This window comes from Amblyraja radiata, chromosome 41, assembly GCF_010909765.2.
Source record: "Amblyraja radiata isolate CabotCenter1 chromosome 41, sAmbRad1.1.pri, whole genome shotgun sequence".
Taxonomy (NCBI): Eukaryota; Metazoa; Chordata; class Chondrichthyes; order Rajiformes; family Rajidae; genus Amblyraja; species Amblyraja radiata.
In genome coordinates, this window is record NC_045996.1 from 12,865,460 (window position 1) to 13,004,677 (window position 139,218).

At 45.4% G+C, this 139,218-nt stretch overlaps 4 protein-coding genes across 6 annotated transcripts; 2 read left to right on the forward strand and 2 right to left on the reverse strand.

Annotated features, from left to right (window-relative positions):
* Positions 1 to 2,184: 2,184 nt before the first annotated feature.
* LOC116967899 (fukutin related protein) lies at positions 2,185 to 7,415 on the reverse strand. The gene is made up of 2 exons (XM_033014551.1): positions 7,273 to 7,415; positions 2,185 to 4,006 (listed from the first exon to the last, which is right to left on the reverse strand). The coding sequence occupies exon 2, from the start codon at positions 3,869 to 3,871 to the stop codon at positions 2,333 to 2,335; it is 1,539 nt and encodes a 512-aa protein (XP_032870442.1). The 5' UTR covers positions 3,872 to 4,006; positions 7,273 to 7,415; the 3' UTR covers positions 2,185 to 2,332.
* Positions 6,980 to 68,739, forward strand: strn4 (striatin 4). Of its 3 annotated transcripts, XR_004410353.1 has the most exons (19): positions 6,980 to 7,212; positions 18,211 to 18,314; positions 19,660 to 19,733; positions 24,500 to 24,581; positions 28,769 to 28,948; positions 31,277 to 31,436; positions 33,228 to 33,369; positions 35,693 to 35,797; positions 37,701 to 37,822; positions 38,970 to 39,145; positions 40,710 to 40,757; positions 41,160 to 41,281; positions 43,409 to 43,576; positions 46,118 to 46,258; positions 47,637 to 47,735; positions 48,422 to 48,508; positions 50,354 to 50,560; positions 52,834 to 54,179; positions 68,686 to 68,739. XR_004410353.1 is itself a non-coding variant. In XM_033014547.1 (18 exons), the coding sequence occupies exons 1-17, from the start codon at positions 6,988 to 6,990 to the stop codon at positions 50,521 to 50,523; spliced, it is 2,205 nt and encodes a 734-aa protein (XP_032870438.1). In that variant the 5' UTR covers positions 6,980 to 6,987; the 3' UTR covers positions 50,524 to 50,560; positions 52,834 to 59,946. The 3 variants fall into 3 exon arrangements, 2 of the variants coding, with proteins under 2 accessions (XP_032870438.1, XP_032870439.1); XM_033014547.1 differs by lacking the exon at positions 68,686 to 68,739 and having other exon boundaries at positions 52,834 to 59,946; XM_033014548.1 differs by lacking the exon at positions 68,686 to 68,739 and having other exon boundaries at positions 19,660 to 19,703; positions 52,834 to 59,946.
* Positions 68,740 to 79,455: 10,716 nt separating this feature from the next.
* On the reverse strand, positions 79,456 to 101,261 carry ppp1r14a (protein phosphatase 1 regulatory inhibitor subunit 14A). The gene is made up of 4 exons (XM_033014394.1): positions 101,040 to 101,261; positions 82,425 to 82,502; positions 81,931 to 81,963; positions 79,456 to 79,768 (listed from the first exon to the last, which is right to left on the reverse strand). Exons 1-4 carry the CDS (start codon positions 101,208 to 101,210, stop codon positions 79,679 to 79,681), a joined length of 372 nt encoding a protein of 123 aa, XP_032870285.1. The 5' UTR covers positions 101,211 to 101,261; the 3' UTR covers positions 79,456 to 79,678.
* An 11,189-nt stretch (positions 101,262 to 112,450) lies between these two features.
* LOC116967748 (kunitz-type protease inhibitor 1-like) lies at positions 112,451 to 139,216 on the forward strand (the record flags this gene model as incomplete). The annotated part of the gene is made up of 4 exons (XM_033014356.1): positions 112,451 to 113,162; positions 135,850 to 136,020; positions 137,976 to 138,029; positions 139,173 to 139,216. Coding segments are annotated over exons 1-4 (642 nt in total), but the record flags the coding sequence as incomplete, so codon positions are not given.
* Between the last annotated feature and the right edge of the window lie 2 nt (positions 139,217 to 139,218).

A 139,218-nucleotide genomic window follows, 5' to 3' on the forward strand; every position in this document is an offset into this window, starting at 1 on the left:
GGCCATTTGGCCCTTCGAGCCAGCACCGCCATTCAATGTGATCATGGCTGATCATCCCCAATTAGTACCCCATTCCTCCGCTATTTTTAAGAGCCCTATCTAGCTTTCTCTTGAAAGCATCCAGAGAACCCGCCTCCACCGCCCTCTGAGGCAGAGAATTCCACAGACTCACCACACTCTGTGAGAAAAAGTGTTTCCTCGTCTCCGTTCTAAATGGCTTACCCCTTATTCTTAAACTGTGGCCCCTGGTTCTGGACTCCCCCAACATCAGGAACATGTTTCCTGCCTCTAGCATGTCCAAACCCTTAACAATCTTATATGTTTCAATGAGATCCCCTCTCATCCTTCGAAACTCCAGAGTGTACAAGCCCAGCTGCTCCATTCTCTCAGCATATGACAGTCCCGCCATCCCGGGAATTAACCTTGTAAACCTACGCTGCACTCCCTCAATAGCAAGAATGTCCTTCCTCAAATTAGGGTTTACTGGCTTTATCTTGCACTAAACGTTATTCCATTATCGTGTGTTTGTGCAAAGTGAATGGCTCGATTGTGATCATGTGTTGTCTTTCCGCTGACTGGTTAGCACGCAACAAAAGCTTTTCACTGTACCTCGGTACATGTGACAATAAATTAAACTGTAATCCCATCACAATATGGTATTCTATGTCCAAATTTGTCTCTTTATATCCCATAATTTGGTTATTTGGGCCATGGGCTTATTCTATAGTTTTAAAGGAATAAAACATCGTCTGTACATCAAGACTGTGGGAAAGTGCACTAATTGATGTACTCATGGGTCGGAAGATCAGGTCTTACGTTCGACTATATTATGTTGGGTCGAGGAAATGTAGGATGAGTCAAAGCCCTGTCCCACGGTACGAGTTCATTCCAAGAGCTCTCCCGAGTTTAAAAAAATCAAACTCGTGGTAAGCACGGAGAATAAACGTAGTGGGTACGTCGGAGCTCGGGGACGTCTCTTATCGGCTTGTAACGCGAACGGCAGGTACTCGGGAAGACTCGCTAACGGCAGGTAAGCACGGGAAGACTGGTGAAGATTTTTCAACATGTTGAAAAATGTCCACGAGAGCCCCGAGTACCGACGAGCGGCCATTACCGTAAATCTCCGAGTTCGAATCAGGGCAAACTCGGGAGAGCTCTTGGAATGAACTCGTACAGTGGGACAGGGCTTTCAGGGTTGCTGCTTCTGTGGAGATGCAGCAATTCTTGTTGGGAAAGGCATGCACGCGGGCGACCGACAGAGGGAAAGGATAAGACTAGGTTCAAATCCACAACATGTTCTAACAACTCACCCTGACTCTCTGCATTTATACATGGAGAAGGGCAGACAGTGTTCATGCTAATGCTCCCCAGTAAACACCTATGAAGAAACAAATATGTGGGATATCACCGAGAGATGGACACAAAATGCTGCAGTAACTCAGCGGGTCAGGCAGCATCTCCAGAGCAAAGGAATAGGTGACGTTTGGGTCCAGACCCTTCTTTAGTACCGAAACGTCACCTATTCTTTCCTCCAGAGATGCTGCCTGACCCGCTGAGTTACTCCAGCACATTGTGTTTATCTTCAGTGTAAACCAGCATCTGCACTTCCTTCTTACACACGTGGGATATCACGTTACTTTGCAATAGCACTTATCAATAGTACTTCTCCAGATGTAACGAGTGGTTTAGTTTAGTTAGCTAACTTTCCTAGTTAGCATGCAACTAAAGCTTTTCACTGTACCTCGGTAGGCATGACAATAAACTAAACTAAATAAAAGGACGTATCTTTAGAAAGATGAGGAGAAATTTCTTTAGGCAGAGGGTGGTAAATCTGTGGAATTCATTGCCACATTTGGATGTAGAGGCCAAGTCAGTGGGTATTTTTAAGGCAGAGATAGACGGATTCTTGATTAGTACGGGTGTCAGGGGTAATGGGGAGAAGGCCGGCAAATGGGATTGAGAGGGAAGATTAGATCAGCCATGATTCAATGGCTGATCTACACTGGATGGGCCAAATAGCCTAATTCTGCTCCTATAACTTATGAACTAAACTAAACCACTCTAACATAGGGAGCCCCTAAGTCAAGGGTTCCCAACCCGGGGTACATTTACCCCCCCAGGGGTAAATTTCGCCTACCAGGGGGTAAATTTGTTGATTGTGGATTTGTAGATATTTTTTCTAATTTCACTTATTTATGAACAACTAATGGTGAAATAATATTGTTATGTGCTATTAAAGTAGCCAGGGGTAAACGGGACGAACAAGGTTGGGAACCCCTGGTCTAAGTGTAACGGGCCCACATCTCCTTCTGAGATAACCAATATCCTCCACTTAGTCCGACTTCACCAACTTTTTCTTTGCAGGATTTGGGTACTCTGGGTTTTCAATGACCCCTTCACCAAATTTCAACTCTAGGAAGCGTCGGTGATTGTTAGGCGCATAAGCAGTCACCCCGGCAAACTGCATGGGCACCAGCGGCTTCAGAAAGTGCTCGGGGAACTCGACGTCCTGCTTGTGGTCCAGCCAGGAGTTCTTCGTCATGATCCCTTCTCTGGAGTAGAAGGGCCACAGGTCAACGTGGAGGTGGTTGCTTTCGCTGTACTGCACTCTGTAGAATTCCCCTTCCACCGCCTTCTCCCACACGTAGCCGTTCTCGTCGACAACCGAGCCAGAGTCCAGACTCCGTAGCAAGTCGCACTTGTCCACGTCTTCCAAGTAGATTCCCAGATCCACGTCGTAGTCCCAGGCAATGATGTCCTGTTGGCGCGCCGCTCCCAGGAGCGTGCCACCCTCCATCCAGTAGCGGACGTCCGAGGACTCCAAGATCTTCATGACGTACCTGGCTGTCTCGCGCAAGGCTCTAAGGCAGCAAGGAGGAGTCCACCTGTTCAGGTACAGGTACTCCGGCGTGTCGTCATGCACGGTGCCAAAGCAGCGAGGTGTGTCTTTGGTGCATCCGTACCACTGCTCCTTCCCGTCGGCCTGGACCACGCGCTTCACGCCAAACTCTTCGAAGAGGTGAGCCAGCCTGGCTTTCACGTGGTTGTCGGCCTTCCACTGGTTGTGCGCCGACATGTAGAGAGAGCGGGGGTACGAGGAGAAGACCACGCTCTCCGCCGCCTTCACCCTCCAGCCGTGCAGCGAGGACTGGATGAAGAGGGAGGTGGCGAGCGGCCTCAGCATAGGCTGGGAGAGGTTGAACAAGTCTTCCGTCCGAAGAAGAACCACAGCGTCTCCGGCAATGGCATCACAAAGCTGACCGCCAGAGAGGCTGTAAACTGCACTCCATTCCTTCAGGTTAACCCGTAGGTTTAGACACTGGAACATTCCAGAAGGCTGAACAGGGGCTGCGACCATCCGGGCCTTGTCTTTATTGGCCTCGAACTCCTGAAGAAGGCGATCGACTTGCTGCGTTGAGTCCAGCTGTATTCCATCTGGCACCAAAAGGGTGTACTCAGTCTTGATGTAGAATTCGGGCCTGGTGACATAGTGTGGCTGATCGGGGGATCCCTTCAACAGGACTGTCTGAACGGTCCGCTTGTTGGGCAGGCCCAGCGGCGGGTAGGGCAGTTTGTCAGCCACCACCACGATGGGCTGATCTGGCCGTACCTTCATGAAGGACTTCACAACTCCCACCACCCAATTCTCAAAGTCTTCAAACTGTCTTATCAACACGGTGATTCCAGCGACTCGCGAAACCGATGACCTCCGCGACGCAGCCTTTCCTGGTTCTTTGTGCTTCAGCATTTGCTGCTGGGTTCTCGAGACATAGTAAAGAACCACCAGATTAATCAATATTGCCCCAGTCAGCAGTATCTGGCATAAACTAATCCTCATTGTGCTGCTTGTGATTTCATGTGGTGTTGGCATTCAATAGCTGCTCTTCTGAATTAATTCCTTGTGGCCTTTTGACATCAGAACAGGTAACAAATGTCTCAGGATCTAAATTCTTGGTCAATGGACATGTGCAATTAATTCATCAGGAATGGATCGTCTTGATTGGATCTAAAAATACAAAAAAGCTTTTATGATGAAGCTAAACAATAAAAAGAAAATGTAATGAAGAACCTAAAATCACTGTTGATGGCTCGATTGTATTCATGTATTGTCTTTATGCTGACTGGTTAGCACACAAGATTAGATTAGTGATACAGCGCAGAAACAGGCCCTTCGGCCCACCGGGTCCGTGCCGACCAGCGATCCCCGCACATTAACACTTTCCTACACCCACTAGGGACAAATATTTACATTTACCAAGCCAATTGGGAGGAAACCGAAGATCTCGGAGAAATCGCATGCAGGTCACAGGGAGAACGTACAAATCCGTACAGACAGCACCCGTAGTCGGGATTGAACCCGGGTCTCGGGCGCTGCATTCGCTGCACTCTACCGCTGCGCCACTGTAACGTCCTGACTAACCACAACTAAAGTTTTTCACTGTACCTCGATACACGTGACAATAAACTAAACTAATCTAAACTCAAACATATCGTTGTGACTGGATAAGTACCCACAGAATGGAACTTACCCAACCTCAAAGAACGTGCAAACTTTCTGATCTCTCTATTTCTGCATCCTTGGAGTCATTCTGGGCATTATTTTCCCTAAAACCCCTCTGAACGTGTCACTCCATATCTTTTTCCTGTCAGAACACAAAGTGCCGGAAGAACTCAGTGGTCAGGCAGTATCTGTGGAAGAACTGGACAGGCGATGTTTTGAGTCCCAGCCCAAAGGGTCAGCTGTCCATTCCCTCCACGGATGCTGCCTGACCCACTGAGCTCTTCCAGCACTTTGTGTTGTGTAAGATTCCTGCATCTGCAATTTCTTGCATCTCCCTTTATTATTCTCTGCTTCCGCACTGTGACAGACCCAGGAGGTCATCAAACTAAGAATACCAACACCACTGAAGACGGGTCTCAACCCAAAACGTCACCTATCCATGTTCTCCAGAGATGCTGCCTGACTTGCCGAGTTACTTTTTTGTCTATCTTCAGTGTAAACCAGCATCTGCAGTTCCTTCCTACGCAAAACGACTTCTATTACATGTGCTATGTATAAATTCTCACCACTGAATCCATTTTATCCTGTAAAGAATGGGAACTTGGCATCAGTAAAAATGTTGCCCATCACTGTTTTCAAGATTCCAGGGGGTTAGACAAAAGTGTTTAAGAAGGAACTGCAGATACTGGAAAATTGAAGGTACACAAAAATGCTGGAGAAACTCAGCGGGTGCAGCAGCATGTATGGAACGAAGGAAATAGGCAACGTTTCGGGCCAAAACCCTTCTTCAGAGTGTAACACCTTGGCATTTAATAAGGTTAGGCGCAGATAGGCCATATCACTCCATCTGTAACCCAGAAACGAAAGAGGGAGCGTGCATGCATGCAGCAATGTCACGCTCCCAGGACATTCCAAAGATTCTATTACTGCATTTGAAGCACAGCCTCTGATACAGTAGCAAATCACAGCGGTCATTTTGAGCACATCACGTTAATACAATCTGCAGTAATACAAGACAAGATCATCTCTTTCCTTACTGTTGACTGAGAGGACACAGGGGAGCATTCCCATGCTTTTTTAATATATAGTGCCATGAATCTTTCACATACACCTTAGGCAGATAGGTTCAGAATGCAGCAGTGGCGGCACAGTGGCGTAGCTGGTAGAGCTGCTGCCTCTCAGCACCAGAGACCTGGGTTTGATCCTGACCTCGGGTGCTGTCTGTGTGGAATTTGCACGCTTTCTTGTGACCGAATGGATGCTCCAGTTTCCTCCAACATCTCAAAGACGTGCGGGTTTATAGGCCGCCAGTGTGTAGGAAGTGGGATTTCTCTCTCCTTCATTTTTTCCCTCTATGCACCTCGTTCTCTCTCCCTCACCCTTTCACTCCGTCACTCTCCCTTTCTCTTTCCTTCACTTACTTGCCTTTCCCTTTTTTCCTCTCTCTCCCCTTTCTCTTAGTCTCGCTCCCCCAAAGATCCTATAGGATCTTTGCTCTCCCCCTTTCTCACTTATCGCCTCCTTGCTCTCTCTCTTCCTGCTTTCTCTCTCTTCTCGCTTTCTCTCTTCCCCTCCCCTTCTCTCTTCTCCATTTCCCCCCTTTCTTTCTCCATCCTTTCTCTTTCCCCCTTTCTTTCTCCCTCATCCCCTTTCTCTTCCCCCTTCCCCCCTATCTCTCTCCTTCTCTCTCTCCCCTTCCCCCCTTCTCTTCCCCCTTCTCTCTCTCCCTTCCCCCTTTCTCTTTACCCTCTTTCTCTCTCCCTTCCCCCTTTCTCTCTCTCTCCCTTCCCCCTTTCTCTTTTTTTCTTCCCCCTTTGTCTCTCTCCCTTCCCCCCTTCTCTCTCTCCCTTCCCTTTCTCTTTCTCTCTCCCTTCCCCCTTTCTCTTTTTTTCTTCCCCCTTTCTCTCTCTCTCCCTCTCTCCCTTTCCTCTTCTTTTTTTCTTCTCCCTTTCTCTTCCTGTTTCCTCTTTCCCTTTCCTTTTCCTCCCTCTTTTCTCTCTCTCTCCCTCCCTCCCTTCCCTTTCTATTTTTTCTCCCCCTTTCTTCTTTCTCTCTCTTCCCCTCTTCTCTCTCCCCCCCTCTCCTCTCTCTCTCTCCCCTTTTTCTCTTCCCCCTCTCTCCCCCTTCCCACTTCTCTCCCCCCTTTCTCTCTCCTTCCCCCTCCCCTCTCTCTCCCCCTCCCTTCTCTCTCCCCCTTCCCCTTTCTTTCGTCCCCTTTCTCCCTCTCCCCCCCCCCCCCCTTTCTCTCTCTCCCTTCCCCTTTTCCCCTCTCTCTCCCCCTTTCTCTCTCTCCCCCTTCCCCCTTTCCCTCTTTCTTTCTTCCCCCTTTCTCTCTCTCAATGCTGAAGGCAGAGGATGTTGTGATGTCCCACTATCTGGCAGGAAGTGTCTGGGCAGCGCTGCCAGTGCGGCTGCGCGGTGCAGCCAGGCCAGGCCAGGCCGGTGTGGGGCTCACTATCTGGCAGGGGGACAGACAGACAGCGGCGATGGCGGCGGCAGCGGCGACGGACGGACAGGCAGCGGGCGCCATGGCTTCAACGGGCGCCAACTCTGGCTGTCCCGCCACGGCGGCGCTGGACAAAATCCCCTCAGACAACGCGGCCGAGCCGGACGCCTACACGGTGCCGGGGATTCTCCACTATATCCAGCACGAGTGGGCGCGATTCGAGATGGAGAAAGCGCGATGGGAAGCGGAAAAAGCCGAGCTGCAAGTAAGTGGAAAAAAAAATCCCCACCAAAAGCCGCTTCAGAACTCCCGCCCGGTCCTTTACCTCAACACAGGCCGATCTATGAGGAAACCGCTGCTCGAAAACGTGCTTTTTGCCGAGGAAACGCTGAAGTTTATTGTAGCTTCTATTGTTGCGGAGGGTCGCCGGTGCGCCGCCATCTTGGATTTAAAGATGGCGGCCTGTGGTTATGTCATTAGCCAAAGGTCCTCCAAGCAAAGAATTATTGGAATTACTAACACTTTATTCCCATTAAAACTTGCAATTAATGCACCAATGCATTGCCACCATTGCCAAGTTTTTTAAATTTCCTTTCCAGTTTGCAATTTATAACTACCAGGCTTGCTGGAGGTAATTCTCCAAGGTCCAGACAAGGGGCAACATTTATTTATTTTACTTTCCTTTTACATCGGTTGGAAGCTGCATACTAAATCTCGTTGCACTGATGTGCAATGACAATAAAATATATTATTATTATTATTATTATTATTATCAAGAGGTCTGACATTTGGGGAATTACCTCCAGCAAGCCTGGTAGTTATAAATTGCAAACTGGAAAGGAATTTAAAAAAAACTTAGCAATGGTGGCAATGCAGTGGTGCATTAATTGCAAGTTTTAATGGGAATAAAATCATCTTTTAATCTGGATTTTTAATTTATATATCGTGGGTTTAAAAAATATATAAATTATGATGTTTTTATGTGATATTCCAAGATTTTATATGTATTTATGATATTTGATATGCAAAGCATTTTTAATGTAATGTTGCCCCTTGTCTGGACCTTGAGTCCGTAATATAGTTTATTATTATTATTACATTAAAAAGGCATTGCATATCAAATATCAAATTTTTATTCCCATTAAAACTTGCAATTAATGCACCAATGCATTGCCACCATTGCTAAGTTTTTAAAATTTCCTTTCCAGTTTGCGATTTATAACTACCAGGCTTGCTGGAGGTAATTCCCCAAATGTCAGACCTCTTGATAATAATAATAATATATTTTATTGTCATTGCACATCAGTGCAACGAGATTTAGTATGCAGCTTCCAACCGATGTAAAAGGAAAGTAAAATAAATAAATAAGCTGTGTGACGTGATCATCCGAGGGAGACAGTCCAGGTGGGATGGGGGGCACTCAGGTTCAGAGCCGCTATAGCTCTGGGAATAAAGCTGTTTCTGAGTCTGGAGGTTCGGGCGTAGAAGGCCTTGTAACGTCTGCCGGAGGAAAGTAGTTCGAACAGTCCATTACAAGGGTGTGAGGAGTCTTTATGGATGCTGACTGCCTTCCTGAGGCACCGTGTGTGGTAGATGCCCTCCAAGGCTGGTAGCTGTGTCCCAATAATCCTCTGCACTCTTGATGCAAATGTTCTATTCCTTTGTTTATGTGTGCATAGATCTGATAACTTGGTACATGCACTTGTACATGCACTTGGTACTCTGCGACTCACGTCGCAGTGGCCTCTGCAGTCCGTTTGTCTTTTTGTTATTTTTTGTCCCGTTTTAATGTAGTTTTTATTATTTTTTTGATGGGGTATGTGTGGGGGGGGAAACTTTTAAAATCTTTCCCCAGCAGGGAGAACCCGACCTTTTCCCTGTCGGGTCTCCGTTGTCGTTGGGGCTGCAACGTGGAGCGGCCTCCAGCAGGAACGTCCTGGGGCTCCAGTCACGGAGCTGCGGAGCTACTCACCATCATGGAGCTGGCCGAGTCCGGAGCGGGAGGAGCGGTGGTGGCGCGCTGCTGTGACCTGACCCCTGGAGATTCGGAGGCTTACCGCAGGTCTGGCAGACAGTAATATCGGGAGCCCGTGGGTCCCTGGTGGGAGACCGCTTTTCGAGGCTTCTGCAACGGCGACTTCACCCGTCCGAGTCGCGGGGTTGAGGATGACCTGGAGCGGGGCCTTACATCACCGCCAGGCGCGGCTTCAACGGCTGCGGGACTTTGCTAGAGCCCACCGGGGCTCCAACAACAAGACCCGGAGCGTGGCCTTGCATCACCCGGCGTGGCTTTAATGGCCGCGGGACAATTGCCATCGCCCGCCGGGGGCTTTGACTCTGACATCGGGAGGGGAATGGGGAGTGCAGGGGAGAGATAAGTTTTTTTGCCTTCCATCACAGCGAGGAGGAGATGCGCTCTGATGAATGTCTGTGTAAATTGTGTTGTGCCTTGGGTCTTTTTTTTCATGTGTGTATGACTGCAGAAACAACATTTCATTTGAGCCTCTATGAGGTTCAAGTGACAAATAAATTGTATTGTGTGTATTGTGTGTTCTGTTAGGACTGATCTTACTTGGCTGGTTTGTACTGCCACTGTGACTTTGTCTTTTTGCATCGATCTGTAGGTTTTGGAGAGTTGCCAAGTTCCCTAAATTATATTTGTATTGCTTAAGTGAGCAGGTGGATTCAATTTTAAATGATTTCATTATGCAAAATAGGAGAAATGTAGATGTTGTTTGCAAACCTCAATTAACATTTTGTATATGATTTTTCCCCAGCAGTAAATTTGCTGAAGTACATTCAACATCAAATTAATTTGGGTGCCTGTTCCAAAAATAGTGTACTTCATCTTATCGTTGCTTGGGTTCAGACTTGTAGCGACTGACAGAGAAAAGAAGGGTCTGGCCACGAGTTGTGTAACCAACCTGTTGTGGCAAAGGCACTTTCCCTGATTTTGACTTTTTTTTACACAGAAAATTGACCTGGTTGCTTTAGTTTCTCCATTGTTTGCTGTGAAATATAATCTGCAGCCATTCTAGCTGTTCTATTGTTTAAAATCTATTCTATAGGGTGATGACTGTTTTTAGAAACCCCAGAGCCATTTTTATTAAACTGGGACACAGACCTAAATTTGGGACAGTCAATTGTAAAGGTTTTTATTCCCTATTGGTTGCAGTCACCTTGATATAAATCCTATAACAGTATTGCAATACTCAGATGGATTTATAAAAAAATAAAATGCACACAGACATTATTGTACTGAAGGTTAATTTGTGGTCAGCAAGGATAAAATAAGGTGGCACTGATGCAGCAAAACGTAGCGATGAGTGAATCTTCCTTACAAGCAACTGTTAAGTTATGCAATAGCACACTTACTAAATGGTCATGTGTTGATTGATGAAATGAGAATATGTATGCTCCTGTGAGCTAATATTTCACAATTATTATGGAAGAGGAAGATAGACAGACCAGTGACCTACTGTCAGTTATATTGTGGTGGTTGCTGTGCAACTATTGAATATGATCCCAGGATGTTTGTCTAAATTTGACCCTCCCCTTCCTGTCCTCCCATGACCGTACTTCCAATAGGCTAAATCTGCTGTCGTGTCTGTACTGCAGCAACTTAAATGTCCGTGACCTCTTAAGAGGGTTTGAATATAAAATTCGGGATATTGTAAATTCGGGATTTTGGCATTTCTAAAAATTAACTTTGGGTCAACAGACAGAGTTGAACTTTATCTCACTATGAACTTTGGTTGACAATTATGTCTTCTGTAGATACCTCAAAATAGTAGTAAGCCTTTTAAGGTGTCTTAATTTAAGTGGTAGAGTTGCTCTTATTGCTTTTTAATGGTAGTTACAGGGCTTTGGTGTTGCTTGATGGTCACCACCTCCGATTATATTTCTAAGCCAATGTTGTCCTGGCTTGGAGGTAATCTTGTCGTTACTCATCTACTGTCCATGTTATTGTAGCTGGTGGATGTTTTTGGCTTTTGAGGTGCTATTGATTTTTTGCTGAATTGCTGTAGTCCATACATACCGCTGTTATACATTGAATAAGTGTAGTGTTATATTAAGCTAAGCCTGTGGAGAGTATTCTATTATAGATGCTTGAGGGAGTCCATGGCTGATTTGCTTCTTACTGAGTGGTATTTTGTCTTATGTTGCCTCTTGTTCCAGCAGCTGTTGAAACATAGAATAGTATAGCATAGGAACAGTTCGGTCACAATGTTTGTGCTGAACATGATGGCCACGTTAAAATGATCTCATCTGTCTGTACGTGATCCATATCTCTAATACTTGCACTTCCATGTGCCTATCTAAAAGCCTCTTAAATGCCATTATCATATCTGTCTCTACCAGAAGCCCTGGCACTGCTTTCTTGCCCCCCCATCACTCTGTGTGTAAAAAAAACAACAACTTACCTTGTTCAACTCCCTAAAACATTCCCCCTCTCACCTTATAGCTGTGCCCTCTAGTGATAGACATTTATACCTTGGGGGAAAAAGATTCTGTATCCTATCTATGCCTCTTATAATTTTATATACTTCTATCAAGTCTCCCCTCAAACTCTCTGACGTTCCAGAGAAAGCAATCCAAGTCTATCCAACCGCTCCCTTTAGCTGAAACCCTCCAATCCAGGCAGCATTCCAGTAAACCTCTGCACCCTCTCCAAAGCCTCTACATCCTTCCTGTAATTGGGTGACCAGAACTGTATGCAATACTCATATGCCTAACCAAAGTCTTAGAGCTGCATTGAGAATGTTTGTTGGCTAACTTTAATAACTATGTGCATTGTGGTCAATTCTAGCCAACTAGCTCCCTTGGAAGGAACTGCACATGCTCATTTACACCGAAGATAGAAACAAAATGCTGGAAGAATATTTAGTTTAGTTTAGAGATACAGTGCAAAATTAGGCCCTTCGGCCCTCTTAGTCCGCACCGAACAGTGATCCCCGCACATTAATACTATCCTACTAGGGACAATTTACACATGCACCAAGCCAATTAACCTACAAACCTGTACGTCTTTGGAGTGTGGGAGGAAACCGAAGATCTTGGAGAAAACCCACACAGTCATGGGGAGAACGTACAAACTCCGTACCGACAGCACCCGTAGTCAGGATCGAACCCGGGTCTCCGGCACTGCTAGCGTTGTAAGGCAGCAACTCTGCCGCTGCGCCACCATGCTGCCCGTTTCTCTAACTTCAAGTAACCACTGCGCTCTCTCTCTCTCTTTGCCCCTCCCTCACCCTAGTTCATCTAATTTTTCTGTTTGTATGCCTCATTCTTGGTTATGGAGAAGGTGACAATGAACGTGTGACGTTTCCCCACTACCCTGACCTTCGGACCTTTTCTCACTTAGTCAGTCTGAAGAAGGGTCTCGACACGAAACGTCACCCATTCCTTCACTCCAGAGATGCTGCCTATCGTACTGAGTTACTCCAGCATTTTGTGTCTATCTTTAGTTTCCTTGGAATACGTTCATAAAAATGACTATTTTATCAAGGTATCAAGAAACAGAACTGTTCCAGGTATTCCTATTAACCTGCCCAGAGTCAACTCTCTTGAATACCAAATGAAGAACAATTGTATGTCTAAGAAAGAACTGCAGATGCTGGAAAAATCGAAGGTAGATAAAAATACTGGAGAATCTCAGCGGGTGAGGCAGCATCTATGGAGCGAAGGAATAGGTGACGATTTGGGTCGAGGCACTTCTTCAGACTTAACCCTAACCCGTGTGTAAAATTGACCCTTGTGTATGTAGGATAGTGTTAATGTGCGGGGATCGCTGGTCGGCATGGACTCGGTGGGCCGAAGGGCCTTGTTTCTGCACTGTATCTCTAAACTAGACTAAAGAAGAATAAAAGAAAGCTAGGATAGACACAAAATGCTGGAGTAACAGTGGGATAGGCAGCATGTCTGGAGAGAAGGGATGGGTGACGTTTCGGGGCAAGACCCTTCTTCAGACTTGAGTCAAGGCAAAGGGAAACGAGGGAAATTAGAAAGCTAGCGTTGGGGTAGTGATGGTATGGGTCAGTGGCATGATTTAATGAGAAAGAGAGAGTGTGAGGATGTTTTGGGAGCAGCTGGTACGATAATTAAGTCAAAGGAGTTCCAGTAGATTGTGTGAAGTGTCTGGAAACGGCTGCATGGTTCAAATATCCTCAAAACTAACAGGGGAATTACCTGTTTTATTAGCTGTTCATCTTCGCATTTTCAATCTGTTCAGACCCTCCCATTCTCTGGCTGTGAGCAAGATACTGTAATTTAAAATATCTGATAATGTTGCAAAGATGCATTTGTAAAGATGGTGCTATATTTTTTTAAACCACCTAATGATTCAAGGCCGCCTTGTTAAATTAACATCTTTCTGAAATAAACAACCTTGTTGCCCACATGGACATACCTTTCCATGGTGTGACACCGTTTGAATTCAACAGTCCAGCCTGATTTAAGTTAATGTGTAAGAAGAAACTGCAGATGCTGGTTTAAACCGAAGATAGACGCAAAAAGCTGGAATAACTCAGCGGGACAGGCAGCATCTCTGGAGAGAAGAAATGGGTGATGTTTCGGGTCGAGACCCTTCTTCAAAGTCGGAAGAAGGGAACTGTCTCGACCCAAAACCTCACCCATTCCATCTCCAGAGATGCTGCCTGTCCCGCTGAGTTACTCCAGCTTTTTGTGTCTATCTTTGGTTTAAGCTAATGATCCCTGACTGTGTGAATTTTTGCCAACAATGACAGATGCTGGTTACCCATTTGCAAATGAGAAGCCCTAGCATATGCTGTGGAATTTTACACCTTTTTCCATGACAGATGGATGCTAATAGCATCTTTTTATTTGCATTACAATTACTGGGGTAAATTGACTGTGAAGGTACATGACTTGTATGCTAGCTGCATGTCTGGAGGAAAATAATTTCTGAATAAACTGTTTTGTAATTACCCCATTGGTTCAATTGATAATGTAATGGTTGTACAACTATGTGGACAGACTAATTTACAATGGGATATCAGATTTTCCCTCTGGGATGGGAATACATTTGCAACGTTGACATGGTTAGTAGAAAAAGCCCTGATTTACATCTTTGGGATAGTGAGCGTGTTTTAAGCATTGAAATGGGGTAGGTCTGACTGTGGTTTTACGGTGTTCCACACAATTAATAATAATAATGGATGGGATTTATATAGCGCCTTTCTAATACTCAAGGCGCTTTACATCGCATTATTCATTCACTCCTCAGTCACACTCGGTGGTGGTAAGCTACTTCTGTAGCCACAGCTGCCCTCGGGCAGACTGACGGAAGCGTGGCTGCCATTCTGTGCCTACGGCCCCTCCGACCACCACCAATCACTCACACACATTCACACACAGGCAAAGGTGGGTGAAGTGTCTTGCCCAAGGACACAACGACAGTATGCACTCCAAGCGGGATTCGAACCGGCCACCTTCCGGTCGCCAGCCGAACACTTAGCCCATTGTGCCATCTGTCGTCCCTTAATTAAGTAGCCTTGTTGACATATACAGTTCAACGAATAAATATTCTGCCCATTTAGCTTGTTGCAAAAGTTAAATTGGTCTTCAAATTCAGATTGGTCTTACAAAATGACTGTGATACCCATGACCAGGTAGTTAGTTGAGGTGTTGGTTAGAACACCAGAGAAGCTCCCTGTCATTTTGAATAGTGCCATAGGCTTTTAGTTCACCAGATAGGATCTTGGTGTACTCCATCCAGGGACCCCAACAATCCTTCCAGGTGAGACAAATGTTCACATCACATGCATCTCTTCTAATCTCATCGACTGCATCTGGTGTTCCCAATGTAGCCTTCTATACATGGGCGAGACCATGCATAGACTTGGCAACCTTGGACGGCCTTCCCTCCCCCCCCCCCCCTTCCATCCTGTGCTCCACCTGGACCTACTTCCTCCCCTTCCACCCGCAAACCTCACCCACAATTCACAACTCACCAATCCTTTTGTCTTACAACTTCTGCCTTTTCTTCTTTGGCCTCTGTTCAACTACCTGCATATCAAATGAAAATCCTTACCAATATCAACCGATTACCTACCAGGTTTTATCCTACCCCTCCTTTCTTCCAGCTTATGCACCCCCTACCCCAACCTAACATCAGTCTGAAGAAAGGTTCTGACCTGAAATGTCACCTATCCATTTCACTAAAGATGCTACCTGACCTGCTGAGTTACCCCAGCATTTTGTGTCCAAGCTCATTTGACAATTGAGCACACTCTCGTTACTATGTTAGCATGATATCCTGAGTAGACACAATAAACTGCAGATGCTGGTGTAAAATAAAGACACACTGTGCTGGAGTAACTGCAGTCAGACTGCATCTCTGGGCACATGGATAGCCAATGTTTTGGGCCAGATCCCTTATTCAAACTGATTGTAGGAGATGGGAGAAAAATTGTAAGAGATGTGGTGCAGGCCTGGCAAGTGATAGGTTAGAGATAGACACAAAATGCTGTGGCAACTCTCAAGTCTCAATGCGGATCAAGTAGCATCTCTGGCGAAAAGGAATAGGTGACATTTCGGGTCGAGACCCTTCTTCAGACCAACTCATAGCTGACCCTTGGGCTGAAGAAATGTCTCTTATTCCTTTCCTCCAGAGATGCTGCTTGACCCACTGAGTTACTCCAGCATTTTGTGTCTATCTTGTGTCTATCAGATGTAAACGAACATCTGAATATCCTTCCTGCACAAGTGACAGGTTGGTACAGATTGGGGGTTTTGATTGGCAGATGGTTGGACAAAGGGCAGAAATGAAAAGGCAAAACGTGTGTGGGAAGATGAGGTGAGAGAGAAGATAATGGTTTAAATGTTGTGCTCAATTTCAGAATGACTTTGGAACTTAACATTTTTTGACTGAGGTAATGATCTAACAATCTTGCTAAAAATTAGATTTATGTGTAAACAATAAAGGAATCTGGTCAGCGTGCTGAAAGCCTGCTGATGCAAGTATTTTCTAGAAGGAATATGGACAAGAAACGAGCAGGGCAGAAAGAAGGGAAAAATAGCATAAGGAATAACCTAACTTAGTTTTAGAGATATGGTAAGGAAACAGGCCCTTTGGCCCACCGAGTCCAAGGCAACCATCGATCTCTAGGTCCATACTATCCCATTTTCTCATCAACTCCCTACACACTAAGGGCAATTTTACAAAGGCCAAAAAACCCTACAAACCTGCGGGTCTTTGAGATTGGGAGGAAATTGGAGCACCCTGAGGTAACTCACGCAGTCACATGGAGAACGTGCACGCACCACTCTCGAAAGCATCCAAGGTCAGAATCGAACTCTGGTCTCTGGTGCTGTGTGGCAACAGCTCTACTCTTTGCACCACTATGCCGCTCTGTAGACTACATCATGATTATGTAATCAGGCTTTGAGTATACCCAGAGCATAGCATTATAATGGAAATCCTTTATTCTGGAGATATATTCAACATTAAGTAATTAGGGGCCATTGTGATCCAACGTTATTCTTTAACCTTGGAATAAATGAAGCAAATGATAAATGGAGATCATACATGGATGGTTGTGCAATTTGTAACTGATTACAGATCAGGATTGGCTTGCCGTAGGAAATTAATCTAATTATTTTAAGAAATAAGTAATAGTGTAATATTGACTTTTTGGTTGCAGGAGCAGCTAGTTATCATTCAATATAATCACTGGAAGTGAACAAAATGTAAATATATGTTTAGCATTTGAATTCAGTCGCTCTAATATCAAACATTACACATGTGAATTGTCAAGCCTGAAATCAATAGACCCTTTTTGAAAATAAAGAAATAGTTTTGCATTTAGAGCTACCACACATAACCAGCATCTTTCTCACGGATTGCATCGTTATTTGAAAAACACATTTTGAATTAGTAATTTACAAATATTATAATTTGGCTTATGTAAGTCATTTTATGGAAAATTGCTCCCAAGCTAATATACCCTAATATTATTTAACTAATTCCTGTGGAATAGTCAGTAGTAATGTTGATATAGAAGTCAAAATCCCCTCTATAGTTACATTTTGCAAGCCCAGGTATTTTTAGTTTATTAGTCAAAGAGTGATACAGTGTGGAAACAGGCCCTTCGGCCCAACTCGCCAACACCAGCCAACAATGTCCTAGCTACACTAGTCCCACTTGCCTGCTCTTGGTCCATATCCCACCAAACCTGTCCTATCCATGTACCTGTCTAACTGTTTCTTAAACAATGGGATAGTCCCAACCTCAACTACTTCCTCTGGCAGCTTGTTCCATACACCCACCACCCTTTGTGTGAAAAGGTTACCCCTCAGATTTCTATTAAACCTTTTCCCCTTCACCTTGAACCTATGTCCCCTGGTCCTCGATTCCCCAACTCTGGGCAAAAGACTCTGTGCATCTACCCGATCTATTCCTCTCATGATTTTGTATACCTCTATAAGATCTCCCCTCATCCTCCTGTGCTCCATGGAATAAAGATCCAGCCTATTCAACCTCTCCCTATAGCTCACACCCTCTAATCCTGGCAACATCCTTGTAAATCTTTTCTGAACCCTTTCAAGCTTGACAATATTGAGACTCATGTTGTGTAAATCTCATGTCAGGTATAAAATGTATGATAATTTTGCACATCCATCCATTCAATGACATTCAAGTGATACATGGCTAGTGTCGAGGAGCTCAGCAACTAATAACAAGAATTGCTTGAGACTACAAGATTATTTAATAGATTATTTTGGTATTAATAATGGAAATTATTCTTTAAAGTTAATCAAATAGGTATTTACAAAAAAAAAAACTGATGTTGGCATATTTTTTCAGTTTTTTAATAAATACAGGTGCAGGAACAATCCATTGTTTAAACCACCTGCAATTTGTGCAATGTACCTTTAATTTAAAATAACCTACACAGATAAATTTTGATTCAAATAATATTCCTTGTGTGTGAGCCTTCTCCAGTGGTGTATACTCATCGGTCTACATTTATGGATTTTTTTTCTTTCCATAATTGTAATCTGAACATAATTAATTCACCTTTTCAAGCATATTCTTCACACAATAATTTAGTAATTATGACTATTTAGTTAATTTGAAGGATGTACCAACGTTAAAGATATGTTATTAAAGTAAAACAGCAAAATGCAGAAATTACATGGCAATGTAATAGTTGTGCTTAGGTTTAAGGCTTCACAGTATAGAAGTTTTATTACAGCTGCTTTACCATTATTTCAGTGATTATTGGCTTTTATTATTCAGGCACGAGTAGCCTTTCTCCAAGGAGAGAGAAAAGGTCAGGAGAATCTCAAGAAGGATCTAGTCCGGAGAATTAAGATGCTGGAATATGCCTTAAAACAAGAAAGGTGAGCATTATGATCCTCCTGTCATCCCTTTCCTCCACCAAGAATATTTGGGTATTACCTAAAAAGAGAAATAATACTTTGACTTCCTCTTTCATCTTGCATCACCATTTTGCTATTTAATCCCTCCAGCCCTTTAGTCTTCCATCCATTCACAGACCTTCCCTTTTCTTCTTTCCCTATTTATTTGTATCTTTCAACTAGTTTATGTCCAACTTTTCCCAGTTCTAATCAAAACTGATTTGATCTGAAACTGCTTGGGTATTTTTTTCCCATGCGCCGCCTTGCCTCTGAAACATTCCTGTTTTATTTTCTGTCTTCCAATAATTTGCTCCAAAAAGTGTTCAAATAATGGAAAATAAATAAAAATAACCCAAGTGGGACTTGAAAAGGTAGAACCTAATAAGTTTGAATAATAAAAATGATCATAATCGGTTGTGTTTCTACAAAACATGAATATGTTGCAGTTGGGAGAGAAGGGAACAAACCAATAAAACACCACTCGTGTGGTAATATTTTTTTTTACATTAAAGATTGTGAGCCTTTGCTCTGGTTAACTGGTCTTGGAAATAATTTGTTCAGTGTTCTTATTTCCAATTCATCAGTCAAACTTCTGGGAAATTCCATGAAAATAGTGAATGACTGTGAGAATGCAGTAGTAGGGAGCCTGTACTAGTAGTGAGTAGTAGTGACTCGTTACATGAACAGACTTTTGAATGTAGTACTGAAGAACTGCAAGGCTCTTGAGAATTTTATCAGACAAGACTTGATGTCTTAAAAAAAACATTCGTCTTTGATAAAACATAGAAAATAGGTGCAGGAGTAGGCCATTCGACCCTTCGAGCCTGCACCGCCATTCAATATGATCATGGCTGATCATCCAACTCAGTATCCGGTACCTGCCTTTTCTCCATACCCCCTGATACCTTTAGCCACAAGGGCCACATCTAACTCCCTCTTAAATATAGCCAATGAACTGGCCTCAACTACCTTCTGTGGCAGAGAATTCCAGAGATTCACCACTCTGTGTGAAAAATGTTTTTCTCATCTCGGTCCTAAAAGATTTCCCCCTTATCCTTAAAGTTTCTTTTCAACCTAGTTGCAAAAACATCTTGCTTAAAACATGTTCAAACAACTTGCTAATAAAGGAAGAAAGTAAATTTACATCTGGCATACTTGTCAAGAAGCCGTGAGATTCGCAGAAATTAATTCCAGGTTGACTAAGGAAATCTTCTTTTCAAATTATTATTATTTTAATTTTTTTAACCTGCTATTTTCTTTCTCCCAAGGTGATGCTGTATAAATGCTTTTTTTGTGAGTTTTATTTTATTTCAATGTTATTTTCCAGGACAAAGTACCATAAGCTGAAGTATGGAACTGAACCAGTTCAAGGTGACACAAAGCCAGAAACGTCTGAATCGGGTACTCGAGCTATTATGCATGCTTTTGTTAAAACCTAATTAATATATTTAACTGAAGTCGCTGTTAAGTAGATTAAGTAGTCAGCATTTTTATAGGACCATAAATAATGAAAAAAACCTCAAGATGCTGCTGCGCTCGCTCTCCTTTCTCTGTCAGTGAACTCTATGATTTTCTTTTGGCCCTTTGAAATTGTTAATGCGTTACAATCAGGACTTGGACTATGGCCACTCATCCTGAACCTGATGTACTTTCCAGTACAGTATCAAAAATTAAGTCCGGCAACTTGAGTTAGGTTCGGATCACTTAGCTTCAGTTTATGTGTGCTGTTTGGCACGTATGTAAATCATAGAGTCAGGCAGCACAGAAACAGACCCTCAGCCTGCCAGGTCCAAGCTAGCCCATTTACACTAATCCCATTTTTATTATTCACCTACTTGCAATTTACACTGACCAAATTAACCTCCCAAGCCACACATATCTAGGAGGACAGGGGGGCCTCTGGAAAAATCCAATTCTGCCACAGTGGAGTGTGCAAGCTGAATGGAGAACATGGCGCACTGGAGCTGTGAGGCAGCAGCTTTACTAACTGCACCACTGTGCCATCCACAGTTGCAGCTTTGTCAAGCTGGCACCTTTTATTAGGAACTATTTGGTTCTGCTCATGATGTGCCCATCCTAACTCATACAAACAAGTTGATCTCCTTCCTTGTTTGTAATGATAGAGTGCGATACGGTGGAATGTTTCTCTGCTGCTCTTGGTCTATGGTACCTCCTAAATACGAGGTTCTTTGCTTGCAGATCTGTTCTCAAATTGCTCTATCTTATGCAATGGTTTGTGTTCTTGATGTGATGATGGACTTTGTCTCATAAGAACTTGTGGTGGTCACTCTATTAATGCTTTACCGGATAGACAAATCTTCAACGGGTAGATTGGTGAACACATGGTTTTATTCTTTGTGTTTGGTTTGCTCGTCATCCACTTCAGACCTCGCCCAGCAAAGTAGTTCTCCATAATTCATCCAACTCAATCACTGGTGGTTCTACCGAGCCGCTCTTAGTTATAGACATTCAATTTCCAAATCAGGATAGGTAATATGCCTTTTCTATTTCCCTGTGCTCTGCCAACAAGACAGTAAGTAATCAGAAAGAGGTTTCCTTGCCTATGTTTGTGCTGATGTCATGAGAATTCATGGCATCTGAAGTCAGTATTGTGCGCTGTGCACAACAGTACTCCCAGGTCTGGTGCCTCTGCCCTGCTGCTGGCAGTGGATGAACCCAGGGATCTGATGGAAAGAGCCCGTCATATTGTCTAAAAGGTTTAATTCTATGACTATGATCACTTCAGAATATTGATTTGGCTGAAGAAAGGTCTCGACCCAAAACATCACCCATTCCTTCTCTCCAGAGATGATACCTGTCCCGCTGAGTTACTCCAACTTTTTGTGTCTTTTATTGCTTTGACCAGTCTATTTTGGTTGAGGAGGTGGATTGGACTGGGAGCAACTTTGCCATACCTAAATTCAATATTTATCTTGATGCCAGTTGTCTTATCTGGTTTTGTCTCTTTTCTATTTTAAGTAGGGTTTATGGAACAACTTGTTTCTGCTCATTGTATGCCCCTTCGTGCTCATTCAAACAGGTTGTACTCCTTGTTTGGAATGTAGAGTGAGATTTTCTGGGCCTAAGGTTTACAGATTATGGTATTCAAAGTGGCATCTAGGACAAACTGGAAAAGAACAGCACGTTTTATGAAAGACATTAGTGACTCAGTTAGGCTTTTATAATCTGATCATTAGGGTCACCATTATTATGATCAGATTTTTTTTTTAAATTAGATAATTCTACGGAATTTAACTTGCACCATTGTTCATCTTTAGTTTGACCCAAGCTGTTGGATTCATCACAAACCCTCCTCAGAGGGTTTGTGATGAATTGGAAATGAAAAGCAACCAGCCCTGTTCCAGACATTACTGCAAGGGAAAGCTCTCAAGTTATGGTCCTGTGGACTGTCAGCCAAGGCTGCATCTTTGAGGAACTCCTAAGATTGTGATGACTGATGACCACAAACCTTCTATCATATGTGATTTTGGTACTGAAAATCTTCAGTATCTACAATAGGCATGCCTAGAATTTCACCATAAGCAATTTCAAATTCAAAAATCTTAAATCCGTGCTGTTAGTCATGTAAGCCTCTGATTTACTAGTCTTGTAACTAATCACCGTGCCACCAGTATGCCATATGTTTGCATTTAAATTTGAATTGATGTACCTGCTGACAGTAATTTCAGATTGTGGAGGTCCATGTAGCTGGCTGCAGTCCCATTGCTACACACATGAAGGCTGCTGATTATTTTTTTTCTTCCTTTTAGCCACCTAGGCTGAGATACTAAATCCAGTTATGAAGTGGCAGTGAAGACATGAGATGTTGTCAGTTAACTCCTAATCAGGCTGGAAATTGACTGCGAGCCCATCTGCTGTGCTAATTATTTTCTGTGTTATCTATACCTGCTGAAAACCCACTGATTTTGAACCTGCAATGCTTGTTTTTTTGGGAAAGGATTATAGCTTTCAAATTCAAACATGATTTGTGGTGAGGTGGTTGTTGTGTTAGTAGCATTGATCAAACAGTATGGAATTTCAAATTGCACAATTGTAGGATTGCCTGTTAAAGAACTGCTGCAAGTTTGCAGAGAGGTGTCCATATGCTATTTAGTACTTTAATTTGACTATATGAGGATATAAATTTGGAGTTAGAGTTAGCCACTTGGTCTCTGAGGCCCAGCTCTGCCATTCAATAAGATGGAGTCTGATCTGATTATAACCTTAGCTCTGCAATCCCCTCTATCCCTGATAACCTTTCCTTACCAAGAATCTATTTGCCTCTGCCTAAAAATATATATGTTTTAAAACTCTGCCTCCATTACCCTTTGAGGAAGTTAGTTTCAGATATTAAGAAACTTCTGAGAAAAAAAATCATTTTGCCTCACCTCGGATAGATGACACCTTATTTTTAAACTTCCTAATTCTTGATTAACCCAGAAGAGGAAACCTACTGCAGTGAGTTCTTAAGATCATGTGTGTTTCAATCATGTCCCCATCACTCTGCTGAACTCCACCAAACAGCTGACAAGTTTGTCCAACCTTTCTTTATAAGACATTGGCCCATTTCAACAGCTAATCTAGTTGAACGACTTAAAATGCATTTGCATGTTACAATAAATAAGGAGACCAATGCTGTACACAATATGCCAGATGAGGTTTTAAGTCTTCTATAACTGAAGCATAGGATCCCTGCTTTTGAAATCAATTTCCCTTGCAATAAACAAAAACATGCTGTTAACTTTCTAAATTACATTTCCAAATGTACACTGGAAGTTTCCAGGTACATGCTATCGTTGCAAAATGTAATCAAGCTACTATATTTTCAAGAAGGATCTGCAGTTGCTGGAAAATCGAAGGTAGACAAATATGCTGGAGAAACTCAGCGGGTGTGGCAGCATCTATGGAGCGAAGGAAATAGGCAACGTTTCGGGCCGAAACTTTGCCTATTTCCTTCGCTCCATAGATGCTGTTTCTCCAGCATTTTTGTCTACCTACTATATTTTCAGCCTGCTCCCTGTTATCTTAAAGAAATGGGAGATCATAAACAATGCTTAATGGCAGAAATTAATAACTGCTCACTTTTTTAAAAAAAATAGCAGATTTCACCAGAATCGTGTTAAGGTACTTGACTAAGAGCCTTTTGGTAGGATGGTTTGAAGGAAAAAATTCCTGTCTCTGGACTTGCACAGTAGGTTACAGTCATTACTCATCTTAATCTCTGGATACGCCTGCAGTAATTCCTCAGCGTGGACTGTCAGACTCGGTGAGCTTTCCTCTTGTCATAATCTCTGGACCAAAGCTCTTTGCTGTCCATTTCACAAGTGCTTAACTGTACTGCAATTCCTTGGATAATAAAGCTGTGTGCCAATCTTACAGCATGACACAATTTCAAAATGCAATGTGACAGCCGTTGAACCAAAATTCCGCTAACTAATCTAATTAAAAATAAGTTCTTATTCATGCTGACCATGTAATGAGCAGATTGTCTTGTTGTTCCTGCCAGTCATGCAGTGTAACCTGAATAATGTGATATCTATTTGGCATCAGTACAAGAAAAGTCCCTGCCATCTGCCTCTAATGCTTCTTGCTATTGCCTAATCCCCCAACACAGATATCTTGAGGAATCACCATTGGACAACACACTGATCACATTTTAGTCGGCAGCAAAATGCAACGCTGATCTACAAGGCTCATGGATCCAATCCACAATTGCAAAATTGACCCCTCACAATTTAAATCTATCCAAGTTGACGTGAAAGATGGTAGTTTACTGCCATCTTGTCAACTTCAAGAAAACTAGCTGGCATGAATTTGCATTGATCTTGATAGATTTCTTCAAACCCAGTCTGTTTACATTGATCAGTTCCACTCATTGATGATCCAAATTCTTCTTAGTCTTCTTGAAACAGGAAATTGTGCTGCTGGTTATTTTCTTGTTTTCAGGCATTGTTCCACTTGCTCTGTGGTTTTTTTCTTCAAATGTCTTTTGAATTATAGTACAGCCATTGATCAATATGCAACCCTCCCTCTCAAAAAAGTAATATTTAGCCAAAGGTTTAAATGTCCTGCTAATAAGGAACAAAAATATAATCCGATATCTTGTATTTCTGAGATTCATTTGGGATCTTATGGCCGCTCCATCAACATTTTTTTTGTGTTTTTAGTTATCAATAATGGCCCTGATGTATCAACATTAGAACAGAACTGTCCATCATCGTGGAAAGAAGGACGCCAGCTATTAAGACAGTAAGTGGCTCACTGCCCCCTGTTTCTGATGCACAGCAGTGGAGTATTCCTTTGAAAGGGAAGTGACACTGTGCATAGATATCTAAACTATGGATCTAAAGTAGCCTTTACCTCTGACAATCCACTACACAGAGCTGAGAAAACTCGACCGTCTTGAGTTTTCTTAATATGTGTTGTTTTGTCTTGCATGAGTTCGGGGTACTGGGCATAATTGTTATAAATTTCAGAATCTCAGCAGTATATAAATGCTAATTTGGAACAACAGGAGTTGCTCGAATCAGGAGTTCAAGGTATATAGAAAATTAATAGGAACTTGAATTTGAGTATTCTGTGACGTGCAGGTCGACATGTAAATGCACTAAAGTGACTCCCAAAGTCACATAAATCATAGCACCGTATGATTTTGAATAGTCACAGTCTCACGGCAAGAATGCTGCTTGTTTGCTTGCACCTGCAATGGTCTTTATTACAACCTATGCATAAACCAAGCAGAAAAACATTAAAATGTGCTTGTTATTTAATGTTGGACAAATATATCCTTGTCTGCAATGCTGTTTCTGCATTTAAATCACAAAGGTACAGCAATCATTTCATGCCAAGCATATTTAGTCTAGTTGTCGTTGACATTCTCTGAAAACTTCCATCTTGTAGATCTAACTAAATATTATGTATGCGTTTAACATACAAAAACTAGTAGACAACTATCTTAGTGATTCCCTGGATGTTATCGTGAATAGTTTTTAGTATAACTTGGTTGAAATCCTCTCTCTAGCCATTAATTCTCTCTTAATTTCTATTTCCTTTTCTTAGTATTCGGCAGGATTTTATATGTACTGATTCCTTCTCTGTTTTCCGGACCTCATCTCAGCAAACTCATCCTCAAGCAATGTCTTTGTTTCTCTTCCGATTGGAACTGGGGCTGGTGGGTTCCTGACTTTGGATAAACTTGTGTGTATGAAGGTTGGGATTTTGGGGGTTGACCAATTAGAAAGATGAGGCCAAGGCACAACGAAGGCATAAATCTGGGTTTCAGCACAACTTAACTGAACTTGAGTTGGGGCTGCCATAAGTTCTGAGTGGGAATAAATGATTTTGTGTTGACACAGATAAGTTGTTAGAGCCTTGTCTCTAATTTACGCGAGACACCAAACTTGCAGAAATTGGTTGTCCCACTCAGCAAGACATTAGGGGAGAGGTATTACAGCAGGAAAGTGTGGACAAACAAATGCTGTAGATGGAGTGACCCACTTTTAATATAATGTCATTTGTGACTATGGGACATTTCAGGGACAAATTCAGCTTTCAAACTCTATTGTATGGACTTCTGGAAAGATAAACATTGATTTGAAAGCTGAAGCATATTTCAGAGCTTTAAGGGTCTGTCACACTGCGGCGACCTAATTGGCGAGTTTAGAAGAGTTTGCCCTCGACTCATACTCACAGCATGGTCGACACGAGATCCTAGGAGGTCTTTGTAACTCTCCTTCATGCTCGAGAGTAGTCCCCGCTTACTCGAGGTCTCAGCTAGTTCGCGGCGTATTTTTCAACATGCTGAAAAATGCCTGCGAGTTAAAAAAAGGTCGCCATGGAAAATAATCGATATTTTTTTTTACTCGTAGGCTTAGTCGTAGTAGGTCGACATGTCATTCGTAGGTAATCGAGGGTAGTCGAAGGCAATCGATGGTAGTTGAAGGTAGTCGTAGATAGTCTTCAACATAGTTAAAGGGAGGTCGAAGGAGGTCGTCTACATAGACGAAGGAGGTCTTCAACATTACACTTTTTCAAACTCTTCTAAACTCGCCAGTTAGGTCGCGGCAGTGGGACAGTCCCTTTAGAGAGGAAAGTAAGATCGGCGAATATGGTGGTAATTTAGAAAAAAATAAAATAAATGATATCCAAATGTATTACTGCAAGGTATTATTTTAAACACACACACTTTGTTAAATATGCTTCAACAAACAAACTGCTGAAGGAACTCAGCAGATCAAGCAGTAGTCCGGAGGCAAAGGGAACACCCATTTTTCAAATCCTGGTGCAAGGTCTTGCCGTTTAAGTCGATTGTCCCGCGACAATTGGTGCTACCGAGGATGTTCTCCGCTGTTATCCTAACTGATCCTAATCCCACCTCAGGCTGATGTCGAACTAGCACTTGGGAAATTGAGCATTATGATCAATAGTGTATACTGGCATGCCCTGGCACCTTCCTCATAATTACCTGGGGACCCCAACCAGGCTTACTAGTAGATGTATCTACCTAACTACCATCAACACATCAACTTCAACACTAGAGGATCCAACACACTTGGCCATGCTATATGATCATCAGGATACCAGCCTGCTGGTCCATCCCATTGGAAAATCTGACCACCTGGCTGTGCGCTTCCTGTGTACAGATAAACTGGTGAAATAGACTCCAAACTTCGATCGGTGAGGCAGGGGAGTGATTGTAGGACTGCTTCGAATAGGTAGACTGGACCACGTTCACAGACCTAAATGAATATCCCGCAATAGTCACTGATTTCATAAATGCATGGACAAATGTGCCTTATGAATCATTCCAAGTCTTCCCCAACCAAAAGTCTGGGATGAACCAAGAGATTTATAATCTGCTGAAGGCTAGATTTGTGGCGTTTAGGATTTGATCCAGTCATACAAGAAGTCCAGGTATGCTGTCCTGAAGTTCATCGCAAATGTGAAGAAATGATTCCAGACTAAGCTGGAGTTGTAGACACTCAACAGCGGTGGCAGGGCATGCACGCTATAATTTCCTGCAAGGTGAAACCAAACAGCATAAGTGGCAATGACGCGTCAACACAGGTGCACTGCAAGGCTGTATGCTTAGCCCTCTGCTCTACACTCTACGTGCGGCTAAGCATGGCTCAAATGACATTATAAATTTGTCATTGACATCACTGTTGTTGGCAGGCGATGAGTCAGCATAAAGGAGAGTGATAGAGTACCCGGTTGAGTGGTGCTGCAACAACAAACTGTTCAATGTCAAAACCAAGGAACTAATCATTGACCGGAAAGAGGAAGTCAGAAGACCACATACTAGTTTGTCATCGGTGGGTCGGCAGTGGAGAGAGTCAACAACTTCAAATTCTTCAGTGTTAATATCTCAGATCTTCTGGGCCAAGCACATAGATGTAATCACAAAGAAAGCGTCCCAGCACCTCTCTTTTCCTATGTATAAAGCATCATATTATGATCAGCCATGATCATATTGAATGGCGGTGCAGGCTCGAAGGGCCGAATGGCCTACTCCTGCACCTAATTTCTATGTTTCTATGTTTCTATCCCAACCTGAAACATCAACACGTTCTTCAGCATTGCTGCCTGACCCACTGAATTACTATGTCTGTTACTATTTGGCTTCTTCCTCTATTTTCCTGGTAGTTTAAAGAGATTCAGTATCTCACCAACTACTCTTCCACGAATGCACTGTAGAAAGTATTTTGACTGGTTGCATCATAGAAATGCAAGAGGCTGCGGAGAGTGGTAGGCTCAGCATGGACACAGCCTTCTATTCCAGCGAATGTATGTACATGAGATGCTGCCTCAAGGACGGCATCTGTTAAAGGAATCTCCAGACATGGGCCAATCCTTCCTCTCACTGCTACCGTCAGGCAAAGGGTACAGGAGCCTGAAGTTCCACACCACCAAGTTCATGAATATCTACTTTCCTACATCCGTCAAATTCTCGACTGGCACAACCCTAATTTCTCACAACCCTAATTTCTCATTATGTTTTGCACTAATATCTTTTGCCCAGTCTTTCATTTCACTGTCTTGTATAATTTGCTTTCTCAGTCTAAATGCTGTGATGATGTTGTACTGCACCTATTGTACCTGTACATATGACAATAAACCTGATTTGACTTGGCCCAACCCACCACATTACTCCAAACGTTTGTTATTTTGCTCCAAATTACAGCATCCGCAATCTCTGATATCCGTGAGGTACCTGTACAAGTCTATAATTTCTCTCTCCACTATGAAATTCATGTGAATCTGAAGGCCATTTTCTTGTTGAAATCTTAGAAAGCAATCATCATGAGCTACAGAGTGAGATCTTTTAGAGGTTTTGCTAAGAAGTTTTAAATGTACCAACATGTAATTCTTTTTGAATGTTAACCATTCTAATGTTGCCACTCATTGCATACAATTCTATGAACTTTTTTTTTTAGATATTTACAGGAGGTCGGTTATACAGACACTATCTTGGACGTGCGAACAAAGAGGGTTCGGTCCATGTTGGGCCATTCCAGTCCTGAACACAACGTAGCAGCAGAGTCCAACAGCATGGGACAGATTCTCAATGGTGGTGACTCTCCATTAGTTAAACAGATAGAAGAACAGATTAAGCGGTATGTAGCTGAATCAAGAGGGAATTATTTTCTGGCATGCTCCTTGATATTGTCCATTTATAGGCCCATTAGCCGTGAGATTCTTAACGCATAACAAAGACATACCCAAATTTGCTTTGACACAGCTGTATATTAATGCAGTTAATACCCTTGGTTGTATCTCAAAGCTGCTTTGAGGTTTTCTTTTATTCAGCCATTGTGCATCCCAGTGGCTTTTAAGAAAGTGGAAATATGGCTTTCATGAATCACTGCAGTCCTTCTGGTGAAAATACTACCACAGCAATAGTCAAGAAAGATGGGAAGTTTGTAGATTGGTAAGCTTCCCAAGCAGTTGCTGTTATTGCTCACTTTGTTGGTAGAGGTCTCTGGTTTAGGAGGCGTTACTGAAGTTATCTTGGTGGGTTACTCTTAAGACATTTTGTATAAAATACACAATACTGCCATGGTGTTCCGGTAGTGAAAGGCATGAGTGTTCAGATTAGTAAATTGAGTGCAAGTAAAGTGGGATGTATTGGCATGTGTTATATTGAGACTCTTGAATGTTTTTGGAGCTGCATCCACTTAAGTAGAGAATATTTCAAGATACAAACAAAAACATTGTCTTGTGGAAAGACTGTGGGGAATCTGAAGGATATTCGTTTACTGCTAGATACCCAGACTCTGAACTATTGGAATCGCATTATTTATGGCACTGTTAAGTTTCTGGTCAATATTGATCCCCAGGTTGATGATGAGAGACTCAAAATGGATAATACTATTAAAAGTAGGTGGTTAGATTTTTTTTGTTGTTAAGCAAATGTCACGTACCATGCTAGTACATGCCCATATACTGAAGTGTCAACAACCTTGTTTGGCTGCTTTTGTTCATCCCCTGATGCTTGGTCAGGAGTTTAAGAATAATTACCTACATGGAATGTGCAAAGGAAAGAATGTGGGAGCAGAGTTGGAATTAAAATTAGTGAAGAAAAGTAAATGTATTCTGAATTTGACTTGGGAGCAACAGGCTAGAATTTGGAGCTTTAAGATTAGCAGTTCTTAATCTTTTAACCTTTAAAGGTAACCTTTGAGTAATTTGTTTAATATCTAATTTGGTGGTTGTTAATTCATTACTGACATCCAACAATCATTTAACAGCCTATGGTTCAATTTACTAAGAATGACTTGGTCATGTTGGGAGATGAGGTGGAGCTCACTGTAATTTAATAAAGAGAAAGGAATCTTGTTGTTTTAAGCAGATGGTTAATAATCTGCCAGTGTAGGTACAGCACCAGGATTTTATCTTTCACTCTGCGTGCTTCTGTTCTGCAATGCAATAAATTCTCTCAGTGACTGAGTGAATCATCTTTGGGATCGCTGGTTGGTGTGGACTCGGTGGGCCGAAGGGCCTGTTTCCACATTGTAAACGAAACCAGCTATTTAAATCCAAGTGTTCTCTGTCAGTATTCATGCACGACCTACTTTGCATCTTGACTCAATACCTTTTATTCCCTGCTCCCTTGTGTGTGCAATGAGAATCTGTAATTAGGTCAATCTTTCTGTGCCGTCCACTTTGTGACAGCAAATTCACATTCTCATAAAATCATAAAGTGATTATTTGTCTATATAACGCATGTGACTAAGAGAGATGTGGGAAAATGTTTACATTTTATTTGCTGTTCCTCTGCTCTGCTGCATTGCCTGCCATAATTCGTTTCCCTCTATAGGTCTGATAGTGTGATGTTTGGCTTCAATATCGAGATGATAAATGTAGATTATAAACATGGCGAGCACAGCACTACACCCTTTCTACTCCATTCTGATCATTGTAAGCAGGACTTTAACAAAAATGTAAGAAACGTCAAAGACAATTTATCAAAACTTTGCACACTGGTATTTAAAAATAAATTAAGTCTGATAAGAGGGGGAAAAACAAATCCTCATTTTTAGTTTAGTTTAGAAATACAGCGTGGTAACGGGACCAATGATCACACGTTCACTAGTTCTATCCTACCGACTAGGGACAATTTACAGAAAGCAATTAACCTACAAACCTATACATCTTTGGAATGTGGGAGGAAACCGGAGCACATAGGAAAACCCATGCGTTCACAGGAAGAACATACAAACTTCATACAGACCGCACCCACAGTCAGATTTGAACCCGTCCCAAGCGCTATAAGCAGCAACTCTACCGCTGTGCAACTGTGCCGCCCCGGCTTAATATAACTGGTCAATAAAAGGATCATAAAATTTGACTCTTTTTTTTCTCTGGTCTAAAAAATGAAAAGAGAGTCATATTACTTTTTTTTTAAATTGGTTTAGTTTAACGCTTCTATCTGACTTTTACAGAAATGCAGGCAATGAGTCTCGGGATGGGTTAAGAAAGTCGATGCTGGAGAAGATGCCTTTCTTGCGGAATGTGGATGATGATAGTGATGAGGATGATGATGAATTGGACGGCATTCCATCAGAGCTCTCTGTCACGCAGAGACTAAGTAAGAAACAAAGGGTAAGCAATGTTTAAGAAGGAACTGCAGATGCTGGAAAATCGAAGGTAGACAAAAATGCTGGAGAAACTCAGCGGGTGAAGCAGCATCTATGGAGCGAAGGAAATGGGCGACGAATAGAACTGAAGAAGGGTCTCGACCCGAAACGTTGCCTATTTCCTTCGCTCCATAGATGCTGCTTAACCCGCTGAGTTTCTCCAGCATTTTTGTCCACAAAGGGTAAGCAACGGTGCCTTTAACTTGTCAACTTCTCAGATGTTTTGTTAATTTCATGTTTTACATGTAGAAGGTGAGCATTGGGTTCAGAATTAAGATAAATTAATTTTACCCAGACCTGTTAAGTCAATTTAATAAGTTTCCTGTCTTTGTTATGGTATGGAGCATTTGTTCTGACAAGACCTAGCTCTACCTCTGCTCCACTCTTCTCAATGCCTCGAAGTTGACATTTTGTCCAATATCCAGTCTTGCATAAAGAAATATTTCTACTAACTAAATATTGGGACACCATCATCTTTTGCTTACTATCTAATAAATACCTCGGTATGACTCCACCTCTTTCACTGGCAACCACCCATAACCAACTCGGATTATTCATAATGAATTCTTTGACAGCAATATACATTTTAGATCACATCCATGACTCTTTATTTCGAACTCTCTATCTAACCTTGCATTAGTCCTCCTCTGTCTCAATCCATCATATGGTGTTATTTAAATCTTGTTGTTTGTTGTATCCCGACCTAATTACCAGGGGGCGAGGGGATAGTTTCTTGTCATTATTATCACAAGCTATAATTAATCAATCCGGCTAGATCCAAAATCTACCCATGGAAAAAAAAATTTCAAAATGTTCGAAATTATCGCTCTTTTAAAAAAAAATCCCTTGTATCTTGGGATTCATTATTCGATCAGTTTCAATCCTTGCTAGTTGAATGAATGTGAAGGTAAGCAGGACAGATCTTGTTGGAAGTTATTTTCTTGATGGGTATTGAGTGGTGTGTTAAGACTGCCACCATGTCATTGATTTTTGCAGATGTCTAAATGCTGAAAATAATTTACCTTGACAGATATCCATGTTTGGTTATTTCGTTTTTTGATATGGGTGAGGTGGCTGCAGAGTTCTACGCACATGTGTTTTGCAACACTATCCTACACCCAATGAGCGATCTCTGCACATTAACACTATCCTACACCCACTAGGGACAATTTTTTACATTTTCCAAACCAATTAACCTACAAACCTGTACATCTTTGGAGTGTGGGAGGAAACCGAAGATCTCGGAGAAAACCCACACAGGCCACAGGGAGAACGTACAAACTCTGTACAAGCAGCACCCGTAGTCGGGATCGAACCCGGGTCTCCGGCGCTGCATTCGCTGTAAGGCAGCAAATCTACTGCTGCGCCACTGTGATCGTCCCTAAATTTTAATTCCAAAATATATGAGCGCATAAATGTGGCTTGGGTATTAAACGAACAAACACATTATTCTAAAATCTCATAAATCAAACCCATATAAAATGGTGCCTGTAATCATTACGTTTGAAGAGGGTTCCAGAGCACAAAAGTCTCATATCCTCCAGAGATTATGCCTATCCTGCTGAGTTACTCCAGAACTGTGTTATTCGCAAGATTCCAGCATCGGCAGGTTCTAGTCTGTAATCAATTAAACCTATTTAGGAAAAATAGCCATGGAGATAAGTTGGTAAAATGGTTGTTAGCCATTCAGGTGCCTCGCTTGATTTTGTATTTTGGGTACAAGTTGGTGTTACTCGTGAAATATCTGTAATTACAGATAGGCTCTGAAATGACCGCTGTTGATTCGGGCATGGACTGCGAGACGGTGGATGCTCTGAGTGAATTTCACTTCTTGGACACTGAAGAGGATGAAGAAAGGACTGAAGATTCGAGGCACTCAGGGGATGGGAAAGAACTAGGTAAGATATATCATAAATGGAGTAAGTTGAAATGAGTAAGTTATAGTGAACATTCTACTACTATTGGAGAATTATAAGATTAGAGATTTTCACCTCATTGCATCTTCTACAAAAATGAATTATTTGGCTCAGTCACATAGACCTGAAGTAGGCAACCTAGAAAATCAGATTCAATCCAGTGTCTCTTCTAGATTAGTGTTTGGAGACATCGAGAGAATAGGTTTTATGCTGTGAGGAGTTCCAGGAGAATAAAAGTAATAGGGAAGTACAGACAGGTTAGGGGGTGAAAAATCAGCAAGTGGTGGATCATGGATGATACTGAAGAATGATACGTTGATAGCATGGGAGAGCTGAAATATTGCATTAAATGTGCTATGGGCTGGTGTACAATGAAGACAGCATTGTTTACCAGTTCATATGCTTTGCATCTGCTTATTTTAAGGCTTTGTTCATTGTTTAGTTTACTATCAAGTGTATCGAGGTACAGTGAAAATGTTTTGTTGTGTGCTTACCAGTCAGTGGAAAGACAATACATGAATACAACCAAGCCATTCACAGTGTACCGATACATGATAAAGGGAATAACATCTAGTGCAAGGTAAAATCCAGGATAGTCGAAGGGTTTCCACTGAGGTAGATTGACAGATGAGGTTGAAACAGAGGTGCACTTCCTCCTAAAATGCAAAAAAAATTGACAAAACAAGGAAAACATACTTTGACAAACTCAGTCTGGCAACCCCTGATTTTAAAGAACTAGATGATACAGCAAAACTAAGAATAATCCTTGGCGAAGGAAATACGGCCCATCTTGGTGCACAATACGTAACAGCATGCCATAACCTGAGAGACGGTGAATGACCAACATGCACATATGTACGCACACACTAATTGACATTAACTGACACTAAGAAATTAATATTGAATTGCTAAACTTGCTATTCTGTTGTACTGCTTACAGTGGCGGCGCGGCTCTGGCTGCAGCGGCTCTCCGGCAGTCCTGTTTGTTTTGTGTTTTTTGGGTTGTTTATTTTCGTTTTGGTTAGTCTAGTTTTGGTTTTTAGTTTGTGTTTTTTGGGGGGGGGGGGGTTGAAACGGGGCTTGCTGTCTCTCCCTGCGGGGGAATGCGACTTTTTTGTCGTATTCCCCTTCTCTGCCTCCGTCTGCGCTGAGGCCTAATCGCGGAGCTGGCGACCTCGAGGCTCAGGAGGCAGAGCCCGCCAGGACTCGCACTGAGCTCGCTCCCGTGAGGACGGCCCGGCTCGGGGCTGGAACAGGGCTTTCGTGAGGGACTGTGACGCTCCCATGAGGACGGCCGGCCCGAGGAAGGAACGGTGCTCCCGTCGGAGTGGCCGAGCTCGGGGAGGTACGGCGTTCCCAGCCCGAGGGAGGAGCGGCGCCCGGTCGGGGCGGCCCAGCCCGAGGGAGGAGCGGTGCCCGGTCGGGGCGGCCCAGCCCGAGGGAGAAGCGGCGCCCGGTCGGGGCGGCCCAGCCCGAGGGAGGAGCGGCGGCCTGGCGCGAGGCTGAGACGGTGGCAGTACTCACGTGAGGGCGATCCGGCTCGGGGCTGGAACGATGCTCCGGGGGCTGGGACGGCAGTTCTGGCGGCGGTGGCCTGAGACCGGGGTTCGGCCGCGGGCCAGCGGCTGCGTCAGCAGGTCTGGTGAGCGGCAGCTTCGACCACCCCGGGCCGCGGTGTTTGAGCCGCGGGACAGGTTTTAACATCGCCCGGGGGGTATCGCCTCAGCGCAGAAGGAGAAGAGGAGGGAAGAGACTGCAGCCCTAAGACTTTTGCCTCCATCACAGTGAGGAGATGTTGGGTGGACTCACTGTGGTGGATGTTAATATGTGTTTATTGTTGTTTTTTATTGTATTGTATGTATGACTGCTTCAATTTCGTTCAGACTTCGGTCTGGATGACAATAAAAGGCTATCTAATCTATCTAAAAAAACTAAGAAATTAATATTGAATTGCTAAACTTGCTATTCTGTTGTACTGCTTACAGCTGTAAGAACGTGTCGCAATCAATAAAGGGCTATAGGCCTATTGCGAGTTTATGTACAAGGACATATGTATCCATGCACTGTATACTTGTATTTATACTTATGCATTTTAAATATGTATGTCATGTTTTATACTTTAGCAATATAACAATGTATTTTTATCTTGCCAATAAAGTTTTTAAATTGAAATTGAAAATTGAATAGTAGCTCAGGACTGCTCTCGAGTTATTGGTGGGATGGTTCTATAACTGTATTTTGAAAATATTTTGTGAATTTAATTTTCTGCTGATTACATAACCTTTTATTCATAATTGATTCTCAGGAAACCACCGGTCCAAACTTCAGGAAGCGCTGACTGATTTCACAGACATTGACGGCTTGCCTTCCATTCCATCTGGGGTGATGGGCCATCCCAAGCCAAATGAAGGTATCCAGTATTTAATGTTGTCCCCAAAAAAATGTGCTTAAGAATTCTCAAAGTGATTGAAGTGTTGCAGAGATTCTACTTGTGGCTGTTTAAATTCTGAATAAAATTCTTTAAATTATTCCCGTGTTTCTAATGGCGTGCAATTTTTAACAACCGCTTCTCACGAGTTAATAGCAAATGTCACCAAACATTTTCCTGGCTTTCAGAGTCGTGGCCACTGCCCCTGTCACTGACTTTTTGTAACCTAAACCAGTCAACAATGAAGCGACATTGATGGTAGCTAATCCAGTCTGGAAGTCTCTCTTTTAATTTGCAGGCTGCTAATTAGTATCTGAAAATTTAATAACGTGAGAACGTTCTGGGTCGATAAAAGTGTCTTGTGCATTAATTTCTATCCAAACAAGAGCACGGGATTGTTACACAACTGACATTGTATACAGTCAAAAGATTGAGAATTCAAATTCCATTACAGAGCATAAAAATAGATGAATTAGGTAGTGGGGGGAAAGCTATCGTTCAGATGAGACTGTAAACTTGATACTGGGAATGATATCCAATTACTTTTAAAGCTGAGTCAAACCTGTAGGTAACAACGGAGTGGACTGGCTATTTAAAAAAAAAAACAGGTCTGTACCTGTTGCGCGCATTACATTGTCACATGATTCCCCTCTTGACTGACTATGACCTTTGCAGAATCATGCAACCACAACTAGAGAGCAGTCCTGAACTACTATCGACCTCATTGGTGACCCTCGGACTATCTTTGATCGGACCTTACTGGCTCTACCTTGCACTAAACATTATCCCTCATGTATCTGTACACTGTAAATGGCTCGATTGTAATCGTATTGTCTTTCCGCTGACTGGTTAGCACGCAACAAAAGCTTTTCACTGTACCTCTGTACACATGACAATGAACTAAACTGAGATGTGTTAGCCAGTCTGAATAGACTGGGTGTCTTTAGAACAAATATTTCAGTTAACTCCTGTGTGATTGTGGTGCCTTCCAAATGAGGCAGTTTTAATCTGAATAAATGCTTGGATAAAATGAACATGAAGCAATCATCAAGAGATTACACTGGACAATGTTTAATGACATTAAATGTGAACATACTAATCTAAGTGAATGAATTTGATATTAAACTTGAGGCTGTTTCTGCTTGATCAGGCAGACGTCAAAAATCCCATAGCACTGTTTTCAAAGAAAAATGGGAATTATTCTTCTCTTGATACGTTAGCCATTATTTATTTTGTATTACAAAACCAAAACAGATTATTTTCTCTGTCATCTTTTGTTTGGGTGATCTTGCCTCCAAATTGGCTACCTTTCCTACAATATGGCAGTAACTATGTTTAGTTTAGAGATACAGCGTGGAAACAACCCCCCTTCAAACCATCAAATCCACGTCAATCACCCATACACTAGTTTTATCCTATACACTATTTACAGAGACAATTTACAGAAGTCAATTAACCTATAAACCTGCACATCTTTGGAATATGGGAGGAAACCGGAGCACCCGTAGATAAACCACGTGGTCACAGAGAGAACGTACAAACTCTGTACAGTCAGCACCTGTAGTCGGGATCGAACCCGGGTCTCTGGCGTTGTAAGGCAGCAACTCTACCGCTGCACCACTGTGCAACCAAGTAGTTAATTGATTGGAGTCTCCTGAAAGAAATAAACTTTATTTTATCCTGTAGCAATGGTATCTCTCACTAATTTTGTTTTACATTACTTCAAGAAGCCAAATATAAGAATTATTTTTATTTTGTGGGGATTTAAATACCCCTCAACCGCACATTAGGTTGAACTAATTGGCAAGACCAAAATAATTTTGTTCTGGACTACTGATAATAATGATTTTTTTTAAAGTTCTGCCCTGTTGTGTTCTCCCCCTAGCTGCTCCTATTGCATTCCCCCCACATGCAAGCAAACAATTTACACTTGGAGCGGATACTGTTGGAGACAGTGAGATGAGCTTGGGTGAGCTGGCAGGCCTGACTGTCACTAATGACAATGATGTAAGTACTGTTCAAAAATTCAACTTCTTCACTAGAACTACAAGAGAATCACAATACCAAGCTGAAACCTTGATCTCTGAAGCATTAGCCATATTGTGCTGACCCTAGGTGAAAATACTTTAAATTCGATTATATTTATCCTTGCCTCTCCTGAAGACACAGATTTGCTGAGATCCGCATGCATGAGCAATCTTGATTCATCAAGATTCTATTCAGCAAGTGTGATCCCAGAGTGTCAGTAGAATATCAAACCGTGGAGGACATTATCATGTGTACACAATTATGAGAAGAATAGATTGGTTAGTTCCTCTAATCATGTCAGTTATTTCCTTATCAGGTATCTGTACACTGTAAATGGCTCGATTGTAATCATGTATTGTCTTTCTACTGACTGGATAGCAGGCAACAAAAGCTTTACACTGTACCGCTGCAAATGTGACAATAAACTAAACTAAACTAGATGCACAGTCGCTTGCCCAGAATCGTGAACCAGAGAACACTGGTTTAAGGTGGGGGAGGGGGGTTGGGAAAGATTTACTAGGAACTTGAGGGGTAACTTGTTCACACAAAAGGTGGTGGGTGTACGGAATGAGCTGCCAGAGGAGGTAGTTGAGGCAGGTATTATCGCAGTGTTTAAGAAATAATTATACAGTAACATGGATAGGACAAGTTTAGGTGGACATGGGCCAAATGCGGGTAGGTGAGACTGGTGTAGATGGGACATGTTGGCCGGCGTGGGCAAGTTAGGCCGAAGGGCCTGTTTCCACACTGTAAGACTCTATATGTCATCTCACACTATGCTTGTCTGATGTCCTTGGAGCATCTTGATGTACAGTGACGAGCTATGAACTTTTTTTTCCTTCACCTCTTCTATTCTAGGGTCAGTGGGTACAATTTTAATTTCATAAAATGTAATATTAAAGATAGATATTATTTGCAACCTTTAGAACAGACTGATTTGTTAAAGTAGCTAACATTAGCTACCATACAAGAAGAAGATTCCCAATCCAAACATCACCAATCCTTTTTCTCCAGAGATGCTGCTGAGTCACTCCAGCATTTTGTGGCTTTCCTCCCTGTAAGATACTCTTCCATCAATGCTGTGAAAAGAGGTCACTTTAATGAAGTTTCTCTTACTTTGCTTCAGATGTCTGACAGTAAGGATGCCTTCAGGAAGACCTGGAATCCTAAATATACGCTGCGGAGTCATTTTGATGGGATCCGAGCACTGGCGTTTCACCCGGAAGAGCCAGTGCTTGTCACTGCATCAGAGGATCGCACACTCAAGCTGTGGAACCTGCAGAAAACAGTCCCTGCCAAAAAGTAAAACTTGTTTCTGTGTATTTAAATTTAAGAGGAAATTCTGGTTGATAAAGGGATGTTCACAATCTACATGCAGTTTCAAAATGTTAAAAGTAAAATGTGATTCAGAGGAAATCGGGTATGGCGTGCTTAAAAAAAAAAAAATCTATGTTAAGTCGGAGTTTTTACGTTTTGGGATGAATACCATTGTAATGACAAAGAGCTTCTCTCTACCACTAACCTGAGAGTGCTCATTGCTCACTGTGTCTCCTCCAGTTGCACTGTGTCCCATGTCCCAACACTAACTTGCATAAGAATCTTGAGTTTTGGATGACTTGCATTTGTTTCTATAGTGGCATAGTATAGATGGGCCAACTGAACCTTGATTAAGAAGGAACTGCAGATGCTGGAAAATTGACGGTAGACGAAAATGCTGGAGAAACTCAGCGCGTAAGACAGCATCTATGGAGTGAAGGAAATAGGCAAAGTTTCGGGCCGAAACGTTGCCTGTTTCCTTCGCTCCATAGATGCTGCCTCACCAGCTGAGTTTCTCCAGCATTTTTGTCTACCTTATTTAATAGTTTTTTTTGTACTCTGGTTGACCCACAACGGTATTATCGAGACTGGTGTAACCCATTAGAAGTGTAATGGAAATGGCACATCCTGGCCCAAAGAATTGGTTTAGTTTAGCTTGGAGCTGGTTTCTCGGTATTCACAGAAAGTTGGAAGTAACTGGAAATGACGGAAGAAAATTCTAGTTTTTGTTTAGAATAAATAAGGTATTCAATTCAATTCAATTCAACTTTAATGTCATTGCACAAATACTAAGTATGGGTACAACGAAATGCAGTTTTGCGTCAGTCCGTAGTAGTAGTGCATATAGAAAATTTAAAATAAAAAGAAGATACAGAATAATCAAAAATACAGAATAATTAAACAATGGGGACAGAGGGACCGGAGAAATCTATCGGCGGGACTCCGAGTTCAGCAATGTGATGGTATAATTGTAGAAGCTGTTCCTCATCCTACTGGTACGAGACCTGAGGCTCCTGTACCGCCTCCCTGATGGGAGGAGGGCAAACAGTCCATGGTTGGGGTGGGAGGGGTCTTTAATGATCTTCCCAGCCCGTCTCAGACACCGTTTTCGGTGGAGGGCATCCATGGCAGGGAGCGGGGCACCGATGATGTGCTGCGCGGTTTGCACCACCCGTTGTAGTGCCTTCCTGTCCGCAACAGTGCAGCTGCTGTACCATACCGTGAAGCAGGTGGTCAGGATGCTCTCGATGGTACAGCGGTAGAAGTTGGTCAGGATCTGGGGGGACAGGTGGGCTTTCTTGAGCCTCCTCAGGAAGTAAAGGCGCTGCTGTGCCTTTTTGATCAGCTTGGAGGTGTTGCGGGACCAGGACAAATCCTCCGAGATATGTACCCCGAGGAATTTGTAGCTGGAGACGCGCTCCACCTCAGTCCCGTTTATATGGATGGGGGTATGACTGCCTCCTCTGACCTTCCTGAAGTCGACAATAATGTAATGTAGAATGTCATGTGGAAAAATAAATGATTTCCATTCTGTTTATTTGCATTTCAGGAGTACTGCATTGGATGTGGAGCCAATTTACACGTTCAGGGGCCACGTGTGAGTATAATTGGAATCTGCTACTCCATCAGTCTTATTAAAAATACAAATTACATAAGTTTTTTTCCTGCCATGCTGTATTATGTTATATTACTAGAATTCTTGATTAACTCAATATTATTAGTGCAAACAGTTAATATCTACTGCTGATGAGTTAAAACTATCATAGCTTTACTCTGTGGCAGAATAGGTCCTGATATGTTCCAGTTTCTGTGCCAAACTGATCTCATCAGTGCACCAGGAAGAGTGGTTGTTGTCTACTACGACTAAATATTAGGGTGCGTTACTGTACTGAACATGATTCAGAGAGAAATTACTGCTTGTACTTCACTGCATTGCCGGTATGTTATCTGGTCATTTTGTACTGTAGATTGCTGATCTGTTTACCTCCTGCTGTTACAGAGACCCAGTGTTAGCGATAGCTGTTAGTTCTAAAGGAGACCAATGCTTCAGTGGAGGGCTTGATGGCACAATCTGCTGCTGGAACATTCCAAGTTTGAACACTGACCCGTATGATACTTACGGTAAGTACTATGCTGCGATACGATATAACTAGGAGGGAAATTGATCTGCCGACTGTCATAAAAACACAAAATACATGAAACATGAAATTAAAGTGATGAGTGGAAAGGATTTGGGATGTGCAAAGATTGGGAGGGGGGGGGGGCGTCGGTCTCGGTCCACCCCACGACAGAAGGGGGGGGGGGGGGCGTTGTACGGTTTGATAGCCACAGGGAAGAAGGATCTCCATGTGGGGTTCTGTGCTGCATCTTGGTGGAACCAGTCTGTTGCTGAAGATGCTCCTCAGATTGACCAGTATGTCATGGTGGGGGTGAGCTGTATTGTCCAGGATGCTCCACAGTTTGGTACATATCCCTCCAAACCTCTCCTATCTATGCACCTGTTTCTTAAATGTTGGGGTAGTCCCAGCCTCAACTACCTCCTCTGGCAGCTTGTTCCATACACCCCCACAACCTTTGTGTGAACAAGTTACCCCTCAGATTCCTATTAAATCTTTTCCCCTTCACCTTAAACCTCTGTTCTCGTGTCCTCGATGTACCTGCCCTGGTTGTGCATTTACCTGATCTATTCCTCTCATTCCCTCTTATCTAATTATTACCTGCTGTTTCTTTACTAATCTGTCCCAAACGTGTTGATTTTAATTCTATGTCAAAGAAGATGTGACCAATACTGTGCCTCAATGGGATGTATTTTTCCAGACATTAACAGATTTAAAAACAACAAATTAATTTTTGGTCAAATAGCCTGCATTAACGAAAGGTCCTGTCGACAGTTTATTCTGCTCACATTTGGCTCACATTTACTCATAAGAACTTCAATAAAATGGGGCCCCGCCTGAGTAACCCACCAATGAAATATAAGGTCGTACGGGTAAAACTTAATATGTGGTAAAAAATTGTGCCTGGTGCCAATTTGTGGCTCGGCTCTGCTCTCTCAGTTATAAAATATTTACAGAGTAATCTTTGCCAACACGACCCAGCCAATGAGAAGATAAAGGGTGGAGCATATGCTGCACTGGAAACAAAGGCAATGTATTCGATGGACGAGGTCTGTTTTTTGAGAGGAAATTAAAAATGCAAGTTCTCCCAAAATAGATTCATTTTACCAGAAATAATGCAGTGAAGCAAAGTAAGAATGGAATAATTGAAATCTCTTTCATTTACTGGTTTGTTGTAACGAGGCTCATGCCTTGAATTCACTATGTGGGCATTACTGACAAGGTGAGTGTTTCTTTCCCATTTAGCTCAGAGATACAGCACGGAAACATGCCCCTTAGCCCACCGAGTCTGCACCAACCAGCGATCCCCTCACACTAACACTATCCTACACCCACTAGGGACAATTTATATTTATACCAAGCCAATTAACCTACAAACCTGCACGTCTTTGAGTGTGGGAGGAAACCTGGGAGAAATCCTACGCAGGTCATGGGGAGAGCATAATACTCCGTACAGACAAGCACCCGTGGTCAGGTTCGAACCCGGGTCTTTGGCGCCATAAGACAGTAGCTCTATCGCTAAGCCACCGTGCTTCCCCCAATTCTATTTAATCTTTAGTCTACCCAAAATGTGTTGGCTCCCAGCAGAGCGAGATGTCCATCAGGGAATGTTGCCGGCTGGCCCATTCCACACTGCAGAAGTACATACTGAGGGACTCATTGAAGCTTGGTACAGCCAATGACGAGGGTGGGGATGGACCACAGTCTAGGGGCCTTCAGCTGCTGGACTTTGAGGGGCAGAGTTCGGTGTGGACCCCAATCAGACAAGGAAGGGATATTACCTCAGGCGGACCACAATAGTGGCAAGGATGTTTTGCTTAAGGATTGGTTCGAACACGGCTGCTTATGACACTAATGAATGTACAGGCGCTGAGCTTGTCGGAAAGAGTTTTTTGCTTTGTATATATTTTTAAGTCTGGTCAAAGTTTATTTTTGGAAATTTAAAAAAAAGCTATTGAGTAGCTTTTGGCTACCCATTTTATTTCTTTCAGTCCATTTGGTGATGGTGCTAATGTGGTGTAGATGCTACAATGCTAATGGCTAGGCCATTCCAGTATAAAATGGGCTACTTACTTCATCCTTGATGACGCTTGCCATTCAGCATATTGAATCTACATTTTTTTTTTTACAGATGACAGCAGTTTATCCAGAACACTAAATGGTCATACAGATGCGATTTGGGGGCTTGCGTTTACTATCCTGAAGAATCGCCTGATTTCATGTTCAGCAGATGGAACTGTCAGACTGTGGGATGCAGCTGTGAATCCAGCTTGTGTTGGTACATACAATAGAGAAAAGGGTGAGTGAAGGAAAAAATTGTAGGCAAATACATAGGTCTCTTGGAATAATTACGGCTAATCGATGCAAGGGAGAAATATACATGGACAATGCTGGCAGGGGAGAAAGGTAGGGTGTCATAAACTGAGTGACCTGTTGGATTGGAATGCAGATTATAAGGGTGGTAAAGGATGTTTGATTCCCAGATATACTTCCTTCTGACTAATCCATCTCTCCATCATTAATTGATTAAACCAGACTTTTTTTACTGTAAGATCTTAAGCAAAAAGGGGGATAATAAGTAAGTGACAGCATAGTACAGTTGGAATGTTAGTTTTTCAGTCTTTTCTCCCGGTCATTAATAAAGTTCCACCATTCGTTACTGGAAGATAATGCTTTGGATTACACCATCTTCTGATAACTCGACAAATTTGTTCTTGTTCAATTCCGAGAACCAGAATATCACCAGATTGTTGGTGAAGGCTGGAGGGCGGGGATCGTGTGGGTAGCAAAGGTACACAACACAAACATGAAAGCCTGGGAGGCACAACGCCAGTGACCCAGGTTAAATCCTGACCTCCAGTGCTGCCTGTGTTTACATATCCTCCTCGTGATGGTGTGGATTTCCTCTACATGCTCTGGTTTTAACATGATGTACAGATTGGCAAGTTCATGGTCTACTATAAATTGTCCATGGTATGAAGATGAGAAGTAGGATCTTGTGTGGAACGGGAAGTTAATGGAAATATAATGGGTTAGAATAAAATAGGTTGGGTTGGCATTAGTATAAAAATAAATGCTTGATGGTTGGCATGAACTCAGTGAGCTAAAGGGCTGTTTCTTTGATCTATTTCTCCATGACTTAGACTCTTTCCACTAATAAGATAGCATAAGCAGCCATTTCTCCCCTTCCTTAACCAGTGGGACAGAATGATTGCTTCCACACCTGAGTTCATTTGGCTAACTTAATTATAATGTGGTCTGAGTAGATTTCTTCTCACTTCATCATTTGGAGATTCTGGAACTCATGCCTGAGGCAAAACCCTGCTTGTATTGATTTAAAGAGTACTTTCTGATCCATAGCCAAAAGGGTGAAAACTGTGATTAGTCTGAAAAACATCTTCGACTTGTACAGACGCGAAATATCAAAGCCTTCTTTTCTATATACTTGTACCAATAAATGGAAGAGCCATGTGGGGATATGCAGATCTGCTCATCGTAAATGAAATATGCTGTGCAGTGATGTGTGTTATATAGTGAATATTAAAAGTTTGTACTCCTTGCAAGTGTGCAATGGTATTTTATTATCACATGTACCTCGGTACAGTGAAATCCTTTTTTGCATTTAATCCAGGAATACTCTTACTTTAATAATAAATAGGCACAATCATGCTTAGGAACAAGAGTGGTAGTCTGGCGCTGTGACCTCTTGCCAGGTGACAATTCTCAGACACCTCCTCCTACTTATCCTTGGACCCTGACTCCACAGACGAGCACCAAGCCTTAATCTCAAACACCGTTACTGATTTCATCACTTCCGACTCTCTGCCTTCTAAAGCCACCAACCATATCGTTGGTACACAAAATTGCTGGGGAAACTCAGCGGGTGCAGCAGCATCTATGGAGCGAAGGAAATAGGCGACGTTTCGGGCCGAAACCCTTCTTCAGACTGATGGGGGGTGGGGGGGGGAGAAAGAAGGAAAAGGGGAGGAGGAGGAGGAGGAGCCCGAGGGCGGGCGGATGGGAGGGTGGGAGGAGACAGCTAGAGGGTTAAGGAAGGGGAGGAGATGGCAAGGGCTAGCAAAATTGGGAGAATTCAATGTTAATGCCATCTGGACGCAAGGTCCCCAGACGGAACCATATCGTTCCCTAGCCCCAAAATCCACAAACAGCACTGTCCTGGCAGACCCATTGTTTCTGCTTGTTCATGACCCACCAAATTAATTTCCAAATACCTCGACTCCATCCTATGAACATTGACTTCTCTAACTTCAAATAGTCCTAGCTTTCGCTCTTTATACCCTCCCCCTTCCCAGTTCTCCTTACTGTCTCCGACTACATTCTATCTTTGACCCGCCCACTCCCCTGACATCAGTCTGAAGAAGGAAGGGTCTACGACCCGAAACTTCACCTATTCCTTCTCTCCAGAGATGCTGTCTGTCCCTCAGAGTTACTCCAGCATTTTGTATCTACCTTCGATTTAAACCAGCATCTGCAGTTCTTTCTCACACAGAGTGTAAGGATAGTAGATTACGCAGTATTCGCAAGAGTTGATGCTTCATTTTGTATTATTCCAGTCCATAGTTAGAAAACAAAGGTATCAAAATGTGAATATTTGCAGGGGTCTGGGGAGTGTGAGAATTGTTACTGGTAGACCTGGGAAGTGTGTGAACATTTACTGGGGGCCCTGGGGAGTGTGAATATTTATCAGTAGACTCGGAGAGTATGTGAATTTTACTGGGGATGCAAGATAGAACTGCCAGTGGACAATGAATTTAACTCTTTACTTTTTCTGTTTGAACTCGTTTGGATTCTTAATTCAGATTTAATTCCATATTTGCAGAAAATGGGATTCCTACGTCGGTTGCCTTCCTGAATGACCCTGCACATGCTGTGACCTCCTTCACCAGCGGGGATGTGGTCATCTACGATTTGGAGACAACGCAGCCAGTGATCCACCTGGACTCCACAACATCTGACAGTGGTAAGCTGATTGGAGGCGTGAAAAGGTGGCAATCCTGCACTTAAGTCCTGTCCTACATGAGGAGTTCGGCCTCTTGCCTTAAAAACATTTTTTTGGCATATTTTTGAACATTTATTTAGACATAGTACTCTGTCTGATTTGTAAGTATATTTGTAAATCAGGTGATTTGTATACCACACAAGGTGGAGTAAGGCTGCATATGGTGGAGAGGATGCTGAGCCTTTGACTACCGCTCTCAATAGGTAAAGAAAATACTATTAATTCCCATTCCTCAAAAGTACATAGGTTTTGTAAATCAACTACCAATTTAAAAATAAACCATACCAGAAGACCCAGGTTCGATCCCGACTACGGGTGCTGTCTGTATGAAGTTTGTATGTTCTCCCTGTGACCTGCATGGGTTTTCTCCGAGATCTTCAATTTCCTCCCACGCTCCAAAGACGTACAGGTTGTTAGGTTAAATGGCTTGGTAAATTAAAAACATTGCCCCTAGTGGCTGTAGGATAGTGTTAATGTGCGGGGATCGCTGGTCAGCGTGGACCCGGTGGGCCGAAGGGCCTGTTTCCGCGCTGTATCTCTAAACTAAACTAAATCCTGTACCAGGGCGGCACAGCTGGTAGAGCCGCTGCCTCACTACACCAGAGACCCAGGTTCAATCCTGACCTTGGGGACTGTCTGTCTGTGTGGAGTTAGTATGTTTTCCCTGTGATTCTGTGGGTTTTCTCTGGGTGCTCCGGTTTCCTCCCACATCCCAAAGAATGTGGGTTTGTAGGTTAATTGCCATTTGTAAATTGCAACTACTGTGTAACAAGCCGGTGAGAGAGTGGGAAAACACAACTAGTGCGAACAAGTGATCGATGGTCGGTATGGACTCGGTGGGCCAAAGGGCCTAAATCCATGCTGTATCTTTCCATTCCATCCACCCAATTCATTCCAGAAATTATACCCATTGATGCTGCTTCTTTAATACCGAGATGATAACCATTTGAAGTTGCGTAATAAATACAAAATACTGGATAAAATCAACAGACAAGACCTGAAACATTAACTGTTTCTCTCTCCACAGAAGCTGCCTTGCCTGCTGAGCATTTTCAGTATTTTCCATCTATATTTCAGATTTCCTGCATCTGCAGGTTTTGATTATATTGTTGGGATATAATGCATTCAATTTAGACAATAACTCTGGGTGCCTGGGATAAATAAGCAGACATTTTTGACCTTTGTAATCTGCTGATATAATCTGTCTGTAACTGAAACTAATCGGATTACTCCCCTTAGAGTTGGAGTGGATCCAATAAGCCGAATGCTCTTCTGGGTGTCTAAAAATAAAATAAGATAATGTCCGGATAACATGCTTTCATTCTCTCTCCTTTCTCAGCTGCTAATCAGATTAACCGGATTGTTTCCCATCCCAAACTGCCAGTCACCATCACTGCACACGATGACAGATGTATTCGCTTTTTTGATAACAAAACAGGTAAAAAAAATAAAAAGGGTTTCTAACAGAGTTACGCACAGTGCCCTCCAAAATGTTTGGGACACTGTGTGTGATTTGTGAATATATATGTATACAAATATATGCGCGCTCACACACACACACACACACACACACACACACACACACACACACACACACACCAGTTAATTGAGAGTGGCTTATCTTGGGAAAGGAAAAAAACAAATCAGAAAACGCTGTTGAGATGCAGAGTGGATTTAGGAAGAGGTTGGGTGATAAGTGACCAAGAGCATAATGGAGTCGGCTGGATAATAATAATAATAATGGATGGGATTTATATAGCGCCTTTCTAATACTCAAGGCGCTTTACGTCGCATTATTCATTCACTCCTCATTCACACTCGGTGGTGGTAAGCTACTTCTGTAGCCACAGCTGCCCTGGGGCAGACTGACGGAAGCGTGGCTGCCAATCTGCGCCTACGGCCCCTCCGACCACCACCAACCACTCACACACATTCACACACAGGCAAAGGTGGGTGAAGTGTCTTGCCCAAGGACACAACGACAGTATGCACTCCAAGCGGGATTCGAACCGGCTACCTTCCGGTTGCCAGCCGAACACTTAGCCCATTGTGCCATCTGTCGTCCCTGGCTGCGATATACTTGCCTCATTCTTGTCTGTGACATTCCTCAATTTACTTTTTTAGGGAAAATGATCCATTCAATGGTGGCTCACTTGGATGCCGTCACTTCTCTTGCAGTAGATCCCAATGGAGTTTTCCTGATGTCTGGAAGTAAGTGCCCACACACCACTTTTAATCTTAATCCATTGCCTGACGATTTGTACTTTTTATTGAGTCATGTTCTGTACAACAAGATTAAATTTATCAAACATCAAGACATCACAAAATATTTCCCAGCCTATTAAGTGGACTTCTCTTGATGGATGTTCACTTGTTAGAAAACATCTGCTGGTATTCATGCCACAGCATCACATGAATGACAATGAGATAAATGGCTATATACATTTATTTTGCATGTGTTGCTTGATATTGGGGAGGAACAAAAGTAACGATTGGTGTTGATTTTAATTGATTATTGTACTATCTTACTACACAAGTATAACCGGTCATGCAAAATAGAAAGTAAGCAGAGTGCAGAATATAGTGTTACAGCCACGGGGGAAGTGGGGATTAAAAAATGTACAAGCTCTGCAACAAGGAAGATTGTCTCGGTGAGGTAGACTTTCAACAACCTCCCACTCCTCTATTGAGAGTAGACCAGAGAAAATAACGGAACAGGGGTGCTAGTGTAATGGAGTAATTTGAACTAATTTGGTCTATTGTCAAAGATAGACACAAAGTGCTGAGGTAACTCAGCAGGTCAGACAGCATCTCTGGAGAAAAAGGATGGGCGATGTTTCGGGTCGGGACCTTTCATTTAGATCCCATTGGTCTATTATCACTTCTGATTACTATGTGGATTAGTGACTTTATGGGTCTTTGTTTCTGATCCCTTGCCAATTCCATTTAGAAAATGGAAATGATAAACCTGCCAACCGCTAGAAGGTGAATACATTAAATGTTTTATTACGTGTGAAGATACACTCTGTTTTGTAGCTGATAGATATCCATTGGTAATTTCAAAAAAGAAGGGAAATGACGAAATGCTTTTTCACACAGTTGTGAGTCTGTGGAATTCTCTGCATCAGAGGGCGATGGAGGCCGGTTCTCTGGATGCTTTCAAGAGAGTTAGATAAAGCTCTTAAAGATAGCGGAGTCAGGGGATCTGGGGAGAAGGCAGGAACGGAATACTGATTGTGGATGATCAGCCATGATCACATTGAATGGCGGTGCAGGCTCGAAGGACCGAATGGCCTACTCCTGCACCTATTGTCTATTGAAATGTGGGAAAATGGAAGAATTTTGGATTTAAAGAGCTGTGTTATTAATTTACAGCTACAATAAACACGTGGCTCGGTTGGAAAAACTTGCCACAGAGTCAAATCAAAGGGATTGTGCACAACGATTGCTTCACTCTCATCTGGATGAATTGTTAAACAGAGCCCCATTTACTCCAGACAGTACTGATTTAAGAACCGTGAGCTTCTCTCAGTGCTAACATGGATTTATTAACCTTGTCGAAGAGATGGTTTTCCCTGGCTGGAGAGTCTAGAATCTTGATTATAGTTCCAGGATATAGGATAGGCGCAGGAATTATTTCAGTCAGAATGTTACACGTTTTTGGTGCTTAAACTGACCTTGTAGATACTCAGTGGATGAGTAAATCCAAGCCAGGGATCAATAGGGTTTGGGGTATTAAGAGAATTGAGGATTCCTGAGCTAAATCAAGAAAAAAGATTTGAAGTAGATGATCAGCCATGATATTGGAAGGCTTGGGAGATTTATAGCCAACTATCCCAATTCAAAAGTGGTCATTTTTCTCAATGCTGTTTTGTGGGATCTTTCAATGGGAAAATTGACTGTAAACTTGCCTCCATAATAACAGGGACTGTATTTCATTAGCTGTGAAGCACCTTGCAACATCATGGACATTGGTGGGCACTCAGCAAATTATTTGGGGTGGATACTAATATCAATTTTGCAGGTTTAAATTCCCGAATGTACTTGATTGCACAGGCCATGACTGCTCGATACGTCTCTGGAACCTAGACAATAAGACCTGCGTTCAGGAAATTACGGCACACCGGAAGAAGTATGATGAAGCAATCCACGATGTCACCTTCCACCCAAGCAAAGCGTACATTGCTAGCGCTGGAGCAGACGCCCTCGCTAAAGTGTTTGTATGACAGACCTTAGCCTCCCTGGTCTCATTCCTCTGAGCAGGTGAGCGTTAGTGTATTATGGTGGAAAAGCACTTTGTAATGTAGACACAAAATGCTGGAGTAACTCAGCGGGACAGGCAGCATCTCTGGAGAGAAGGAATGGGTGACGTTTCGGGTCGAGACCCCTCCTAGTTGATTCACTGTGAGGGATGATTGGGGTAGCATTGGTACCCTGCATTTGTGCAATATGGTAAAATAGTAGAAGGTTTAGTTTAATTGGCGGGATAATTACTCTTGATGATTGAATTGCACAACTACCTAACGTTGAGAGGTTGCCCAATTTCCTGCGACCGTTTGCTTGCCACTCTCTTGTGGATGAGGTCAAGAGTAGGATCGGCAATGATAATCAAGCAATAACCTGCCTCTCAAGTCGACGCAGCCTGACATGCCGACCGTGCTATCTTAAGCAGGTTCAGACAGATTGCATTTGTCTTCTGGGCCATTACTTTTCACCCTTGCAAGACACAGCGTGATTAGTCATAGAGTCACACAGCATGAAAATAGGCCCTTTGGCCCAAATTGCCCTCGTTTTAATAGTCATACAGTGTAGAAGCAGGCCCTTCGATCCAACTTGCCCATGCCGACCAACTTGCCCCCATCCACACTTGTCCCACCTCCCTGCACTTGGCACATAACCCACTAAATCTATCCTATCCATGTACCTGAACAAATGTATCTTAACTGTGATGATAGTACCTGCCTCGACTACCTCCTCTGGCACATATACTCACTGCCCCTCACGTTAAAAAATTACCCCTGTGTTCTGATTAGATCTTTCCCTCTTCACCTTAACCCTATGTTCTCTGGTTCTTGATTCACCTATTCTGGGCAAAAGACTGTGCATGTACCTGATCTATTCCTCTCATGAACTTGCACACAAATTGTTTGTTTTGGTCATAGAATTGATCATTACACCAGGAGGTCAACTGGCCTATGTTCATGCTGGCCAAGAACGAACTGCTTGGGTTAATCTGACCTTTGCTGCTTTGTAGGACATTTAGTCTATATAACTGCACTGCCTCTTGGATATTCTTTGGGTGAAAGGAACCTCTCATTTTCCCTTTAATGATTTTTTTCAATTGCATTATAGAGAAAAAGATCTTTCCTAACAAGGCTCTCACAATACATTAATTGCTGAAAATGGTTAAATTCAAACTTGGCAAGTTACCAAGACTTCAACAACATAGGTCTGATTTCCCAGTAAAATCTAGCCCTGCCACAAAAGGTGAAAAAACAAAAGAAATGATGATAATATTTTGTAGCTTCAGAAAATGTTTGACTAGCCCAGTGTACACAGTTTGAATGGCCCACTTCTGCCACCTTATGGTTGAAAGTTAGGGTGGCATGGTGGCCTAGCAGTAGAGCTACTGCCTCACAGCGCCAGAGACCCCGGTTCAATCCTGACTACGGGTGCTTGTCTGTGCGGAGTTTGTACGTTCTCCCCTTGACCTGCGTGGATTTTCTCTGAGAACTTTGGTTTCCTCCCACACTCCAAAGACGTGCAGGTTTGTAGGTAAATTGGATTAGTATCAATGTAAACTTGTCCCTAGTATGTGTTGGGCAGAAGATTATTCCTGATGTTGGGGAAGTCCAGATCAAGGGGTCACAGTTTAAGGATAAGGGGGAAGTCTTTTAGGACCGAGATGAGAAAAACATTTTTCACACAGAGAGTGGTGAATCTGTGGAATTCTCTGCCACAGAAGGTAGTTGAGGCCAGTTCATTGGCTATATTTAAGAGGGAGTTAGATGTGGCCCTTGTGGCTAAAGGGATCAGGGGGTATAGAGAGAAGGCAGGTACAGGATACTGAGTTGGATGATCAGCCATGATCATACAATACAATTCAATTTATTGTCATTTGGACCCCTTGAGGTCCAAACGAAATGTCGTTTCTGCAGCCATACATTACAAACAAATAGACCCAAGACACAACATAATTTACATAAACATCCATCACATTGCTGTGATGGAAGGCCAAAAAAACTTATCTCTCCACTGCACTCTCCCCCCCGATCATATTGAATGGCGGTGCAGGCTCGAAGGGCCGAATGGCCTACTCCTGCACCTATTTTCTATGTTAATATGCGGGGATCGCTGGTCGGCGCGGTTTCAGTGGGCTGAAGTGCCTGTTCCGCGCTCTATATAAATTGCACAGTTTGAATAGCTCACTTCTGCCATCTTATGGCTGATAGTTAAACAGGTGCATGGACGTATATAATAAGTCTCTAGTTAATCTTTCCTTCCAATTTACATTTCTTTCCCTCTTCCTTTTACAGACTGGTTTCTGCTCATCTACAAGGGTTGATCCCACGTTTCTCTTCGAATGGTTGCCTTGAATTGGTGAATGAAGATGATTTGCCTCCAGCCTTTAAATTCACAGTCCTGGGTTGTGCCCTATCCACTCTTTTCTCAACTAAGCTCAGGGTTTGCGTTTAAACCTTTTCTGGGCTTATGTTCACGGAACTTTCTATAGAACATGTAAAAGTTTAAAACTTTTAGAAAGAAAAATGGTAAATTTTGTATGGGTAGCCACTAGTGGGCTGTGTGAAATTAGTAGCAAGTATAGCAGAGGTCTGGGTCAAACCATAAAAAAAGGTGCAAGACGAGGTTTTGTGCTTTGCTAAATTATTTTTTTAAACAGTTGGACTACTTTTTTAATACAGCCTGGTACCTCGATAGTTATTTTCCTTTCCCCAGACAGTTTTCCATTAAGTACCAATATATCATTGACACAGAGAATATCTTTATTTTTCTCTGCCCTCTTCACAAATTCTGGGAATTCTGTGAGGGCATACCCAGGAGAGGACCATTGTCCCCTGCCATGGGCATACAAGAATACAAAGGTAGTAGTGTACAACCTGGGTGGTTTGTGACCACCCATCCCCTCATCTGAGGATCACTTAGTCCGACGGTCTTGAATGTACTCTGTTAACACAATGGGGTAGATTTTGCTAAATAATGTTCCTGTTTGTCTGTCTCTGAGCATTTAATTGTAAAGCAAGTATTTCTGATTTACCGTGTTCCATACCATTTCAGCTCGCTCTGTTAACGAATCCTTTGAAGACTAAAAGCTCTGCACTTGTTTAGCGCTTCCCCATTACTCAGGCCATTAATATCTCGCCTTGTGGCTCTTTTTGGCATTGTCCCCATGCTTGAATGTCTTGTTTAATGCTGCCGAGAGCAATTTAGCCATGACTACTTCTGATCTTAGCACAGTTCAGCATCCTTTTGGTTTGTTGATTACTTCTCTGCCTTGGTTAAGTGTGTTTAAGTTGGCAAACTCTGCAGAGATCAGAGATTAAGCCTGTGACCAAGTTGTTCTGCATGTCCCAGCAAGGAGTAATTTAACATCTGAAGTCTTAATGATGGATTCTAGTTCTCTTAATAGGGAAAATTCCTATGATGGCTAACATCACTTAAGTTGTGGCAATAAGGAAGTATTGGTAACCAGCATGGGAATTTTGTTTGCACAGATTTGTCGTTAAATTACTAACTTAAGCACAAAGGTGTTTCTTTATGGAGCAAATAATTTCCAGCTGTTGTACTAACATGAAAATAATGAGATAAACAGATAGCTTTTATCATTTTTCATGTCCCGCAAATTATACCAGGAGTTAGTTTAGTTTAGAGATACAGCGCTTCGCCATGTCCGCGCCGACCAGCGATCCACGCACATTAACACTATCCTACACCCACCAGGGACAATTTTTACATTTACCAAGCCTATTAACCTACAAACCTGTACGTCTTTGCAGGCATCACTACCAAGGCTTGCTCAAGAGATGTGGCCATTTACCAAGAGTGGCGTAGACCTCAGCATTCCAATGAGCAAGAGAAATGGCACACAGGAGCCTGGCATTGGGGATAACCCCTCAGAAAAATAATGTAAAAAATGACACGACAGTGTATGTGCACGATTCTGGATTTAAACAAATGAAATTTGCTGTGGAGCATCTCCAAAGATCTTGCAGGCACAGTGGGAACCCTCCGTGGAATAATGGTGTTAATATAACGTCTGCCGCAGTGTGGTGAGTGTTATGCAGAAAATTTGACCGACTCTCCACCCAATGGGGCTTTCATTTCAGTGAGAAAATTGTTACACTGAAATCCTTATATAAGCGAAGTGCAAGCAAGGAAATGCCTGCCACAATGTCTTTACAGGTCATGGGCACCGCATGCTGTGCTGCTTCTTCAGATTTCAGCTTGCAATGATATTGTCCGCAAAATGTGACACAGCACTGCTTTAAAAATAGAGCTTGATTCTCCAATTACCAGCACTTCAGCAATCTGGAGCAATTTCTGACCATTCCCTTTATATTTTTGCATATCTCGATCATTATTTTTTCGGCTTAGACTAGTCACGTTGCCACTGATGTCTTTCACTCAGAATGCAGGTTTAAGCCCAGCTGTTTGAATCTAGCGTTCTTGATAGAAACACACAAAAAAAAAATTCTGGCCAGCTTGGGCCAATTCAATGTTAAGTCACTCAGAAGAGCTTCCAGAACACTTGTTCCATCTTGCTTTCTCTCTTCAGGAACCCCATATGTCCATTTCTTCAAGGGATTCACTTTCACTCTCTGCCTTTCTAGCACCCCCATGGCAAACAACGAAACATTTCCTATTTGTTCGTGACATAAGAAATGCCAACTTCACTTCCATAAGGCATGCTGTTGTGGATATAATTATGAAAATGCAAAGGACTAAGTCCAGAGACTTAAACGCAAATCTTACCACGACCGCTGAGGATTCTGGAATGTTAAAACAATTCATAAAAGTAATTGTAACCATAGAAGCTACTGGATTATAACAATCTGATTCTTCAATCTTTATTTCAGCACATCTGATTCACTAAAATTCTTCAAGGAAAGAAATTGTTTCCTGATCTGGCCCTACCTCCCTAACTGCCGTTAACATTGACAGCAAGCAAATCACATATACCGAACTAATCTCAATTTAATAAGATAGTTGACCATGATACACTTGGTTACAACTGTCGATACACATTTGCCCTTCACCTCCCCATATTCTAAGAATATTTACACATTCGGTGGGTGAGGAAGTGAGGTTGTTAATAGCTCAATATCTCGTCAGCATGACTGTGGGTCATTGAACAGAAATACCAGGACCGTGATTCCTGATCCAAGTCTGACAAACCATTTTGTGCTGGGGTTGAGAGACTAGGTGCTTCTAATTCCAATGCTCTTCCGCAGTGAAATAGCCTGCCAACACTCGCTTTGCAGGCTTACACGTGGGTGACGGCTGCTAGTGGAACTCTTACCTCAATATGAGCATGCCTTCAGAAGAGGAGGGAAAAGGGAAAGAAAATACTTTGAATTGCACTGGGTAAATAATGGCAACATTTTCTTCATGCCTTATTAATATCTTTATACATAACAAATCACGTAGTTAAATAACAAGTTCAATGCTTCAGTCAACTGTTTCAAGAAGAATATATTAATTGAGCATCATGCATTCATATAACACCAACCCATAGCTAGTAAGTTTTTAAAATCGGTGATTCCTACATGAGATATGATAACCAATGTTTAATAGCGAGTACTATTGTGAATGTAAATACACAGGGACAGTAACACCAAGAGGCATCCTCTCGTGTTTTAATTGCCAATGGCTTTCTTGGGCTTAGACGGTAATAGATTATGTGGTATCCAATTGGGATTATTATTTTATTTGTACGGTTAATACCTTGTCTTCCTCTGAATCTCTATTTGTAGCGGAACCCTATCGGCTGGGAATGTTCTCGTTTTAATCCCCAGTCAATGCAGATCGCTGCAGTTGTGGGTACAGCTGGTTTTATTACCCATCCACTTGCAGGGACCAGACGAGAATGTGTGGACCTCAAATGAATGCCGGTCCAAGTGAGATGTTTGTGTGTATTGAATGAATATAGATCGTAGGGTGAGTAGGGAACATTGGGTGAAGCTGTTCAAAGGGAGGGCAGGGTTAGTGGAAAATGTTCTAATCAAGATGATTGCAGTTCGAGTGGTTAGGGATAGAGGTTTGTGAGGATGTGAAGAATGCAGTTTAGAAGGAGAGTGGGAGTTACTTGGTCATGCATGGGCTTTGAATGCTATGCTGGCTTGATTGTGAGGTACCGCACATCGATGACTTGTGCATCTTGTAAATCAGCAACCAAGCTGCATTAAAATACTATAACTGCAATCCCGGCATTAGCCTACAAAAGTATTTAGTACATTCTGGTTTAGTGGTGAAGTGATATCGTGAGGCATGCAAATGAAGAGGTTGGACACACAAAAACTGGAGTAACTCAGCGGGTCAGGCAGCATCTCTGGAGAAAAGGAATCGGGTCGAAACCCTTCTTCAGACTGAGAGTCGGGGGGAAACGGGAACGGAAGATATGGGCGACACATTGAGCAAATGAAAGAAAGATGTGCAAAAAAGGGACGGTGGAGCCCACAGTGGTCCATTCAAGAAGAGGTTCTTGTGCTCAGTCCTTTTATCTCAGTTATCCATTTGGGCTTCTGCAATGGATCTCCACTTGGCATTAGGATTCCCTTTAGCTGATTCCAGCTGAGGAAAGCACTCGTGAACTTAGGGGAAAACATGATCAGCCTTGCTATGATGTACACCATTGGCTTTCCCTTCACAGTCAAATGTCCAGGCCCTGCTTGTCGGAAAGATACCGAGTATCTACTTGTAGTCATGGCATAGTAATCTTCAAGAACAAAGTATTTGGGCAGCAGGAACGCATTAAGAGTATTTTATTATATTGCAAGCTAAGCAAAATGAGCAAGTGTAGCCATCCAGTTATTTATATAAATGTGAACAAAACGCATCAAGATGATATTACCTTTTGTCTATTTCCGGACTAACATTTCCTTCATGAGGCATTTAACAAATATAATCGAGCCATGTAGCAACCTAGGAAGCAAAAAACTTACATAACAGATACAGTTCAAAGTTTAAATATATTTCAGATCATTTATGTTGTAATGGGTGTGCTAAGAACCGTTCTATTACATTCAGTACTGAATTCTGTACAACGGGAATGTCTATAAAGCTTTTGGGCTTCAGGGGATGTTTTGGGTGATTCCTTCACGCTGGAGAATTCTTTGCTTTTACCTCAATGAGTTGCTGCTACCTATTTAGGATTTGCCTGTCAGTTGGCAAGAACCAACTTCTCAAACCTCCAGTTCCACACGATCCAAGCAAGGTAAACTGGCAAACAACACGTGCAAACAAGCCTAAATTGCCTGGGCCTCGTGAACCTTGCTTTGGACATTCCTACTGTACAGTCACACGCCTTCAGCTTAAAACCTGAACTTTTTACAACTCAATATTGCAACTAAATTCCCCTCGACAATATACCTGAACATTGGCCGCTGTCAGTTTTCCTTCCGTTTTTGTTTTGTTTTAACTGATAGTCTGTGTATTGAGAACTGAATGTTGGAGCATTGTTGAGTGTGGACTCTTCATCCAAATGTGCATATGGAAGGAGATTTATTTTTAACACTCACGAGTCTGGCATTATCTTCCATGTGCGCAGGGTTAGGTTAATATTACAAGCAGCCAAGGTCACAACTCCAGAATCTCTGGTCACAAGTGTGTTTTGTTTGCAAGCAGGATATTCTAGATTGCCTTGGACTTTTGAAAAGAGAATGAAATGTTGAACACTTAACTCTAGGGGTTAAGGATTCGATTTATATTTTTAATCCTGATAATTTATTACCTGTATTATTACCAGATTTCTCTTGACGATGAGCTGGGTTTCATACGTTTCGTAACAGCCATCAATGAAATCTCAAATAATGGCTCAGAAAAGAAAAGGAACTAGTTGGTAAATTTCTTGATTTTTTTTTTTTTTTTTCCCCCACCAAAAAAAATTCAGTCCGCATTAGTAAAAACAGTAGTCGCCAACAATCTATCAATGCAGTTTGGGTGCCAGGTTCTCAAAAATCACACTCATCATTTTATTATAACTGAAATCTGAGCCCTGGTCACGATCCAGGGAGGTCATTGTAAATGTCCACCTTCTCGACTCCCCTTGTTTTTGAATGGACCCATTAAGTGACCGTTTTTGGGGGGGTTTTTGTCGATGATATTGGTGCCATCCTCCTTAAAGCATCTGAGTATTGTGCGAGGAACCTCATTTTATAAAGATCCGAGGTGCAAACTTTTCAGGATTGAACCCGTGTTGCTTGCCCCTTCTCAAATCTTCCTTCGTACTGCCAGGCAGCCTGCGGTAAACAAGTAATAACTGGCACAAACACCCTTTGTGGATCAGTACTACCCCGAATTACCGCCTGCCCTAATTTTTGCTTTGGGCGTAAGATGTGCCATCAACAATGGGCACTTGTCTACAGTCACCTATCTGGCTGAAGCATAAATACGAACTTCCAGTGTATATTTTTTATTGGTACTCGGTACCATGGTCCCTGTTCTGCACCTAAACATGTACTGGTTAAAAAAAAAAATGTCCTGTGATTACTTAAATGGTGGCCGGCATGAATGTGGTGGAAAGAATTTTGTTCAGTGATTGATATTGGTTGCATGCAGTCCAAAGTGCTCTTGTTGCAAATCATTCAAATTTTTTTAATGAAGTCCCATACGTTCCGTCCAAATAACAGGGGATCTAGTCCAATTCTCCACACTGCAGGTAATTGCAAGAATAGTCGATGTACTCTTTCCCTTTCTCCAAAATCAGATGGGCTTGGTTTTGGAACAATGAGAATCTATCATTATTCAGGTGAGTTTAGTTATGAAACAGCACCCACGGATTTTATTTTTTTTAAATTCCTGAATCTGCAACATTAAAGTTGGGAGCGATGTTCAGATATTTTATTGTAACGTTCTTAGTTTTGCGGTAAAACTGTTTGACAGACTGCCATTGCAACTTGGATTTGTTTGTTTTTCTCTTTCTCCCTCCACATGACTTCACGCCCTCATCCCCAACCAGAAACCTAAGATACTCAATCCCTATCTCTATCACTGCCGACCGAAAGCAAAATAATTCTGAATTATGACTGGTTTAAAAAAATTAAAAAAAACATTACATGCAGTTCAAACAAAATCAATGCAAGTCTTTGGAAATTGTGTAACTAGGGTCTTGTTTTGCACAGTGGATCGGGGTATAATTCACCACTGGCCAGCCAGTGCGATTTATTTTTTTTCCTTTCTAAACAAAAATAAATTTTTCTTCCTCTACAAGTTTATTGTAAATGATGTAAAATTTTAAATATGTGATATTTTGTACATCTCACTGTATCTCAAATAGTTGTGTATTTATCAGAGACTACTGTAACTCTTTTATGGCACTTGTTTTTTCATGTATATTTATTTTACTTTTGTCTTCTGATTAATCCGTGTTCTGTATGTGGAAAAGTCTGAAAGTAAAGTGTTTGTTTTCTACAGATTCAGTGATAGTATTTGCAAATTTCACCAACACAATCTCAACACAGAAATCTGGTTGATTAAATAATGAAGGATGTTCTTTTAGGAAGCAGATGAGGAGGAATTTCTTTAGTCAGAGGGTGGTGAATTTATTCTAAGACTGGCCCCTGGTTCTGGACTCTCCCAACATTGGGAACCTTTTTCCTGCATCTAGCTTGTCCAGTCCTTTTATAATGTTATATGTTTCTATAAGATCTCCCCTTCATCCTTCTAAACTCCAGTGAATACAAGCCTAGTCTTTTCCATCTTTCCTCGTTCTTTTATTGTCATCAAGGAGCTTGTGCACACCTGAAAATAATGGGTATCGGACGGATCTCACAGCAATAGTTGGAATCGTGACCTCTGTCAAAGGAAGACATGTTTGGTTGGACATGAATTGTCCTCGACTTAGGGTCTCACTTTAGAATTCCTCAGGGCCATGTCCTTGGTGCAAACCTGAGCTGCTTCATCAATGGATGTCATTCCAGTCAGAAACTGGATAGTTATACAATTCCACCTGCGATTCTGTAATGCCTAGGCCCTAGACAGTATGCATGAATGGGCTGGAAGGTGAGAAGTGATTTTAACCCCACATAACGGGCAGGGAATGCCTTCTTCAGCAGCGGATCCAACCTCCTTGCTAACGCACGATCAACCACTACTGGGTTTTTTTTAATTTGGTGAAACAGGCCCTTCAGCCCACCGAGTCCATGCCCACTAGCGATCCCCGCACACTAACATTTTCCTACACCAGGGACAATTTACAATCTCACCTAAGTCAATTAACCTACAAACCTGTAGGTCTTTGGAGTGTGGGAGAAAGCCCACGCAGGTCATGGGGAGAATGTACAGACGCCATCCATGATCAGGATCGAACCAGGGTCTCTAGCGAGGTGAGGCAGCAACTCTACCGCTGCGACACCGTGCTGCCCTGCCGCTTAAGCCAGCCATCCACCCATGTGGAAGGTATGACCCCAAGTATGGTAGTGTTTTCAGTTTTACCGGGTCTCCTCAATGTCTAACCTCTCCTGGATTTAAGCACTTTGAGCTTAAGGCTGTGATGAGGATCTGGAACAAAGGGCTAGGTAGAGAGTGACATGAGTAACACACCTTTTGGTACCCCATAGCCTTTCCAACACCTATGAAGAGTATGGTAGAATACTCTCCACTTGCCTTTTCATGATCCTATTAAATCTTTCCCTCTCGCCTTCAACGTGCGTCCTGTTTATGACGAGCTACAGGAGTTCAAGATTTTATATTAACCAATAATCATTGCAGTTTCCTGACACAGCCTCCAGGAGGGGCCAGAGACCTGCTTTAAAAGTCGAGCCAAGATTTTCATGACTTGCATCATAGCCTGGTACAGCAACACAAAACACCCAGGAGCAAAGAAGATTGCAAGAAGTGGTGAACACTGCCTGGTCCACCACGAGTACTGGCCGTCCCCACCATCGAAGAGATCTACAAGATTCACTGCCTCAAATGGGCAGCCAGCATCATTAAGAGACCCACACCACCCTGGTCACTCCTAGAAGGGGGAAGGGGAGTCAGTCTAACCCTCCCCCCCCCCCCCCCCCACAGAAGGGGGAGGATTTGTACAGTTTGATAGCCACAGGGGGGGGGGGAGGTTCTCCTGTGGCATTCTGTGCTGTATCTTGGTGGAACCAGTCTTGCTGAAGGTGCTCCTCAAGACCGACACCAAACCCAAACCAATTAGGAGCAGACGAGGGCATTCGATTCAATTTGTGATCCCAGCTACCAAGACAGATGTGTACAGCAATTCGTTCTTCCCCCGCACAATTAAAGCATGGAATAATTTTCACCCTACCATAGTTACACAACCAGATACAACTAAATTGAAGGTAGCTCTTTCTTCCCAAAAACCCTTTCTGGCTTAAATCCTCCCTCCATCACCTCCAGTTTAAATTCCATTTGGAATATTTTGGAGGACCAGTGGGTTATTAAGATGTATTGTCCAAGATGCTCTGCAATTTTAGAAGCATCCTCCCCTCCGAGACCATCTCCAGTGAACTCTAATCCACCCCTAGGACGGAGCCAGCTAGGACTTATCAAAGTCCTTATCACATTTCAATATCTCAGGATATTTCTCTTGCTGCAAAGTACTCTGCAACATCCCAAATGGGCTATGAAAGGAGCTACAGGAAGTGTGGATTTTTAAAAATCCTTGCAGTTCCTGATAGAACATCCAGGAGGTGCGAAAGGGCTGCTTTAAAAGTTGAGCTAAGAATTGAATTAATTGAATTTTGAAGCAGCATCTTTATATTATTTATTTATTTATTTTAAAATATATATTTTTATTTATTAGAAGTACAGTAAATTACAGTAGTACAAGCCAGATATATCTTATTACATTTATTGTACCCCTTCATTTTTTAAGCTTTAAGGAAAAATAGAAATAAAGACAGTAGAGAAAGTTGTGTTCGTGTTAAAGAGTGATCAATTAAAAAAAAAAATTTTAAAAACACACAATTAGTTAGAGAAAATAATTAAGAAATGGACCCTAGAAAAGAAAGAAGGAAAAAGGGGAAAAAAAAAGAAACTATGGCTCTATTATAAAAACCGCGCAAAAGGGATATACCAACTTCATATTTTTCCTACCCCCTTACCAGATCATGACACCATTCCTTTTTTGAAGTACTGATGCACCTTATTCTTGTAGTAAGTCGATAAATGCAGACCACGTCTTTTGGAAGTGGTCTGATTTGCCTGCAAGGAGGAGTCTCGTATCTTCCAGGTGTAATGTTTCAAACATATTTGAAATCCACATATTTATTGTTGGTATAGGTGCGTTCTTCCAGAATTTAAGTATAAGTTCTTTATATTATTTTGATGATCTAACTAACAGTTGATTTATTTTTAAGACTTGTCATGCAATTGGTTTAGATAGGGTGAGAGCTTGGGTGGCACAGCGGTAGAGTTTCGGCCCGAAACGTCGCCTATTTCCTTCGCTCCATAGATGCTGCTGCACCCGCTGAGTTCCTCCAGCAATTTTGTGTAACAGCGGTAGAGTTGCCTGTCTCACAATGCCAAAGACCCAGGTTCGATCCTGACTACGGGTGCTGTGTGTATAGTACCTAGTACCTGTGATCGTGTGGGTTTTCTCCGGGTGCGCCAGTTTCCCCCCACATTCCAAAGACGTACAGGTTAATTGGCTTTGGTAAAACAGTAAAATTGCCCCTAGTGTGTACAATAGTGCTAATATACGGGGTGGTCCCTGCTCGGTGGGCTGTAGGGCCTGTTTCCGCACTATATATCTCTAAAATAAAGTAAAAAAAGAATCTAAGACTGTGGTGATTTTACCCTGTGATGAGGGAATGGAGATTTAGTGATTCTGCCTCTTGAGTATGCAGTGTTCAAAGGATACTGCACGGAGACAACAGATGCGTGTGCAACTGATGGATTCCATAGCATGCATAGCAGTATGGACGACAGATGGCACAATGGGCTAAGTGTTCGGCTGGCAACCGGAAGGTAGCCGGTTCGAATCCCGCTTGGAGTGCATACTGTCGTTGTGTCCTTGGGCAAGACACTTCACCCACCTTTGCCTGTGTGTGAAAGTGTGTGAGTGATTGGTGGTGGTCGGAGGGGCCGTAGGCGCAGATTGGCAGCCACGCTTCCGTCAGTCTGCCCCAGGGCAGCTGTGGCTACAGAAGTAGCTTACCACCACCGAGTGTGACTGAGGAGTGAATGAATAATGCGATGTAAAGCGCCTTGAGTATTAGAAAGGCGCTATATAAATCCCATCCATTATTATTATTATTATGAGATTGAAGCTGTAACTACAGGGGCCATCACAGGGAGAGGGATTGGCCACCACAAATGCAACTTGGAAGTGGTCTGAGATGTAACGCTGAGCCTTTACAAGGCACTGGTCAGACCGCATTTGGAGTATTGTGAGCAGTTCTGGGCCCTAACACTGAGGAAGGGCGTGCTGGCATTGGCGAGGGTCCAGAGGAGGTTTACGAGAATGATCCCAATGAATAATTAGGTTAACATATGATGAGCGTTTGACGGCGTTTTACTCGCTGGAGTTTAGGAGGATGAGAGGACACCTCATTGAAACTTACCGAATAGTGAAACGCCTGGATAGAGTGGATGTGGAGAGTATGTTTCCACTGGTGGGAGAGTCTAGAACCAGAGGTCATAGGCTCAGAATAAAAGGACGTTCCTTTAGGAAGGAGATGAGGAGGAATGTCTTTAGCCAGAGAGTGGTGAATCTGTGGAATTCATTGCCAGAGATGGCTGTGGAGGTTGTCAATGGATATTTCTAAGGGTGAGGTTGACAGATTCTTGATTAGTACGGGTATCAGAGGTTACAATTATTTACATTTACACCAAGCCAATTAACTTACTAATCTGTACGTCCTTGGAGAGTGGGAGGGGTGGAAGATTGCAACCTTCACGTGGTCCGCCCTGTTTTGACTAATGCAATCAACCCGGCGTGCACAGTCAAATAAGATCAAATAGAACAAATTGTCCTACAATTTTAGGCTGTGCACACCATACGCAAGAAGAAGAAGAACTGTGGGAGAAAACCGAAGATCTCGGAGAAAACCCACGCAGGTCACAGGGAGAACGTACAAACTCCGTACAGACAGCGCCCGTAGTCAGGATCGAACCTGGGTCTCTGGAGTTGTAAAAGGCAACAACTCTACCGCTGCGCCACCGTGCCGACCTAATATTTCTGCTTCTCGTGGGATTCAGTTGTACTGAGCAGTCTCTGCAGAAGTGGGTTGTGGGTGAAGGAGTTACATCCTCCTGGGCCGGGAAATATAGGCTGTAGTAACTAAATACCAAACAAAAGCAGAACAATTGATTCGAATCTTGTTAAATCCTCGGTCGTTAGAGTATTCAATGACACTTTATGTTCACAGGTACCTAGGTACAGTGAAATACAGTGCCCAAAATACACAGAGTCGCCACGTATAGTGAGCTGGCAAAGTTACTGAAGTATTAATTATGGTCCTGATGGACCCTCTTTGTTCTTAGCAGCCCCCACGCCTCCCCCCCCCCCCCCCCCCCCCCCCCCAAGCTGGAGTAACTCAGCACGTCTCTGGAAAGAAGGAATAGGCGACGTTGAAGGGTCTCAACCCAAAACGTCACCTATTCCTTTTCTCCAGAGATGCTGTCTGACCCGCTGAGTTACAATAGACAACAGGTGCAGGAGTAGGCCAATCGGCCCTTCGAGCCAGCACCGCCATTCAATGTGATCATGGCTGATCATCCCCAATCAGTACCCCGTTCCTGCCTTCTCCCCATATCCCCTGACTCCGCTATCTTTAAGAGCCCTATCTAGCTCTCTCTTGAAAGTATCCAGAGAACCGGCCTCCACCGCCCTCTGAGGCAGAGAATTCCACAGACTCACCACTCTCTGTGTGAAAAAGTGTTTCCTCGTCTCCGTTCTAAATGGCTTACCCCTTCTTAAACTGTGTGTGGCCCCTGGTTCTGGACTCCCCCAACGTCGGGAACATGTTTCCTGCCTCTAGCATGTCCAAACCCTTAATAATCTTATATGTTTCAATAAGATACCCTCTCATCCTTCTAAACTCCAGAGTGTACAAGCCCAGCCGCTCCATTCTCTCAGCATATGACAGTCCTGCCATCCCGGGAATTAACTTTGTTACTCCAGCCTTCTGTGTCTATCTTTGACTCTGGGCTGTTGTGTGATTTTACCAGGTTTTTACGCAAAAACAAAGAATTTCACAGTGGCTAGCTACATGTGAGACTAAAGAGTTGAATCTGTGATATCTGTGTCTCCCGGACGCTGGGTCAGTCAGCCCGAGCTCCTTCTGATGAAACGCCAGAAGCTCCTCTAGACAAAAGGCACCAGCTGTAGGAGATGAATTATTAATCGACTGAAGGCAGTGATGGAGATCTCACCACTAAAAGGTCTCGGGTCTTGTTCCGTGACAGATTGTCGGGAGGTAATGAAGACACAAGGATTTACAGCAAGCGGAGGCAACTCAGACTTCAGTTCAGCCTCTTCATTCAGTTCATAAGCGATAGGAGCAGAATTAGGCCATTCGGCCCATCAAGTCTCTGTCATTCAATAGCGGCTGATCTATCTTTCCCTCTCAACTATATTCTCTTGCCTTCTCCCCATAACCCTTGGAATACAACTGATCCTGGTCCTTATCCACCTTATTCCCCATGTCTCCCTGAATCCCTTATGGTAAACAAAAACATAGAAACATAGAAAATAGGTGCAGGAGTAGGCCATTCAGCCCTTCGAGCCTGCACCGCCATTCAATATGATCATGGCTGATCATCCAACTCGGTATCCTGTACCTGCCTTCTCTCCATACCCCCTGATCCCTTTAGCCACAAGGGCCACATCTAACTCCCTCTTAAATATAGCCAATGAACTGTGGCCTCAACTACCTTCTGTGGCAGAGAGTTCTGGAGAAACTCAGTGGGTGAGGCAGCATCTATGGAAGCGATGGGTTTCGGGTCGAGACCCTTCTTCAGACTGATGTGGGATTGGGGGGTCGGGAAGAAGAAATTAAGAGGCGGAGACAGTGGGCTGTGGGAGAGCTGGGAAGGGGAGGGGAAGGAGGGAGAAAGCAGGGACTACCTGAAATTGGAGAAAGTCAATGTTCGTACCGCTGGGGTGTAACTACCCAAGCGAAATATGAGGTGCTGCTCCTCCAATTTGTGGTGGGACTCACTCTGGCCATGGAAGAGGAGACTGGTTTTGAATAGGAAGGAACTGCAGATGCTGGTTTACACCGGAGATGGAGCCAAAAGTGCTGGAGTAACTCAGCAGGTCAGGCAGCATCTCCGGAGAAAAGGAACAGGTGACGTTTTGGGTCTGGACCCTACGTACGTTCATAAGTGATAGGAGTAGATTTGGCCCATCAAGAACTCTGCCATTCAAGCATGGCTGATTTATCTTTCCCTCTTAACCCCATTCTCCTGCCTTCCCCCACCTAACCCCTGACACCCTTATTAATCACTAATCCGTCAATCTCCACCTTAAAAATATCCATTGGTGGCCTCCATGGCCTTATATGGCAATGAATTCCACAGATTCACCACCCTCTGACTGAATTCAGTCTCAGCCTCTTCAGACAATGGATGAGAGGGGCTGAATTTAAAAAAGCACAGAGTGCTGGAGTAACTCAGCGGGTCAGGCAGCATCTCTGGAGAACATGGATCGGTGGCGTTTTGAGTCGGGCCCCTTCCTCAGGCCTTGAGGGGCTGAATAACTAGTTTCTGCTCCTTCCACTTGGATTCTTCGCAACCAGAATAATTAATTGGAGATAAATGAGCATTGAACCGTTGCCAGAGTTTGCGGTCACTGGAGTCTTCGAGGAATCTTCGTTATTATTAATAGCTCACCATGTTTGGTTCTGAAGCGATTTTTCTTCCATTTGGGGCAAACAGCTGTAGGGTTGGACTGGAGAGACTATCTGTGTGGGAATGGGACAGTGGGGAGGAGAGAACAGCAATAGGCCACCAGGCGATCCCATGCATTATGGACCAGGTTAGACACAAAACGCTGGAGTAACTCAGCGGGTCAGGCAGCATCTCTGGAGAGAAGGAATGGGTGACCTTTTGGGTCGAGACCCTTCAACGGAATCAAGGGATTATGGGGAGAAAGCAGGAACGAATGTGGAGAAAGCAGGTCATGCAAACGCCTCCGTTGCCATGCTGTGAAAACAGAGAGGATAATAATAATAATAATGGATGGGATTTATATAGCGCCTTTCTAATACTCAAGGCGCTTTACATCGCATTATTCATTCACTCCTCAGTCACATTCGGTGGTGGTAAGCTACTTCTGTAGCCACAGCTGCCCTGGGGCAGACTGACAGAAGCGTGGCTGCCAATCTGCGCCTACGGCCCCTCCGACCACCACCAATCACTCACACACATTCACACACAGGCAAAGGTGGGTGAAGTGTCTTGCCCAAGGACACAACGACAGTATGCACTCCAAGCGGGATTCGAACCGGCTACCTTCCGGTTGCCAGCCGAACACTTAGCCCATTGTGCCATCTGTCGTCCTACAGAGGATGAGAAGCAGTTTCTTCCCAGTGGCCATTAGGACTGTAAACTCCTGTCTCACCAGGGACTAACTTATTGTACCTATTCACTGTTGTGTGGTGTCTTTTTATAATTGCTGTTTTTTCTTCTTTTTTTTCCTCCCACAAATATGTAATATGTGATTCTGTTCCATTCTGTTTTTTAGGGGTTTTTTTGCACAAACCACCAGCATCGCCACTATTCATTTCACTGCACATCTCGTAAGTGTATGTGACGAATAAACTTGACTTGACTTGAACGAGCTACTGTTTTTGGATGATCAACCATGATCATATTGAAAGGCCGTGCTGGCTCGAAGGGCCGAATGGCCTACTCCTGCACCTATTTTCCATGCTTCAGTGATATAGACCGTGTGGGAGATTGCAACCTTCAAGTGGTCCGCCCTGTTTCGACGAATGCAATCAACCTGGCGTGCACATCAAATAAGATCAAATGAAACAAGTTGTCTTACAACTTTAGGCTGTGCATGCCACATGCAAGATGAATGAATGAATGAAAGTTATGCAAAAAAGCAATGATGATAAGTTAGCTAGGTGAAAACGAGTTATAGACAATGAGACTCAACAAGACGACTTTGATGCGAGTCTTGGGTCAAATGGTGGTGGGAGAGTCGGAGAGCGGGAGGAGCACATGGGGGAGCATGAGAGAAGGTTTAGTTTAGAGATACGGCGCAGAAACAGGCCATTCGGCCCAGCAGGCCCACGCTGACCAGCGATCCCCGATCCTATACATACTAGGGACAATTTTTACATTTACCAAGCCAATTAACCTACACACCTGCACGTCTTTGGAGTGTGGGAGGAAATCGAAGATCTCGGAGGAAACTCACGGGGAGGACGTACAAACTCCGCACAGACAGCGCCCGTAGTCAGGATGGAACCCGGGTCTCTGGCGCCGTGAGGCAGCAACTCTACCACTGCGCCACCGTGCCGGCCCTTAGACATTGTTAAACATCAAGTTAATTCACCACAATGTTCTAATGCAAACCAAGAGTTCAGCAACTGCAGGAATAAACAGGAAAAAACACAACCCAGGAAGCATAGCTTCGTATAAACATTTGGTTCTTGAAAGCTCTTGTTCTATGAAACATTAATCCCCTTCCCAAACAATAGCCTCTCAATCGCATTAAATCACACAGCCCTTAAGCAGACCCTAGTGACTCACCAGCACCAGCCATGCAATGGAATCAGGGCAGGTCTGATCTTAGCCTCGACTAACGTTTCCTGCAGCCATTCACCCCCACGTGGCCTAAAGTTGTGGTTTGGTTCAGTCTTTACAGCTCCCTGGGGTAGGTTTATTCCAAATACAACACTCTGAGACAAGAGGAGACACGATTAACATTGGAGACATGGTGGCACAGCGGTAGAGTTGCTGCCTAAAGCCCCCTGTCCCACTTAGGAAACCTGAACGGCAACCTCTTGAGACTTTGCACCCCACCCAAGGTTTCCGTGCGGTTCCCGGAGGTTTTTGTCAGTCTCCCTACCTGCTTCCACTACCTGCAACCACCTGCAACCGCCTGCAACCTCCGGGAACCGCATGGAAACCTTGGGTGGGGCGCAAAGTCTCCAGAGGTTTCCGTTCAGGTTTCCTAAGTGGGACAGGGGCATTATACACCGCCAGGGACCCGGGTTCAATCCTGACTACGGCTGCTGTTCTCCTCGTGACCAGAGGTCACAGCCTCAGAATTAAAGGACGTTCCTTTAGGGAGGAGTTGAGGAGGAATTTCTTTAGTCAGAGGGTGGTGAATCTGTGGAATTCATTGCCTCAGACGGCTGTGGAGGCCAAGTCAGTGGATATTTTTAAGGCAGGAATAACTGTAGATGGAGTCTTGATTAGTACGGGTGTCGGGGTTATGGGGAGAAGGCAATAGACAATTGACAACAGACAATAGGTGTAGGAGTAGGCCATTCGGCCCTTCGAGCCAGCACCGACATTCAGTGTGATCATGGCTGATCATCCCCAATCAGTACCCCGTTCCTGTCTTCTCCCCATATCCCCTGACTCCGCTATCCTTAAGAGCCCTATCTAGCTCTCACTTGAAAGCATCCAGAGAACCGGCCTCCACCGCCCTCTGAGGCAGAGAATTCCACAGACTCACCACTCTCTGTGAGAAAAAGTGTTTCCTCGTCTCCGTTCTAAATGGCTTACTCCTTATTCTTAAACTGTGTGGCCCCTGGTTCTGGACTCCCCCAACATCGGGAACATGTTTCCTGCCTCTAGCGTGTCCAAGCCCTTAACAATCTTATATGTTTCAATGAGATCCACTCTCATCCTTCTAAACTCCAGAGTGTACAAGCCCAGCTGCTCCACTCTCTCAGGAGAAGGCAGGAGAATGGGGTTAGGGGGGGGGGGGGGGGGAGATAGATCAGCCATGATTGAATGGTGGAGTAGACCTGATGGGCCAAATGGCCTAATTCTGCTCCTATCACTTATGACCTTGTGACCCGGGCTCATTGAGCTCAGTCCTTGTTCTGCACCAAATACGGGAGAGGGAAGCAGCTGGCAGTCATTCTATCGAGGGGAATGATATTCTCTCTTAAATCTCTCTGCGATCTCAATTAGCAGCTCAATTTCCCACGCTACGATTTCCTGAATTGATAGAAGTCCCACTAAGGAGTTGTACACACATTAACTTGAATTCTGTGCCGATTTGAAATTCTCAAGTGCACTTGTCGAACAATACACAGCCTGAATAGAGAGAGGCCTTCGATAGCGTGGATGTGGAGAGGATGATTCCACTAGTAAGCAAGTAAGTAAGTTTTATTTGTATAGCACATTCACGTTGAAACCAAAAAGTGCTTTACATAAAAGAAATTAGGTTTCCATACATCCGTATAAAATAAAAAGAGAAAAGACACAACACACTATAGAATTTAACATGAACCCCCCCCCCCCCCCCCCCCCCACAGCATATCAGCATTTTCCACTGAGATGGAAGGCATTAAAAAGTTCAGTCTTCTCCCTCTGTGTTTACCCGAGGTTGGGGCCTATTTGAGGCCTCCATAGTCGCCCCAAAAGCAATCCTGATTTTACCGTCCCTCTCGCCGGATGATGGAGTTCCGGGGGATGATCTCGGGAGAACATTAGTGGGAGAGTCTGGGACCAGAGGTCATAACCTCAGAAATAAAGGGCGTCCCTTTAGGGAGGAGATGAGGAGGAATTTCTTTAGTCAGAGGGTGGTGAATCTGTGGAATTCATTGCCACCGAAGGCTGTGGAGGCCAAGTCAGTGGATATATTTAAGGCAGAGATAGATAGATTCTTGATCCGTACGGGTGCAAGAAAACATGACCAATTTCCAACACCTGACAGTGAAGAGCCTCAGCGCATGCACTTAACATCCTGATTCTTCGGAGACCTATGATATAAGGAATACAATATATTTTCGTTTTAACTTCATTTGAGGTTCAAAGGACAATAAATAATTGTATTGTATTGTATCGTATATAAGGAATACAATTTATCACAAAATATCTGAAAATGATTCAAACCTGCAACTTCACTATGCCCCTGTCCCACTTAGGAATCCTGAACTGAAACCTCTGGAGACTTTACGCCCCACCCAAGGTTTCCGTGCGGTTCCTGGAGGTTGCAGGTGGTTGCCGGAGGTTGCAAGTAGTGGAAGCAGGTAGGGAGACTGACAAAAACCTCCGGGACGACAGATGGCACAATGGGCTAAGTGTTCGGCTGGCAACCGGAAGGTAGCCGGTTCGAATCCCGCTTGGAGTGCATACTGTCGTTGTGTCCTTGGGCAAGACACTTCACCCACCTTTGCCTGTGTGTGAATGCGTGTGAGTGATTGGTGGTGGTCGGAGGGGCCGTAGGCGCAGATTGGCAGCCACGCTTCCGTCAGTCTGCCCCAGGGCAGCTGTGGCTACAGAAGTAGCTTACCACCACCGAGTGTGACTGAGGAGTGAATGAATAATGCGATGTAAAGCGCCTTGAGTATTAGATAGGCGCTATATAAATCCCATCCATTATTATTATAGCATCACCTACACTGAGTTCAAGCCTGTGACTGGCACACTGCCAAACAATTGCATTAGGGACATCATCAAGAACTCGCTTTGCAACCCCTGCATTTCATCCTAACATTACTGATGCACCATCAGATACAAGTGATATCACATTTTATTTTAGGTACTGTATTGAAAAACCATCTCTTTGTAAGCAACTTAGAAGCCCATCATATATAGATTTTACATTTGCACCAAGTTTCATATGTTCTAAGTCAAAATAGAATGATATAGGTTGGGAAGATACACCAACTGGTGCTCTCAAGCAGACTACTAGAACATTAATAGTAGTGGATTCATCAATCATCATAGACATTATCTCACTCAGGGAGTATTATGATATGTTCTACAGCATGAAATGTACAGCAAAACTTGCACTTCCAGAGTGGTCTATCGTGATGTTTCTTCAGCGGACCACGGATTTATTTAAAGAGCAAAACATAAAGAGATGGAGAACTCAGCAGGTCAGGCTGGATCTATGGAGGGTGCGAAGAAGAGTCTCGACCCAAAACATCATCTATTCCTTCTCTCCAGAGATGCTGCCTGACCCGCTGAGTTACTCCAGCATTTTGTGTCTATCTATGGAGGGAATGGAAACGCTAGGCGACGTTTCGGGGTCAGGTCCCTTCTTCAGGCATTTTATGTTGGGAAAGATCGAAAATTTCATGTATTTAAATATGTTGTTACGAATATAACCAGCAGTGTGGGAAAAAACTCCATGAGCCATAATTGCCACATTCACACCCAAAAGTAGCAATGTAGAAAGTTACAGTGCCTAAAAAACATAGATATTACGAGCTTTGTAGTCTCCTTGTACCAATCAAACACCAAATTCAAAATTCTCAATTTTGAAAATGGACAAAGCAAAAGGCAGCATGTTCTCTAGAGCGGGTTATCCTAAAGTAATTGATGGGAAGGGTGTGATTTTCAGTCAGGATGTCTATCATTCAGTCAGAGACCACCTCTTGGAGCACCTGTTCAACTGTGTTGCTCCAAACGTCTTATTAATTTCTCTTTAACGTTGATCTCTGCTTGAATGTACTCAGTGAGAGCTTCTACAATCGCCTCAGGCAGCAGATGAGATCAATACTGTGCACATATTCTATCCACAGTCTCTCCAGCATCCTGTATAAGTGAAGTGTGTCCTCCCCCCTACTGATGTAGTGTTCTGCCAGCAGTATAGAGCATTGTTCTTATAGCTTTTCCGTTCACAAGCTGGATACAGATATCAATCAGTCCTTTGCAAAACAAATCCGTCTGATCTCCAAAACCTCTGGAAACTCTCCCCAGATAAGGGCGGCATGGGGTGGTGCAGCGGTAGAGTTGCTGCCTCACAGCGCCAGAGACCCTGGTTCGATACTGACTAGGGGTTTGAGTTTAGTTTATTGTCACGTGTACCGAGGTACAGTAAAAAGCTCGAGTCCTCTCTGAGAAGTCTGTACATAGAAACATAGAAAATAGGTGCAGGAGTAGGCCATTCGGCCCTTCGAGCCTGCACCGCCATTCAATCTGATCATGGCTGATCATCCAACTCAGTATCCTGTACCTGCCTTCTCTCCAAACCCCCTGATCCCTTTAGCCACAAGGGCCACATCTAACTCCCTCTTAAATATAGCCAATGAACTGGCCTCAACTACATTCTGTGGCAGAGAATTCCACAGATTCACCACTCTCTGTGTAAAAAAAAATAAAAAAAATGTTTTTCTCATCTCAGTCCTAAATGATTTCCCCCTTTATCCTTACCTGGTGAAATATTTTGTTATGCCGGCTATGCGAAGGGCAGTTAAACTGTTTGGCAACCGGGAGATGGCGTGAGTCAAGGCAGACTGAGCGTTAGTGTTCATCGGCCAGTCTGTGCTTGGTCTCGCCAATATATCAGAGTCCCAATGTTCATATGACAGTAGACAATCGACAATAGGTGCAGGAGCAGGCCATTCGGCCCTTCGAGCCAGCACCGCCATTCAATGGCTGATCATCCTCAATCAGTACCCCGTTCTTGCCTTCTCCCCATATCCCCTGACTCCGCTATCTTTAAGAGCCCTATCTAGCTCTCTCTTGAAAGTATCCAGAGAACCGCCCTCCATCGCCCTCTGAGGCAGAGAATTCCACAGACTCACCACTCTCTGTGAGAAAAAGTGTTTCCTCGTCTCCGTTCTAAATGGCTTACCCCTTATTCTTAAACTGTGTGACCCCTGGTTCTGGACTCCCCCAACATCGGGAACATGTTTCCTGCCTCTAGCTCAGATTCAGATTCAGATTCAACTTTAATTGTCATTGTCAGTGTACAGTACAGAGACAACGAAATGCAGTTAGCATCTCCCTGGAAGAGCGACATAGAATATGATTTCAATAAATAAATCTATTTACAGGCATACAGTCATAGTGTTTTTTCCTGTGGGAGGAGTGGCCGGGGGGCGGGGGGGTGATTGGCAGTCACCGAGGTACATTGTTGAGTAGAGTGACAGCCGCAGGGAAGAAGCTGTTCCTGGACCTGCTGGTCCGGCAACGGAGAGACCTGTAGCGCCTCCCGGATGGTAGGAGGGTAAACAGTCCATGTTTGGGGTGAGAGCAGCCCTTGGCGATGCTGAGCACCCTCCGCAGACAACGCTTGCTTTGGACAGACTCAATGGAGGGGAGCGAGGAACCGGTGATGCGTTGGGCAGTTTTCACCACCCTCTGCAGTGCTTTCCGGTCGGAGACAGAGCAGTTGCCGTACCATACTGTGATACAGTTGGTAAGGATGCTCTCGATGGTGCAGCGGTAGAAGTTCACCAGGATCTGAGGAGACAGGTGGACCTTCTTCAGTCTCCTCAGGAAGAAGAGACGCTGGTGAGCCTTCTTGACCAGTTGAGGTATTGTGGGTCCAAGAGAGGTCATCGGAGTCGTAGGTGAAGAAGGAGTAGAGGAGGGGGCTCAGCACACAGCCCTGTGGAACGCCGGTGTTCAGGGTGAGGGTTGAAGAGGTGTGCTTGTCTAACCTAACAGACTGGGGTCTGTTGGTTAGAAAGTCCAGTATCCAGTTGCAGAGGGAGGGGTCCAAACCCTTAATAATCTAATAGCGTGTCCAAACCCTTAATAATCTTATATAAGATCTCCTCTCATCCTTCTAAACTCCAGAGTATACAAGCCGAGCTGCTGCATTCTCTCAGCATATGACAGTCCCGCCATCCTGGGAATTAACCTTGTAAACCTACGCCGCACTCCCTCAATGGCTGGGTTGTGAGTTACCCAAGTGAAATATGTGTATGTGGTGGACTGGGAAGGTGTTGGTTTAAACCAAAGATAGACACACTAGAGGTGCTGGCTTCCACGAGCAACCTGCTAGCAATAGCCTAGGAGCAGATGGTGGTGTAGGGGTTAAGTAATTGGACCAGCAGCCAGAGTTCTGGAGCACTGCCCCTAGAGTCGAGGGTTCAAATCTGACCACAACAGATGTGGAATTTTGGCACAAGTAATGACATTAATCTAGAAATTTCCGTGACTATAACCACTAAAGTGCCTAAAAGGAAGAGAAAAGCAATTTCTCTTCACAAGGGCAGTACGGTGGCCCAGCGGTAGATTAGCTGCCTTACAGCGCCAGAGACCCGGGTTCGATCCTGACCCTGGGTGCTGTCTGTGCAGAGTTTGTACGTTCTCCCCGTGACCTGCGTGGGATTTCTCCGGGTGCTCTGGCTTCCTCCCACACTCCAGAGACGTGCAGGTTTGTAGGTTAATCACAATAAGGGCATCCTGGACAATACAGCTCACCCCCTCCAAGACGCACTGGTCAACCCGAGGAGCACCTTCAGCAACAGACTGGTTCCACCAAGATGCAGCACAGAACGCCATAGGAGATCCTTCTTCACCGTGGCTATCAAACTACAACTCCTCCCCCTTTAAGGGATACTAGACCAAGTGCAGACCCGTTGGGTCTGCTCCCCCAATGCATCCGTTCCCTACCCGTAGCCCCCACGGGAGACGTGGTCCTCGAACAGAAGATTCGAGCACTCAGCAGTGCGGCTGTTTTTAAATAGCGTCTTTGAGGCGAGAGGCGGGCGCCAGCAGCCGTTATGGTCGCTGGCCAGCAGGAGGCGACAAAATGAGTGAATGGGGGGATGAGGATTTTATTAAAAATGTGTACACAAACAAGACGAAATGTAATCAGGAGTGGATACTTGGAATGAAAAGTGAAATCTCTACTGAAATGGAAAAAATCTGGGCGTTTGTGGGTCTGGTGTTGGCGTAGCAACGAATCAAAGGCTGGCAGAAGTCAGGCAGAAACACACACACACACACAGTTTTAATATTATATAGATAGATGAGAGATCTAGCCGATGATGTAGAGAGATCGTGAGTTGGGACGTGGTCAGCAGGATTTCGAGGAGCTCAAGTGTCTAGGATTGGAAGTCGTGAACTTCGAGAAGCGTATCCGTGGGTGAGACGGCCGTTCTCACCAGATCTCCTCCGCGTTGAACGCTTTCGGAGTTTCAACAATTCCACATAACCTGTCGCCTTTTGACTCACAAACGCAACTTTATGTAATGAAAACAGGAAGTGTCGGGAGCAGGTCAGGCAGCTTCCGTGTGGGGAGGGAGATACAGGGTCAACAGTTCAGCTCAGAATGTCCCTCAGTCAGCCAAACGGCCCTCATTCCTTCTCTCCAGAGATGCTGCCTGTCCCGCTGAGTTACTCCAGCATTTTGCATCTGTCTGTCTGCTGTGACAACCAGCTCTAACATTTCGTCAAGGTTAGAGTTTTTACCCAGATGATTTGAATGAAGGACACAAAGTTCTCTGCCTCAGAGGGCGGTGGAGGCCGGTTCGCTGGATGCTTTCAAGAGAGAGCTAGATGGGGCTCTTAAAAATAGCGGAGTCAGGGGATATGGGGAGAAGGCAGGAACGGGGTACTGATTGGGGATGATCAGCCATGATCACATTGAATGGCAGTGCTGGCTTGAAGGGCTGAATGGCCTACTCCTGCACCCATTGTCTATTGTCTATTGTCACTCAGTGGGTTGGGCAACATCTCTGGAGGACTTGGATAGGTGACGTTTTGGGTCAGAACGCTTCTTCAGACTGATTGTGGTGGGGGGTAAAAACTGGGGGTGAAGTGATGGCCTATCACTTGTCCATGTGCCCCAACTGATAAGCACCCATTTCTCCCACTATCCCCCTCCCCCCCTTTCACCTTCCTCCCATCCCCATCCACCTATATCCTTCCTTTGGCTTCCCATTCAGTCTTATCTTCACCTCCGCCCTCTTTGCCCGGCCACCTTCCAATCAACCTCCCTCATCTGTATCCACTTATCACTTGCCAGGCTTCATCTTGCCTCTATCCATGTTCTGCCTGACCTGCTGACTTTCTCCGGCACTAAGTGTGTCTCTTTAGGGAACCAATATCTGCAGTTCCTTGTGTCCACACCAGTGGTAGACAAAAATGCTGGAGAAACTCAGCGGGTGCAGCAGCATCTATGGAGCGAAGGAAATGGGCGATGTTTCGGGCCGAAACCCTGAATAACCGGTGACATGTTCCCCAATCAGGATATGTAAGACCGTGTCAACTTCTATGGGGCAGCATGATGCATGTAGGATAATGCAGGGTGATCGCTGGTTGGCGGGGACTTGGTGGGCTGTTTCTACGCTGTATCTCTAAAGTCTAAAGCCGTCTGCCCTTGCTCGCAGTGAGAGGTTACGGGCTTGGGCGGGGTGCTATAACATTAGCCTAGGACGACAGATGGCACAATGGGCTAAGTGTTCGGCTGGCAACCGGAAGGTAGCTGGTTCGAATCCCGCTTGGAGTGCATACTGTCGTTGTGTCCTTGGGCAAGACACTTCACCCACCTTTGCCTGTGTGTGTCCTTGGACAAGACACTTCACCCACCTTTGCCTGTGTGTGTGTGGATGTAATTATGTGAAGCACTTTGGGGTCAATGCAAGTTGACTAAAAATGCGCTATATCAATAAAGAAATTTAAAATTTAATTAATTTAGGTGAGTAATGGCGGGTTACGGAACTAGTGAAAACATATTTAGCAGTTTCTTGGGGGAAAACCTGTTACGGAAATGGAGAAACCAGAGGAGGAAACTGTGGTTAGAAGAGATGTGAATGACCTGACGTGTGCAATGGAGTCGACGCCTTCAATAACGATCCCAGCTCACCTCCTAATCACAGGTCAGATTCTCCAAGCAATGGACCCCATATGGGCGGATGTGCTGTCTCTGGAGAGTATCCAGAGGAGGTTTACCAGAATGATCCCAGGAATTAGTACATTGTCAGCATTGGGCCTGTACTTAGTGGAGTTTAGAAGGATGAGGGGTGGGGGGGGACGACCTTAAAGATAGCGGAGTCAGGGGATATAGGGAGAAGGCAGGAACGGGGGATACTGATTGGTGATGATCAGCCATGATCACATTGAATGGCGGTGCTGGCTCAAAGGGCTGAATGGCCTACTCCTGCACCTGTTGTCTATTGTCTATTGATTAGTACAGGTGTCAGAGGTTATGGGGAGAAGGCCAGAGAATGTGGTGAGAAGGGAGCGATCGATCAGCCATGTGCCTGAGATGCTGACAGTGAACTAAACTCACAGAACAAGGTAGACAATAGTGCTGGAGAAACTCAGCGGGTGCGGCAGCATGTATGGAGCGAAGGAAATAGGCAACGTTTCGGGCCGAAACCCTTCTTCAGACTGATGTAGGGTGGGGGGGGGGGGGGGGGCGGGAAGAAGAAAGGAATTGGAGGAGCCAGAGAGTTGAGGGCAAAGATCCTATAGCGGAGCAAGATAGACCACTCCTGCTAAATGCAATGGGCTGACGTGTAGTACGCAATGGAGCGGAACGTGGGCCTTTTTTCCATCCATTTCAGTAACCCGACCCGACCCGACCCAACCCGCAGTGTAATCAACGTTGCGGGGGAACAGTTTGTGTTAATAAATTAAAATTTTGAAAATGAGGAGAAGATTTTTACCAAAGAACTTTTATTTTTACGAGTATGTTTCCGTAACCGGCTTCCTTCTCCGCACTAGTGTCTTGGCTCCGCTACGGGATCTTTGGTGCGGAGACGGAAGCCGGTTACAGCAATGGGGCCGAAAATTACCCATGAATCTGCCCATGACCGTACTACATCTTTTTCGTCGAGTGGACTATCTTGCTCGCTGTAGGGTCTATGGTTGAGGGAGAGCTGAGAAGGGGAGGAGACAGCAAGGGCTACCGGAAATTGGAGAAGTCAATGTTTATGCCGCTAGGGTGCAGACTGCCCAATACGAGGTGCTGCTCCTCCAATTTCCGGTGGTGCTCAGTATCTCTCTGTGGCTCAGCTCTTCAACTCCCCCTCCCATTCTGAATCCGACCTTTCTGTCATATCTCCTCACAGAACAAGTGCAGCCCAGAGTACCAGTAGAGAGGTCTGACCCCATGAAAGGAAAAATCACATAGTGCTTGTAAACTTTAATCTAAACAACAAAGCAGCATTAAACAAAACAAAATATATTTGGCAAAATAACTTCCATGAAAAGCTTATTTTCGGTTTGGTGAGTGGTGTTTGTTCCGAGAATTCCAAGTATTAGTTTACTTCAACTCTGTAAGAACTTGGCACGAGGTTAGGGTGTGAGCTGGGCTCAGTGGCTGGTTCCGTCTGATCCTCATCAGCGTCCCAGCTAGTGCCTTTTGGGTTCCTCCAATCCAACTCTCTGCACTTGCACCTTGTGAAGTCCCTGTAGCTTTGTTACCAGCTCTCGAATGAATTCCTGCAAGAAAAGACGGAATTTTTTTTTAACCTTCAATTCAGAAATGATAGGAGCAGAATTAGGCCATTCGGCCCATCAAGTCTACTCCGCCACTCAATCCTGGCTGATCTATCTCTCCCTCCAACCCCATTCTCCTGCCCTTCTCCCCATAGCCCCTAACACCCGTACTAATCAAGATCAAATCAGAAAAGGCTGGAACTAAGCAGCTCAGAGAGGAATCTGTTTGAAGAAAAGGTCCTTGGCTGAAACTCTGGCTGTGATTCCCTGATGTGGGTGACCAACTAAATGTTTCCACCCAAGTGAGATTTCCAGCAACTGCAGTTTTTTTCCCCCAAGAAATGTTGACTAATATAAATTATTGGCTTTAGTAATTGTGCTTGTGAGGCAGTGGTGCGGCGGGTAGAGCCGCTGTCTTGTGGTGCCAGGGTCCCAGGTTCGATCCTGTCCACGGGTACAAAGTGTGGATTTAGTTATTGTCCTTAGCTTAAGTGTGTATAAGCAGTTTGGATAGTGCTTTGTCATAGAGCTGGGTTTTCTCTCTTATCCTGAAGTTATAGTTCATGTACTTTGTGTTTTAATTGTATTTTAATTTGTGATGTCCTCGGGTGAAAGTTTCCCCTCCTCCCTTGTAAGTTGCCAAGGACACAGAACTATCTATTTTTTTTAAGCCAGCTGTGATCGGACTTCCTTGGAATTAGCCTCATTAATCTCTTCTGGACTGCGTCCAATTATTTTTTCTTTAACAAGGGCAATCGACATTGTAGACAACTAAATAAGGAGACTGAGACACTTCTGGTTGGCGACAGGAACAATAGCTCTCACTTCCACGACACCTTTAAGGCGCCAGGGATATTTCCGAGGTGGCCTCAAACCGAACACAACTCCGAGTCGTAAAAGGAATCGGGGCGAGCTTGTTGAAGTCGACACCATGTGGCAGGGGGACGGGGTTCCAATGCTGGAACGGGGCAGATGAGAGGCTGGAAGTTGGCAGGGCAGGAGATAAAGGCAAGTTCGGTGGACGGGAGTGGCAGGAAGAGAAGTGAAGAGAGTCTGAAGAAGGGTTTCGGCCCGAAACGTTGCCTATTTCCTTCGCTCCATAGATGCTGCTGCACCCGCTGAGTTTCTCCAGCCTTTTTGTGTACCTTCGAGTTTCCAGCATCTGCAGTTCCTTCTTAAACAGAGAGGCGGAACTGTTGGGAGGAATTATTCCAATGTGGGAAGCCTGGCGGGTAAGGTTGTCAAAAATGGACAGCTGGGATTAAGTGTATCCCTGGAAGAGTTATGGGAGATTAAGGAGCCTACTTAAAAGGGTGGCACGGAGGCGCAGCGGTAGAGTTGCTGCCTCACTGCGCTAGAGACCCGGGTTCGATCCTAACTGTGTGTGCTGTCTGTACAAAGTTTGTACGATCTCCCCGTGGGTTTTCTCCGGGAGCTCCGGTTTCCTCCCACACTTCAGTTTTGTAGGTTAATTGGCTTCGGTAAGTTGCAAGATTGTCCCTAGCGTGTGCAGGTTAGTGTACGGGGTGATCGCTAGTTGCCGCGGACTCGGTGGGCCGAGTTCCTGGGACTGATTCCTGGGATGTCAGGACTTTCATATGAAGAAAGACTGGATAGACTCGGCTTGTACTCGCTAGAATTTAGAAGATTGAGGGGGGATCTTATAGAAACTTACAAAATTCTTAAGGGGTTGGACAGGCTAGATGCAGGAAGATTGTTCCCGATGTTGGGGAAGTCCAGAACAAGGGGCCACACAGTTTAAGGATAAGGGGGAAATCTTTTAGGACCGAGATGAGAAAAACATTTTTCACACAGAGAGTGGTGAGTCTCTGGAATTCTCTGCCACAGAAGGTAGTTGAGGCCACAGTTCATTGGCTATATTTAAGAGGGAGTTAGATATGGCCCTTGTGGCTAAAGGGATCAGGGGGTATGGAGAGAAGGCAGGGATGGGATAATGAGTTGGATGATCAGCCATGATCATATTGAATGGCGGTGCAGGCTCGAAGGGCCGAATGGCCTACTCCTGCACCTATTTTCTATGTTTCTATGTTTCCGCGCCGTCTCTCTGAAGTCGAGAGTCGCTTGTTCACGCACCAGTGAAGGTCAGTGTGATCAGGGTGACAGCAACAGTAAAAGCCTCATCGTTGCGATGTGCGGATACTCACATGTGTATTTTGGCTGCAAGGCGTGAACATGACCTGCAAAATAAAATGTAGCATTTTAGAAATTCAATGAACATTACTCAGTAAACAGGAAGATAGACACAAAATGCTGGAGTAACTCAACGACACAGGCAGCATCTCTGGAAGGAATGGGTGATGTTTCGGGTCGAGATCCTTCTTCAGATTTGTGTCTTTCCTCTCTTTAAACCAACATCTGCAGTTCCTTCCACATTTTTAAGTTCCAGTATCAGTCCTAGTTTCCGTGATCTCCATCCCCTTTGTCCTGTTTTCACATCTTAAACTTTCTTATCGATGTATCCCCCCCCCTCTCCACTGACATCAGTATGAAGAAGGGTCACGACCCGAAAGGTCACCCATTCCTTCTCTCCCGAGATGCTGCCTGTCCCGCTGAGTTACTCCAGCATTTTGTGACTATCCTCGATGTAAACCAGCATCCGCAGTTCCTTCCTCCACACCAGTCGCTCCCCCTGACACACCTGCAATTTGTTCCCTCGTTCCTCGTCACTCTGTAGTTCCAACAAGTCGTCGATACTCAGATCCAGTAACGTGTCTGCCTGCACAGAGAAAAATAAATTCAGCAAAGCCTCGTTCAAAGCCCCGACCATCGGACCACAGCGTCGTAGAGAGATACAGCATTGAAACTGGCCCTTCGGCCCACCTAGTGCCTGCCAACCATCCATTTACACAAATCCTCCAATTAACATATTTTATGCTCTCCACATTCCCCATGGATTCTCCCTCTCACCCACACTCAAGGGGCAATTTTATACGGGCCAATTATCCTTAACGTTTATGGGATGAGAGAGGAAACCGGAGCAGGCACATGGTCAGAGGCAGAACGTGCAAACTCCACACAGATAGGCTTTGAGGCAATGATTCTATTTGCTGCGATACTGCACTCCCCCAATATGAATGCAAGAATTCTGACGGTTTGATAGTCCCAATCAGGGGCCACACAGTCTTAGAATAAAGGGGAGGTCATTTAACACTGAGGTGAGAAAGAAAATGTTTCATCCAGAGAGTTGTGAATTTGTGGAATTCCCTGCCACTGAGGGCAGTGGAGGCCAAGTCACTGGATGGATTTAAGAGAGAGTTAGATAGAGCTCTAGGGGCTAGTGGAGTCAAGGGATATGGGGAGAAGGCAGGCACGGGTTATTGATAGGGGACGATCAGCCATGATCTCACTGAATGACGGTGCTGGCTCGAAGTGCTGAATGGCCTCCTCCTGCACCTATTTTCCATGTTTCTATGTTTCTAATCTGAAGAAGGGTCCCGTTCCAAAACATCGCCTGTTCATTCCTTCCACCGATGCTGCCTGACCCGCTGAGTTCCTCCAGCACTTTGTGCTTTGCTCAAGACTCCAGCACCTGCAGTTCCTTGTACGTCTGCGTGCTAAGAAAATTCATTGGCCATGTGGGTGAAGATGGATTGGTGATAAGGGCTGTTAGATATGCCCCCCCAGAGAGACCCTGTGGCAGCAACACAGTATAACTGTGGCTAATGGAGACCAGATGGGACTTCTGGCTTTGTCATGCTAACATGCTGCCAGCTCTTGCACACTGTTCCAGTTACACAATAATCGATGCAAGATGACAGCACATCTGCTGCTTGGAACTAGTTGAAACGACAAACAAAGGGGGATTAAGAGCAGAAATACTAAAGTAACACTGTGTTCCACTGAGTGGAAACTTGCACTGATACGGAAACAAGGAACTGCAGTTGTTGGTTTGCACAAAAGAACACTCACTGCTCGAGTAGCTCAGCGGGCCAGGCAGCATCTCTGGAGAAGTGTGGGAAGACAATAGACAATAGACAATAGGAGCAGGAGTAGGCCATTCGGCCCGTCGAGCCAGCACCGCCAGTCAATGTGATCATGGCTGATCATCCCCAATCAGTATTTAAGAAGGAACTGCAGATGCTGGAAAATCGATGGTACACAAAAATGCTGGAGAAACTCAGCGGGTGCAGCAGCATCTATGGAGCGAAGGAAATAGGCAACGTTTCGGGCCGAATAGGAACTGTTTTAGGAAATAGGTAACGTTTCGGGCCGAAACCCTTCTGGGTTTCGGCCCGAAACGTTGCCTATTTCCTTTGCTCCATAGATGCTGCTGCACCCGCTGAGTTTCTCCAGCATTTTTGTGTATCCCCAATCAGTACCCCGTTCCTGCCTTCTCCCCATATCCCCTGACTCCACTATTTTTAAGAGCCCTATCTAGCTCTCTCTTGAAAGGAACTGCAGATGCTGGTTTAAACCGCATTCAGACACAAAAAGCTGGAGTAACTCAGCGGGACAGGCAGCATCTCTGGAGAATAGGAATGGGTGGCGTTTCAGGTCGAGACCCTTCTTCATCTGTGGAGAACATGGATAGGTGATGTTTCAGACTTGAGTTTGAAGCAGGGTCCAGACCCAAAACGTCACCTATCCATGTTCCCCAGAGATGCTGCCTTACCCGCTGAGTTACCCCAGCTCTTTACGGCTGCTGTTTGTGTGGAGTTTGTACGTTCACCATATGACCACGAGGGTTTTCTCCGGGTGCCCTGGTCTCCATTCCAAAGACATACAGGTTTGTAGGTTAATTGGCTTTGGTTAAAGTTTGAAAATTGTCCCTAGTGTGTAGGCTAATGCTAGTATACGAGGTGATCGCTGGTCGGCACGGACCCAGTAGGCCGAAGGGCCTGTTTCCGTGCTGTACCGCTGAAGTATAAAGTCTAAAATTACTGCTGAGTTACTCCAGCACTTTGTATCCTTTCATGTATTAACCAGCATCTGCAGTTCCTTGTTTCTACCAATTAAACCTGGGGCTAGACCTTACTGAGAGGGAGTGTGTAGGATGGAACTGCAGATGCTGGTTTACAGCGAAGATAAGACACAAAATGCTGGAGTAACTCAGCGGGTCAGGCAGCATCTCTGGAGAGAAGGAATGGGTGACGTTTTGGGTCTTCAGACTGAGAGTCAGGGGAGAGGGAGATACAGTCTCTGCACTAAACTAACACCACTCCAGTACTGAAGATCAAAGATAATTAAAAATCTAGTTGGTCTAATCTCCCACCTGGAAAAATAAAAGCTGGAGTATTATGCCCCTGTCCCACTTAGGAAACCTGAACGGAAACCTCTGGAGACTTTAATAATATTAATGGATGGGATTTATATAGCGCCTTTCTAATACTCAAGGCGCTTTACATCGCATTATTCATTCACACCTCAGTCACACTCGGTGGTGGTAAGCTACTTCTGTAGCCACAGCTGCCCTGAGGCAGACTGACGGAAGCGTGGCTGCCAATCTGCGCCTACGGCCCCTCCGACCACCACCAATCACTCACACACATTCACACACATTCACACACAGGCAAAGGTGGGTGAAGTGTCTTGCCCAAGGACACAACGACAGTATGCACTCCAAGCGGGATTCGAACCGGCTACCTTCCGGTTGCCAGCCGAACACTTAGCCCATTGTGCCATCTGTCGTCCCAAAGGTTCGTTCCCGGAGGTTTTTGTCAGTCTCCACTACCTGCAACCTCCGGCAACCACCTGCAACCTCCGGGAACCGCACGGAAACCTTGGGTGGGGCGCAAAGTCTCCAGAGGTTTCAGGTTTCGAAAGTGGGACAGGGGCATAAGTGTGGAAAAAGTGTGACTTCACGCAAACCAACCTCCCTTCCATCTACTCCATCTACACCTCACGCTGCCTCGGCAAGGCCAGCAGCATCATCAAGGACCAGTCTCACCCTGGCCACTCCCTCGTCCCCCAGGTACAGAAGTGTGAAAACGCACACCTCCAGATTCAGGGACAGTTTCGTCCCAGCTGTTATCAGGCAACTGAATGGTTCTCTCATCAGCCAAGTCAAGTCAAGTTTATTCGTCACGTACACATACGAGATGTGCAGTGAAATGAAAAGTGGCAATGCTCGCGGACTTTGTGCAAAAAACAAACAAACAAACTACAATCAGAATGGAACAGAATCACATATTCTTAGAGAGCGATTCCGACCTCCCATCTAATCGGAGACCCTTGAACTGCCTTTATTGGGATTTTATTGGGATAAATCTTGCACCAAATGTAATAGCCTTGATCCTGAGTTTGTCCACTGTACACAGCTGGAATAAATCATGTCTAGGCTTTTCGCTGACTGGATAGAACGCAACTAAAGATCTGATCACTGTAGATAGACATAAAGTGCTGAAGTAGCTCAGCGGGTCAGGCAGCATCTCGGGAGAACATGGATGGGTGATGTTTCAGGTCGAGTTCTTCATTGCCCGAAACGTGATCCATTCCTTCTCTCCAGAGATGCTGCCTGACTTACTCCAGCACTTTGTGTCTATCTTTGGTGTATATACCCACACACACGTACACACATACAGACAACAATAGTGCAAGAAGACAAAGCCAATGCCCCCAAGTCAATGTAGTTCAAAGCTTATTTGGAGGTTGTAGTGAGGTTATAGCCTAGGTAGACAAAAGTGCTGGAGAAACTCAGCGGGTGCAGCAGCATCTATGGAGCGAAGGAAATAGGCAACGATTCGGTGACCAGTTGTCTTAAGAGCTAGATAGGGCTCTTAAAAATAGCGGAGTCAGGGGATATGGGGAGAAGGCAGGAACGGGGTACTGATTGGGGATGATCAGCCATGATCACATTGAATGGCGGTGCTGGCTCGATGGGCCGAATGGCCTACTCCTGCACCTATTGTCTATTGTCTAGTAAAACACATTTCATTGTAACATTGACCCTGTGTTAAACTAAATAATGACAAATAAAACTGAACAGAACTGAACTGAAACTGGTGGGGAGGTCAGTACTGGGCAGTGTGAAGCAGTCTGTGCCAAAGACAATGCCTTGTTAAACCACCCCCTCCCTTCAAACATTGACTGAGAGTCTGTTCCAGTCAGGCATCACAGTGAGGGGGGGGGGCTGGCCTTGTGTAGACGTGGCCAGTGGAATCTCGACATGGTGAGATTGACCGAGCTGGGAACACACTGCCATCTCCACATCTGTGTTTGGGTGCAGCGGATAGATGTGGCAATGTCGCAGGCGAAAACCTTTTAAGGCAGGCCACTGTGGGAAGCCGGGGCTTTCCTTGTATGGTGAGGAGCAGAGCTGGAATGAGCAGGAGCGGAGAGAGGAGTTGGCAGCCGAGTGCGTACGTTGCACATCAGACCCAACGGCACGAAGAAGAGAAACTGCAGCTAACGGCTCACACACACACGAAAAAAAAAGACACAGCATGCTGGAGTAACTGGGCAAGCAGCACGCTGGTAGTCTCCTGGCAAGCAGACCTGGATAGCCTGCTGTAAACTGAGGACTCACATGCTGTAGTTTCAGGATCACCAAGAGCTACCTAGCGGGAGAATGAATGGGGGAGGGAGAACCAGTTGAGGCACTGCCGAGAACTAAGAGGGAACCGGCTGCCTGAGTGGTCTTAGAGTGAGAATACACCCTGTCCAAGGGCATCCTAGGGGATTTCCCCGGGAACGTTGGGCATCGCAGAGGATGGAATATATCCATAACAAGGATCGTGATGTAGTTATTTGAAAATTGAGCGATTGGGCAATTCGGTGATTTTGTATTAGGGTGACAATAGACAATAGGAGTAGGCCATTCAGCCCTTCGAGCCAGCACCGCCATTCAATGGCTGATCATCCCCAATCAGTACCCCGTTCCTGCCTTCTCCCCCATATTCCCTGACTCCGCTATTTTTAAGAGCCCTATCTAGCTCTCTCTTGAAAGCATCCAGGGAACCTGCCTCCACCGCCCTCTGCGGAAGAGAATTCCACAGACTCACCAATCTCTGTGAGAAAAAGTGTTTCCTCGTCTCCGTTCTAAATGGCTTACCCCTTATTCTTAAACTGTGTGGCCCCTGGTTCTGGACTCCCCCAACATCGGGAACATGTTTCCTGCCTCCAGAGTGTCCAAACCCTTAACAATCTTCTATGTTTCAATGAGATCTCCTCTCATCCTTCTAAACTCCAGAGTGTACAAGCCCAGCTGCTCCATTCTCTCAGCATATGACAGTCCCGCCATCCCGGGAATTAACCTTATAAACCTACGCTGCACTCCCTCAATAGCAAGAACGTCAGCCATTCCTTCGCTCCATAGATGCTGCCTCACTCGCTGAGTTTCTCCAGCATTTTTGTCTACCTTCGATTTTTCCAGCATCTGCAGTTCCTTCTAAACACTGAATCTTTGGGGAGCAAGAACAAGAGTTTACCAGGGCAGCAGAGAGAACTGCCAATGAAGTTTCTCCCTTGAAACAGCCGCCAAAAGTTTGGTTTTAGTTTAGAGATACAGCGCAGAAACTGGCCCTTCGGCCCACCGAGGCCATGCTGACCAGCGATTACCACATAGGATATACTAGCACTATCCTACACACTAGGGACAATTTGTAGAAGCTAGTTAACCTACAAACCTGTACGTCTTTGGAGTGTGGGAAGAAAACCGAAGATCTCGGAGAAAACCCAAGTGGTCACGTGGAGAACGTACAAACTCCACACAGACAGCACCCGAAGTCAGGATCGAACCCGGGTCGCTGGCGCTGTGAGGCAGCAACTCTACCGCTGGGAACAATGGGTCTGGATTGGGAATCCCGTCTCCATCCCCACCCCACGATCCTTGTGGGATCTTGCTGTGCAGAACGCCATTCTTCCCATGCCACAACAGAGACTACTTAAGTGGCAGAAGTGAAAACACATTTTTGCAGGGCTATACTTGCGCCGACTTCAAATAACCAGGAATTCAAATTTAAGTACCAACAAATATTTGGAATAAATGCCGACCATAAAACTCCAGGCTCTTAGCTATAGTGTAGTTTAGCTTAGTTTAGTTTAGAGGCATAGCGCGAAAACAGCACTTTGGCCCACCGAGTCCACACCGACCAGCCATCCCCTTTAATACTATCCTAGTAAGTAAGTAAGTTTTATTTATATAGTACGTTTAAATCAACTTGCGTTGAAATCAAAGTGCTTTACATAAAAGAAATAATTAAGTTTCCGTACATCCATAGAAAAAAAAAAAAGAAAAATAACACACATTATAGAATTTAACACAAACGTTCCCCCACAACAGAATCAAAACTTTCCACTTTCCACAGAATCAAAATCCTACACTCGCCAGAGGGAGTCTCACCACAAATTGGAGGAGCAGCACTTCATATTTCGCTTGGGTAGTTTACACCCCAGCGGTATGAACATTGACCTCCAATTTCAGGTAGTCCCTGCTTTCTCCCTCCTTCCCCTCCCCTTCCCAGCTCTCCCACTGTCTCCTCCTCTTCCTTTCTTCTTTCCGCCCCCCCACCCCCACATCAGTCTGAAGAAGGGTCTCCACCCGAAACGTCACCTATTTCCTTCGCTCCATAGATGCTGCCTCACCCGCTGAGTTCCTCCAGCATTTTTGTCTACCTTCGATTTTTCCAGCATCTGCAGTTCGCTCTTAAACTACACTCACCTGGGACAATTTTACATTTAAACCATTTAACCTACAAACCTGTACGTCTTTGGAGTGTCACACACAAACTCCGTACAGAGAGCACCTGTAGTCAGGATCGAACCCAGATCTCTGGCGCTGTGAGGCAGTAGCTCTACCACTGTGCCACCAAATTTATTCACAAATGTCCTTCACATGAGGAAATCTACCATTCCTATCCCTGTACGTAACTCTTGACCCTAGTTTAATTCCTCTCTGAAATCACCTGATAACACATCAGTTCAAATATTTACTCTGCCAAATGGAAGGACTGCCGTGATCGAATTTACAAAAATATAAAATTTAAGCACCTTGACTTATTGATGGATACAGCATGGGAACAGGCCCTTCAGCCCACCAAGTCCATGCCGACCATCGATCACCCATTCACACACCAGTTCTATGTTATTCCACTATCTCATTTACTCCTTACACACTAGGGGCAACTTACAGAGGGGCCGATTAACCTACAAACCCGCACGTCTTTGGGATGTGGGAGGAAACCGGAGCACCCGGAGGAAACCCACGCGGTCACAGGGAGAACGTACAAACTCCACACAGACAGCACCGGCGGTCAGGATTGAACTCGGATCTCTGGTGCTGTGATGCTGCGCCATTGTTGCCACCTTACAGCGCCAGAGACCCTGGTTCGATCCTGACTACGGGTGCTGTCTGTACGGGTTTGTACATTCTCACTGGGACCTGCGTGGGTTTTCTCCGGGTGCTCCGGTTTCCTCCCACATCCCAGAGACGTGCGGGTTTGGAGGTTAATTGGCTTTGGTGAAACATTTTGTAAACTGTCCCCGGTGTGTGCAGGATGGTGCTAGCGTACGGGGATCGCTGGTCGGCACGGACTCGGTGGGCCGAAGGGCCCGTTTCCATGCCGTATCTGTAAACTAAACTGAACATCTACCTATTAAAACCCCCCTCACCTGTCTTGATCTATGACCTGCCATGCTTTGTCCAGCCCCATCTCTCTTCCAGCTTTCTTTCCCCCCCCCCCACCCTTCGCCATCCCTACACTCAGACTGTTGAAGGGTCTCATCCCGAAACTTCACCTATCCATGTTCTCCAGGGATGCTGCCTGGCCCGCTGAGTTACTGCAGTACTAGGTTTCAGCCCGAAACGTTGCCTATTTCCTTCGCTCCATAGATGCTGCTGCACCCGCTGAGTTACTCCAGTACTTTGTGCCTTTCCTCGATGATCCAGCCTCTGCAAGTTCCTCGTTTTCTACTCCCTCGCCTCTGTAGAAGTCCACGCTGGCTCCGACCACAACGCGCTCTCTGTCCGCTACTCTCTGACGACTCGCTGTTCAAACATGAGATGACCCCCTCGCTGGCCTTGGCACCCGGCGGCTTAACGAGTGTGGATAACAAACAAAGCCCAGGGCCGGGACCTTGCATTGCTGCAAACCCCGTGGGACATTCAGGGAAGCAAACGTGGTGAATGTCCTTGACCGGCCAACATCTCCCACGGTGGTCACAGCTCGCCGCTCAGCACTAGTGCTCACTCCAGGGTCCAGCGGCGATGTCAATTTCACTCAGTCTGAAGAAGGGTTTCGGCCCGAAACGTTGCCTATCTCCTTCGCTCCACAGATGCTGCTGCACCCGCTGAGTTTCTCCAGCATTTTTGTCTAACCTTAAATAAAGTTCTATCGTATTGTATCGCGCTGTCCCTTCAGGTTTCGGAAATAACAGAGTGTCAGTGAGTCAAAAGTCATAGAATATCCAGCCGTCGCTAATTAAGTCCTTAAGTTCTAGGAGCAGAAATAGCAGAAGCGTCCACGTGGCGGGGCTGGAAACTGGAAGTATCCCGAGCTAATTCTGCTACCACCATCATAGAAACATAGAAAATAGGTGCAGGAGTAGGCCATTCGGCCCTTCGAGCCTGCACCGCCATTCAATATGATCATGGCTGATCATCCAGCTCAGTATCCTGTACCTACCTTCTCTCCATACCCCCTGATCCCTTTAGCCACAAGGGCCACGTCTAACTCCCTCTTAAATATAGCCAATGAACTGTGGCCTCAACTACCTTCTGTGGCAGAGAATTCCACAGATTCACCACTCTTTGTGTGAAAAATGTTTTTCTCATCTCGGTCCTAAAAGATTTCCCCCTTATCCTTAAACTGTGACCCCTTGTTCTGGACTTCCCCAACATCGGGAGCAATCTTCCTGCATCTAGCCTGTCCAACCCCTTAAGAATTTTGTAAGTTTGTATAAGATCCCCCCTTAATCTCCTAAATTCTAGCGAAATTCTAGCATCTATTGCAATAACTGACAGCCCCCACTGATTGTCGCCGGAAGCTTGTGTCCTTTTCAGGACAGAAGATGGCAGCGAGGCCAACATTTGTAACAAGATTTGTAACACGGAAAGAAGAAGAAGGAGCAGAAATAGGCCATTCGGCCCATCTATCGACTTCTAACTAATTCATATAAGTTCTAAGAGCAGAATAAGGCCATTCGGCCCACAAGGCCTACTCCGCCATTCAATCACGGCTGATCTATCTTTCCCTCTCAACCCCATTATCCTGCCTTCTCCCCATAACCCCGACACCCGTACTAATTAAGAATCTCCACCATAAAATCATCCATTGACTAGGCACAGAATGCCGGAGTAACTCAGCAGGACAGGCAGCATCTCTGGAGAGAAGGAATGGGTGACGTTTGGAGTGGAGACCCTTCTTCAGACTAGAGTCAGGGGAGAGGGAAACGGGAGATATGGACGGTGATGGTATGGAACAAATGAAAAATATGCATATCTGCATATATTTACAACACAGATGCTGCCTGTCCCGCTGAGTTACTCCAGCATTTTGTGCCTATCGTTGGTTTAAAGCAGCATCTGCAGTTCCTTCCTGCACTGTGCATCTATCCGATCTTTTCGGAAGCAGATCGGAAGCCAACCTTCTTCCGTCTGCTTTCATTTCCATCAGTTCCCGAAGAAAGAAAGGATCGATGCACCAAGTGCTCCAAGGGTCAGAGGCCTCTCTCCCAAGGGGAATATTGGAAAATCTGCCAATCTATTTGCCTGATGTTAGCTCATGTCCACGGCAACAAAACCCCCTCTCTAACACCGGGAAGCACAGGGTGATGGAGATTTAATTACAGACAATGTGCATGCTTTACCCATTCATTGATCTGCCCACTGTAGCAGCAGTTCTCAGGAGGGTTTAGATGGGGATGGGGAAGAGCGTGGATGCACACAACCCACAAATCTGTACGTCTTTGGAAAGTGGGAGGAAACCAGAGCACCCGGAGAAAACCTGCGCAGTCGCAAGGAGAGCGTGCAAACTCTGCACAGACAGCACCCGTAGTCAGGATCGACCCTGGGTCAAGTCAAACTCAAGCACAACAGATAGGGCAAAGGGGAAGATACAGAGTGCAGAATATAGTTCTCGGCATTGTAGCGCATCAGACAAAGTCCAATGTCTACATTGGGCACAGTTATGCCCAATACAAGTCAGGAGATACTGACCTGACCCCAAGGAGTCTCCTTGTGAAAGGCGCTATAGAAATGCAAGCCTTTCATTCATCAAGGTCAAAGAGGGAAAGCTAACCTTGGTGTTTAAGATCACATGTCATAAGGTCATAAGTGATAGGAGAAGAATTAGGCCATTCGGCCCATCAAGTCTACTCCGCCATTCAATCATGGCTGATCTATCTCCCCCTCCTAACCCAATTCTCCTGCCTTCTCCCCTGACACCCCTTTGTTAAAACGTTTGTTTAAAAAAACGATCAGAAAAATCAGTGAACCAATATCTAGCCTATTAACAAAGTGGGAAGCGAGATAGATTGGAACCATGGAGCTGTAAAAGCATGGAAACAGGCCCTTCGGCCCATCTTGCCCATGCCGACCAAGCTGGCACAATGGGCTAGTCCCACACTAAACACTGCCTACCTGTATATCTGTCCAAATTTCCTTGAAGAAGGTTGCTTAAACAGGTATTTTTATCTCACAATCTGGTGTCATCTCACTAATCCATGCAGAACAGCAAAGGACATGTCCAACAGGTTTAAGGGTAATTGGAGAACATAAATGTTCTCCTAATAGGTGGCTACAAAACCCTTCTCCTCTCCCTTCCATCTTCCCTAACGCACCCTCACCCTTCCCCTGTTCCCCACCTGGACTGACGCCCATTTCTCCCCTCCTCCCCCCCCCCCCCCCCCCCCCCCCCCCCCACTTCCTCCTAGATGGACTTTATTTCGCCTTCCATCACAGTGAGGAATGTGTAGGAGTCACTGTGGTGGATGTTCATGTTAAAATGTGTTTTTGAGTGATCTGTTGCTTTTAGTTGTATGACTGACCTGGCCAGTGAAAATTCCTCGCATGTTGCAAAACATATTCTGATTCTGATACTTATTCCTTCCTCCAGCTTCACAATTGGCATCGCTTCAATCCTTTTGCCTCACTCCTTTTTTTCTTTTTATCTCCAGTGCGGCCCCTGTATACCATCAGCCTATCAAAAATTCTCACTCACTTGGACCAATCTCTTACCTGTCTAGGAAGGAACTGCAGATGCTGGTTTATACCGAGTCTGAAGAAGGGTTCTGGCCCGAAAAGTCACCCGTCCTTTTTCTCCACAGATGCACCCTGACCCACTGAGTTACTCTCGAATCCCGCTTGGAGTGCATACTGTCGTTGTGTCCTTGGGCAAGACACTTCACCCACCTTTGCCTGTGTGTGAATGTGTGTGAGTGATTGGTGGTGGTCGGAGGGGCCGTAGGCGCAGATTGGCAGCCACGCTTCCGTCAGTCTGCCCCAGGGCAGCTGTGGCTACAGAAGTAGCTTACCACCACCGAGTGTGACTGAGGAGTGAATGAATAATGCGATGTAAAGCGCCTTGAGTATTAGAAAGGCGCTATATAAATCCCATCCATTATTATTATTATTATTATCTTCAGTAACTAACAGCATCTGCAGTTCCTTTATCCAATCAATCCAAGTCAATGGATATTGTTAAGGCGGAGATTGATAGATGGTTGATTAGTGCGGGAGTCAGGGGTTATGCAGAGAAGGCTGGAGAATGGGGTTGAGAGGGAGAGATAGATCAGCCATGATTTTGAATGGCAGAATAGACTTGAAGGGCCGAATGGCCTAATTTGGCTCCTATACCGTTTGAACGTAGGAATAAATAAATCTATTCTGTATTTATTTAGGCAATAGACAATAGTAGGAGTAGGAGTAGGCCATTCGGCCCTTCGAGCCAGCACCGCCAATGTGATCATGGCTGATCATCCCCAATCAGTACCCCGTTCCTGCCTCTCCCCATATCCCCTGACTCCACTATTTTTAAGAGCCCTATCTAGCTCTCTCTTGAAAGCATCCAGAGAACCGGCCTCCACCGCCCTCCGAGGCAGAGAATTCCACAGACTCGCCACTCTCTGTGAGAAAAAGTCAAGTCAAGTCAAAGTGTTTCCTCGTCTCCGTTCTAAATGGCTTACTCCTTATTCTTAAACTGTGGCCCCTGGTTCTGGACTCCCCCAACATTGGGAACATGTTTCCTACCTCTAGCGTGTCCAAACCCTTAACAATCTTATATGTTTCAATGTTTTATGCCTACTATGTTCTGTTGTGCTGAAGCAAAGCAAGAATTTCATTGTCCTATCTGGGACACATGACAATAAACTCTCTTGAATCTTGAATGAATTGATGAACCAGCCAGGCTTTGTCTTGCCCCTCATCTCTTCCAGCATTCACATTCCCCCCTCCCTTAGATGTGGCCCTTGTGGCTAAAGGGATCAGGGGGTATGGAGAGAAGGCAGGTACAGGATACTGAGTTGGATGATCAGCCATGATCATATTGAATGGCAGTGCAGGCTCGAAGGGCCGAATGGCCTACTCCTGCACCTATTTTCTATGTTTCTATGTTTCTCCCCTCCAACAGTCATCTGAAGTAGGGACCCAAACCCGAAACATCACCTCTCCATGTTCTCCAGAGATGCTGCCTGACAGGCTGAGTTACTCCAGTACTCTTGTGTCTTTTTTTGTTGTAAAGCAGCATCTGCAGTTCGTTCTATCAGCAGCTCAGCTGTGAAGCCTCCCACAGTGGCTGTGCCTGTCTGCAGAAATGACTGGGATGGGCTGGTGTTATTTAATGACACCCCCATCACTTTGACTGCTGGCTTCCGGTTCACAAGCATCACTGACTGCAAAGGTTAATGGTGATAAGATAGGCATGTCTACTATGGCAGAGATCGCTCTGGATCTTTCCCACGCATTTGAGCAGAGATTCCGGGTGTGGTTCAACGATGAATTGAACTGAAACAACAAGATTCACATTGTGTGCAGGAAGGAGCTGAAGGTGCTGGTTTCAACCAAAGAAAGGCACAGAAAGGGATGTGGAACAAATTAATTAATCGCAGAGGAGGGGGGGGGGGGGGGGGGGGGGGGGGACGTTACCCATTCCTTCTCTCCAGAGATGCTGCCTGTCTCGCTGAGTTACTCCAGCACTTTGTCAAGATTCAAGATTCAAGAGAATTTATTGTCATGTGTCCCTGATAGGACAATGAAATTCTTGCTTTGCTTCAGCACACAGAACATAGTAGGCATGACTACAGAACAGATCAGTGTGTCCATATACCATTACGTATATAAATATATACATACATGAGTAAATAAACTGATAAAGTGCAAATAACAGATAATGGGCTATTAATGTTCAGAGTTTTGTCCGAGCCAGGTTTAATAGCCTGATGGCTGTGGGGAAGTAGCTATTCCTGAACGTTGCAGTCTTCAGGCTCCTGTACCTTCTACCTGAAGGTAGCAGGGAGATGAGTGTGTGGCCAGGATGGTGTGGGTCCTTGATGATACTGCCAGCCTTTTTGAGGCAGCGACTGCGATAGATCCCCTCGATGGGAGGTCAGAGCCGATGATGGACTGGGCAGTGCTTACTACTTTTTGTAGTCTTTTCCCCCTTTGTGTCTACCAGTGTCTGCAGTTCCTTCCTGAGCATTTCTGCCCTTACAGCTTTAAATAAACAAGCATGTCCCACTGTAGACTAAAACTTGTTTACAAACCATTCACAGCCTCTTTGGTCCCGTTTGGGAACGGTTTTGAGGGAAATGGGCCAAATTCCAACAAACGGGACTCACACAGTAAGCCAACTTGGTCAGCCTGAGTAGCTCCGTTATTCCCAATCTCAATTAACTGCCTAATTAGGACAAGAAGCATCTTGGATATTTTTCTGTAGGAAGGAACTGCAGATGCTGCTTTAAACCAAAGACCCGACCTGCAATTTTGGAGAATTCCTTTCCTCCAGAGATGCTGTCTGAGCCACTGAGCTTTTTGTGCCTATCTTTGGATATTTTGCTACTCGCTAAGTCCAGTGGAATCTCATTCATCCAGAGTTCTTACCCAACCAAACCTCCCTGAGGTGATTAAGTGTTTAAGAAGGAACTGCAGATGCTGGAAAATCGAAGGTAGACAAAAATGCTGGAGAAACTCAGCGGGTGCAGCAGCATCTATGGAGCGAAGGAAATAGGCAACGTTTCGGGCCGAAACCCTTCTTCAGCCAATCGATCCAACTCAGCCAAGCGGAGGTGCCCATAGACTCTGTGTGTTGGAAGGAACAGCAGATGCTGGTTTAAACCAAAGATAGACACAAAAAGCTGGAGTGACCTAGCTGGTCAGGCAGCATCTCTGGAGAAAAGGAATAGGTGGCGTTTTGGGTCAGAATTCTTTGCCCATAGTCTCTGTTGTTCTATTGTGTCTAGTGGCATTGGTTTGGCCAAACCATTGGACACAAATTCGTCAAGAGACCTATCAGTGCAGAACTGGTGCCAAAGTTTCAAGTTCCTAGGAATAAATATCAACATCACCACCAATATCCTGGACCAGTCGCATTGAAGCTATGACTAAGAAAGCACGCCGACACCTCTACTTACTTAGAAGGCTTAAGACGTTCGGCATATCCCCAACAACTCTCACCAACCTCTACAGATGTGCCGTGGCAAGCATCTCATCAGCATGGGTTGGGTATAGCTCCCTCAGAGTAGAGTTGCTGCCTTACAGCTCCTGAGACCTGGGTTCAATCCCGACTACGGGTGTTGTCTGTATGGAGTTTGTACATTCTCACTGTGTCTCCGGGTGCTCCGGTTTCCCCCACATCCCAAAGACGTGCAGGTTTGTATGTTAATCGACTTGGGAAAAAATAGTAAATTGTCCTTAGTGTGTGTAGGACAGTGCTAGTGTGCAGGGATCGCTGGTCGGTGTGGACTCGGTGGGCCAAAGGGCCTGTTTCCGCGCTGTATCTCTAAAAGCTAAACTAAACGAGCGAGCGGGGCAAGATCATCTCTGACCCCTCTCAACCTGGCCACAAACTCTTTGAATAATTTCCCTCTGGAAGGCGACTCCGGACTGTCAAAGCTGCCACAGCCAGACATGAAAACAGTTTTTATCCACGAGTAGTGGCTCTACTCAACAGCCAAAAATCTGTAGCCTCCCTTTGATCTGGTATTTTGTTGGTTCACATGCTTGATCAATGGTGTTTTATAACCATATAACCATATAACAATTACAGCACGGAAACAGGCCATCTCGGCCCTATCATTAATGTTTTATTATTATTAATGTTTAGTGTTTTCGGAGTCATTCGTAACTGTCACTGTATGTCATGTTGTTACTTGTGGGCGGAGCACCAAGGCAAATTCCTTGTATGTGAATACTTGGCCAATAAACTTACTTACTTAAACTGAAGGGGGGGGGGGTCACCACTCAAAACGTTGCCTATCCATGCTCTCCAGAGATGCTGCCTGACCCCTCTCTGAGTTACACCAGCACTTTGTGTCGTAAGGTGGAACAGACAAGTTTGGGAGTAATTTAGGCACAGGTGAGGCTTCAGCAGCAGGTGAGTGAAATCGAAATGCTGCACAATTTGTACACAAGTTAAAAGAACAAGTTATCCTCTCTTCTGGAGCGTTCAGTTCCCAAAACCCAGACCGTCAGAATCATTCGCCCACTGAATCCGGTACACCTGCCCAACTCAGCCAGACTGCTAAAATAAAGACACAAAAAGTGCTAGAGTAACCCAGCAGGTCAGTCAACACCTCTGGAGAACATTGATATGTGGTGTTTCAAGTTGGACTTTTTTTTTTGTACCATTTGAGGTGGGAGGAAGAAGGATTTCGACCCAAGACATCGCCTATCCATGTTCTCCAGAGGTGCTGCCTGACCGGCCGAGATGCTCCAGCACTTTGGGTCTTTTTTTGTTGTAAACCAGCATCTGCAGTTGCTTGTTTCCTCGTCAGTCGGACTCCTGCCGTTGCTTTTGTCCCAAGTTGGTCTTGAGCCTCACAGCCCGTCAGGAGTCTGTTCCAACCCAGGCCAGCACCTTGTCCACACTTCTTCTCACTTCCCCAGTCGATGGCGCCCATTATGACCGCGTGGCCGATTCTAACGCCCCAACAATCTCCTCTTCACCACTCTGCAGGTGGAGGGTGCATGGAGCGAGCTGCCAGAGGAGGTAATGGAGGCTGGACCCAAAACAGCATTTGAAGGGCATTTGGAGAGATACATGGATAGGAAAGGTTTAGAGGGATATGGGGCAAACGTGGGCAGGTAGGTCTAGTGTAGATGGGGCATCTTGGTCAGCTAGTCCATGTTATAAATATCACAAGGAGATGTCTCAGATGTGTTAGGGCATCCTCACGTACTGTCACCTGTGTAGAAGGACCTTCAAACCCCGATACACTCGTTAACATTCACATTGGATGTCAAGGTCTTATCTGAGACCAAGTTTATGTCTATTACCGAGGTCCCGTGAACAGCTTTGTTCTGCATGACAATAGACAATAGACAATAGGTGCAGGAGTAGGCCATTCGGCCCTTCGAGCCTGCACCGCCATTCAATATGATCATGGCTGATCATCCAACTCAGTAACCTGTACCTGCCTTCTCTCCATACCCCCTGATCCCTTTAGCCACAAGGGCCACATCTAACTCCCTCTTAAATATAGCCAATGAACTGTGGCCTCAACTACCTTCTGTGGCAGAGAATTCCAGAGATTCACCACTCTCTGTGTGAAAAATGTTTTTCTCACTCAGCAGCATCTGTGGATGGTATGGGCAGGGGATAGAAACGTAGAAAATAGGTGCAGGAGGAGTTCCAAATGCTACCCCTTGCTATCCCATCAGATCAGATAATACCACACATAAATACAATCAAGTCAAACTCAAGTACACAGGTAGAACAAAGGGGGAGATACAGAGATGCAGGATATAGTTCTCAGTATTGTAGCGCATCAGTTCCACAGACAAAGTCCAATGTCCGCAATGGGGTAGAGGTGAATCGGACAGTACCCCAGCTTATGGAAGGACCGTTGAGAAGCCTGATAACAGAGGGGAAGAAGCTGTTCCTGAGTCTGGTGGTGCGCGCTTTCGAGCTTCTGTACCTTCTGCCGGACGGGAGCGGGGAGAGGCAGGAATGACCGGGGTGGGACAGGGACAAGTCTTTGATTCCGTTGGCTGCTTTCCCTAAGGCAGCGTGAAGTGTAGATGGAGTCGATGGTGGGGGAGTCTGGTCTGTGTGATGGACTGGGCTACATCTACAACTCTCTGTAATCTCTTGGACAGAGCTGTTCCCAAACCAAGCTATGATGTAAGCAGACAGTATGCTTCCTATGGCACATCTGTGGAAGCTTATAAGAGTTATTGGAGTCATGCCTCAGGATGTAATGAACACAAACAACCATATGCTCACACAAGTCAAACCAGATCGATGTGTTTCATTGTAATCTGCCCCAGGGTCTGAAGAAGGGTCCCGACCCGAAACGTCACTCATTTATTTTTCTCCAGAGATGCTGCCTGACCCACTGAGTTACTTCTGCACTTTGTGTCTATCCCAGGATCCTAACACAGTGTCATTTGTTGCTGGAGAACACGCCACCGCCCCAGGGAGAATAACTCCAACATTAAGTGATAGTCCGTGTAGGAAGGAACTGCAGATGCTGGTTTAAATTGAAGGTAGACACAAAATGCTGGAGTAACTCAGCGGGACAGGCAGCATCTCCGGAGAGGAGGAATGGGTGACGTTTCTGGGTCGAGACCCTTCTTTGGACTGGTTAAGTGAGAAAATGCATGAGCTAATGCAGGGCGAAAACTGGCTTCAAATCGCTTTCGTGCCAAGTTGCCCGAGGGAACCTCACAACAAATCATCCAGAGACCGCTCCATGCCAGGACACACTTGTCCACACTTCACCACCGCCCCCAGTCAAAGGTGCCCATTCTGACTGAAGGTTCAATTCTAATGCAACTCTGCGGGTGGGTTTGGGTGGGTGGGTGCATGGAGCCAGCTGCAGGAACCTGGGTCACTCCGGGATCAGGATGGAGAGGGAGAGAGAGGGGGGAGGGGTGGTCCCACTCTGGGGTTAGGACAACGTGGTTGGGAGGGGGAATGGGAAGAGGGGGAAAGGGAAGAGGGGGAGAAGGAGAGGGAGGGAAAGGGCGGAGGGGGAGAGGGGAAGAAGGGGGGGGGGGAGGTGAAAGGGGGGGGGAGGTGAAAGGGGGGAGAGGGGAGAGGGGGAGAGGGGAGAAGGGGAAATAAGGGGAGTGGGTCCCTCTCCAGGTTTGGGATGTGGGGGGAATCCTAATCCCGGTATCGTAGGGTCAGTCTCGGTCCACACCCGGTCCGGTCCTCACCTGCTCCCCGTACAGTTCCCGCAGCCGCTCCTCCATCCAGCGCTCCACCTCGAGTCTCCGCTGCAATTCCCCCCGGTCGTAGCGCGCTGTTACCCGGGCCTGGCGCCGCTGCAGAGCCGCCCCCGGCTCCCGGGGACTGTGTCCCTTCCTGCCCACCCGCTCCGCCGCCATCCCCCCGCCTCGCCTCCCCTCCTCTCCTCCTCCTCCCCTCCCTTCTCCTCTCTTCCCCTCTCCTCTCTTCCCCTCTCCTCTCCTCTCTCCTCTCTTCCCCTCTCCTCTCTTCCCCTCTCCTCTCCTCTCTTCCCCTCTCCTCTCCTCTCTCCTCTCTTCCCCTCTCCTCTCCCCTCCTCTCTTCTCCTCTCCTCTCCTCTACTCCCCCCTCCTCTCCTCTCCTCTCCTCTCTTTCCCTCTCCTCTCTCCTCCTCCCCTCACCTCTCTCCTCCTCCTCCCCTCCTCTCCTCTCTTCTTTCCTCTTCACTCTTCTTTCCTCCTCTCCGCTCCTATGTTTCACCCCCTCCTCCTCTCCTCTCCTCTCCGCACTAACGATGCTCCTCTCCTCTCCCCACTAACTCTCTGGCTCTGGCTCTGCCTCCTGGTGCTAACGCCCGCCCCTCGCCACTGAGACTGACACTTAAAAGTGTGGAAGGAACCGCAGATGTTGAGTTTAAACGGAAGACATACACAAATCTGAAGAAGGGTCTCGACCCGAAACGTCACCCATCCCTTCCCCTGAGAGATGCTGCCTGTCCCGCTGAGTTACACCAGCTTTTAGTGTGTGTCTCTTCAGACACTTAAACACACAGACACACTGTCTAGACACAAAATGCTGGAGTCACTCAGCGGGACAGGCAGCATCTCTGGAGAGAAGGAATTTACCGAATAGTGAAAGGCTTGGATAGAGTGGATGTGGAGAGGATGTTTCCACTAGTGGGAGAGTCTAGGACCAGAGGGCACAGCCTCAGAATAAAAGGACGTTCCTTCAGGAAGATGAGGTGGAATTTCTTTAGTCAGAGGTTGGTGAATCTGAGGAATTCTTTGCCACAGAAGGCTGTGGAGGCCAAGTCTATGGATATTTTTTAAGACAGAGTTAGATACTTGATTAATGCGGGTGTCAGGGGTTATGGGGAGAAGACAGGAGAATGGGGTTGAGAGGGAGAGATAGATCAGCCCTGATTGAATGGTGGAGTAGATCTGGTGGGCCGAATGGCCTAATTCTGCTCCCATCACTTATGAAATTTCATATCAGTTTAGTTTAGTTTACAGGAATACAGGAATTTGATGGAGTAGGCCATTCGGCCCTCTGGCCGGTACTAACCACAGCCTTGCCTGTGCGATAGACTTGGTGCAGCAGTAGAGTTAGATAGAGCTCTAGGGGCCAGTGGAATCAAGGGATATGAGGAGAAGGCAGGCATGGGTTGTGGATAGGGGACGATCAGCTATGATCACAATGAATGGCGGTGCTGGCTCAAAGGGCCGAATGGCCTCCTCCTGCACCTATTGTCTGTTGTCTATTATCTATTTTGTGCCTATCTTTGGTGTAAGCCAGCCTCTGTAGTTCCTTCCTACACATAGAGACTGTCCTTTCTGTCCTGGGCCTCCTCCACTATCAGTGTGAGGCCCAACACAAATTGGAGGAACAGCATCTCATATTTCACTTGGGCAGCTTAAAACCCAGCGGTATGAATATTGACTTCTCTAACTTGAAGTAACCCTTGCTTTCTCTCTCTCTCCATTGCTCCCCCATCCTAGTAATTCGACCAGTCCGACTGTCCTCCTGATTAAACTTTATCTTTGTATGCCTCGTTGTCACCTTCCCCAAGCTAACAACGATCTATTCTACATGTTCCTTGAGATTCGTCCTACGCAATAGGGAGAACTTACAGAAGCCAATTAACCTACAAACCTGCACATCTTTGGAATGTGGGAGGAAACTGGAGCACCTGGAGAAAACACGGGAAGAACGTGCAAACTCCATACAGAAAGCACCTGAGGTCAATGGCTGAACACACAAACTCAAAACCGCTAGGGTCGGGTGCTACACTGTGGACGGCTTGATTGGAAAGTGTAGGATGCTGGTTTAAATCGAAGGTAGACACAAAATGCTGGAGTAACTCGGCAGGACAGGCAGCATCTCTGGAGAGAAGGAACGGGTGATGTTTCGAGTCAGTCGTTTCGCTGTCTGCATAGGATAGTGTTAAACTGCGAGGATCGCCGGTCGGCGCAGACACAGTGGGCCGAAGGGCCCCGTTTCCACGCTGCATCCCTAAACCAAACCAAACTAAACTCCTCAATCTAGACGGCCTGTCCCACTTACGCGACCTTTACAGGCGATTGTCGGCACTGTTGTCGCATGTTGAAAACTCAGCGGCGACCAGAAAGACGCTTTGGAGACCTCTCACCACCATAGGCTGTACGGTCGTGAGAGGTCTCCTATGTTCGTGAGGGGTCTCCAAAGAAACGTGGCGTCTTTCTGATCGCCGCTGAGTTTTCAACATGTTGAAAATTTCGCCGACCTATGACGGGTGATGGCAGTCGCCTGTAAAGGTCGCGTAAGTGGGACAGGGCGTCTCACCCGATGAGAGGGCAGGTCTACTCCTTCCAAGAATTCCTTCATCCGCATTTGTTTAACTTCACAAGTGAGTGTCGGAGCCTCTCCCAGCCCAGTACTGAAACTGAACCCAGGCAGATAATATAAATGTGTTGCCACCTTACCTCCAAACATCTATTCCTTATTTGTAGAAAAGGAAACTTTAAACTGTGATCTGGACAATGTATCCATCAATCCTGAACCCTGGATTTAGCCCGAGAGCTTTTGTTGCCACTCAGTAGTTGTGGAGCATTTTGTTATTAAATAGTTTCTTTTTTTTTAATTATTAGAAGTAAGTACAATAATATGGTGCCATAGATACCTAGTATATATTGACATGTTGCAGTTCATGTACAGCTTCTTATATTTTTTTTTTATTTTGCCAATAAAAATCAGATAGAAAGAGAATAGAAAAGAAATAGAGAAGTGTGTGATATCAGAAAGTGAGACAAAGAAAATGGGAAAGGAAAGAGAATAAAGATAAAAGAAGAAGAGTTAAAAAGCAGAAGAATAAAGGAGAGATAGCTATTTATTATTCTTGACCACCAATCACCCAGTCCTGAAACAGATCACTTCTAAGTTTGTGTTGCACCATATACTTGTAAGAAGTCGACCAAATCCTTAGGAATTGGTCTACTTTGTCTGTTAGTAGATAAAATAGTTTCTTAGAGCAGATTATATTTTTTTAAATATAAATGCGGTATAGAAGGGACATCATCATGACTTTCTTTGATGGGACTTTGCTGGCTTTACCTTGCATTATATCATATGTTTCCCTTATCATATATCTGTACACTGCCAATGGTTCAATTGTTATCATAGAAACATAGAAAATAGGTGCAGGAGTAGAGGCCATTCGGCCCTTCGAGCCTGCACCGCCATTCAATATGATCATGGCTGATCATCCAACTCAGTATCCTGTACCTGCCTTCTCTCCATACCCCCTGATCCCTTTAGCCACAAGGGCCACATCTAACTCCCTCTTAAATATAGCCAATGAACTGTGGCCTCAACTACCTTCTGTGGCAGAGAATTCCACAGATTCACCACTCTCTGTGTGAAAAATGTTTTCCTCATCTCGGTCCTAAAAGATTTCCCCCTTATCCTTAAACTGTGACCCCCTTGTTCTGGACTTCCCCAACATCGGGAACAATCTTCCTGCATCTAGCCTGTCCAACCCCTTAAGAATTTTGTACGTTTCTATAAGATCCCCCCTCAATCTTCTAAATTCTAGCGAGTACAAGCCGAGTCTATCCAGTCTTTCTTCATATGAAAGTCCTGACATCCCAGGAATCAGTCTGGTGAACCTTCTCTGTACTCCCTCTATGGCAAGAATATGAGTAGGAAGGAACTGCAGATGCTGGTTTAAACCTTAAGGAGTGAGAGAAGGGGGCTCGTAAGGAGTTAGAGAAGGGGGCTCAACGACTACCAACCACCGCCAGTCTCCACTGCCCACGTTGCACCAAGGTGTGTGTGGATCACGGATCGGCCTCTACAGACATCTACAGACCCACAAGTAGACGACCATATGGAGAGTTTAAGAAGGAACTGCAGATGCTGGAAAATCGAAGGTAGACAAAAGTGCTGGAGAAACTCAGCGGGTGCAGCAGCATCTATGGAGTGAAGGAAATAGGCAACGTTTCGGGCCGAAACCCTTCTTCAGACCCTATGCAGAGGACAGTCATACTCGTTTTGAGTGACCGATAATGATGATACATTATTCCCTTATCATGTATCTGTACACTGTGAATGGCTCAATTGTAATCATGTGTAGGAAGGAACTTCAGATGCTGGTTTAAACTGAAGATAGACACAAAAAGCTGGAGTAACTCAGTGGACAGGCAGCATCCCTGGAGTGAAGGAATGGGTGATGTTTCAGGTCGAGACCCTGCTTCAGACAAGCTGCTCAGTGCAGTGCAATACTGCCACCTGCCTTTCACTGAGGACAATTACATCGTAGACACAAGGAACTGCAGATGCTGCATTTACAAAAGACTCAAAGCGCTGGAGTAACTCAGCGGGTCAGGCAGCATCTCTGGAGTACATTGACAGGTGACGTTTCTGGTTTGGACCTTTCTTTGGCCTGCAGGTAAAAATCAGAATCACACAGAGAGTGTGGAGGAATTCTGGAACGAGTTCACATAATCAAGAGAGTTTTAATGTCAAATGCCTCAAAATGGAATGATGAAATTCTTACTTGCAGCAGCACAAATATATGTAAACATGTTTAAGAAGGAACTACAGATGCTGGAAAAATCAAAGGTGGACAAAAATGCTGTTTATTGCTTTTACAGAGTACTATGTTTGCACATGTAAACATATACTATTTTATTTTATTATTTTATTATAATAAGTCTGAAGAAGGGTTTCGGGACGAAACGTTGCCTATTTCCTTCGCTCCATAGATGCTGCTGCACCCGCTGAGTTTCTCCAGCTTTTTTGTCTACCTTAAACATATACTATTAGGTATGTTGCAAAGCCTACCTGAAGCGTCGTTGAAAATCTGCCGCTGCGTGTGTGCGCGATTTTGGCGCCGTTTAGAGGGGGCGGGTTTAAAACGCGATTTTCTCTAGGCTGTTCAAATCGAAGATGTTCAGCCTAGTTAATTATTAACGAAAAATCGCTGGAAGACCCCGTCGCAAAAGCTATTATTAGGTTTAAAGGCCTTGAATAATAGTTATAGTAGTTTAAAAATCAATCTCTAAACCCGCGACCGCCAGCAACCGCAGGGTCTCATAAAGCAAACCACAGAAGGTAGGTTGTATATTTTTACATTAAAAAGGGCTTCTAAAGATCCCTTTATACAAAGTTTAATATTGCGAGTAGCTCATTTTGGGCCCATTATATCGCGCAGTATTTTTCTGGGCATTTGGGGCACAAATCTACCGCAATGTGAACGTTCTAAACCAGCGCGTTCCACAGGGACCCACTGGAAAGCTGATTTAAATGGGCATTTATTTACAGCAATTGAACACTGAATTCCTTCCATTTGGCCTATAAATTAATGTAAATGAGATTTAAAAATCATGTTTTATTGTGAATTATTTGTGAATATTATTTGGACATTTAGGCTATTTAAAAATGTTAATCATTTATTAAGAAATGGATAGATGTTTAGATCTAGTAATTGAAGTCTGAAATTAGCTACAATTAGGTAACTAACTAATTATATGCTTTAATTTCAGGTCATCCAAGTAAGATTATTTTATATTTGTTTCAGAATGCTTCAATCTATGATAACTGAAAATTTCATTCAGTTCTCTTAATTTTTAAGAAAGTTATGGGCTTTTGACTGTTCACGATCACAGCTTTTTTGTTATGTCCATAGAAAATCAATAGGGAACAAAATGCTAATTTCCGAGTATGAAAATGGCCATAACTTTTTAAATACTTGAGATATGAAAGTGAATTAGGTGTCAAATTAAACTTATTTTTATGCTTTATCTGATGGGATAAATTACAGACTTGATTTTTAAAATCTCAAAATTTTGTAACATTGCTAATACTATGTCTACTTCAGTCTGAAGAAGGGTCTCGATCCGAAACGTCACCTATTCCTTCGCTCCACAGATGCTGCCTCACCCGCTGAGTTACTCCAGCGTTTTGTGTCTATCTTTGGTTTAAACCAGCATCTGCAGTTTCTTCCTACCAAAGTGCTCCCTGTCCCCAAGCAGCTCCATGGCATCCTCTGTTGGTAGCTGTCAGCGTCCGCAGGTGGACTTGACCTCATTTTAACTGAAGATAGACACAAAATGCCAGAATAACTCAGTGGATCAAATAGCATCTCTGGACAAAATGGACAGGTGACGTTTCGGGTTGGGACCCTTCTTCAGACCTGTCCCAAAACGTCACCTGTCCATTTTGCCCAGAGATGCTATCTGACCCACCGGTGATGCCTACTCCACCATTTTGTCTCTATCTTTGATATAAACCAGCATCTGCAGTTCATTTTTATTTCATTATGCCATTTGTAACTAATTCTCCCAAGGCACTGAATCTGTTAATGCATCAGACTTTCACAATCATAGAGTCATACATCATAAAAACAGGCCCTTCGGCCCACTTGCCCATGCTGACCAAGATGCCCCATCCACACTAGTCCCACCTGCCCACATTTGGTCAATATCACTCTAAACCTTTCCCATCCATGGAGACACCCCTCAAAATAAGGGGAGTGATTCCACACCAGGGGGTCACATGAGTGGCAAGGTGTCGGAATAAATTTGTGTAATTAGTGTAAACAGTATTGAATGTATGTCTAACCTCCGAGAATGTTGGATGGAGTCTTGTAAGGATCATGCATTGGATGTATTTATTTCTCGAATAAAGTATATTTTGAAATATTAAAAAAAACCTCACCCACTGTCAGAAAAAGCTGTCCTTCGGGTTCCTATTAAATCTTTCCCCTCCTCACCTTAAACCTATGTCCTTCGGTTCAGTCAAAATAATCGTGTTACTCTGTCACGCCTGGGTCCAAACCTTTAAACCCAATTTACAAGGACTGTGGGCGGCACAGCAGTAGAGTTGCTGCCTTACAGCGCCAGAAACCCGGGTTTGATCCTGACTACTGTTTGTACCATCTCACTGTGACCAGGTAGGTTTTCTCCGGGTGCTCCGGTTTACTCCCACACTCCAAAGATGTGCGGGTTCATCGGCATCGGTAAAATTGTAAATTGTCCCTAGTGTGTCGGGCAAACAGGGTGATCGCTGGGCGGCACGGACTCGTGGGCTGAAGGGCCTGTTTCTGCGCTGTATCTCTAAAGCCTAAAGACTGTAGTTAAAAGCACAGCTCCCACCCTGTCTCCCAACCCACACACATTCGAGGGAGAAATAAGGAACTGTAGACACTAGTTTACAAATCTTGTAGTCCTACAACTTAATTTTCTCAGAAACATTGCCGGTTGTGCAAACTTTACCCCATTTGAACAGTTTTATCTCTTGTTACAACAGTTATAGACAATAGACAATAGGTGCAGGAGTAGGCCATTCGGCCCTTCGAGCCTGCACCGCCATTCAATGCGATCATGGCTGATCATCCCCAATCAGTACCCCTTCCCTGCCTTCTCCCCATATCACCTGACTCTGCTATCTTTAAGAGCCCTATCTAGCTCTCTCTTGAAAGCATCCAGAGAACCTGCCTCCACCGCCCTTTGAGGCAGAGAATTCCAGACTCACCACTCTCTGTGAGAAAAATTGTTTCCTCGTCTCTGTTCTAAAGTTATCAATTATACATCTTATTAGGTTTCCTCCTGAGCTGTGATACAATAATGCCAAACATGAGATGTGAGTTTTAAATTACAGATGTAGACAGATTTAATTTTTACTGAAAATTTCGATTAACTGTACAGTGAACTTTAAATGTTTCAGTTCAATTATATTTATTTAGAGATACTATGCAGATTGTCGACGCCGACCAGCGGTCCCGACACACTAGCCTTCGAAGTATGGAAGGAAACTGGAGCACCCAGAGAAAACCCACGTGGTCATGGGGAGAACGTACAAACTCCGTACAGACAGCATTTTAAAATCTTTTTTAAAAAATGTTATTTTTTAAAATAATTGTATTTATTAGAAGTAGTGTACATTACAATAATATAAGCCAAAAAGAACATAATACATTTCCTGTACCACTTCATATTTTAAACTTTAAAAAGCAGAAAAGTAAAGAGAGTTAAATAGGATAGTAAGTGTGTGAAAGAGTGATCAAAAGAGACCCTCAGACACGAAAAATTCGAAAAAGAATTAAGAAAAAGAGAAAAAGAAAACAGGAGATATATTAAAAGTAAAAAAAAGAGATAAAAGGGATATACCAACTTCGTATTTTTCCTCACCCCTCACCAGGTCCTGAAACCATTTATTTTCAGAATTCTGTTGCACCTTATACTTGTAGTAAGTCGATAAATGGAGACCAAATCTTTTGGACATGGTCTGGTTTGCCTGCTAGAAGGAATCTCATATCTTCCAGGTGTAGCATTTCAGACATATTTGAAATCCACATATTTATTGTTGGTGTTGGGGCGTTTTTCCAGAATTTAAGTATGAGTTTTTTACCCATTATTATGTTATAACTGAAATTTTTTTTTTTTAAATATAATTGGTCTAACTACCCACAGGCAAGGGGAACGTGAAACAGACACGACAGTTTTATGTGAACAAGGAACTGCAGATGCTTAACTAGAAAAAAATGACCCGACGACCTATGGAACAAGGTATATTAGAGGAGATACAGCGTGCTGGAGTAACTCAGAGGGTCAGTCAGCATCTCTGGAGAACATGGATAAGGTCATATGGTCAAGTGATAGGAGTAGAATTAGGCCATTCAGCCCATTACAATAATATAAGCCAAAAATAACATAATACATTTCCTGTACCACTTCATATTTTAAACTTTAAAAAGCAGAAAAGTAAAGAGAGTTAAATAGGATAGTAAGTGTGTGAAAGAGTGATCAAAAGAGACCCTCAGACACGAAAAATTCGAAAAAGAATTTCCCAGTGCACTTTCGAGTTCATTTCAAAATTCTTTTATTTGTTTTTAAATCGTTGAATGGGCTCGCCCCGCCTTACCTCTCTGAGCTGCTCCACCTATATGCTCCTGCCCGGTGCCTCAGGTCAGCTGATCAGCTGCTCCTTGAGGTACCAAGGTCTAAGCGGAAGCTCAGAGGGGATAGAGCCTTTTCTGTTGCTGCTCCGGCACTCTGGAACACCTTGCTGCTGCACATCAGACAGGCCCCCTCACTGTCCATCTTCAAATCCTCCCTAAAAACACATTTTTATTCTTTGGCTTTCGACACTGGCTGAGGCATTGCTCCTGTTTTTAGTGCTTTTAATGTCTTTTAATTTTTAGTGTGTTTTTTATAGTCCTTCGTTTTACGGTTTTTAATGGTTTTTAATTGTTTGTAATAGCTTTTTGTTCATGAGTTCTCATGTACAGCACTTTGTGGCAACTGCAGTTGTTTAAAGTGCTTTATAAATAAAGTTATTATTATTATTATTATCAAGTCTACTCGGCCATTCAATCATGGCTGATCTATCTCTCCCTCCTATCTCCATTCTCCTGCCTTCTCCTCCTCCTCATAACCTCTGACACACGTACTAATCAAGAATGTATCTATCTCTGCCTTAAAATATATCCACTGACTTGGACTCCAAGGCCTTCTCCTTCCCTATTCCCTCACTATTTTATACATCTCTGTAAGATCACCCCTCATCCTTCTGCTCTCCAAGCAATAAAATAATGTTCATAGGTTATAGGATAGGTGACGTTTTGGGGCGGGACTCTTCTTGAAACTTCTTGATAGCTTTATACTATAGTTTTAAAAAGAGCTTTAGAGTCATATAGCACACAAACAGGCCATTCGGCCCAACTCGTCTATGCTGGCCAAGATGCCCCATCTATGTTGGTGCCATCTACCCACATTTAGACCATATCCCATAACACTTCTTATCCATGTTCCTGTCCAAATGTCTTTCAAATGTTGTTAATGTACCTGCCTCAACTACCTCTGGTTGCTGAAGAAGGGTCTCAACTTAAAACGTCACCTATCCATGTTCTCCAGAGATGCTGCCTGACCCACTGAGTTACCCCAGCATTCTGTTTTTCCTCTAATAGCTTGTTCCAAATACCCACCATCCTCTGTGAAAACGTTGCCCCTTGGGTCCTTATTAAACCTTGCCCCTCTCACCATAAACCTATGCCCTTTAGTTCTTGATTGCCCGATCCCAAGTAAAAGACAGTGCATTCATTCTGATCTATCCCAGTTATAATTTTACACACCACCTCATCCCCCTGTTCTCCAAGGAATAAAGTCCTAGCCTGCCCCAACCTCCTGCGATCCAAGGAATAAAGCCTGCCACAACATCTCTCTATAACCCAGGCCCCTCGAGTCTGGGCGAGGAGATACCAGCTACCAAGACAGATGTGTACAGCAATTCATTCTTCCCCCGCACAATTAAAGCATGGAATAGTCTTCACCCTACCATAGTTACCCACCCAGACACAACTACATTTAAGGTAGCTCTTCTTCTCCAAGAATACGTTTTTGCTTAAGTCCACCCTCCGCCACCTCCAGTTTAAATTCCATATGGAATATTTTGGGGGACCAAGAACCAAGAATAGTTTTAAAATACAGTAAGCTCTATAAAATCACCCCTCATCCTCCTGCACTCCAAGAATGGTGGTGGAGGCCGCTTTCCACAGCCATCAGGCTATTAAACATGGCTCAGACAAAACTCTGATTATTAATAACCCATTATCTGTTATTTGCACTTTATCAGTTTATTTATTCATGTGTGTATATATTTATATTATGGTATATGGACACACTGATCTGTTTTGTAGTAAATGCCTACTATGTTCTGTGTGCTGAAGCAAAGCAAGGATTTCATTGTCCTATACAGGGACACATGACAATAAACTCACTTGACTTGACTTGACTTCCAGTGAGAGCTAGATAGGGCTCTTAAAGATAGTGGAGTCAGGGGATATGGGGAGAAGGCAGGAACGGGGTACTGATTGGGGATGATCAGCCATGATCACCTTGAATGGCGGTGCTGGCTCGAAGGGCTGAATGGCCTACTCCTGCACCTATTGTCTATTGTCTATCGTCTGCCAACCTCCTGAACTCCAAGGAATGAAGTCCTAGCCTGGCCCAACGCCTCTATGTAGCACAGGCCCCCTCGAGTCGTGCCAAATACAGTTTAAAAACACAATAAGACGAGGGGATACGTTTGAAAATTCTCACATGTCCTTATTGTGACGCAACATCAGAAATAAATAACTTTGAACGTTTCTCCCCGGAGGTAAAATGTGATGTATTTTCCTGCCACATTATATATTAAAGAGGGGGGGGAGGAGGGATGGAAAATATTGTAACTAAATCCAATGGTTTATCGGTGTAGAGGTGGATTATAAGAAGATAGATGGAAAGTTTTGAAACTTTTTGCCAGGGGGAAGGGCTATAAGGAAGTGTGTTGTTGAAGGAAGAGTGTTTAGCTGGGCAGGGCCAAAGATCTTTGGGCAGGGCTTTGGTTGAGAGTGCAGGGAGAGGATTGGATGGGAGTGTGATTAGAGGAGGAGATTTGGCTTGTGGGATCATTCTTACAGGTTGTGTTGGATTTCTTCAGGTGCGTTCGCTCTCTCTCTGTGTGAGTGTGTGTGTGAGAGATGGCGTCTGTGTTTCCAGCTCTCGTCTCCTTCCTCCTCCTGTTCTGTGCGCCGGCGGCCCGGGCCGGAGAGGAATGCTTGACTTCCTTCAATGTATCCCAGGGTTTCAGCCTTGAAGCCGGCAGCGTGGACCGCGGGGCGTCGCTGCTCGACTCGCCGGAGGTGAAAGGCTCTGCCGAGTGCCTGAGCCGATGTTGCTCGCTGCCAAACTGCAACCTCGCCCTGTTCTCCCTCTCCCAGCCCGAACACCCTCGTTGCCATCTCATCGAATGCCCGCTGGGGCAGAGCCCTCCCGTCTGCACCCTCCACCCACGGCCGGGCTTCGTGGCCAACTTCAAACCTGGCTCCGTGCAACACAACGACACGCCGACAGGTAAAGCGACGTCTCTGCTCACCTTTCAGTCTTTTAAAGTTGTCTTTAAGAAGGAACTGCAGATGCTGGAAAATCGAAGGTAGACCAAAAAAAATGCTGGAGAAACTCAGCGGGTGCAGCAGCATCTATGGAGCGAAGGAAATAGGCAACGTTTCGGGCCGAAACCCAGAAGGGTTTCGGCCCGAAACGTTACCTATTTCCTAAAACAGATCCCTATTCGGCCCGAAACGTTGCCTATTTCCTAAAACTGTTCCCTATTCGGCCCGAAACGTTGCCTATTTGCTAAAACAGACCCTATTCGGCCCGAAACGTTGCCTATTTCCTAAAACAGATCCCTATTCGGCCCGAAACGTTGCCTATTTCCTAAAACAGATCCCTATTCGGCCCGAAACGTTGCCTATTTGCTAAAACAGATCCTATTCGGCCCGAAACGTTGCCTATTTCCTGAAACAGATCCCTATTCGGCCCGAAACGTTGCCTATTTGCTCAAACATTTCCCTATTCGGCCCGAAACGTTGCCTATTTCCTAAAACAGATCCCTATTCGGCCCGAAACGTTGCCTATTTCCTAAAACAGATCCCTATTCGGCCCGAAACGTTGCCTATTTGCTAAAACATTTCCCTATTCGGCCCGAAACGTTGCCTATTTCCTAAAACAGATCCCTATTCGGCCCGAAACGTTGCCCATTTGCTAAAACAGATCCCTATTCGGCCCGAAACGTTGCCTATTTGCTAAAACAGATCCCTATTCGGCCCGAAACGTTGCCTATTTCCTAAAACAGTTCCCCATTCGGCCCGAAACGTTGCCTATTTGCTAAAACAGATCCTATTCGGCCCGAAACGTTGCCTATTTCCTAAAACAGTTCCCTATTCGGCCCGAAACGTTGCCTATTTGCTAAAACAGATCCTATTCGGCCCGAAACGTTGCCTATTTCATTCGCTCCATAGATGCTGCTGCACCCGCTGAGTTTCTCCAGCTTTTTTGTGTACCCTTCTTTAGACAATAGGTGCAGGAGCAGGCCATTTGGCCCTTCGAGCCAGCACCGCCATTCAATGTGATCATCCCCAATCAGTACCCCGTTCCTGCCTTCTCCCCATATCCCCTGACTCCACTATCTTTAAGAGCCCTATCTAGCTCTCTCTTGAAGTCAAGCCGAGTCAAGTGAGTTTATTGTCATGTGTCCCTGTATAGGACAATGAAATTCTTGCTTTGCTTCAGCTATTTTTAAGAGCCCTATCTAGCTCTCTCTCGAAAGCATCCAGAGAACCTGCCTCCACCGCCCTCTGAGGCAGAGAATTCCACAGACTCGCCACTCTCTGTGTGGAAAAAGTGTTTCCTCGTCTCCTTTCTAAATGGCTTACTCCCTATTCTTAAACTGTGTGTGGCCCCTGGTTCTGGACTCCCCCAACATCGGGAACATGTTTCCTGCCTCTAGTCGTATGCTAGCAAGGGTTCCCAAACTGGGGCAAATTTTTATCCCGGGGGGGGGGGGGGGGGGGGGACATGTCGCCTACCCAGGGGGTAAATTTGTTGATTTCGGGGGATAAATTTGTTACAAGCAGTATTTTAAAATGTCCCCTTTGTCGGTCGCTCTATTATGATAGAGGTGTGAACTCAAATGACTGGACAAAACAGGCTGGAGGTACATTTACTTTTCCCAGGGGTAAACGGGCCGGAAAAGGTTGGGAACTGTTTTAGGGATGCAGCGTGGAAACAGGCCCTTCGGCCCACCGACCAGTGGGGCAGGAGGTAACGCTGTTGTGCCAAGGAAGACGCTCAGTGTGCCCCAAACACGACTTTCTCTCCCCCCCCCCCCCAACTCATCTCCAATTTTCTCTTGTCTCTCCATTTTGTTTCCCCCCCCTCTTCCCAATTTTGTTCTCGCTTCTCCAGCTTGTCTGTGTGTGTGTGTGTCTCTGTGTGTGTGTGTGTGTGTCTCTGTGTGTGTGTGTGTGTGTCTCTGTGTGTGTGTGTGTGTGTGTCTGTGTGTGTGTGTCTCTCTGTGTGTGTCTGTTTGTGTCTCTCTGTCTGTGTGTGTGTGTCTGTGTGTGTGTGTGTCTCTCTCTGTGCATCGTGGTGTATGTGTGCATGTCTCCAATGAAAGTGCTAACTTTTGGCTGTGAGCCAGCCCCCCCCCCCCCCTTCTCCTCTGCCCTCTCCCCTACCCCCCTCCCAGTAACCTGGGTAAATGGATGAAGAGGGATTGGGCAAACTCAGTGAGCTAGCTCTCCGGTAAACTTTGTGTTGTGTTCAAGACTCCAGCAGCTGCAGTTCCCTGTATCTCGTGTGCCTTGAGCTGGATTCAACAGGAGTTGTTTATCCTGTGTGTGTGTGTCCTTAATCCTTTGTTTCCTGCATTGTGTAATGGTGACACAAGGAACTGCAGGTGCTGCAACCGTGAGCGAAACCACAAAGTGCTGGAGGAACTCGGCGGGTCAGGCAGCGACAATGGAGGGAATGTATGTGGAAGGGTTGCAACCCGAAACATCATCTATCCATTCCCTCTCCAGACACTGCCTGACCACTGAGGATTGTTCTGATGTTGGGGAAGTCCAGAACAAGGGGTCACAGTTTAAGGATAAGAGGGAAATCTTTTAGGACCGAGATGAGAAAAACATTTTTCACACAGAGAGTGGTGAATCTGTGTGGAATTCTCTGCCACAGAAGGTAGTTGAGGCCACAGTTCATTGGCTATATTTAAGAGGGAGTTAGATGTGGCCCTTGGGGCTAAAGGGCTCAGGGGGTATGGAGAGAAGGCAGGTACAGGATACTGAGTTGGATGATCAGCCATGATCATATTGAATGGCGGTGCAGGCTCGAAGGGCCGAATGGCCTACTCCTGCACCTATTTTCTATGTCATCTGTTGCTGGCCTGTTTTGTTCTGGCCAATTCTCTCCCATCTTTCAGTCTGAAGAAGGGTCCCGACCCAAAATGTCCCCTATAATTTTTTTTATTCCTCCAGAAATGCCGCCTGACCCGTTACGCCAGCATTTTGCGTGTGTGTCTTGGTTTGGTTTATTGTCACGTGTACCGAGGTACAGTGACAGGCTTTTGTTGCTTGCTAACAATAGACAATAGGTGCAGGAGTAGGCCTTTCGGCCCTTCGAGCCAGTCAGCAGAAACACAATACCTGATGGTGATGCCAATCGGCCCATTTACAATGTACACAGATACGTGACAAGGGAAGGTAGACCTTCGATTTTCCAGCATCTGCAGTTCCTTCTTGCATATGACCAGCCATGATCATATTGAATGGTGGTGCAGGCTCGAAGGGCCTACTCCTGCACCTATTTTCTATGTTTCTATGACAAGGGAACTGCGTTTAGTGCAAGGTAAAGCCAGCAAAGTCCGATCAAGGACAGTCCAAGGGTCATCCAAGCCAGTGATTCCCAACCTGGGGGGCCATGGCAAATTTCAGGGGGGGGCACAGAATAATGTTGGGATTTAGGGGGGGGCCACAGGTTCAATGAAGGGGGCCACAGAGCTACCACTCTGTTGCCTCCTAAATTTCAGTTCTAATAAATTTAAATCTATGCAGTCGAAATATTTTTGATGTTTGTGGAATAGAATAAAAGAGAATATATGTACAATTAATAGACACTGATATTTTTATGGAAGGTATTATAATATTGAAGTACTTTTTTTCAGCTAATAATGTCAGGGGGGGGGGACAGAAAAATTAAAAGATCCCAAGGGGGCCATGAGCTAAAAAAAGTTAGTAGTTCAGCTCTGCTCTCTGGTTTTTGGTAGGATGGTTCAGTGGCCTGATAGCGGCTTCTGCTGAATTTTGCTGAAGGTCGGGATGAAAGGTTTACTACAAGCTGTGAGCCATTGCAAGTTCCAAGTTCCACCCACCTGGTGTGTTCCTTGGAAGCTGGTTAGATCTGATAGCAAGAGGGAGTGTCTAGACAGGAAGGACAAGGCAGGCACCTGTGGTGTGGGAAGGGATGATGTTGTATTTTACAGTAGGGGGAGAAGAGAGATGATGGGGTCTGCCTGCCCTGCATTGTCCCATCCCTGCCCTGAGCCAGCACCGACTGGTCAAACCCAGAGTTAATGCAGCCTCGGGTGAGCCCATGTGCCTTCAGGCATGCAAAGTGTATTACATAATCACCTCTCCACACCCTGTTTGTCCTAATAAATAAATGTCATTGTGAGCATCTGTATTTTAGTTTAGTTTTAGAGATACAGGCTCTTCGGCCCACCGAGTCGGCACCGACCAGCGATCCCTGCACATTAACACCATCCAACACACCCTATAGGGACAATTTCATATTTACACCCAAGCCAATTAACCTGCAAACCTGCACGTCTTTGGAGTGTGGGAGGAAACCGAAGATCTCGGAGAAAACCCACGCAGGTCACGGGGAGAACGTGCAAACTCCGTACGGACAGCGCCCGTAGTCGGGATCGAACCCGGGTCTCTGACGCTGTGAGGCAGCAACTCTACCGCTGTGCTGCCCTTGCCTGTATTGATGTGAAATAGTCATGTAACATAGGACATTCTGTCCCTTTATGGCCCTGTCCCACTTAGGAAACCTGAACGGAAACCTCTGGAGACTTTGCGCCCCACCCAAGGTTTCCGTGCGGTTCCCAGAGGTTTTTGTCAGTCTCCCTACCTGCAACCTCCGGAAAACGAGAGGGCATAGGCTAAGGTGAGAGGAGAATAAATGTCATTGTTAAAGGTATGGAGGTGAGGTGAGAGGAGAATTTTAAGAGGGAGCTCGTGGGCAACGTTTTCACCGAGAGTGTCGTCCGTACCTGGAATGAGCAACGGTAGAGTTGCTGCCTCACAGCGCCAGAGACCCGGGTTCGATCCTGACTACGGGTGCTGTCTGTATGGAGTTTGCACGTTCTCCCTGTGGCCATGTGGGTTTTCTCCGGGTGCTCTGGTTTCCTCCCACACTCCAAAGACGTACAGTAATTGTCTTTGGTAAAAAATTATAAATCGTCCCTCGTGTTTAGGATGGTACGAGTGTGGTCGGCGCGGACCATGTGGGCCAAAGCGTCTGTTTCCACGCTGTATCTCTAATCTAAACTAAATTAAACAATTACTAAAAGACAGATTGGAAGGGTTTACAGAGCTATGGGCCAAATGCAGGCAGATTGGACTAGCCTAGTATGTCAACTTGGTTGGTGTAGACAAGGTGGGCCTTCGATTTTCCAGCATCTGCAGTCCTTTCTTGCACATGACCAGCCATGATCATATTGAATGGTGGTGAAGGGCCGAATGGCCTACTCCTGCACCTATTTTCTATGTTTCTATGACAAGGGAACTGCATTTAGTGCAAGGAAAAGCCAGCAAACTCCGATCAAGGACAGTCTGAGGGTCATCTAAGCCAGTGATTCCCAACTTGGGGGACCATGGCAAATTTCAGGGGGGGCCACAGAATAATTTTGGGATTTAGGGGGGGGGGCACAGGTTCAATGAAGGAACCCACAGAGCTACCACTCTGTTGCCTCCTAAATTTCAGTTCTAATAAATTTAAATCTATGCAGTCGAAATATTTTTGATGTTTGTGGAATAGAATAAAAGAGAATATATGTACAATTAATAGACACTGATATTTTTATGGAAGGTATTATAATATTGAAGTACTTTTTTTCAGCTAATAATGTCAGGGGGGGGGGGGCACAGAAAAATTAAAAGATCCCAAGGGGGCCATGAGCTAAACAAAGGTTGGGAACCACTGCTCTAGGCAGTAGATAGTATTTCAGCACTGCTCTCTGGTTTTTGGTAGGATGGTTCAGTGGCCTGATAGCGGCTTCTGCTGAATTTTGCTGAAGGTCGGGATGAAAGGTTTACTACAAGCTGTGAGCCATTGCAAGTTCCAAGTCCCACCCATCTGGTGTGTTCCTTGGAAGCTGGTTAGATCTGATAGCAAGAGGGAGTGTCTAGACAGGAAGGACAAGGCAGGCACCTGTGGTGTGGGAAGGGATAATGTTGTATTTTACAGTAGGGGGAGAAGAGAGATGATGGGGTCTGCCTGCCCTGCATTGTCCCATCCCTGCCCTGAGCCAGCACCGACTGGTCAAACCCAGAGTTAATGCAGCCTCGGATGAGCCCATTCGGCCCATGTGCCTTCAGGCATGCAAAGTGTATTACATAATCACCTCTCCACACCCTGTTTGTCCTAATAAATAAATGTCATTGTGAGCATCTGTATTTTAGTTTAGTTTTAGAGATACAGGCTCTTCGGCCCACCGAGTCCGCACCGACCAGCGATCCCCGCACATTAACACCATCCAACACACCCTAGGGACAATTTCATATTTACACCCAAGCCAATTAACCTACAAACCTGCACGTCTTTGGAGTGTGGGAGGAAACCGAAGATCTCGGCGAAAACCCACGCAGGTCACGGGGAGAACGTGCAAACTCCGTACGGACAGCGCCCGGAGTCGGGATCCGGGTCTCTGACGCTGTGAGGCAGCAACTCTACTGCTGTGCTGCCCTTGCCTGTATCTTTGGATCGATGTGAAATAGTCATGTAACATAGGACATTCTGTCCCTTTATGCCCCTGTCCCACTTGGGAAACCTGAACGGAAACCTCTGGAGACTTTGCGCCCCACCCAAGGTTTCCGTGCGGTTCCCGGAGGTTTTTGTCAGTCTCCCTACCTGCAACCTCCGGAAAATGAGAGGACATAGGCTAAGGTGAGAGGAGAATTTGAAGAGGGAGCTCGTGGGCAACGTGTTCACCGAGAGTGTCGTCCGTATCTGGAATGAGCAGCGGTAGAGTTGCTGCCTCACAGCGCCAGAGACCCGGGTTCGATCCTGACTACGGGTGCTGTCTGTATGGAGTTTGCACGTTCTCCCTGTGGCCATGTGGGTTTTCTCCGGGTGCTCTGGTTTCCTCCCACACTCCAAAGACGTACAGTAATTGTCTTTGGTAAAAAATTATAAATCGTCCCTCGTGTTTAGGATGGTACGAGTGTGGTCGGCGCGGACCATGTGGACCAAAGCGTCTGTTTCCACGCTGTATCTCTAAACTAAACTAAATTAAACAATTACTAAAAGACAGATTGGAAGGGTTTACAGAGCTATGGGCCAAATGCAGGCAGATTGGACTAGCCTAGTATGTCAACTTGGTTGGTGTAGACAAGGTGGGCCTTCGATTTTCCAGCATCTGCAGTCCTTTCTTGCACATGACCAGCCATGATCATATTGAATGGTGGTGAAGGGCCGAATGGCCTACTCCTGCACCTATTTTCTATGTTTCTATGACAAGGGAACTGCGTTTAGTGCAAGGTAAAGCCAGCAAAATCCGATCAAGGACAGTCCAAGGGTCATCTAAGCCAGTGATTCCCAACCTGGGGGGCCATGGCAAATTTCAGGGGGGGCCACAGAATAATTTTGGGATTTAGGGGGGGGGGGCACAGGTTCAATGAAGGAACCCACAGAGCTACCACTCTGTTGCCTCCTAAATTTCAGTTCTAATAAATTTAAATCTATGCAGTCGAAATATTTTTGATGTTTGTGGAATAGAATAAAAGAGAATATATGTACAATTAATAGACACTGATATTTTTATGGAAGGTATTATAATATTGAAGTACTTTTTTTCAGCTAATAATGTCAGGGGGGGGGGGGGCACAGAAAAATTAAAAGATCCCAAGGGGGCCATGAGCTAAACAAAGGTTGGGAACCACTGCTCTAGGCAGTAGATAGTATTTCAGCACTGCTCTCTGGTTTTTGGTAGGATGGTTCAGTGGCCTGATAGCGGCTTCTGCTGAATTTTGCTGAAGGTCGGGATGAAAGGTTTACTACAAGCTGTGAGCCATTGCAAGTTCCAAGTCCCACCCATCTGGTGTGTTCCTTGGAAGCTGGTTAGACCTGATAGCAAGAGGGAGTGTCTAGACAGGAAGGACAAGGCAGGCACCTGTGGTGTGGGAAGGGATGATGTTGTATTTTACAGTAGGGGGAGAAGAGAGATGATGGGGTCTGCCTGCCCTGCATTGTCCCATCCCTGCCCTGAGCCAGCACCGACTGGTCAAACCCAGAGTTAATGCAGCCTCGGATGAGCCCATTCGGCCCATGTGCCTTCAGGCATGCAAAGTGTATTACATAATCGCTTCTCCACACCCTGTTTGTCCTAATAAATAAATGTCATTGTGAGCATCTGTATTTTAGTTTAGTTTTAGAGATACAGGCTCTTCGGCCCACCGAGTCGGCACCGACCAGCGATCCCCGCACATTAACACCATCCAACACACCCTAGGGACAATTTCATATTTACACCCAAGCCAATTAACCTACAAACCTGCACGTCTTTGGAGTGTGGGAGGAAACCGAAGATCTCGGAGAAAACCCACGCAGGTCACGGGGAGAACGTGCAAACTCCGTACGGACAGTGCCCGTAGTCGGGATCGAACCCGGTTCTCTGACGCTGTGAGGCAGCAACTCTACTGCTGTGCTGCCCTTACCTGTATCTTTGTATCGATGTGAAATAGTCATGTAACATAGGACATTCTGTCCCTTTATGGCCCTGTCCCACTTAGGAAACCTCTGGAGACTTTGCGCCCCACCCAAGGTTTCCGTGCGGTTCCCGGAGGTTTTTGTCAGTCTCCCTACCTGCAACCTCCGGAAAATGAGAGGGCATAGGCTAAGGTGAGAGGAGAATTTTAAGAGGGAGCTCGTGGGCAACGTTTTCACTGAGTGTCGTCCGTATCTGGAATGAGCAGCGGTAGAGTTGCTGCCTCACAGCGCCAGAGACCCGGGTTCGATCCTGACTACGGGTGCTGTCTGTATGGAGTTTGCACGTTCTCCCTGTGGCCATGTGGGTTTTCTCCGGGTGCTCTGGTTTCCTCCCACACTCCAAAGACGTACAGTAATTGTCTTTGGTAAAAAATTATAAATCGTCCCTCGTGTTTAGGATGGTACGAGTGTGGTCGGCGCGGACCATGTGGGCCAAAGCATCTGTTTCCACGCTGTATCTCTAAACTAAACTAAATTAAACAATTACTAAAAGACAGATTGGAAGGGTTTACAGAGCTATGGGCCAAATGCAGGCAGATTGGACTAGCCTAGTATGTCAACTTGGTTGGTGTAGACAAGGTGGGCCGAAGGGCCTGTTTCCCTGCTGTACAGCTCGATGACTCCATGACAAGTGGAATGGATGTGAAGAGTCGATACATTTTACAGCTTAATGATCTGCACTTTGGACATGGACCTTCGAACCCACACATTTCTTGTGGTTTAACCCAAGTGAGAGAACACCACCATTTTTACATTTACCAAGTCGATTAACCGACAAGCCTGTACGTCTTTGGAGACCGAAGATCTCGGGAGAAAACCCATGCAGGTCACGGGGAGAACGTGCAAACTCCGTACAGACAGCCCCCCTGGTTGGGATCGAACCCGGGTCTCCGGCAGCGCTGAATTGGCTGTAAGGCAGCAACACTACCGCTCAGGATCCGGTGTGTTTGTGGCCAGCGTTTGTGACCAGGCAGAAACAACTTCCTCATTCCCGTCCTCTCAGCCAGTGGCAACAGAGGGCTGTGTGTTGTTTGTTGTTTGTCTCTCGTTTGTTTTCTGTCTCTCAGGACTCGGATCCTCCTGAATGCTCCTCAGTGTTTGGCTCACAACATTAATGTTGATTTAGACAGCAGCCAGCAAAACAAGTGGCTGCAAACGAGAACATGAGTAACAGGATGACCCATCACCAAACCTGTCCCTGACTCGTACCATTTATCATGTATTGTCTTTCCCTTGACTGTTTCCTGAACTGCTATCTGCCTCATAGGAGACTCTCTGACTATTTTTGATAGGACTTTGCTGGCTTTGTGCTCACTGGAAAGATGAGAGGGTTTCTTATAGAAACATACAACATTCTTAAGGGATTGGACAGGAAAAAAATGTTCCCGATGTCGGGGGAGTCCAGAACCAGGGGTCACAGTTTAAGAATAAGGGATGGGCCATTTAGGACTGAGACGAGGAAAAACTTTTTCACCCAGAGAGTTGTGAATCTGTGGAATTCTCTGCTGCAGCAGGCAGTGGAGGCCAATTCACTGGATGTATTCAAGAGAGATTTAGGAATCAAGGGATATGGGGTGAAAGCAGGAACGGGGTACTGATTTTGGCTGATCAGCCATGATCATGTTGAATGGCATGAAACGTCACCTATCCCTTCTCTCCAGAGATGCTGCCTGTCCCGCTGAGTTACTCCAGCATTTTGTGTCCATCTTCGATTTAAACCAGCATCTACAGTTCCTTCCGACACACGAGGTTTAGAGGTTATTTGGGCCAAATGTGGGCAAATGGGACTATCTTAGATTGGCCATCTTGGCCAGCATGGATAAATGGGCCGAAGGGCCTGTTCCTGAGCTGCAGGCTTCCATGAATCAGTTTCTCCCTCTGTTAGTCTGTGACCCACCACTTTAACATAGAAACATAGAAAATAGGTGCAGGAGTAGGCCATTCGGCCCTTCGAGCCTGCACTGCCGTTCAATATGATCATGGCTGATCATCCAACTCGGTATCCTGTGCCTGCCTTCTCTCCATTCCCCCTGATCCCTTTAGCCACAAGGGCCACATCTAACTCCCTCTTAAATATAGCCAATGAACTGTGGCCTCAACTACCTTCTGTGGCAGAGAATTCCACAGATTCACCACTCTGTGTAAAAAATGATTTTCTAATCTTGGTCCTAAAAGATTTCCCTCTTATCCTTCAAGGGTTAAGATCCACCCTGTAGACACAAGGAACTGCAGATGCTGGTTAATGCATGAAAGGACACGAGGTGCTGGAGTAACTCAGCAGGTCAGGCAGCATTTCTGAAGAAAATGGATAGGTGATGATTCAGTCCAGGAGGTCCTTTCAGAATTTTAGGTGACGTGTCGGGTTGGAATGTTATAGCTAAACTTTAATTTAAAAAAAAAAATATTTATCTAACTCCACTCCCCGAAGGACAGGAAGATAGTGAAGTCAACATGACAGTTTTATACTTTGGATCTGAAAAGAGTCTGAGTCATAGCATGGAAACAGGCCCTTCGGCCCAGCTTGTCTATACTGACCAAGATGCCCCATCAATGCTGGTGCCATTTATCTGCATTTGCCCCCATATCTCTCTCAATCATTCCTATCCATGTACCTGTCCAAGTGTTAGATAGGCACAAAAAGCTGGAGTAACTCAGTGGGACGGGCAGCATCTCTGGAGGAAAGCAAGAGGTGACGTTTCGCGTCGAGACCCTTCGTCAGACTGAGAGTCGGGTGGGGGGGGGGGGGGGGTGGAGCAAATGTTGTACCTGCCTCAACTACCTCTGCTGACATAATGAAGAAGGGTCCCGACCTGAAACATCACCTCTTCCTGTTCTCCAGTGATGTTGCCTGACCTGCTGAGTTACTCCAGCACTTTGTAATTTTTTTTAATAGATTCAACCTGTTGTGTGTGGGGGGGGGGGGGGGGGTGGGTGGGGGAACAGGCGAGGAAGGGGGGAAAAGGTGGTGGATACGAGGGTGATAATGTTTCCATTTAAAGAACTGTTGGATCAAAGATGCAGGTTTAGACAATAGGTGCAGGAGTAGGCCATTCGGCCCTTCGAGCCAGCACCACCATTCAATGTGATCATGGCTGATCATCCCCAATCAGTACCCCGTTCCTGCCTTCTCCCCATATCCCCTGATTCCGCTATCTTTAAGAGCCCCATCTAGCTCTCTTGAAAGTATCCAGAGAACCTGCCTCCACCGCCCTCTGAGGCAGAGAATTCCACAGAATTAGAACTCTCTGTGTTTCCTCGTCTCCATTCTAAATGGCTTGCTCCTTATTCTTAAGCTGTGTGGCCCCTGGTTCTGGACTCCCCCAACATCGGGAACATGTTTCCTGCCTCTAGCGTGTCCAAGCCCTTAACAATCTTAAATGTTGAGCTAGATGGATGCGATTAGGTGGGAGTGTTGCTGGCTGTAACAGGAGAATGTCCTGGGTGTAACAATGACCTTATTGTTAAATGATCTGCTGCTGTTGCTTATCCTCTCTTCCTGAGTTATATCAGCTGTCCTGGAGTTTGGTTTCTGCGGTTAAAGCTGTTTCTCTCGTGTTTGCAACAAACCAATGACCCCTTCCCTCTTCTTTCCCCCACCCCCCCCCCCACCACAACCACCCCTCATCCTGTTCTGGTGACTGGGGTGGGAGGAGAGGGTTTTGCTACACACACTAGATGAGTGCTCCACCCCCCTAAAACAGCCTGTAACTGCTGTGCACCATGCAGACAAAAGATGCCAGAGGGCAAAACGTTGCCAATTTCCTTTGCTCCATAGATGCTGCCTCACCCGCTGAGTTTCTCCAGCATTTTTGTCCACCTTCGATTTTTCCAGCATCTGCAGTTCCTTCTTAAACAGAGTGCAAAGTGCAGTCATCAAGTTTTACTGCATGGAATCGGGCTTTTCAATCCGTACGGGCGGCACGGTGGCGCAGCGGTAGAGTTGCTGCCTCACAGCGCCAGAGACCCGGGTTCAATCCTGACTGCGGGCGCTGTCTGGACGGAGTTTGCACGTTCTCGTCGATAGACTCGGCTTGTACTCGCTAGAATTTAGACGATTGAGGGGGGATCTTATAGAAACTTACAAAATTCTTAAGGGGTTGGACAGGCTAGATGCAGGAAGATTGTTCCCGATGTTGGGGAAGTCCAGGACAAGGGGTCACACAGTTTAAGGATAAGGGGGAAATCCTTTAGGACCGAGATGAGAAAAACATTTTTCACACAGAGAGTGGTGAATCTGTGGAATTATCTGCCACAGAAGGTAGTTGAGGCCTGTTCATTAGCTATATTTAAGAGGGAGTTAGATGTGGCCCTTGTGGCTAAAGGGATCAGGGGGTATGGAGAGAAGGCAGGTACAGGATACTGAGTTGGATGATCAGCCATGATCATATTGAATGGCAGTGCCGGCTCGAAGGGCCGAATGGCCTACTCCTGCAACTATTGTCTATGTTTCTATGTTCTCCCCTCGCGTACGTGACCTGCGTAGGTTTCCTCCAGTTTCCTCCCACACTCCAAAGACGTACAGGTTGGTAGGTTAATTGGCTTCGGTGAAATTGTACGTTGCCCCAATGTAGAGGAGAGTGCTAGGGTGTGGGGTGATCGCTGGTTGTTGCGCCGAAGGGCCTGTTTCTGTCTGTATCTCTAAACTAAACTTGTCCATGCTTAAGGGTTAGGCTTATTATTGACGCATAATATAGTACGTTCAAGTTCAAGTGAGTTTATTGTCATGTGTCCCTGTATAGGACAATGAAATTCTTGCTTTGCTTCAGCACACAGAACATAGTAGGCATTTACTACAAAACAGATCAGTGTGTCCATATACCATAATATAAATATATACACACATGAATAAATAAACTGATAAAGTGCAAATAACAGATAATGGGTTATTAATAATCAGAGTTTTGTCCGAGCCAGGTTTAATAGCCTGATGGCTGTGGGGAAGTAGCTATTCCTGAACCTGTTCCTGTAGCTAGCACAGAGGTACAGTGAAAAGCTTCGTTTTGCCCACTGATCGAGCTCAGATACTGTTCATAATTACACTTGAGTCAAACTCGACTACAATAGATGGAGCAAAGGGGAAGATACAGAGTGCAGAATATAGTTCTTATTGTAGCAAATCTCTGGAGCTGTGTACCATAGACTCTGAGAATGGGTGGTGCAGAAGATGGTGGTGAAGTTGTCTCTGTAGATTGTGTTATGGGCTCTGTTTGGGTGCAACCCAGAGTGAACGAGGGGAGCAATTTACATTGTGGGGAGTGGTTTTATAGCAATGTTGGTGGCTGTGATGGGAGCGCAGTATAAATGAGGTCATTACCAGGACGAGTTGCATAAGAGTCGGAGTCATTCAGCACGGGTGCAGGCCCTTCGGCCCAACTTGCTCAAGTTGCCCCATCTAAACTAGTTCCACTTCCCTGCCTAGGAAGGAACTGGCAGAGGTCGGGGATGGGGCCCTGGTACGTATTGAACAAGGATTGTTCAACGTACCCGACAAAGAGGCAGGCGTAGCTGGGGCCCATGCGTGTGCCCATAGCTACGCCTTGTGTTTGGAGGAAATGGAAGGAGTCAAACACTCCTCAACACTCAAGGAACTGCAGATGCTGGTTTAAACTGAAGATAGACACAAAAACTGGAATAACTCAGCGGGTCAGGCAGCATCTCTGGAGAAAAGGAGAAATGTCTGAAATTTCCAGTCTCAAGAAGGGTCTTAAGTTTCAAGATTCAAGTGAGTTTATTGTCATGTGTCCCTGATAGGACAATGAAATTCTTGCTTTGCTTCAGCACAACAGGCATTGACTACAAAACAGATCAGTGTGTCCATATACCATTGTATAAATATATACACACATGAATAAATAAACTGATAAAGTGCAAATAACAGATAAAGGTCTATTAATGTTCAGAGTTTTGTCCGAGCCAGGTTTAATAGCCTGATGGCTGTGGGGAAGTAGCTATTCCTGAACCTGGTCTTAACTCAAAGTGTCACCCTTTTCTCCAGCGATGCTGCCTGACCCGCTGAGTTCCTCCAGCTTTTGTGTCGATCTCTCATTTACCTGTGTTTGCCCATCTCCCCCTTTCCAATCCACTCACCTGTCCAAAAGTCCTTTAATTGTTATTGTACCTGCCTCAACAACTTCCTCTGGCAGCTTGTTCCAAATAACCCACCACCTGTGCGACAATGTTGTCACTCGGGTTCCTATTAAAGGGCCTGTCCCACTTGCGTGATTTTTTCGGTGACTTGCTGGCACCCGTCATAGTCGCAGCAGGTCACCGAAAATTTTCAACGTGTTGAAATTCCAGTGGTGACCAGAAAGACGCTACGACTCTTTGGACCAAAGTAACTCCTCTAGTATCTTTGCTTTGGGTGACTGAGGAGACTACTAGTTAAGATTATCCCTCTAGGGTAGACAAAAGTGCTGGAGAAACTCAGCGGGTGCAACAGCATCTATGGAGCGAAGGAAATAGGCAACGTTTCGGGCCGAAACCCTTCTTCAGACCAAGATCATCCCTCTGCTTACTGCGTTCCAAGGAATAAAGTCTTAATCTTCCCAACGTCCCCCAGTACTTCAGGCTCTTGACTCCTGGCAATAGATGCTTCTTTGTCAAGAAAATAGACACAAAATGCTGGAGTAACTCAGCGGGTCGGGCAGCATTTCTGGAGAAAAAGTCTGAGGAAGAGTCCCGACCCGAAACGTCACCTGTTCCTTTTCTCCAGAGATCTTCCATCATCCTTGTAAAGCTTCTCTGCACTCTCTCAGGCGTAATGACATCCTTTCAAGAACAGGGTGAGCAAAACTGAACACAGTACCAAAAAATGTGGCCTCACCAACGTCTTGTACAACTAGGGTTGCCAACTGTCCCGTATTAGCCGGGACATCCCGTATATTGGGCTAAATTGGTTTATCCCGTACGGGACCGCCCTTGTCCCGTATTTGACCGCTACTACTCGGGTCGAGGGGACTGTCGAGTCGGAGCGCCGGCCCAGCCTCACCCGTCCCGACGTAGTGCAGCCCATGGAGTGCAGCAGCAGCACCTCGCCCGTGGCCCCGTCGGTTGGTCGGCAGCCCGGCCATCTGTCCGACCTTCAGACCTTCGCTTACCGCCGACACCACCACCACCCCTCCTTCTCATGGCCGATCATCGGTTCATGAGTTGGATGGGGAGCTGGACTTGCCCGGACCAAAACTCCTCAGCTGGGCTTTGTGTGCAGTCCAGCACCCGGGGCCAACATCGTTTACCCAGCCACGGCCCAGTCGGTCAACGAATTGCCGTGGGGAACTATGTCCTGTATTTTGACCTTTTGTCCCTTATTTGGGAGTGAGAAAGTTGGCAGGCCTATGTACAACTGCAACATCACATCCCGACTTCTATTCTCTCATCCCTGACTGATGAAGGTCAGCGTGCCAACATCGACAGTCCAGTAATCAGACTGTTAGTTTTAATGCGATTGGATTTGTCTGTGTATGGATTAAGGGATGAATTTCTGGAATGCAAACAAGATGTTTAATATATTACTTAGTGTCTCGTGAAAGGGGTTTAATTAATAATTTTGTGATAAAATGTTTCTTTGAAAGAGTGACCATAATAGAATTTACACATTTTTCTTAGTACTGTCACTCAATTTGACACTTTTTTGATTAAAATGAAGGAAATTGCAAAGTTGTTGGAATGCGTGGCAGATTGGGAAATTAGATTCAAGGGCTAGTGTTAGTTGATCGGTTAGCTGGTCAATTAGTTTAATTTGTTGTCACGTGTAGCGAGGTGCAGTGGAAAGCTTTTTGTTGTGTGCTAACCAGTCAGCAGAAAGACTATACACTATTATAACCGTTACAGATGTAGGATAAAGGGATAAGTTAGTCCAATTAAATCATGCTTGACTAATCCTCTGGAATTTTTGGAGGATATAATTTCACCCAGAGAGTTGTGAATCTGTGGAATTCTCTGCCACAGAAGGCAGTGGAGGCCGATTCACTGGATGTTTATCAAGAGAGTTAGATAGTGCTCTTGGGGCTACGGAATCAAGGGATATGGGGGAAAAGCAGGATTGGAGTACTGATTTTGGAAGATCAGCCATGATCATATTGAAAGGTGGTGCTGGCTCGGAGGGCCGAATGGCCTACTCCTGCACCTATTTCTATGTAAGGATAGTTTGAGGGTCTACAATGAGGTAGATATTAGCTTTGGGCTGCTATCTAGTTGTTAATAGGATGATTCAGTTGGTTAGTTGGTCTGTTTGTTTGTTTTGAAGGTAGACACAAAATGCTGGAGAAACTCAGTGGGTGAGGCAGCATCTCTGGAGAGAAGGAATGGGTGACATTTTGGGTCGAGACCTTTCTTCTGATTGTTTTTGTTTGTTTGGTTATTGTTTTGTGTACAGAGATACAGTGAAATATACGTGCTATCTAGTCAAGCCATGCTCTACATGAGTGTATTGGGTCCTCTTCTGGAACCGCAAGCAGAAGGTCGCCATGTTCCAACACCATCCTGCAACTTCCAAGTCTCTGAAAAGTCCGATCTTGTCCCAAGGGGATCTGGGCTTCTTGTTTTCTCTCGTTAAGGCCCAGTGTCCTGGTGACACTGGCTTGACAAAAATGGGATCGGTCACGCTAGAGGCAGGAAACATGTTCCCGTTGTTGGGGGAGTCCAGAACCAGGGGCCACACACAGTTTAAGAATAAGGAGTAAGCCATTTAGAACGGAGACGAGGAAACATTTTTTCTCACTGGGAGTTGTGAGTCTGTGGAATTCTCTGCCATAAGGGCGGTGGAGGCAGGTTCTCTGGATGCTTTCAAGAGAGAGCTGGATAGGGCTCTTAAAGATAGCAGAGTCAGGGGATATGGGGAGAAGGCAGGAACAGGGTACTGATTGGGGATGATCAGCCATGATCACATTGAATGGCGGTGCTGGCTCGAAGGGCCGAATGGCCTACTCCTGCACCTATTGTCTATTATCTGGCCTAGCACAACGCATAGACTGTAGACCATAGATTGCGCCAACCCTCATTCCCATCTCCTCTGATGTGTAGAGAGGAACGGCAAGATGCTGGTCTACACTGACGTTGGGGGCCCGATGGGGCAGCGGTAGAGTTGCTGCCTCAACGCCAGAGACACGGGTTTGATCTTGACCTCTGGTGCTGTCTGTATGGAGTTTGCACGTTCTGACCGGCGTGGGGTTTTATCCGGGTGCTCCGGTTTCTTCCCACACTCCAAAGGTCAAGATCAAACCCGTGTCTCTGGCGTGCAGGATTGTAGGTCCATTGGCGTAGGTAAAATTGTAAATTGTCCCTAGTGTGTGTGTAGGATAGTGTTAGTGAGCGGAGATCGCCGGTCGGCTGGGACTCGGTGGGCCGAAGGGCCTGTTTCCGTGCTGTATCTCGAAACTAAATAGACCACCGAATGCTGGAGTAACTTAGCGGGTTACATCTCAGGCGGCATCTTTGGAGAAAAGGGGTAGGTGACGTTTCGGGTGGAGACCCTTCTTCCGACCAAAGACTCGGTGATGTTTCTGGTCCAGACCCTTCCTCAGTCGGAAGTAGAGTCTCGACCCGAAAAGTTGCCTACTCCTTTACTCCAGAGATGCTGCCTGACCCGCTGAGCCATCTCCACCAATGCCAGGCCCTGAGTGTGAGAGAGAGCGAGGGAGAGGGAGAGGGTGGGTAGTACTGATGCAGCGGATGTGACTAGGAGGAAATATTTAGTGTGCGGTCTGTGGAAGAACATCAGTTTTCTCACGTTGCCCGATGTGGCAACAGGCAGTCTCACTTCCTGCCGCTTCACAAACGCTGCCACCTCAGTTGTACAACCTGTTCTGATGATGATCGGAAAACAGACTGGGTGGAGTAACTCAGCGGGTCGGGCAGCATCTGTGGTTGGGGGGGGGGGGTTGGACGGGCAAAATTTTGGGTCAGGACTAGGGTTGCCAACTGTCCCGTATTAGCCGGGACATCCCGTATATTGGGCCTAATTGGTTTGTCCCGTACAGGACCGCCCTTGTCCCGTGTTTGACTGCTACTACTCGGGCTGAGTATCTATTCCACTTCTCCAGAGATGCTGCCTGAATTACTCCAGCACTTTGTCTATCTTCGGTATCAACTAGCATCTGCTGTTCCTTCCTACACAAGGAACTGCAGATGCTGGCTTACAAAGAAAAACGCAAAGTGCTTGAGGAACGCAGCAGGTCAGGCAACATCAATGTGGGGGGGGACAGACATTTTGGTTTGGGACCCTTGTGACCGAGGATAATCTTGTTTACGTAGCCGTGCGTGTATGTGGTTGGTGTGTGCGTGTGTGTGTGTGGTTGGTGTATGCGTGTGGTTGGGGTGTGCGTGTGTGGTTGGTGTGTGCGTGTGTGCGTGTGGTTGGTGTGTGCGTGTGGTTGGTGTGTGCGTGTGGTTGGGGTGTGCGTGTGTGGTTGGTGTGTGCGTGTGTGGTTGGTGTGTGCGTGTGTGTGTGTGCGCGTGTGGTTGGGGTGTGCGGGTGGTTGGGGTGTGCGGGTGGTTGGTGTGTGCGTGTGTGCGGTTGGTTGTGTGTGTGTGTGTGTGCGGTTGGTTGTGTGTGTGTGTGTGTGCGGTTGGTGTGTGTGCGTGTGGTTGATGTGTGTGTGTGTGTGCGGTTGGTGTGTGTGTGTGTGTGTGTGGTTGGTGTGTGTGTGTGTGTGTGTGTGTGTGGTTGGTGTGTGTGTGGTTGGTGTTGGTGTGTGTGTGGTTGGTGTTGGTGTGTGTGTGTGTGTGTGGTTGGCGTGTGTGTGGTGTGTGTGTGCATGAATGGTTAGTGTATGTAAGGTTGCAGTAGCAGCCCTTGAGTTTCTCAAACAGTTAATGATTACATTAGACTCTTGTGCGATGTCGTTAGACCGGTTTGTGAATTAGCATCTTGGTGACTAATCTCTTAGATCACAACCCCATCTGTTTAGCTGCTTACACTGGCAATGAACGAAGAATTAGTGACTGTTTAGAAGGTTATTGTCCTTGTGTGGGAGGCTTCTGATTCCCCCTTTCCCCTCGCCCCCTCCTTCCTCTCACCCCCCCCCCACTCCTGACACACCCACCTGTGAAATGCAAAGCTTGCATTTTGATAGCACCTTTTCAGAGTGTCCCTGTCGTAAAATGACATGGCAGCCATTTTGAGCAAAAACAAGCTCCCGCTAGCCCACGTTTGTGGAAACATTGGATCTGCCAGGGCAGTTCTGTTTGTGGATTTCGGGGAGAAGATAAAACCGGGCCGTGCGGGGCTGGGGAACGATGAGGTTGGAGGCTTTGGAGGGCAGACAGCCGGAAGAAATGAAATCTGATATGGCGTGTGTGATGTTAAGGCCTGCTGCCTTGTCTGTAGGGTCATGGTCCAAGGATAAGGAAACGTGTTCCCGATGTTGGGGGAGTCCAGAACCAGGGGCCACACACACAGTTTAAGAATAAGGAGTAAGCCACTTAGAACGGAGACGAGGAAACACTTTTTCTCACAGAGAGTGGTGAGTCTGTGGAATTCTCTGCCTCAGAGGGTGGTGGAGGCAGGTTCTCTGGATGCTTTCAAGAGAGAGCTAGATAGGGCTCTTAAAGATGGCGGTGTCAGGGGATATGGGGAGAAGGCAGGAACGGGGTACCGATTGTGGATGATCAGCCACGATCACATTGAATGGCGGTGCTGGCTCGAAGGGCCGAATGGCCTACTCCTGCACCTGTTGTCTATTGTCTATAAGTGGGAGGACGTGAAGAAGGGTCTCGACCCAAAATACGTCACACCTTCCTTCTCTCCAGAGATGTTGTCAGCCCTGCTGAGTTACTCCAACATTTTGTGTCTATCTTGTATTTGAACCAGCATCTGCAATGCTCTCCCACACAAACCACATTTGTAGTTTAATTTAGAGATGCAGCATAGAAACAGGCCCTTCGGCCCACCAAGCCCATGCTGACCAACGATCCCTGTACACGAGCACTATGTGACACGCTCTAGGGACAATTTTACGATGTTACCAAAGCCTATTAACATACAAACCTGTACGTCTTTGTCAAGCCAAGTCACTTTCATTTCTATAGCATATTTAAAAAAACAACTCTCGTTGGCCAAAGTGCTTTATATTGGTGGAGCTACTAACGTTAGACAACATTGGAGTGTAGGAGGAGACCAGAGCACCCGGAGAAAACCCACATGGTCACAAGGAGAACGTACAAACTCCACACAGACAGCACCCGTGGTCAGGATCGAACCAGGGTCTCTGGCACTGTAAAGCAGCAACTCTACCACTGTGCTGCCCTTGGGTAGGATATCACCACCCTGGAGGGTTTGTGGGGGCTGTAGTAGTGTTGTATTGTATTGTGTATCTTTATTGTTATTTTCCTGAGTACTCACATACCCAGAGGAAACAAAAAAACGTTACTCAAACCAGTGTCCATTCAGTGTGCAGTAAAAAATAAATAGAAATAAAAATACATATATCCTGAACAAGTTTAACACTACTCTCAACTAAACATCAACAGGCGTTCCGATCGGCAGCGGCACGACAGTGGCTCTGTCCAGGTTGGTGGTTGGTGCGCGATACTTTGGCAGGGGGCTAAGTCCGTTTATCAGTCTTATAGCCTGCGGGAAGAAGCTGAGGAGCATCCTGCTGGTTTTGCAGCTAATGCTCCTGTACCTCTTCCCAGATGGCAGGATGGAGAATATGTGATGCGATGGGTGGTAGGGGTCTTTGATGATGGAGATGGCTCTGTTGATACATCTCTTCCTGTATATGTCCAGCAAGAAAGGGAGTGGAGCACCAATAATCCTGCTGGCGGTCTTCACAATCCTGTCAAGTTGGTGCCGTTCGTACGCCTTGCAGCTCCCGAACCAGGAAGTGATGCCGTTGGTTAATGTGCTCTCGATTGTCCCCCTATAAAAAGTTCGTAGGTGTGTAGTGGGGAGACCTGCTTTACGTAGTCTTCGGAGAGGGTGGAGTCGCTGCTGGGCTCTCTTGACCAGTGCTGTGGTGTTGGTTGTGGACATCAGGTCATCTGACAGGTGGAGTCCTAGGAACTTCACGCTGCTGACCCTTTCCACATCAGCTCCATCGATGTGCAGAGGTGTATGGTGTTGTTTTCCCGCCCTCCTGAAGTCAACCACCATCTCCTTAGTTTTTCCCACGTTGAGAATGAGGTTGTGGGATTTGCACCATCCTGTACGTGGGGTATGTACAGCATTGGAGTGACATGCCTGCTGTACAGAGAGATGTTGCGTAGGCCACAGATAGACACAGCGTGCTGGAGTAACTGAGTGTTAGTCTGAGGCTATGGGGTGTACACGTGTCAGAGGTTCTGGGGAGAAGGCAGGAGAATGGGGGAATCTGTCAATCTCTGCCTTAAAAATATCCAGTGACTTGGCCTGCCTTTAGTTCCGAGATACAGCGTGGAAATAGGCCCTTCACCCCACCGAGTCCGCACCGACCAGCGATCCCCGCACGCTAACACTATCCTACACTCACTGCGGACAATTTATATTAATACCAAGCCAATTAACCTACAAACCTGTACGTCTTTGGAGTGTGGGAGGAAACCGAAGATCTCGGAGAAAACCCACGCGGGTCACGGGGAGAACGTGCAAACTCCGTACAGACAGCGCCCGTAGTCAGGATCGAACCCGGGTCTCAGGCGCTGCATTTGCTGTGAGGCAGTAACTCTACTGCTGCGCCACCGTGCCCACCCTACTCTCTAAGCTCCATTCCCTTGGTCCCTGGGACGGCGGGACTGTCATGAGGGAAGATTGAAAAGACTAGGCTTGTATTCACTGGAGTTTAGAAGGATGAGGGGGTAGATCTTATAGAACCATATAAAATTATAAAAGGACTGGTCAAGCTAGATGCAGGAAAAATGTTCCCAATGTTGGGCGAGTCCAGAACCAGGGGCCACAGTCTTAGAATAAAGGGGAGGTCATTTAAGACTGAGGTGAGAAAAAAACGTTTTCACCCAGAGAGTTGTGAATTTGTGGAATTCCCTGCCACAGAGGGCAGTGGAGGCCAAATCACTGGATGGATTTAAGAGAGAGTTAGATAGAGCTCTAGGGGCTAGTGGAGTCAAGGGATATGGGGAGAAGGCAGGCACGGGTTATAGATAGGGGACGATCAGCCGTGATCACAATGAATGGCGGTGCTGGCTTGAAGGGCCGAATGGCCTCCTCCTGCACCTATTTTCTATGTTTCTATGTTTCTGAACTAAACAGGACTCTTGTGGCTTTTTCTTTTTGCAGTGGACTGCTCCAGCCCACCGAAGACCGGTCCATGCCGAGCGGCCATCCCCAGGTGGTTTTACAACGGCACGGAAAAGACCTGCCAGGAATTCATCTACGGGGGTTGCCTGGCCAACCTGAACAACTACGACAACAAGAAAGATTGCCTCGATGCTTGCGATAAAAGCATAGGTTCGTAGTGGGGAGGGTGGGTGGGGCGCGAACCTCAAACCCCCCCCCCCCCCCCCCCACGGATCTCGCTGTCCCACGGACGCCCGCCCTTCTTGCGGGGGGAGCGGGTGCAGCAGGTAGTGCTGCTCACCCACGGCGCCAGAGACCAGGCTTCCATCCCGACCTCAGGCCGTGTCTGTGTGGAGTTTGCACGGTCTATCTGTAACGTCTTAAGGCCATAAAGTCATGTAATACGAACAGCATTAGGCCATTCGGCCCATCTCGTTTAATTTGGAGATACAGCGAAGAAACAGGCCCTTCTGCCCATCTCCCTGCACATCAACAGTATTACACACACACGTACACACACACACGTACACACACGTACACACACACACGCACACGTACACACACACACACACGCACACGTACACACACACACGTACACACACACACAGACACGCGTACACAGACACACACGTACACACACACACACACACACACTTTTTACACCTAGCCAATGATCCTACAAACCTGTAGGTGTTAGGATTGTGGGAGGATCCTTGTGCCAAGGGTCGACTTTGGAGCCCGCAGGCTTTAACATCGTGGAGCTCGTGGTCTCTGGTTACAGACAGACATTGGGAGCTCCAAGCTGCAGGGGCTATGATCGCCCCGACTGTGAATGGTTCGACTGTCCCGACTGCGGGAGAATAAAGAGGAAGAAGATTAGACTGTATTGCCTCCCCTCAGAGTGGGGAACGTGGGGAATCCGCTGTGGTGGATGTTTACGTTAACTTTTATGTAGTTGTGTGACTTGTTGCTTTTTCTTGTATGGCTGTCTGGTAAATCAAATTTCACTGTACCTTAATTGGCGTGTGTGACAATAAACTGACCTTGAAACCTTGAACCTTGACACCGGAGATCAGGGAGAAAACCCACGCAGGTCACGGGGAGAACGTGCAAACTCCGCACAGACAGCAGTGGAATTAAACCCGGGTCTCTGGCACTTGTGATGCAGTAGCTCTACCGCTGTGCCACTGCGCAGTCCTAATGCGAGTCCCACTAATGTTATAATTATATGTTACTAGACCAAGTGCAGACCCGTTGGGTCTGCTCCCCCAATGCAGCCATTCCCTACCCGTAGCCCCCACGGGAGACGTGGTCCTCCAACTGAGGATTCGAGCACTCAGCAGTGCGGCTGTTTTTAAATGGCGTCTTTGAGGCGAGAGGCGGGCGCCAGCAGCCGTTATGGTCGCTGGCCAGCAGGAGGCGACAAAATGAGTGAGTGGTGGGGGGGGGGGGGGGGAAGGATTTTATTAAAAATGTGTACATAAACACGACAAAATTTAATGAGGAGTGGATACTTGGAATGAAAAGTGAAATCTCTACCGAAATGGGAAAAAAATCTGGGCGTTTGTGGGACTGGTGTTGGCGTAGCGACGAATCAAAGGCTGACACCCACAGGCTGGCAACCACAAGACAGGCAGAAACACACACACACACACACACACACACACACACACACACACACACACACACACACACACACACACACACACACACACACACACATATATATACAAAAACACACACACATATATACACATATATATATATACACACACACACACACGCACACACGCACATATATACAAAAACACGCACGCACGCACACACACACATATATACAAACACACACACACACACACACACACACACAGCTTTATAGATGGATAAATAGATGGATAGATAGATGGTTGGATAGATGGATGGATGGATAGATGGATGGATGGATAGATGGATGGATGGATGGATAGATGGATGGATGGATGGATGGATAGATAGATAGATGGATGGATAGATGGATAGATAGATAATTAAGTATACACCTGCCCACTGTGTGTGCCCGTCGGTTTGCGCGTGCATGTCGGTCTGTGTGCTCGTAACTGGACACTAATTCCTCCTCTCTATTCCAGAGCCGTTGAACAACCAGGTGCCAGTGGTGAGCAGGAGTGTGATGAGTCTCAAGGGTAAGTGTTCAAGAGAGTTTATTGTCATGTGTCCCTGTGCTTTGCTTCAGCACACAGCACATAGTAGGCATTTACTACAAAACAGATCAGTGTGTCCACATCCCATAATATAAATATAAGGGGCACTGACGTGAGGCCACTTCATGTCCTGTAGCCCAGAGGGTCCACAACAGTGGCACCCGACCTCTGTGTAAAGCAGCTTAGCCCACACATCTCCATTAGACGCTCCCTACTCACTTTAAAGCTGTGCTCTGTACTCATTGACATTTTCAGCATGGGGAGTTGTCCAAAACGCTAGAGGCCCCCCGAGAATCAGTCGGTTCTTAGTCCCATTTCCCTGCAAATCATTTCCATCCAATTCCCTCCTGAAAGCTCCGGTTCCGTTTCCACCGCTCCTGGAAGGAATGTTTCCCGGATCCGGGCCCCAATCTCCATCCACCAGGTTTTTCTCAAATTATTTTTTTTGGGGGGGAGATATGGTTTTCTCTGTGTGTCCCGGTGGAGTTACATAGAAACATAGAAAATAGGTGCAGGAGGAGGCCATTCGGCCCTTCGAGCCAGCACCGTCATTCATTGTGATCAGGGCTGATCGTCCCCTATCAATAACCCGTGCCTGCCTTCTCCCCATATCCCTTGATTCCACTAGCCCCTAGAGCTCTATCTAACTCTCTCTGAAATCCATCCAGTGATTTGGCCTCCACTGCCCTCTGTTGAGGCCAGTTCATTGGCTATATTTAAGAGGGAGTTAAATGTGGTCCTTGTAGCTAAAGGGATCAGGAGGTATGGAGAGAAGGCAGGTACAGGATACTGAGTTGGATGATCAACGAGGATCATATTGAATGGCTGTGCAGGCTCGAAGGGCCGAATGGCCTACTCCTGCACCTATTGTCTATGTTTCTATGCATTGTCTTTCCGCTAACTGGATAGCACGCAACAAAAGCTTTTCACTGTACCTCGGTACAAGTGACAATAAACAAAACTCAAACCCAAAGTGTGTAGGAAGGAACTGCAGATGCTGGTTTAAACCGAAGATAGACACAAAAAGCTGGAGTAACTCAGCTGGGCAGGCCGCATTTCTGGAGGGAAGGAATGGGTGACGTTTCGGGTCGAGGCCCTTCTAACATCCCACCATCCTATTTGCAGATTGTTCAAAGCCTTGCTCGGCTAAAGAGTTCCACTGCAGTGGATG

What these genes read in the sequence shown, in the direction of transcription:
- LOC116967899 (XM_033014551.1), bottom strand. Translation starts at nt 3,871, where the DNA reads ATGCCAACACCACATGAAATCACAAGCAGCACAATGAGGATTAGTTTA.
- strn4 (XM_033014547.1), top strand. Translation starts at nt 6,988, where the DNA reads ATGGCGGCGGCAGCGGCGACGGACGGACAGGCAGCGGGCGCCATGGCT. An exon ending in TATGCCTTAAAACAAGAAAG is followed by an intron (nt 18,315 to 19,659) that starts GTGAGCATTATG and finishes GTTATTTTCCAG; the next exon opens with GACAAAGTACCATAAGCTGA. An exon ending in CTTTTTTGATAACAAAACAG is followed by an intron (nt 47,736 to 48,421) that starts GTAAAAAAAATA and finishes TTACTTTTTTAG; the next exon opens with GGAAAATGATCCATTCAATG.
- ppp1r14a (XM_033014394.1), bottom strand. Translation starts at nt 101,210, where the DNA reads ATGGCGGCGGAGCGGGTGGGCAGGAAGGGACACAGTCCCCGGGAGCCG. An exon ending in GGGAACTGTACGGGGAGCAG is followed by an intron (nt 82,503 to 101,039) that starts GTGAGGACCGGA and finishes TTCTCTGTGCAG; the next exon opens with GCAGACACGTTACTGGATCT. An exon ending in CTTGCAGCCAAAATACACAT is followed by an intron (nt 79,769 to 81,930) that starts GTGAGTATCCGC and finishes CTTTTCTTGCAG; the next exon opens with GAATTCATTCGAGAGCTGGT.